The sequence below is a fragment of the Oryx dammah genome, unplaced genomic scaffold, assembly GCF_014754425.2.
Source record: "Oryx dammah isolate SB20612 unplaced genomic scaffold, SCBI_Odam_1.1 HiC_scaffold_10, whole genome shotgun sequence".
NCBI classification, from domain to species: Eukaryota; Metazoa; Chordata; class Mammalia; order Artiodactyla; family Bovidae; genus Oryx; species Oryx dammah.
In genome coordinates this window covers 10653087-10774982 of record NW_024070194.1, presented here as the reverse complement: position 1 = coordinate 10774982, position 121896 = coordinate 10653087, and the positions used below count along the sequence as shown (strand labels likewise).

General features: G+C 47.5%; 2 protein-coding genes and 1 long non-coding RNA gene across 5 annotated transcripts; 1 reads left to right on the top strand and 2 right to left on the bottom strand.

Annotated features, from left to right (window-relative positions):
* Nucleotides 1-2005: 2005 nt before the first annotated feature.
* On the bottom strand, nt 2006-75032 carry JPH2 (junctophilin 2). Its single transcript, XM_040248770.1, has 6 exons — nt 74142-75032; nt 46899-47679; nt 8588-8706; nt 6433-7160; nt 5623-5716; nt 2006-3815 (listed from the first exon to the last, which is right to left on the bottom strand). The coding sequence occupies exons 1-5, from the start codon at nt 74518-74520 to the stop codon at nt 5636-5638; spliced, it is 2088 nt and encodes a 695-aa protein (XP_040104704.1). The 5' UTR covers nt 74521-75032; the 3' UTR covers nt 2006-3815; nt 5623-5635.
* A 9009-nt stretch (nt 75033-84041) lies between these two features.
* OSER1 (oxidative stress responsive serine rich 1) lies at nt 84042-93760 on the bottom strand. 3 transcript variants are annotated; one of them, XM_040248955.1, is made up of 5 exons: nt 93610-93731; nt 91631-91739; nt 89797-89913; nt 86975-87088; nt 84042-84865 (listed from the first exon to the last, which is right to left on the bottom strand). In XM_040248955.1, exons 3-5 carry the CDS (start codon nt 89871-89873, stop codon nt 84181-84183), a joined length of 876 nt encoding a protein of 291 aa, XP_040104889.1. In that variant the 5' UTR covers nt 89874-89913; nt 91631-91739; nt 93610-93731; the 3' UTR covers nt 84042-84180. The 3 variants fall into 3 exon arrangements, with proteins under 3 accessions (XP_040104889.1, XP_040104890.1, XP_040104888.1); XM_040248956.1 differs by lacking the exon at nt 93610-93731 and adding an exon at nt 92440-93511; XM_040248954.1 differs by lacking the exon at nt 91631-91739 and having other exon boundaries at nt 93610-93760.
* A 78-nt stretch (nt 93761-93838) lies between these two features.
* LOC120869562 lies at nt 93839-97113 on the top strand. The gene is made up of 2 exons (XR_005722555.1): nt 93839-94253; nt 94420-97113. It is a non-coding gene; the product is annotated as an uncharacterized LOC120869562 (long non-coding RNA).
* Nucleotides 97114-121896: the final 24783 nt, after the last annotated feature.

Below are 121896 nucleotides of genomic sequence, written 5' to 3'. Positions count from 1 at the left end.
TTTTAGAGTTTTGCTATTGTGTTTATTTTGAGCTACATATTTGAGGGTGCACCATAGAACTTTTTCAGGCTTGAGGCTGCCAAAAGTCATCATCTGGGCCTTCATGTCTCCCAGCAGTCAGATCCTTTGTTGGTTCCTCAGAAATTATGAAAAATTTCATCTTGTCACAAATCCCTCATCTGGATCCCACAGCTCCCAGGGCCCCCCCCACCCCATCTTTTTTTCTGCCCTGGAAGAGTCCTGCCAAGATTCCAAGGCAGTGGTAGTAATCACAGGCTCTAGTTAACGTCCTTGAGGTGGTTTTAAATTCCCCTAGGGCACAACACACCTTCAAAGGACCTTGGACCTGGCAGCGGAGGACAAACTTCTAGAGGTGTCAGTGGCCAAGGCTGAAAAGGGGACCAGCCAGGCTGTGTGCTGCGCTTCAGCCCCCAGGGGGCGCCGGACTCCAACCAACCTTACCTGACTCCAAGGTTCCAGCCGGCTCTGGAATGAGCTTTTTCTCCCCAAACCATTCAAGGGGATTCAAAGGCTGTCTGCCCGCCCCCTCACCGCACACTCCCACTTTACACACACACACATATACGCACACACGGGGCCAGTCTGCAAATCCCCCCAGTGGGCTGGCTGCCCACTCCCCCTTCTCTCGGTGCACTTTATTCAATCCTCTGCAGAGTACAACTCCTCCCTCCTCACTCCCAGCCCCTCCGTGTCCCTGCTGTGGTCCCTCCAAGCCCATCCTTCTTCTTTGGGACCCCTGGATTATTCCAGGGTTTCGCCAACAATCTCTTTACCACTCATGAGCTACCTCATCGGATGCTCACAACCATGATACCTGTAAAGAAGGCAACGGGGCAGGGATGATGGTCTCCTTGGCAAAAGAGGAAACTGAGGCCCAGAAAGAGGGGGGTGTCTGGCATGCAGTCAGTGATGACGCTGGGCAGACAGCCAGGACTCCTGAGCACTGAAGCACTCCAGAACCTGCCTGAACTCAAGCCTACTGACTGGTGAGGGACCCTCCCCTCCAACTATCTCTTGGGGGCTGCTGGCTTGACTTGGCCACAAAAACAAGTCAAGATAACTGCTTTCCCACCCCTGGCTTGTTGTGTGACCTTGGGCAAGTCTCTTCTCCCGTCTAAGCCTCTGGAAGCTATGATGATGGCCTCTAGGTCCTTCCTTTGACTGAGATGCTCTGTGACTTTCTGATAGGAGCCTGAATCATCTCCATCCCCTCGAGGTTTCTGGGGTTTCAATTAAAATGCAAACGGCTTATAAGAGAGCTAATGACTGTACTTCAGGTCAACAGCAGTACTGACCCCAAAATGGGAAGTCTGCACTTAATGCCCTCAATCGCTGGGCTTTATATGAGCTTTAACATTTAAAGTTATCCTCACTACATACTTTTGGGACTTCCCTGGAGGTCCAGTGGTTAAGACTCTCAAAGCAGGGGGCACAAGTTCCATCCCTGACTGGGGAACTAAGATCCTACGGGGTGGGTAGCCAAAGATTTTTTTCCTAAAGGCAGGCTCTTTCTTTTGCTATATGCTGCTCAGGGAATCTTTTAGAAGTTGGCCTTACAAATCAGGGTCTTCCCTAGAAGGTCTGTGGCCTTTGGCGAGCCCGTCAGGACTGAAGCCTTTCAGCCACCCCTCAGGAGGTATTCCCAGGCAGCGCAATGGTAAAGAATCTGCCTGGCAATGCAGGAGCTGCAGACAGCATGGGTTCGATCCCTGGGTTGCTAAGATCCCCTGGAGGAGGAAATGGCAAACCACTCCAGTATTCCTGCCGAGCTGATCCCATGGACAGAGGAGGCTTGTGGGCTACAGTCCACGGGGTTGCAGAGAGTCGGACACGACTGAGCAGGCGCACACACAGGAGGTATTATGGAAACTGTAAGAGAGGCAGGGCCTGACCCAGCATGACCCAGGGTCCTCAGCTTCCCTCTTCCTCCTCAGACCAGTCCCCCGTCCTGAGCCCACAAGCAGACCCCGCAGCCCAGGCTGAGCCTGTGAGCAGATGCAAGTTTATTATTGCATAGACGGCAGCTTCCTGAACCTTCACCCCAAATACCAACCCCCAAACAAGGCCCCACCCAGGAGCCCTGGCAGCCAGAGGCTTATCCCCAACCTTGAGCCAGACCAAAAACCCTGGACAGTGGCCTCAGAGCCCAGGCCTGGAGCCTGTCTCCCCTGAGCAGCAACCCGAGCCCACCCTCCTCTTGTCCTACTTGTCCAGAAAAGCCACACACGATGGTGGAGCCCCTGGAGGACGGCGGAACCCACCGGCTCCTCTCGGCAGAAATGCAACCAACAAGCTCGAGGCCCAGCAGTGCTTGAAACAGTAAGTGTGGAGCTGGAGGGAAGGTTCCCAAGTACTGAGGGAGGAAGGGAAGGCTGACCCTGTCAGAAACAAACTTGAGGTCAAAGAGCAGCCCCAGGGGGAGGCCAGACTACCCCGGCCCAGCCCCCAAGGAGCAGAGAAACAAAGAGAACAGCAGCTGCTCCCTCCAACTCAGTTTAAATGTCCTGGTCACATCCTTCCCCCGGCTCCAGGGGGCCTGGGCCACTGGCCCTCCATCCTTCCCCGGGGCCGAGGCCAGAGGCCACAGCCCTCAGCCCTAACCCACCCCCAGCCAGCACCAAGGACCAGCAAGAAACCAGTATGGTACACAGCACATTGGAAAGGGGCTACATGCAAAGACCAGCTCCTGCCAAGCAAGCCGAGGAGCTTATCACAGATGGCGCCCAGCGGGAACCCCACACCTGCTCCCCTCTCCCTGGGACACGCTGGCTGACAAGCAGCCTGTCTTCAGCATCGGCCTGAGAGTCTGCCCCAGCGAAAGCTGCCTGGGCTTCCATGCTCAGCACACCTCCACCCTCAACCAAGCCTGCTGTGGCCCCTGGGAGCGGAAGCGGACAAACCAATTCACGGGGCATCCCTGGGGCTTTATCTCACCGGCCCCACAGCTCCTGCAGGGCAACCTCTCCTCACCCTCAGCATCCTCGAAGCCCCTATGTGTAATGCCAGCCCCAGGCTCAGGCACCCTCAGAAACAGGGCCATCCTAACTGCCCTTCAGCCCTTCTCCCCACACCCCCACACCCCCTGGCCACCTGGTCAGCAGCTTCCCAGCCAAAGGTCCCAAACCCTCACGTCTCCCCATCTCCTGCTGGTCCAGAGGGAAGCTAACTGGACCGGTGGGAGGAGACAGAAGCACTGTATTCTGGGATATTCAAACAGAAGACGTCCATTTCCTCTATTGTCATCCTGAGCTTCTGGAAGCAAGGGACAGAGTGTGGGAGGGGTCAGGACTGAGGCAAGAAGGGCTGGTGGGCTGAGAGCATCACCCTCCATGACCCACCACAGGGATCTCGTCACTTCCTCCGCTTGCCTGGGAGGCCTCAGAAGTTTAAAATAAAGCCAAGGAGGGTAGGAAGGAGGGGGCTGGGATTTAACATCCTGGTTTGGTGACTTCTCCCAAAACACAAAAAGCCTGGGGAGGTGGTGACCTCGGATAGGGGTGGAGGCGAGGAAGTGGATGGGGATGGGGGATGAAGCAGATCGGGAAGTTCAAGACCAGGACTCTTCTTTCAGGGCTTTCCCTGCTGCTGGGCAGAGAGCTCCGGGACGGTGCCCAGCACTTTTCTCTTCCTCTGCGCACCACCTGCGTCTGGGCACAGATGCCACGGGGAGCCTCCTTAAACGTTCGTGGTATGGATGCGAGTGGACCCCCAGCATCCAGGTCCAGTCCTCCTCAGCTGCCCTGCCTGGCACTGCAAAAGATGGGTCCATGCGTCCTCAGCAGGAACTCCTGGCTCTGCAAAGAGAAGAAAAGAGGTCTAGGTGAGGGAAGGATGGAGGAGGGAGGAAGGCAGGGGCAGGGGGTGGGGGCAAGGCTGATCCAGGCTCCAGACAGGATTCAAGAAGCAGGCCTGATCCTCTCTGGGGCAAGATCTCTATCACCAGCACCATCCCCACCTCTGCAAGCCCCCAGAGCAGCCTTGGCCCTGGGCTCTGACTCAGCGGGACCAGAGACAAGTCCCAGAGGCCCCTCCTTCACCCATGCAAGGCCCTGCTGGAGGCTGCCTCTGCCTGTTCCCTTTGTCTGGTACACGCTGCCTTCCTCTCCTCCCCTCCCTCACTGCCACCTGACTCACCCCTCGCCATCCTTCAGGTCAGGAAGTCGGCAGTCCCCGCTGCAACCATTCCCATAACCCCTAGGAAACACAGACCCCACTGGGGCCAGCATCCACTCCCAGGGCAACACCTACCAGGCTAATACTGTCACTGGCTATTTACCCTTCTCCTTCTTCTCTGGGACTGAGTAGGAACCTCCAGCCCACACTAAGCTAGAGTCAAGCGAGGGGGTCTTTGAGGGGAGCAAGGCAAGAGGCAGCAACTCTTGTTAGCAGCACCAAACACAGGATTTACAGTGTAAAGGCTGCTCCTAGTGGGAGAAAGATTTGTTTTGCCTTGTGGCTACTTTGGGCTTCCCAGGTGGTGATGGTAAAGAACCCACCTGCCAGTGCAGGAGGCCTAAGAGACTATGGGTTGGATCCCTGGGTCCGGAAGATGCCCTGGAGGAGGGCATGGCAACCCACTCCAGTATTCTTGCCTGGAGAATCCCATGGACAGAGGAGCCTGACGGGCTTTGGTCCACAGGGTCACAAAGAGTCGGACACGACTAAAGCGACTTACCACGCACGCACGTGGCTACTTCACCTTGAGACCAACAAGGGCCACTTTCCTTCACCCCAGCCCTGCCCACTTCCTTTTCACCAGACCTTACCCAGCTCCTGAGCTTCATCACGGGGAGAAAACCAACTGATGGAACCTACGGACAGCAGGGTTCAGGAAGAGGACTGAGGGAGGGGGGTGGAGAGTGCAAGCAAGAGAGAAAACAGGGAAAGAGGATCCAGCCATCCCCGGCGACCTCAGTCTAGACTTTCTGGGGTCTGTGGGGAGGAGGTCAGGAACTATTTTGCTTAATGTTTAAACTGCAAGACTTTTACATAATGAGCCATAAGTTAAAGGTTTACTCTCACGTTTGCCTCATTTCTTAGGGCAGGAATGTGTCCCTGCTGTCTCCCTATTTCCAGCAGAGCAGGCGCTCAGTAAAGGGTGGTTAAATGGGCTTCCCTCGTGGTTCAGGGGTAAAGAATCCACCTGCCAATGCAGGAGACGCGGGTTCGATCCCTGGGTGGGGAAGATCCCCTGGAGAAGGAAATGGCAACCCACTTCAGTATGCTTGCCTGGAGAATCCCATGGACAGAGGAGCCTGGAGGGCTACAGTCTGTGGTGTCGAAAAAGAGTTGGACACGACTTAGAGACTAAACAACAACCACAACAAATGAATGACGCGTTAGTGAGTGAATGAATGAAGCCCCCAGGGTTCACCTGACAGGCAGGCAGTGTTCTGCGCATGTTGAGCCAACGAGGTGCGTGTGTGTGCGCGCGCGCGCGCGCGCGCGCGCGCATTGGGGAGAGATGATCTCTCAAATCCCCACTCTAGGTCCCTGCCCCTGCTGGGGGATGGGCCTCAATTAACCACAGGATGGCGGCCCAGCAGGGCCCAGCAGGACCTCTCCTCCCCAGAGACTGCAGTGCTCTCCTCCCGGCCGCACCTGGGGGACGAGGTCAGGTCAGGAGGTGAACGAAGAGGATGGCCAGGCCGATGTTCAGCAGGATCACCATGCAGATGAGGACGGTGTTGGGGACCTGGGGACAGCAGAGACAGGCTGCCTGAGTCCCCAGGAGAGCACACTCCCCCACCCCGACCCTCCACAGTGTCCAGCACCTGGACAGACCATCCGAGCTGGAAGGATTCTTGGAGGAAATAATCAACCAACCTGCTCAGGGTCCAGAGAGGGTCGAGAATGTATCCCAGGGCACACAGCGGGCAGAGCTGGGACTGGAATCCAAGAGCATGGCCGTGCCCACTGCTAGCTCCTCTGGGGCTGCATCTCTGAGTCCCTCTGGGCCCAGCTCCAGTCTTTGGCACTGTAGCTTCCTGCTCCCCTAACAAGGCCAGGGGGCCAGGACCCACCCCCCTAATGAACCCCTCCTCCGTCCCCCCAAAGCCCTACCTGCTACACCGCGTAGTGGAGGCTATTGGAGCCCAGCTTAGATCTCTCATAAACAGGAGCACCCATAGCCTAGCTGCTTGGGACTCCTAGTCACCTCCTCCAAAGGAGCGCCCAGACCACTGTACAGAGGCCAGCCCCTGCCCAAGGCGGGGGCACTCTGCCCTGTAACCCTGGGTCAGGCTGCACCTAACTAAGCCCACATCCCAGCAGGGGTTTCCCCTTGCCCTGTCCTGTGCCATCACCCTGGGCTCCCCCTCTCACCCCGCCCCCCTCATCTGCCCCCAGAATCCCACCTCCAACTCCCCGCCCCTCTCCCCACCCCGCCGCCACTTCCACTAGCAGCCTCACCTCCTCCACCTCGACCTCTGCCGCCGCCGCGGCCTCCTTCCGAGCCTTCTTCTTGGCCCCAGCCTTGGTCAGCCCTCGGGCCTCCGTCTTGCGGGCCCTGACCTTGGGTTCGGCTTTGGGCACGATGGGCTTGGGTTCCAGCTTGGCGGGGCTCTCGGGCGCGGGCGCGGGGCTTCGGGGCGGGGGCGCCGTCCCGGGCGCGGCGGCGGCGGCCGGGGAGGAGGGCGCGGAGTCGGCGGCGGGGGCCTCGGGCTCGTCCTCGAAGGGCGGCGGCGCGGGCGGCGCGGTGCGCACGGCGTAGCTGTGGTAGCCCTGGTACAGCGCCACCTCCGGCTCCTCCGGCCGCGCGGGCGGCGCCTGCAGCGCCTCGATGGCCATGCGTTCGCTGGCCGGCCGGGCGGGGCTGCGGCGACCCGCGCCGTCGGACGGCGTGACCGGCCGGCTGCCCTCGCCGGCGCCGCCGCCGGGTTCACCGTTCCAGGCGCCCGGGCTCAGCAGGCCGTCTTTGGACGCCGCGGCCGGACGGGGCCGCTTGGGCTGCGGGGGCGTCCCGGCTGGCGACGGGGGCCCACCCTCGGGCGCCGGGGTCTCCCGCTCGTGCAGCTCCGGGCTCTCGCGGAGCCGCTCCGGGAGGCCCGCGGCGCCGGGGCCCCGGTCGGGGGAATCCAGCAGGCTCTCCGAGTTCTCCAGGATCTCCTGGAGCAGCCGGCGCTTCTGATACTCCGGACCTGCGGGGGGACCACAAGGGGAGGCGGGATTCGAGGCTGGGTCCCCGCACCGGGTGACCCTGGGCAAGCCGCTCCACCTCCGCTGAGTCTCGTCAACTTACTCAGCCAGCACTGACCTGCAGCCAGCAGGTGCCAAGAACACTGTTTTTAAGCCATTCCCCAATACTAACTCATTTACTCCTTTGAATAACCCTATGAGGTGGATGCTATTATTTAGCCTCCACTGCACATAAGAACGGAGAAGGCAATGGCACCCCACTCCAGTACTCTTGCCTGGAAAATCCCAGGGACGGAGGAGCCTGGAAGGCTGCAGTCCATGGGGTCGCTGAGGGTCGGACACGACTGAGCGACTTCCCTTTCACTTTTCACTTTCACGCATTGGAAAAGAAAATGGCAACCCACTCCAGTGTTCTTGCCTGGAGAATCCCAGGGACGGGGCAGCCTGGTGGGCTGCCGTCTATGGGGTCGCACAGAGTTGGACACGACTGAGCGACTTAGCAGCAGCAGCACATAAGAAAAGGAGGCTCAGAGAGGTAAAATGCCTTGCCCAAAGTCACCCAGCTGACCAAGAGCGGAGCCGGGACTGGCACACAGGCTGTCTGGCTCCAGAGTTTATGCTCTTTATGGTCACACCGGCCTATTTCCATTCTCTTATCTGAAAAACAGGCCTAATGATATCTATTTCATAAATACTAACTGAAAGATTAATCGAGTGGGGGGGGGCGGAAAGCCTGTGAAATGCTGAGCGCAGAACCTGGCACGTGGTGACAGCTGTTGCTATGACTACCCAATGTGGAGGCTACCAGCCAGCGTCGCTCTTCCTGGGACCAGCAGGGGGCGCACTGTGATGGGACGCGCGACTCCTCTTGCCGGGCAGAGATCTGCACTCTGAGGTCTTGCATCTGGCTTCCCTTGCTGCTGCTGCTGCTGCTAAGTCGCTTCAGTCGTGTCCAACTCTGTGCGACCCCATAGACGGCAGCCCACCAGGCTCCCCCGTCCCTGGGATTCTCCGGGCAAGAACACTGGAGTGGGTTGCCATTTCCTTCTCCCTTATGTCTCCTTAAAAACCCTTCAACGTGGAGAGCACCAGTCGCCCACCCTGATGGACTCCCACCACTGTATTCAAGGGCAAGGTCTGGATCAGAGCCAGGAGGTCCTCCTCACTCTGCAGCCTCGTTTCCCAGAGAGAGGAGACAGGCTCCAGTTGGGGGAGCCTCTGTTATTACCACCACAATCTCAGCCTGAGTCCCCTTGACTCATCCCATCCCATGCCTGCACCACGCCCCACAGATGCTCACAGGCATGTGTGGACCCACTGGAGAATGTCAGCTTTCCACCAAGCAAAGAAAAAGGTGTCCACCTCCCCACCCCACCCCGCGGACTTCCGCCACCCCATCCGGGCCAGTCCCCTCCCTGGCTGGCCCTACCTGGCTGGTAGAAGTCTGGAGCCAGCTCCCTGGCCAAAGTGCGGGCAATGTTGGACTCCTGGTTGGCAGCCAGGGCAGCCTGTTCTGCTGCCTCAGCTTTGGCCTTGGCGTGGCTTGTCCTAAGGAGACGACATGGTGGAGTCTCAGGATCCCTCCAGAGAACCAACCCTCTCTGCCCTTTCTCCCCACCCACAAAGAGATACCCTGGACAATACTTTTGTTCACTTGGGCTGTCAATGAATATTTATTAAGCCCTGTGGTCCAGGCTGTTGTGTGTTCCCCAGATCACTTCCTCTTCTCTCAGGGCACACAGATGGACAACATTTTCTAGCCTCCCTGGGGTTAGGTGTGGTCAGGTGACTGGCTAAAGCATTGTGGGAAGACAGGATGATGCCATTTCCAGGCACGGTCCACAAAAACCAGGACCTGTCCACAGTGTCCTCTCTCTTCTCCCCTGTTGCTGGTAAAATGCAGAAGCCAAGCCCCCAGGACAAGCGACTTAACCTCATTTGTGTCACAGCTCTTTTCACTCTGGTGACACCTCTGGACCCTTTCTCGGTATATTGTTTTAAAACGCATAAATTACACAGGATTACAAAGAGATGCAATTACACTGACACACTGTTACCAGAATATTTAAAGGGACAAATCTGTAATATAATAATGTATATTCTTCTTTATTAACACATTAAACAAAATATTCAGCAGGCCTATTGACCACCATAATTTAAAAGTATAGATTAGCATAAAGGATATTTCAAGGATACCTGCAACAACAGGAATGTGGCATGAAAATATATGTGATTTCTATGAGTGACAAAGTCAGAGATACTGCTAATACTACTGTGATTTATTGCCAACTTCTGTAATTGCAGAAAATACTAAATTTCAGTTACACATTAGTAAAAATAGAGATGTGGTTTTCCTGTCCAGATCCCTTCACTGGGCAAATGCACCCACCCTTGGCTGCCGAATTGACTGCTTATGGCTCACTGCTGTCTCAGAGAATTGCAACCAAGAGAAGCCACCTTGTTCCAAAGGTCCATGACCCTCCCCAACCCAAGCAGCCTATAACCAATGGCTGCTGACAGCAGCCAGCCCCTTTCTGCCCCAAGAGGAACCAACTCTTGAGGTGGCACTCAGGCTCCAGAGCCCCAGCGTGGGATGAGGTTGAAGCAGGACTCCAGAACCCATCCCTGCTTAGCTACTTCTATGTCCCATCCTGCCTCTCTCACTCCGCCTTGCTTCTGAGAGCACTTGCTCCATAAATTGCCAGTGCAAGAATCCTCATCTCAGACTCAGCTTCTAGGGAACCTAACCTAAGGCAGCATCCAGATTCACAGACTCGCTGAATTCTATCCACAGAACCCTCTGTGACCCCCAGGGTCAAGAAACATGGGAAGGAACTTGGGTCCACAAATGATTATTGCATAGAGCAAAGCCCACCTCCCCAACAGTTTCATATTAAACATGCAACATTTGAGCATTAAATTTAAACATTAAACTCAGCGAGCCTTAAATGTCTACTGCATTAAGCGCCTAAGATTTGGGGGATGTTTATTTCAGCTGTTAATCTAACCTAACTAGGAAAAGCACCTACGAAAATATTAACAGCCCCACTAACCAATGGGCTTCAATGTAAAGAAATGAAAGATTATCTCATGTAATCATCATGATGCCTTAGGAAGCTGGTGCTCTTATTATCGTCCCTATTTTACAGAAAAGGAAACTGAGACATAGGCAGGGTAGGTAACTTGCCCAAGGTCACAGAGTCCCTAAGTGCAGGAACTGGGATTTTGAACCCAGGCAAGATGGTTCCAGACCCTGTGCTACTCTGAAGAGTGTGCTGTGGTTGGTCAGGAGCCGAGACTCCAGGGGCAAGACAAGCGCCTTTCAAACGAAGGAGATGGGCTGGACGCAAGCAACCAAAATTATTTAATATAATGTAATCAAATAAAAGGGCTTCCCTGGTAGTTCAGCTGGTAAAGAATCCGCATGCAATGCAAGAGACCCGTGTTCACTTCCTGGGTCACGAAGTTCCCCTGGAGAAAGGATGGGCCACCCACTGCAGTATTCTTGGGCTTCCGTAGTGGCTCAGACGGTAAAGAATCTGCCTGTAATGCAAGAGACCTAGGTTTGATCCCTGGGTTGGGAAGATGCCCTGAAGGAGGGCATGGCAATATTCTTGCCTAGAGAATCCCACCGACAGAGGAGCCTGCAGGGCTACAGTCCGTGGAGTCGCAAAGTGGGACATGGCTGAGCGATTAAGCACAGCACAATTAAGTGCAATCGTGAGAAGTGCCACAGAGGAAAAGTACAGAATGTGATGAAAAAGTCCAACAGGAAGGCTTGATGTAGGTGGTGGAGGCGGGGATCAGGCAAGGTTTCCTCGAGGATGTGCCAGTTGAGGCCTGAAACTGACACATCCATTGGCTCATCAGCAGAGAGGCGGGAACAGTGAGCCAGGCGGGGAAGAGCGTGTGCAGAGGTCCTGAAAGGGGGTACAAGCGTCATGTCTTTGGGGAACTGAAAGGTCCAATCAGTGTCCCCATGGGCAGATGAGTCACTTCCTTGGGGATTTGATCTGCGTGTGTCTCCAGCACAGAATTGAGCCCCATTAGAGACGAAGTTTACTAAGCTCCCTCCAGGTGCCAAGCCTTTTGCCTACATTACGCCTTACAATCCTCAAAACTGCCTGGGAGGTAGCTTTTACTGACTCTACTCCACAGGTGGGGAAACTGAGTCTCAGAGCAATACCTTGCTCAAGGATGCCAAGTAGCAGCTGACATTTACAAAGCATTTACAACATGCCAAGACCTTTATAGAAATTAATCCATTTAATTTCCCCAGGTACTCTTTGTGGCCCATGTTATCACCATCTTCCCTCTTTCCAGAGGAGAAATCAAAGGCACAAGGTTTAAGGAGTCCACCTACAACTTACCAACCAGCAAGTGAAAGCAAGGTTTCAAACAAAGGCTTTCGTGAGTCTAGAGTCTGCGCCTTTTGTCACAGGTTTGTCCATCCACTCAATAAGTAGTGGGGGACTTCCCTGGTGGTCCAGTGATTGGGAATCTGCCTTCCAGTGCAGGGGACATGGGTTCGGATCCCTCGTCGGGGGACTAAGATTCCACATGCTGCTGGGCAACTAAGCCTACACACAGAAACTACTGAGCCCCGTGGGTTCTAGAGCCTGTGGTCTACAAGAGAAGCCCCACTCACCTCAAGGCGAAGCCCGTGCACCACAGCTAGAGACCCAGCACAGCCAAAATAATACTAAGTAGTGGAGTTCACATCCAGAACTGTCTGGTTTCTAAGCCCCTGCCCTCTCCACTGCCACAGTAATGTTTACTGAAGAAAATAAGATTATACTGAATGAAAGAATACATAAAAGAATGCACGCACACATACATGAACATCTGTATGGGCAAGGGGGCAGCACAGAGAATAAAGAGCATGCTTTTGGAATCAGCAGCCCTGGATTCTAATTTTGGCTCGGCCATGGCTGGGGCTAGTGTGCAAATGAGGCATTCACCCCAGGCTCAAAATTTAGGGGGCTGACCAAAAAAAAAAAAAAAACTCAGTAATCCAGATAAATAGTACTTGAATGCAGTATTTTTTAAAGTCAAAATTAATGCAGCAATAATCTTTGATGAACAACCTATGAAAAAAATGTCAGTAAAGTCCAGATCCAGACCCTGTACTTGTACGACTCACCTCACTTACCTCTCCCAGTCCCAACCCTACAAGGACCCTAGGACCTTGGGTAAATGGCTTTGCCTCTCCATGCCTCAGTTTCTATGTCTGTAGGATGATAATTTTCCCCTTTTAGAGTTGCTGTGAACGGCTGAGAAGCAACATAGGAAAATGTTTAGCCCGGGATGGGACTGAGGGATGGTGATGGTGGTGGTGGTGATGGTGGTGATGGTGATGGTGATGGTGTTGATGAGGGTGTTGGCAGTGGTAGAAAAGAAGGAGGAGGAGAAAAAGAAGAAGGAGAAAGATAACATTTGTTACACCGAAACCAAGTGTGGAACCACCAAGGGCCTACTGTATATCACAGGAAACTATACTCAATATTATGCAATAACCTATAAGTGGAAAGAATCTGAAGAAGAGTGTGCACACACTCACACATATATGTATAATCAAATCACTGGGCTGAACATCTGAAACGTGCATGATATTGCAAATCAACTATACAATTAAAAACTTAAAAAAAAAAGAAAGAAAAAAAAATATAGTACATGCACAACCCCAGACACACATTTGCCTGTACATGGGTATGTGTGATTCAAAGATCTAAATTTTCAGAGACACTTCCCGGGAAACCTGAAACCCCAGGTTGGGTGGCGGGAGGAGGGAAAAGACTGGGCAAACCTTCAAACTGAGAAAATGTCCTTTTTTGGTTGTGTGAGCTGGATGAGGCTTGTTTCCTGGGAAGCTGTGTTGCAGCACGGACTCCTCAGGCCAGAATGGCAGTCTTCACACTGAGCCCTGGAAGGTTCTAGAGGATCAACGATGGACCCTCCAGGACAACCAGAACAGGGGTCAGAGGGGAATGGCCACACAGCCCAAGGTAATAAAGGCTGCTGGGTTTGAAGGAGGCACCCATGACTGACTGAACACCTTACCAGTCCCCGCTCCAATGCCTCTGATCTCAGAAATGGCTCCTCAGCTCCCTAGCCCTCAAGCCAGGAATCCCAGTGTCTCCCACACCCTCCTTCCTCATCTCTCAATATTCACAAACATGCACCACCAACTCCTGTCTCTCCTGCTCCCCCGAGGCTCTTGATCTGCCTATTCTCCATCTTTCCGTGGCTTCTCCTGCCAGGTCCCCCACCGCCCTCTGTAACCTCCCTGCTTCCAGACTCACTCCCTACAACCGGTCACAGGCAGCTTGCTTGCCTCACCTCTTGCTGACAGTCTCTGCAAGGCTTCCTATCTTGCTGAAAGTAAAGTCCAAAGCGCTTAGCACGGCCTTCAAGGCTACCCAGATTCTCAGCCTGAAGCGGCCCTGATGGGGTGTATCTGGCAGCTTACCAGGTAAAGGGCAGGCTGAACTGCTGCGGTCCAGAGGCTATCTTCTAGTCCAGTGGCACTCACAGTGCGGTCCATGCAGACCCCAGCCCCTCATCATCTGGGCACTTGTTGCAAATGTAGATTCGGGGGGGGGCTCCACCCCAGATCCACTGAATCAGAATTTCTCAGGAGGAGCCCAGGAATCTGTGTTTTATAAGCCTTCCAGCTGCTTCCACTGCTCATTAAAATTTGAGAAGCATGTGCTGGACAGATAGAAACATCCAGCTCTCTCTTGGGCAGTTCCCAGCCTGCTCAACCATCTAGGACCCTTGAGGGTCTCCCTTCAAGCACCAGGCTCCCTCCCTGAATCCAGGGCCTGCTAGGGAAATGCAGGCACCATTTCTTTTCCTATGACCACTTGGGGAGGGGCTTTTGGGGAGGGTGTCCCAAGGAGGGCTCTGCCCCTTCTGTAGAGAAGGGAAGGAGCAGTAACTGGGGCAGGGGGTGGGGCAGGGATCAGTCACCCTTCTTGATTTCATCAGATTTTCTTTCGTCAGCAGGTTAAAAATAAGGCTGGTGGTGGCTCAGGGATGCAGCAGGGCCATAACCCAGTGGGAGCAATCCCGAGAGTGTTGACCCTCACTCCTGCCTCCCTTCCCCACCTTGGACCCCTCACCACCCTGGAATAGCTGGCCTCGTTGCACAGGTGTCTCCATCAAGCTCTGATGGCTTTACTGCGCCAAAGCGGGGGCACACAGGAGGTACCCCTGACTCCTCTGCTCTGGCTGTTCCCCTATCTGGAATGTTCCTTTCCCTCCTTCCACCTCCCAGCCTTAAAGGGCCAGCTTCAGACCCACTTTGACTTCCAGATTTATTCAGTTAATGAAACTTCATGGAACGCCTGCTATATGTTAGGACTTTTCTGGGTGCTGTAGCTATGATAGCAAGCCAAGTATCTAAAAATCCCTTGTAGGGGGACTTCCCTGGTAGTCCAAGGACTAAAACTCCATGCTCCCAATACAGGGGGCCCGGGTTTGATCCCTGGTCCGGGAACTAAGATCCTGTCTGCCACAACTAAGACCTGGCACAGCCAAAGTAGATAAGTAATTAAGTGAAAGTCACTCAGTCATGTCTGACTCTTTTCAACCCCATGGACTATACAGTCCATAGAATTCTCCAGGCCAGAATACTGGAATGGGTAGCCTTTCCCTTCTCCAGGGGATCTTCCAAACCCAGGGATGGAACCCAGGTCTCCCACAGTGCAGGCGGATTCTTTACCAACTGAGCCACCAGGGAAGCCCAAAGAACATAAATAAAGATTTTTTAAAAATCCCTTGTAGAACTCACATTCTGTTGCAGAGGTCAGCAAATTAGGGCAACAGGCCATATCCAGCCTGTTTCTCTATCACCTGTGAGCTAAGAATGCTTTTTATATTTTTTAAAGCTGTGAAAAAAAAACCCAAATAGTAATTTTATGACACATGAAAATTATACAGAATTTAAATGTGTGTCCATATAAATAAAGTTTTATTGGAACAGAGTCACACGTATTTGTTTACTACTGTCTAGAGCTAAGCAGTTGCCGTAGAAGTCCATGACCTGCAAGGCCAAAAATATTTACCATCTGGTGCTTTACAGGAAAAGTTTGCCCACCTCTGTTCTAATGCATCCACTCAACAATGGTCTCTCCTACTATTCTAACTAATAATATCAGTCTACTATTAGTCGAGCTCTTTGTACGCAGCTCTGTGCTGTGGTCACATTTACACACATGACTTCAGAGAGGTGAAGTCACTTTCTCAAGGTCACACAGCTAGAAAGTGTATCTGCCCAAGCTCTTCCCCATTACACTGAGCTGGCGCTTTTCCTGGTACTAACTGGACCAGGTCCTCCGCATGCTGGTACTAGGGAAGGGAATAAATTAGATCCCGCAGGCACCTGAAAAGCTCCCAGCCTAATGCAGCTCCGCCAAGTCAACTGTGCAGCATCTCTGAAAACCAGCGGATGATGGGGTGGGGGCAGAGCAAAGCCGCTAAGCCACATGGCGGTGTAGCTAAGAGGGGACAGCTCTGGTAGGTCTTGGCTCTGCCCCTTATACTCTCAGGTAAGCCTGAGCCCCTTGAGCCCCAGTCTCCTCATCTGTACAATGGGGATAATAACAGCACTTATCCTGGAGAAATGGTATAAGGAGTATAAATGAATACACACTCATCAGAAGGGTTAAGGATACAAGCTCCAGTCCATCACATTCTGACTTTCGCTCTCTGGTCTCAGTTTCCTCAACAGGGAAATGGGGTTAATAACATTTACCTCACAAAACTACTGGGGGTCTGAAATGAGATCGCACAAGAGTGCTTAGCATAAACTGAGCACTTAACAAATATTAGCTATCATTAATGTTACAGTTTTGGTTATTCTTATAACAATGTTTGGGGATCCTCAGGTGGCTCAGTGGTAAAGAATTTGCCTGCGAGTGCAGGATACACAGGAGATTCAGGTTTGATCCCTGGGTTGGGAAGATCCAATGGAGGAGGGCATGGCAACCCACTCCAGTATTCTTGCGTGGAGAACCCCATGGACAGAGGAGCCTGCCGGGCTACAGTCCACAAAGAGTCGGACAGGACTGAAGTGACTGGGCACATAACAAAGTTTACCAGCCATTCCCTTCCCCAAATCTAAGGACTGCCAACAAATTCGGAGAAGGCAACGGCACCCCACTCCAGTACTCTTGCCTGGAAAAGCCCATGGGCAGAGGAGCCTAGTAGGCTGCAGTCCATGGGGTTGCCAAGAGTCGGACACGACTGAGCGACTTCCCTTTCACTTTTCACTTTCCTGCATTGGAGAAGGAAATGGCAACCCACTCCAGTGTTCTTGCCTGGAGAATCCCAGGGACGGGGGAGCCTGGTGGGCTGCCGTCTATGGGGTCGCACAGAGTCGGACACGACTGAAGCGACTTAGCAGCAGCAGCAGCAGCCAACAAATTGGTGTTTAAATAAGTATTCTGGTAGCAGGATATGTCATGTAAACTTTGTTTCAAAGTTCACCCACGTTGTAGCGTGTATAGTACTTCATCCCTTTCCATTGCCAATAGTGGTCCACCGTGTGTGTGGCTAAACCATATTTAGTTTATCTGTTCCTCAACTGAAGGACATCTGGAGTGTTTCCACTGTCTGGTTACTATGCATAATGCTACTATGGATATTCCTGTACAAGTTTGGGGATGGAGGTAGGTTTTCATTTCTCCTGGGTGCATACCTTAAGGTGTGGAATTGCTGGGTCATGTGGTAACTCTTTTTAAACTTTTGAGGAACTTCCAGACTGAGGAACTTCTGAACTGAGTGCACCATTGTACTTTCTTCTAGTAACATGAGGGTTCCAATCTCTCCACATCCTTGTCAACACTTATTATTAACCATTTTTAAATTTTAGTCACATAATGGTTTGTGAGGTTCATTTCATTGTACTTTTCATCTGCACTTCCCTGGTGGCTACTGATGTTGAGCGTGTTTTTAAACGTTTAATGACCATTTAGCTTATCTTCTTAGGAAAAAAATGTTTATATAGGTTCTTCACCTGTTTTCAATTTTTTTAAGTTGTAAAAGTTCTCAATATATTCTAGATACAAGTCCCTTATCAAATATAGGATTTGCAAACATTTTTCCCATTCTGTTGTCTTTTCAGTTCCTTGATGGTGTCCTTTGCAGCAGAGAAGCTCTCAAGCTTAATCATTTCCAATTTATCTATTTTTCCTTTTGTTGCATATACTGATGCTATCACATCTAAGAAGCTTTTGCCTAAGGTCACAAAAACTTACTACCATATTTTCTTCTCAGAGTTTTATAGTTCAGTTTTAACACTTAGATCTAGGAAGACTACTTCTAATTAGAAAAAAATGGGAAATAAACTAAGGGTTCATACTGCCCTAGGAGACAGGCACTACAACCATTTTACAGATGAAGAAACTGAGGCACAGTGAGGTTAAGTCACTTGGCCATTATTTTTATTGTGAACGTTACGCCAGAAGTGGCCCCTGCTCTGGAAGGATCTGGAGTCTAGTAGGAAAGACAAGACAAGGTGAAAAGTTTTGAGAACAAACATAAACAGAAGGTTACAGGGCAGGAGAAAGCCTATGTGGTGAGCTGTGTGTTCATAACGTGCATTTTCTTATTTTACTATCGCATATTATAAATATAAAAAAGATGTAATAGAGGACTTCCCTTGGCGGTCCAGTAGCTAAAACTCTGGGCTCTCAATGCAGGGGGCCTGGGGTTCGATCTCCAGTCAGGGAACTGGGTCCCACATGCCCCAGTGAAGACCTGGTGTAGCCAAATAAATAATTTTTTAAAAGATATAGTATAATATGGCTTCATCAGCACAAAAAAAATATGAAAAATAAACAGATTTTTTAAATATTTTGGTATTTGAGGTGGTTAAGAGCAGTTTTTTTCACAGTGGGTGACATAAATTCTCTGTACTTTGATTTTTTTTTCATCTGTAAAGTGGGGATATGAATAGCCCCTGCCTCAAAGAGTTGTAGAATTACCGTACATAAAGTATTTAGAATAGAACCTGGCACATAGAAAGCTCTATGCAAGTGTTTTAAAATTTGAAAAAGTTGATTTGTTTTAGTTGAAGTGGAGGGGCATGGGTTTTGAGTCTGGGGGGGCTGTGCCACCCCCCAAGAGCTTAAGCAGAACCTCCCCACCTTGGAAGCCCAGACTGAAATCCCCAGGCCGTGGTGGTGAACTCTTCCAGATTATGTTTTACAAAGACCTTTCTCCTCTTTTTGAAAAAGAATCACCAGCCCCAGCTGGGAAAACTTCACCATGTGTGAGTGGGTATGTGACACCCCTTCCCATCCTCCAGTCTCTATGCAGGAGGCAGAGTGACAAGCTGCTATTTACTAAGTGCTAACTATGTGCCAGACCCTTGACCTATGTGGTCAGCTGAATAATGGCCACAGGGATATCCAGGTCCTAAATCCCTGGAACCAGTGAATGTTACCTTGTACGGCAAAAGGAGCTTTGCAGATGTGATTAAATTGAAGATCCTGAGATGCAAGAATTATCCTGGGTTAGACAAGCAGGCCCTAGATGTAACCACGCATGTCCTTATAAGAGGGAGGCAGGAGCAGATGTGACCACAGGAGAGGAGAAGATGATATGATGATGGAAACTGAGATGAGAGTGATGCCCTTTGAAGATGTAGGATGGGGCCACAAGCCAAGGAATGGCAGCGGCCACTAAGAAGCTAAAAAATCAAGGAATTGGATTCTCCTGCCAGAATCCTCAAAAGGAACCAGTCCTGTCATCACCTTGGCGTTAGCCCACTGAGACCGATCTCAGACTTCTGACTTCCAGAACAGTAAGAGAGTAAGTCTGTGCTGCTTTAAGCCCCCAAGTTAGTGGTAATTTGCTACAGAAGCAACGGGAAACTGCAGAAACCTGTGTGATCTCATGCTATCCTCAAGGCAACTCACCGTGCAGAAGAAAGGAAAGCTCAGGAAATTATTTGCCCATCGCTCACTGCCAGGTGGCACTAGTGGTAAAGAACTGGCCTGCCACTGCAGGAGACGTGAGACGTGGGTTCGATCTCTGGGTCGGGAAGATCCCCTGGAAGAGGGCATGGCAACCCACTCCAGTATTCTTGCCTGGAGAATCCCATGGACAGAGGAGACTGGTGGGCTACAACCCACAGGGTCCACAAAGAGTCAGACACGACTGAAGCAACCTAGCACAATCACTCACACATAGCTAGTGAGATCCAGAGCCGGCTGGAACACGATTCCAGGTCTGTCTGGTACCAGAGCATCTGCTGCACACTGCAGTTAAGCCAGAAGAGCCCAGCAGCTGGAACTGGCCACAGCTATGCTGCTTCCCCCAGGGGCCTGGGCATCCCTACCATGCATCCTGCCTGCCTGAGAGTCCAGAGCTAGTGGTTACCAGCAGGGACACCGTCAAGTTCCCCAGTGAAAGGCTAGTCCTTTGGAAACTGGGATCGCCTGGTTGACTACATATGACTGAGGTCTGGTTATGCTATGGCAGCCAGTGAACGGACAGAGAGGGGACATGAGGCCTTGGTCCCCCTCCCCACATGGGACTGGGCTCTACAGTCCAATCTGAAGCCCAGCTCTCAGCAGTGAGGCTTTTTCTGCATGAGTTGGCTGTACAGAGAAGCTTCCTTTTTAAAAATTCTGTGCCAGGGACTTCCCTGGTGGTCCAGTGGCTAAGACCCTGCACTCCCAATGCAAGGGGCCCAGGTTCACTCCCTGGTCAGGGAACTAGACCCCACATGCCGCAACTAAGTTCACATGCTGCAACAAAGATTGAACATCCCACGGGCCACGACTACAACCCTGGGCAGCCAAATATGAAAACAAATATTTTAAAAACGAAAATCCTATGCCAGATTTTAAAATCACATTTTATGAACTATGAGAACAGTAATATCGAAGCAACAGCACTGTGAACCCACTGTGCTAAAACAATGGCTGTGTTAGCTTTTGAGCCTTCTTTTGAGCCTTTTATGAACAACTGTTAATCGTAAAGCCCACAGTTTAAGAGCATGGAATCTGAAATCACACTACCGAGGTCTGAATCCCTGAGTCAGACATTAGCTGTGTGGCCTGGGCAAATCACTTAACCTCTCTGTGCATCCATTTCTTCTTCTGAAAAGTGAGCATGGTAAGAAGATTTTTCAGATGGCTCCTGGTGTTCACACCTTTATGGGATTCAGCCCCCACGCCCCCCACCACGGAGTATGGGCTAAACTCAGTGACAGGCTTCTAACTAAAAGACCATGACAACGGTGATGTCACTTCCATGACTAGTTTACAAAAGACGGCGACTTTGCTTTTGATAACAGACTCTTGCTGGCCTTGCTGAAGCAAGCTGCCATGCTGGGGAAGCTTTCATAGCAAGGAATTGAAGACAGCCTCCCACCAACATCAGTGAGAAGCCAAGGGCCTCAGTTCAAACGCCCACAAGAAACTGCATCCTCCTACAAACAAGTGCATGACGGTAGAGTGGATCCATCCCCAGTGGGGCCTTCAGATGGGACTACAGCCCCGACCAACAGCAGCCTCGTGGGAGACCCTGAGCCAAAGGGCCCAGCTGAGCTGTGTCCTGATACCAAACCCACAGAAACTGTGAGATAAGAAATGTGTGCTGTTTCGTGCTGCTATGTTTGGGCATAAGTGATTATCCAGGGATAGACAACTAATACAATTGGGATCATAATACCTACTTCATAGGGTTGTTATGAAAATTAAGGGAATTAATACACAGAAAGGGCTTAGAACACTGTCTTGCATGCAGTGTTTACCATAGTAGTGTTCTGGCAGCATGAAAGTGTTAGTTTTCACTATTATACATTTCTTACTTACATAATTTTTCATGTTTCCACATATTCATGTTTATCATTTCAAACCCCTTAACCTTTCTTCTTTTGAAATTTAACATCTACCTATTTTTAAAACATGTATTTACTTAAGCATTTGGCTGCACCGGGTCTTAGTTGCAGCATGCAGGATCTAGTTCCCTGACCAGGTGTTGAACCTGATACCAATCTGCATTGGCAGCACAGAGCCTTAGCCACTGGACCACCAGGGAAGTCCCAACATCCATGTATTTTTGTGCTAGTGATTCTTCTTCTGGGAATCCGACCAACTGACATACTCAAACTGTGCAAAATGACACCCATACAAGGGTATTTACTACAATCCTGTTTGTAATAACAAAATACTGGAAATGAAGCCAAAGCAAGAAGGGGGAACTAGTTGATTACATTATGGTATAATCAATACTTGTTGAGTACCTACTATGTGTCAACACTGTGCTTAGATGTTTGCATGTATTATTTCATTTAACCCTCATAATATTCTCTAAAGTAGACATCACTATCAATTCCCATTTTACAAGTAAGAAAACTAAGGATGACAGGGTTAGGTAACCTGTCCAACTCACACAGTCAATAAAGGAGGAAAGCCAAGAATTTCAGTGTGTTTAACACCAAAATAAGACAAAGCATGTGTTAGTGTTGGAGTCAGACAACCTGGTTTCAAATCCCAGCTCCTTCACATCCAAATTGTATGACTTTTGCCAAGTCATGGAACCTCTCGAAGTCTCAGTTTCGCCATCTGTAACTCAAGTTAATCACTTTGCTGACAAGAGTCTTTATAGTCAAAGCTATGATTTTCCCAGTAGTCATGTACAGATATGAGAGTTGGACCATAAAGAAGGCTGAGTGCCAAAGAATTGATGCTTTTGAACTGTGCTGCTAGAGAAGAATCTTGAGAGTCCCTTGGACTGTAAGGAGATAAATCAATCAATCTTAAAGGAAAACAACCCTGAATATTCATTGGAAGGACTGATGCTGAAGCTGAAGTTCCAATACTCTGGCCACCTGATAAGAAGAGCCAACTCATAGGAAAAGACTCCTAGGAAAGACTGAGGGCCATAGGAGAAGGGGGAGACAGAGGATGAGATGGTAAGACAGCATCACCGACTCAGTGGACAAGAATCCGAGCAAATCTGCTGCTGCTGCTGCTAAGTCGCTTCAGTCGTGTCCAACTCTATGCGACCCCATAGACGGCAGCCCACGAGGCTCCCCCGTCCCTGGGATTCTCCAGGCCAGAACACTGGAGTGGGGTGCCATTTAACTCTATGAGATGGTAAAGGACAGGGAGCCTTGTGCGCTGCATGCAGTCCACGGGGTGGCAAAGAGTCAGACACAACAAGTGAACAACAACAACTCAGGTTAGTAACTGCGCTTAGCTATCACTAGAACTCTACCCTGAGGATCAAGTGAACTGTGACATGTGAAGTGTGACAAGCATTTACTAAGCGCCTACTGCATGCCATGTCCTGGGCTAGATCTAGGGGCACAACAAAGAACAGAAGAAATTTACCTCCTAGAACTGACAGACTAGCCAAGCATGCGCACAGTGGAACCCCATAAATGGCAGCTGCTACTATTAGAGTGATTCTTCTTCCCCAGGGTTGGTCTTGCCACCTGGGTCTACTGGTGACCTGGGTTTGGGTGTTTTCTGCTTCCCTCACTCGCCCCCCCCCCACCGCCTCGGCTCACCCCCACCACCCTCACCACCACCCCCAACCCCAGTGAGCCAGCCAGCAATGGCATCCCACAAGGCTCGAGTCAGCAGACATCTGCCTAAATAAGGACAAGGCGCCCAGGAGAGCTCTCTGCGAGCCGGAGGAATGTGACAGCTGAGCCCGCCCGCCCGGCACCCTCCCCCGCCTCCGGCCCCTCCCCAGGTGTGGCATTCCAGTTTTTCCCAGAGCAGCCCCCGAAGTCCCCAACACCCCCTCCCCCCGGCCCAGGCCGCTCTGATAACTGCTAAGGAGCCTTCCGGAGGAATTCCAGGCAGCTCCATCTGCTCCTGGGGGCTGGCATCCCGGCTGCCACACGGAGAAGAAGAAACTGCAGGGAGGGGCCAACCCAGACCCAACCCTGGAAAATTGCATCCCTTGGTTCGAAAAGCATTTCCAGAGATATTCTTTCGCCTCGGGCACTGTGTCAGGTGTGAGAGCTCCAGCGGAGATTCTGACCATGCTGCTGTCTCCCCATCCCCACACCAGGCCCCAGCACTCACACCTGCTCCTGGTGGGGTGGGGGAAGGCAGACACAGCTAGTCCAGAGCATGGGGCCAGGGACAATGTCTTCGAGAAGTTCTTGCTGAGGCAGGGGTTGATCAGGGGAACTCTGGCACCAGATGACTGGAGTTCCCATACTAGCCCTGCTTCTACCTAGCTGTGTGACCTTGAACAAGTTACCTAACCACTCTAGGCTTTCATTTCCCCATCTGTGAAATGGGAGAATAACAACAGCCACCTCAGAGTTGGGAGGACTAAGTACACTGGTTTTGCAAAGTGCTCAGAGCAGCAAGGAGGAGGTCGTATCCTCAGGATCTGTTCAGGATGACCGACTGGAGGGCCTACCATTTAAACCAGGGTGCCTGAGGGTGAAAGCAGGAGCTGTTTATAAGTATACCCTGCGTGATCCAAGGCAATCTCGGGCACACGAGGCCATGTGGTCATCCCAGACTTGACCACAACTAAGGTGCCAACTGTCACCGACAGCGACTATATGTCATCTTTGTAAGCCAGCCCTGCAAGAGGTGAACAGCATACCCAGCACACTGATCTGACCTTCAGATTTCCCAGGAGGAAGACATGTAAAACCAAAATTTGAGCTAGAGTCAAAGAAAAACATAAAGGATTTCAATGCATTAGTTAACAGATATCTATTGAGCTTTTTATGTAGGTCCATGCCTGGGCCCTGGGGTGAAGGGGGAGGAGAAAGAAGTGTCAGAAGAAGCAAAATAAAGAAGTAAAGGATTCCATTCCCAGTGACCAGCCATAGTTGGTCAGATAATAAGAGAGGATTTGAGGACAGGATTCAAGACAGAAAAGACACCATCAGGGAGGGGTCAGGTCAAGGGTGGGCCAAGGATGTAACCATGAGAACAGATCAAATGCAGAGCAAAGGCAGAGAGGTGGGCAGGAAAAGGACCTCAGGCTTGGGAAGGGTGTGTCACGATGGCTAAGAACCAGGTCTTGGACCAGAATTGAGGGTCCAAGTTTCATCTCCACCCCTAACACGCTGGCTCACCCCTGACAACTCACACAATCTACATCGCCTCACTTTCCACAGCAATAAAATGGAGCAAACAATACCTTCGCCCTTCAGGGTTGCCCGAATACCAAATGAGATGATGCCTGTGAAATTCCATTCAGTTCACAGGCAGGTTGCAAACGGAGAACACGTGCTCTACAAGGAAGGGGTTTTGTCTGTTTTGTTCACTGATGAATCCCCAGCACCAAAAACAGGACCTGGCCCACAGTGAGTGCTTAATAAAAATTTGTTGACTGAATAAACAGCAGCCATTATAAATATTATTATCATAATTATTATGCAGTAATAGGCCTGGCTGAGCTGGAGCAGAGGAAAACAAAGGAGCTTTTTTACAGATGAGGAAACAGGCTGAGACAGGTGAAAGGATTTGCCTGAGGTTATACTCCTAGTAAGTCACAGAGCAGGATCTGGGTTCCCAGCCAGGGTCTTCAACCCCAACTCCTCTGTCCTCCTTGCCTGCCTATTTTTCGCCTGTCTTCTATAAGCATTCCCTAGGTGCCTACTAAGTGCAGGCATCTGACAACATAACGGGGATAAAAAGAAACTTAAAACCAGAATTCTGGCCGTAAGGATCTTATAGACCTGTAAAGAAAATCTACAGGAAAATAATCTAGCTGAGAAAATTCAGGGTTTTTTTTAAGGTTTTTTTTTTTTAATATGGACTATTTTCTTTCAAGTCTTTATTGAATTGTTACATTATGGCTTTTGTTTCATGGTTGGTTTTCTGGCTGCCAAGCATGTAGGATCTTTAGCTCCCTCATCAGGGATGGAACCTGCACTCCCTGTATTGAAAGACAAAGTCTTAAACACTGGACCACCAGGAAGTTCCAAGTTCAGGCTTTTGAAAACAGGGAGCCCAGAAGAGGAAGAGACATGGTAAACTTGCCTGCAGATGAGAGCTCTGACCTACAGCCTGAAACAGAGAAGAAATGGAGAAATCAAGCCTGGTACTAAGCATGTACTGGAGGTGACCTAGGCAAGCTCTGGACAGAACACTGGTAGCTTGAGTTCAGCCATAGCCATCTTTACACCATGGAAACTGGCAAACTCCAAGAAGCAGAGTTCTCCAACTCCGTCCCCCACCCGCCAGCCCCTCCAAGAGCTACTTAATCAGCACACTACTTCTCAGAATAGACATGAACTAGAAAAAAGTTAACAGTCTCAGCAGACTCAAATTATGTCTTACCTTCTACCTGGACAATCCCCTGCCCCCCATCCTTTTGAAAAACAGGTTATTAGCTCTCTTGACAAAAAGCACTTAAATTTGCCATCTCCAAGCACAAAATCTCCCCTCCCTCCTTATCACAGGACAATTTCTGAGTGGGTCTCAGGCGGCGTCAGCATATAAAACCTGCAATTTGCTCTGTGAGTGAGCTGGGGAAGCGAAGGGGATCCCTCCAGGCTGTATATAGGCATCCTTTCTTCTCCCTGCGTGTAGTCCTGGGAAAATGACAAAGTCTTATTTTCAGTTCTGAGTCTTGTTTCCATGTCCATGTGAGCTGGTCAGACGGAAAAGAAAGAAGGGAAGAAAGGGTGGTCTAAACAGAGGGAAGTGCACGAGTCAAGGCAAAGAAAGGTGTGTTTAAAACACACACATGGTTTTCATGAAACGTTTAAAAGTAACCTGACAATGTCACTTCACCAAACTGCTTTCCTCTGCTTCCTAAGCACAAGCCTGGACTATTTCCCAGCCTCCTTTGCAGGGAAGTGTGGCCACGACCAGAAGCTGGCCAATGGAACGTGAGAACACATGATGCGCCCTACTTCCTGGCCAATAAGAACCTTCCACTGCCTCTTTCAATGCGTTTTTCCTTTTCATTGGCTTGACGCAGAGAGCGTGATGATCTTGGAAGCCACGTGTGGAAGACAGCAGAGCCACAAGATGGGAGGAGACCGGGTCTTTGAATCATTGCGTGGAACACAGCTGCCCACTGATAAGAGTACCCATTTTGGATCCTACATGAGTGAAAAATAAACTTGTGCTGTATGTGTTCTTTGTCTGTGTGTTTGCTGGTTTCCTACAAACGGAGGGATAGAAGCAGATGAGGAAAGACGACAAAGGGACTCCTGTGCATCTTCTCTCCAGCCTGGGGGAGAGGGGGCTTCTGTTCCAGGGCTCCCGCAGCGAGTCTCAGCCAGGAGGTAAACTGTTCGCCACCGCAGGCCAGAGTGAGAGCAGAACACCACCTCTTCTTGGACAAGATTCAGGAAGGCACCGTTAGTCTGAATGCCCATCCCTCTTTCAAAAGAGCCCCACAGGCTCATTAATGAGTCGGTCACTGCAGAGCATTTAATGAACGTCTACCGTGTATAATGCCTAAGCTTGGGCTCCTCCCGTCCACAACTCCAGAGTCCAGTTGCCCTTCTAAAGACCGGCTTTCCCTCCCTTTCAGGCTCTGGAAAGAGGGAGAGGAGAAATCTTTCAGGCCAATGACTCAAAAGCTTACTACTGACAGGACCAAAAATGATAGGTGGTACCAGGACATTCATCGGATAATACTGGTCCTTTAAAATTAAAAGTCAACCATTCTGACTTCTTCAATAAGAAAGTCTCATTTCATGCTTATATATCTTTTTTCCCCCCTTGGTAAATATTTATTTATTTGGAGGCACCAGATCTTATTTGCCAAATCTTCCATCTTTAGTTGTAGCATGCAGGATCTTTTTTTTAGTTACAGCATGTGGGATCAAGTTCCCTTAGGGATCAAACCCAGGTCCCCTGCATTGGGTCATGGAGTCTTAGCCACTGGACCACCAGGGAAGTCCCTTATATATTCTTAATGAGTCTTATATTCCATTTTTTAACAGAGAGAGACCAGAGCAGCAAGTAGCCTTGATCTGAGCTCTTAGTAGGCAGCCCTACTGCAGACGGTTGAATGATCTTTAGCTTCACTGTATTTTTTTCTTTTTCTTGTGTAGTGTGTGGTTCTAGTGTTCTTGTGGTATTATTTGTTTTTGTTTTTTCCCACTAACTCCTCTTTATGTAACACTGGATTTCTATTTATGGTAATGATCTAAAGATCCTTTATAAAAATAAGTTTTAGAAGGGGGCACGGGTTCGATGCCCGGTCCGGAAAGATTCCACATGCTACTAAGCAACTGAGCCCATGCTCTAGAGCCTTTGAGCCACAACTACTGAGCCACATGATGCAATTACTGAAACCACACACTCCAGGGTCCACGAGCCACAACTAAAGAGCCCCTGTGCCGCAACTACCAAAGCCCTTTCACCTAGAGCCTATGCTCCACAGCAAGAGAAGCCACCAAAATGAGAAGCCCACACATGACGGTGAAGAACAGTCCCCAGGCGTCACAACCAGAGAAAGCCCACGTGAGGCTACGAAGATCCGGCACAACCGAAGATAGATAGATAAACAAAGTAGTGTGCACATGTCCAAAAAAATTAAATAAATTTAGGCTTAGGAAGGTTAAGTGGTTTTTTTTTTTTTTTTTAATAGTAAAGAAATGGCAACCCAAAGGGTATATATGGCCATGGTTCAGCTTGGGAAGGTACATCAGTGAACGACATCTGGGAAACTCCGGCTTACCCGCCAGGGTCACACCTCTGGGCCTTTGCTCATGCTGGTCCCGCTGCCTGCTCTTCCATGCGGACCTCGCTAAGCTCCTGTGGCCTTGGTCTGGGCTGAAGTCATCTCCCAGAGAAGCTATGGTAACAATGTACACGTGGTCGGGCACGGGAAAGGCCAAGCCAAACAGGCAAATCTGGGCGGCTGTTTTTCCCCAAAACAAGGAAAGGATAGTTCAGCAGCCTAGGACATGGAGACCAGTGGGAAGAAGGGAGTTGCCCAGGGTCATTCAGCAGGTTGCAGCAGAGGCCGTCTCACCCTCACACAATATGGATGGGAGGACAGAATAGCACCACCACTATAGAGACTTTGGCCGGTAACTGTATTTGGAGAAATTTATTCTAAACATATACTGATCCACAGGTGAAATGATGAATGTACAGCTTTATCTCGCAGAGCAAAATTCTGGAAATTACCTAAACAATCCCTGCAACAACAGGGGCTTGATTCAACAAACGATGATTCAGCTATTCAGTGAAATACTATGCAGGAGTTAAAGCAGATAAAGTTCTTTATTTAGAAAGATCAGGAAAGCTCTCTGATATATAAACACAGCAAAGAGAAAAAGGCAAGGTTCAGGGCTTCCCTGGTGGCTCAGTGGTAAAGAATCTACCTGCCCATGCAGGAGACACGGGTTCGACCTCCGATCCAGGAAGATCCCACGTGCCGCGGAGCATGGGCCTGTGACCTGCAACCAACGAGCCTGTGCTCTAGAGCCCCGGGAACTGCAACTACTGAGCTCCTGAGCTGCAACTGCTGAAGCCCCACGCCCTGAAGCCTGTGCTCTGCAACGGAGAAGCCACCTCGATGAGAAGCCTGCGCCCGCAACCAGAGAGTAGTCCCCACTTGCCATAACTACAGAAAAACCCGAGTGACATCGAGGACCGAGCACAACCAAAAATAAATAAATGAATAAATAAATAAAATTATATTAAACAGAAGAAAAGGTTCAGACAAATATGTATAATATGCTGCCTTTGGGGGCAGAGAGAGCAAAACAGAAACCTACAGGTTTGCTCATATTAGATGGCACGATGGGACACTGCCATTTTGCAAGTCAAATGACATTCCACCTTAATAGAGTAACTCTGGAAGGAAAAGAAAAAACGGCAAATAACAGTTGACCAGGGAGTGTGGAGCAAGCAACCAGAGGACAAGGGAAGAAGAGAGACTTTACATTTTTGTCTAAACGTGGGGTTTTGAACCACATGATTGTACAACCGATTAAAAATATAAAAGAATGAATAATTAGGGCTCCAGGGCCAACTTTTCTGGCACGGAGTGCTTGTGTCTATATCCACGCCAGAGGGGATGCTCAGGGAAGAACTATGTACATCTGACACCCGGTGGGGGTGGGGGCTGTCCCAGGGGAGCCTCTGACAAATTCCCACCTACAGGACTTGCTCAGTGACATTTCTGAGCCTACCTGCTGGGTTAGAGCTCAGGGGCCCCCAGCCTTGGCCAGGCTTCTGGCAAGGCTGCCGCCAGTCCTGTGGGGTCACGGGGTTGGCAGCAGGCTGCCGTGACCTTGGGGTGATAGCCCTTTCCCAGATAGGGTTGCACGGAGCGAGGGCTGATGGGAAGAGCACTGGGGCAGTCACGCGATCGCCCTTACCAGGGATGTGGCTTGGCCAAACATGGCTTTAGAGAGATGGATCCCCAACGCAGCCCCTCCCCAGACTGTGGTCCCACTCCACACCCCTCCTGGAGTCGGGAGGAGAACGGCTGTCCCCAGTCTGGACTGCTCTCTGGTTCCTCATTCAACAACACCCAAAGGAATCACTGAAGAAGCAGCACAGGTATAATAATAATGAATGACAAGTGCCACTGCTGAGTGATACCTGTGTGCCAGGCACTGGGGCCAGGGTGCATGCGTGCTCAGACTCCTCAGTCGTGCCCAGCTCTTTGCGACCCCAGGGACTGTGGCCCGCCAGGCTCCTCTGCCCATGGGGATTCTCCAGGCAAGAATACTAGCGTGGGTTGCCGTGCCCTCCCCCAGGGGACCTTCCCAGTGCAGGGATCCAACCTGCATCTCTTATGTCTCCTGCACTGGCAGGCAGGTTCTTTACCACTAGTGGCTAGTACTTGACATCAACCATCTCATTTTAGCCTCACAATGCCCTCATTGGGAAGTTGCCACCATACCACAAGGCCCGGGAAACTGAAGCTCAAGAAGAGTGACCTGTTGAATGAAGCAGTGTCATCTGACCCCCAAATCCGTGCTCCTGATCACTAAAGGATGTCTTGTGCCTCTGTTTCTCCATCTGGGAAAGTGGAAAAAGCAACAGGGCTTGTAAACAGGGGCTGAGGAAAGGGGTTGGAGATGTTTAGACCAGAGAAGACTCTCGAAGGGATTAAGATAACAATCTTTGCATCTCCCCAGGGATGTCCAGGGCAGGCATTGCTAATCGCTCACCAAATATCCATTCTTCCCCTTCTTGCCTCCTAACAGAAGTGTAACCTTGCTCAGGGAAGCAATGCGTCCGGCTAAAAATATTCACCTTCCCAGATCCCTTGCATTCAGGGAAGGCCACGAGACCCACTCTGCAGAAGATGTGAGTCCCCGGTGGGCTTCTTTCTCCATCAAGGGACACTGGTGCACTCTGCCCCTGGATATGAATGTGAAGCTAGGGGTGCCATGGCCACCTCTGAGTACAAGGCCAGAAACCACCTTCTAAGGAGAGCAGGATGGAAAGACAGGGAGTTGGGCCCCCAGGGTGTCTTGGAGCTGCCACGTCAGCCTTGCACTGTCTTTCTGGTCTTCTGGGAGAAGATAAATTGAGCGCTTAAGACAAGTACTGCTACCCGCAGCTGAACACGTTTCTAACCCACACAGTCCCCAAGGGCAGGACTGGGACCCATGAACTGAAGTGACAGAGAAGCAGAGCATTCTCCTGGTTTGATCCAATCTTAAAGCCAAGGCTGTCCAAAGTTGGTCTGGACTGGCTCAAGAGGAGTGAGTTTCCTCCACCTGGAGACACAAAGGCAGTGACCGAAGGGCCGTTTGGCAAGGATGATGGGCAAGGCATTCTGACATTGCCTGGGGCTGGACCAAATTGCATGCTTTAATCATACCCACTTTGAGAGGTGAAGAAAGGACCCCAGGATGTGTGCCCAGCCATGTATGGGCCAGGTCGCTGCCCTGCGATGACCTGAAAGGCCCCACCCAGGCTGTGTCTACACTTTCAACAATGAGGGCAACTATCTACATCTGTGCTGTCCTGCCCGGTAGCCAGGGGGCCCTTGACATGCGGCTACTGAGATTGAGGAATGGCACTTTCATTTCAATGTATTGCCATTTGAATTGCCACACATGCAAGAACAGGGACACAGACATCGAGAACGAGAAGGGGCTTGTGGACACAGCAGGGGAGGAGGCGGAGCACAAACTGGGAGAGCAGCAGTGACTTACGCACACTGCTGCGTTCAGTCGCGTCTGACTCTGCGACCAGGGTCTGCAGCCCGCCAGGCTCCTCTGTCCATGGGGTTCTCCAGGCAAGAACACTGGAGTGGGTTGCCACTTTCTTCTCCAGGGGATCTTCCCAACCCAGGAATCGAACCCAGGTCTCCTGCATTGCAGGCAGATTCTTTACCCTCTGAGCCACCAGGGAAGCCCATATATATATATGTATATATACACATTAGCATGTGTAAGATCGAGAGCTAGTGGGAAGTTGCTGTATAACACAGGGAGCTCAGCTTCGTGCTCTGCGATGACTTAGAGGGACGGGATTCGGGCGGTGGTGGAAGAGAGGCTCAAAAGAGAGCGGCTGTGTGTGTGTGTTGTGTGAGGGAGGGCATGTATGTATACAAGATCAGCATGCATGTATAGCTGATCCCTGGTAGCTCAGCTGGTAAAGAATCTGCCTGCAATGCAGGAGACCCTGGTTTAATTCCTGGGTTGGAAGATTCCCTTGGTGAAGGGATAGGCTACCCACTCCAGTATTCTTGGGCTTCCCTGGTGGCTCAGAGAGTAAAGAATTTGCCTGCAATGCGGGAGACCTGGGTCGGATCCCTGGTTTGGGAAGATCTCCTGAAGGACAGCATGGCCATCCACTCCGGTATTCTTGCCTGGAGAATCCCATGGACAGAGGAGACTGGTGGGTCCATAGGGTCACAAAGATCAGACACAGCTGATGTGACTTAGCACATAGCTGATTCATGCTGTTGCACAGCAGAAACTAACACAACACTGTAAAGCAATTATCCTCAAATTAATAATAAATGAGTAAATTGCCACACGCAGCTAACAGCCCCCACATTGGCAGAGTGACCTGTCCCCACCTCACCCCTGCACTTCCCCAGCCTCTTATACTATGGTTTTCTCTCGCTCCACATCAGTCACGCTGGTCTCCTTGCTGCTTTTAGAACATTCCAGGTACTTCCTAGCTCTGTCCTCTGCTGGGATGCTCTCCCCTCAGGTACTCCATTGGCTAATTGGTTCAACTCCTTCATGTCACATATTTAGAAAGGCAACTTGCCCCCTCCCACACGCTCTAAAATTTATTTATTGTCTGCTGTGCTGTCTCCCCAGCTAGAATGTAACTCCATGCAGGCCAGGATCTTGAGGTTTTCCTCCCTAAGCATCTACAACACTTCCTAGCACACAGTAGGTTGTTGTTCAGTCACTAAGTCACATCCGACTCTTTGAGACCCTGTAGACTGCAGCACACCAGGCTTCCCTGTCCTTCACCAACTCCCTGAGTTTGCTCAAACTCATATCCATTGAGTCAGTGAGGCCATCCAACCATCTCATCCTCTGTCGCCCCTCAGTGCTTCCTAGCATCACAGTCTCTTCCAATGAGTCAGCTCTTCGCATCAGGTGGCCAAAGTATTGGAGCTGCAGCTTCAGCTTCAGCATCAGTCCTTCCAATGAATATTCAGAACTGATTTCCTTCAGGATGGACTGGCTTGATCTCCTTGAAGTCCAAGGGACTCTTAAGAGTCTTCCCCAGCACCACAGTTCAAAACATCAATTCTTCAGTGCTCAGCCTGTTTTAAGGTCCTACTCTCACATCTGTACATGACTACTTGAAAAACCATACATAGCTTTGACTATACAGACCTTTGTTGGCAAACTGATGCCTCTGCTTTTCAATACTGATTTGTTGGATTTGATTAAAAGCTTAACTGAGTCAAATGGAGGGTGCTTCCATTTATGAGCTGTTGGAGACCTACCTATCAGTCAGTCAACAAGGCTTCCTGAGCCTCACTAAGTGCTGGGTGTTGTGCCGTTTGCTGGGACCTGGCACTGAACAAAGCCAACGAGGGTCCCCATGCTCTGGGAATGGACAAAGCAGCAGGGAAGACAGAATGAGTTGGGACAATGGCGGGGGTGGCAGCTGAGGCCGGGGCACCCAGGAAACATGTAACAGGGAACCCAGACTAGGAAAGAGCTCAGGGCTCCCCTGAGGAAGAAACAAGTGAGCTGGGTGAGGTCTGATACATGCGAAGGTGTTAGCAAGACCAAGAGTAAAGGAAAAGCATTTTAGGTACATGGAACAGAATGTGCAAAGGACCAAGGGCAGGAAAGAGCATGGCCCTTTGGAGGAACTGAGGCTGGAGGTGAGTGACGGGGAGAGTGGTGTGAGATGGGGCTCGTGGGGGTGAGCTTGAGCCAGAAAGGAAGGGTCTTGGGGGCCAAAGCAAGGAATCTGAAATTTCTCCAAAGGGCAGACACCCATGATGCCCACATCACACCCCCTCAGTCTAACTCCCAGTTTCATTGACAGCTTTTTGGGACAGCTCCACACACAGAAGGATGCCTCTGGCATGGCCAGGGTCCCATCCAGGCTTTCTGCCCAGAGCCTGCTCTTGATGCTGCAGGAGGGAGGCCCGTTCAACCCCAAATGCAAGCACACCCGAAAGGACAGGGGATTTATGCCCCAGAGAAATCTGCCATGAATGGAGACTGGAGGCAGAGGATAAGGCTTTGCCCACTTACCCTCCCCCCCATTCTCCAGGGGCACAGTCTCAGGAGTGTTCTGTACTGAATTCCCCATCCAACGCAGGTCCTGTGGCTGCCACCACGCCTCCATGACTCACATTTATATTCGCTTTTCCTTCTTCTCTGTCTTTCTCTACCCACCCACTTCCTCTCACCTCTTCCTTCCTAGCATCACTTCCCAAATCCACTTCCTGCACCCAAATCCAGTTCCAGGCTCTGCTTTCAGGGGAAACCAAACTGAAGACTCCGTGAAAGTTTTGCTCATGAGAATGATACGTATGGTCAGGCTTACATTTTATTTACTTTTTTTACTTTTTGGCGCCACCACAGTGCATGCCAGATCTTAGTTCCCCAAACAGGGATCGAACCTGTACACCTTGCAGTGGCAGCCTGGAGTTTTTGACCACTGGACCACCAGGGACGTCCTCAGGTCTACATTTTAAAATCTCACTCCAGCTACTGAGCAGAGTCTAGGGCAGGAAGAAGACTGAAGAGCTGATGAAGAGCCCTTACAGTGGTGCAGTGAGAGGCTCTCGTGGCCAGTTTGAGGCTGTAGACTCCAAGGGGCCCTTGGCTGCCCCGCAGGCCGAGAAGCTCAGCAGCAAGGCAGGGTGATGGACCCTTGACCCCAGCCTGCCTATCTGTGAGAACCAGGCTCGCCAATTTCCATCCTGCAAGCCCGCCCTGGCTCTGGAGACCTGTGGCAAAAAGATGCTATTTTTAGAGAGCTGGGTGTTTACTTGAAGGATTTGAAGACTGGGCTTTATTTTTAACTGCTCTCCCAATGGCAAGGACCCACTGGTGTGGACTTAGGAAGTCAAGTGGAAGTTGGATTGGGCTTTGGAAACCCAGGGGAGTGAAACAGCCTGCGCTTGGGGAAGGATGAAGCTTGGAGGAAATGCCAGCTTGCCTCTCTGAGTTCCACTCGCCTGACTCTCTGGGTAAGAAGGAAGATGATAAAGCTGGCTGGGGCCTCTCCTTACCAAACACTGAGACTGCATAAAGTCCTCTACACACATCATCTCATTTAGTCCTCATCACAACGTGGGAGGCCAGGCTGTTAACTGTTCCCATGCTGCAGATGAGGAAAGTGAGGCTCAGGAAGGACAAAGGACATAATGTCTGCAAGAAACAGAGTGGGGGACTTCCCTGGTGGTCCAGTGGTTAAGAATCTGCCTTGCAATGCAGGGGATGCTGGTTCAATCCCTGGTCAGGGAACGAAGATCCCACATCGGGTAATTAAGAACCCACATGCTGTGGGGCAACTAAGCCCTCGTGCCACAGTGAAGACCCAGCACAGCCAAGAAAAAGAAACAGAGCGGGATTCAAACCTCCATTTCTTCACCTCCCCAGGCTTTCAACTGCTCTGCCATACAGAAGGATGGCTGGCCAGGCACCAAGATCAAGGCACGGAATAGCAGACTGGCAGGATAGTAACCTGAAATGTTAGCACTCAAAGACTTTTTGTTCCAACAGTGCTTAGGAGGGTAGAGTCCAGATCAGAAAATCTGAAGCCTTGTAGTATCAGTTACTTGGGGACTTTAGGCTAGTTTCCTCATCTGTGAAATGGGTTACTATAATAAATAGCACTTCCCTCATGAGGATTTGGCTCCAATCCAGTGGCTCAGACAGTAAAGAATCTGCCTGCAATGCAGGAGACCCAGGTTCAATCCCTGGGTCGGGAAGATCTCCAGAAGAAGGAAATGGCAACCCACTCCAGTATTCTTGCCTAGAGAATTCCATGGACAGAGGAACTTGGGGGTGGGCTACAGTCCATGGGGCCACAAAGAGTCGGACACGACTGAGCAACTAACACTTCCATGAGGATTAAATGAAATGATGCATATAAAAGGGAATTAACACAGAGTCCAGTACCCAGAGGTCAGAGTGTGGCCCTGACCTGTGCCTGGCCCCATCCTAAGGGCTTGATCCTCTCATGTGCCCAAGGCTGGTCCTCTCATGATCCCCATCTTAGAGATGAGGAAATGGAGGGACAGAGGGACTTCCCTGATGGTCCAGTGGCTAAGATTCCACACTCCCAATGCAGGGGGCCTGGGCTCAATCCTTGGTCAGGGAACTAGATCCCCCCTGCTGCAACTAAAGATCTTGCATGCTGCAACTAAGATCTGCTGTGGCCAAATGAATAAAATAAACTATAACTGTAAAACTTAAAAAAAACAGAAATGGAGAGACTAACTTTAGAGGGAAGTTACTCGCCTATAAGGCTATCAAGTGTCCAGGACTAGAACCCAGGCAGCCTGGCTCCAAGTCTGAGCCCTCGAGCACCTGGTCGTATGGCCACCACTATTATTCCCACTGTTACTGTTATTCCAACACCCTGTGTCCAGGCCCTTCCAGTGATGCCCCCTGAGTCCCTGGAGCTGCTGCACTGAGGCCCAGCTCAGGTGCCACAGTCGGGCCAAGTACTGGCTTCACAGGGTTGGACCTTCTACTGGTATATGGGGAAACCCTGGCGTTGGAACAAAAAGGTGATCTTTCTCCCCAAAGCGCAGGCTGTTGGCCTGTCTGTTCTCTGACTGCTATTTAGGCTGAAATATCAAGCTGGAAAGTTCCAGAGCCAGACTGAGCCACAGTTTATAGGGCCAGGGGTGGGGGAGATAATGCTCTTTTCCACCTCCCAGATCCCTGTCCTCTTCCTGGTCAATCTATTAAACGTGACCCAGAAACCAAGTGAGGTTTCGCAAGAGTCCCCCACACTCTGTCCTCTGGCCATGCTCCTCTCTCTGGGTCACTGCCCCTATTGAGGCCTCAGTTTCTCCATCTGCTAAATGAACACACTGGGTGGCATCCTCTGACCAGCTTTGTCTGAGGACTGATGGGAGTGATGTTGAGTATTTTCTTTGCACCTCCACTCTGAGCTCCGAAGGCCTGGCTCCCCCAAACACTCTGCCCTACGGTCTGAACGTCGCCCTGCTGCCAGGGACCCAGGCAATCTCTTCTCTCTCCCTAGACCACTGGGCTCAGAGGCCTTAGAGTCACAGCTGCCTCGTGTATATCATGAGAATCCAGCTCTGACAACTCAGGAAATTCCATTCATCCTGGGCTTCGGTCTCTGGGAGCAAGGGGATTTTGTCCATCTGGCACTTCTCAGAAGAGGGATAGGATGGGGGGGGCAGGAATCCGGGGTTTGGGGCCCTTCCAACATGTCGAGGCCACCCCCTGGGCACTTAATCCTCCCTGATGGAACCCCATATCCAGGAATCTCTGGAGGTCAGCTGGAAATAGAACAAGGGAGAATTTCTGCTTCTGTGGGCCTGGGCAAGTTAACAGGGACCACTGGGTTCATGGAACACCCGACTGTCCTCAAACAATTTGGCAAAGATGCAAAAGACTGATAATCATGGTGTTGATGATGGTGTGAGGAAAATACCCTCTTATACATTGTTGGGGTGGGTTATAAATTTGGTGCAACCCTTTTTGGAGATGAACTGGGATTCTGATAATAATTAAAACACACATTCTTTTTGACTCAGCAATTCCACTTCTAGGAATTTAACCCATAAAAGTACATCTGTGCAAGCAAGGATGACAGGCAGAGACATGGGAGCATCTCAGCAGGCTAACAACTTGGCATGCCCTGCAATGATTGGGCTTCCCTGGTGGCTCAGAGGTTAAAGCATCTGCCTCCAATGTGGGCAGACCTGGGTTGGGATTACTCTTAAATATCTAATGAATATATATGGGGAGGGGGCAGTGGGACCTTAGATAGGGGGGATTTGGATTTTTTCTTGTTTGTGTTAATCCACTCAAGGGTACCATAGACCTTTTCAGGGGAGAGACCACTGAATTTACATTTTGACCATGGATGTCAAGAGTCAGTCCCTTGCAAAGACCTGGGCTAATGGCCTTATATTTCCAATGCATTCAAATGATGCCTGAGTAGCCCTGACAGGATAGGGTACCTGGCTGAGCCATCCCTTTAACCAGATCCATGAGCAAGAACATGGCTCTGAGGATGTTCTGCAGCCTTGTTTGTAATCGTGAAAACATGACATGCTTTCAATCTCCGTCAAGAGAGATCTGGTTAAATAAATCCTGCTGCATCCAAACTGTGGAATATTATGCAGTTGTTAAAAAGATGAAGGCTGTATATACATAAGATCTTATATGTATATGTCTATGTATCTTATATGTATATACATATATACTAAGAGATCTCAAAACATATTAAGTTTAAAAGCAAAATGAAGAACATTATGTAGGTAGTTCGGTTGTGGAAAATAAAAACAAAAAAATCACAAACCAGAATAGGTACACAGAATGACGCTATGAGTGAAGTGTAGTGGCTACTTTAAAGGAACAATCAAAATGGAAGCAGAAACGAGGTTTTATTAGTTTTTATCTTCTATCATTCTGAATTTCCTTACATTTCAGCAAGTATGCTGTTCTGAACAATGTAAAAAAAAAAGAAAAAGAGGAAAGAGAGAAATTACCTATCTGAAGTGGCAGAAACTGTCCCAGGTAAGATCACAGACTCTGGGGCCAGAATTATAGATCTATCACTTACTACCTATGTGCCTTGGAGTACGTTCTAACAGTTTCTGTGTGCCACAGTTAGAATTAGATGCGTGGACTTAGCTAAGCATTTAAAACAGTGCCTGCTGCATAGTAAGTTCCAAACTCCTTAACCTGGCGTTCAAAGCCGTCCTCACCTGGCCCTCAGCTGCCTTACCAGCCTCGTCTCTAATCACTTTCCCCACCCAAGGCACCCCAGCCAATGACTCATGGCTCCCAAAATAAACCACACACATTCCTACCTCCGTGGCTTTACCTGGAATGACCTTCCTCTCCCACTTCTCCACCTGGCAAACTCCTAAGCAGACTTACCCACAACCTGCAGGGAATCTCCCAGACCACCTCTGGGGCAAGTAGTTACTCTTTGTTCCTCTAACACACCACTGATCATGTCAAATTCCAGCCTGTCTTGTTCACTAGGCTGTGAGTCCCCAGAGGATGCTAGCCATGCTGATCCTTTGGGTGTCCAGTGTCCCAGTACAAGCTTGGCCCAGAGTAAGTGCTAATCAACAGTTCTGAAAGAAAACCAGCTAAAGGTTAGGTCACGGTTAAGGCCATTCTAGAACCAGATCTCTTGGCTCTGGGGTCTCAACTCCCAGCTCTGCCATTACTCAGAGGAATGACCTTGTTTGAGATACTCAATCTGTCTGTGCCTCAGTTTCCTCATCCATAAAATGGGAATAATAGTACCTTCTTCATAGGGTTTTTCTGAGGACTGAGTTAATATAACTAAGGTACTTAGAATCCTTCTGACTCCTAAAAACTACATAGATCCTTGTTAAATAAAAATCAAATAATCAGGCACAAACATGGGAAAACTTAGCCCTAGTCCAAGGCCAGCCCCTCTTCCCAGGATGGTCTGCAAAACCAGAAGGTTCTGGAAATGAGTGCTGCTGCTGCAAAGTCACTTCAGTCATGTCTGACTCTGTGTGACCCCATAGATGGCAGCCCACCAGGCTCCCCCATCCCTGGGATTCTCCAGGCAAGAACATTGGAGTGGGTTGCCATTTCCTTCTCCAATGCATGAAAGTGAAAAGTGAAAGTGAAGTCGCTCAGTCGTGTCTGACTCTTAGTGACCCCATGGACTGCAGCCTACCAGGCTCCTCCACCCATGGGATTTTCCAGGCAAGAGTGCTGGAGTGGGGTGCCAGTGCCTTCTCCGGAAATGAGTGCTGGCAGATGTGAAATCACAGCCTGAAACAGCCCTAGGACTTCCCTGGGGGTCCAGTGGTTAGGAATCCTCCGGCCAAGGCAGGGAACACGGATTCCATCCCTAGCCTGGGAAGACCCTACATGCCACCAGACAACTAGGCCCCTTAGCTACAACTACTGAGCCCAAGATCTGCAACAAGAGAAACCACCACATCAAGCCCACTCACTGCAACTAGAGAAAGCCTGTGAGCAGCAACGATGACCCGGTGCAGCCAAAACTAAATCAATAAATAAAAACTCTTCATAAACAAAAAAGGGAAGAAATAGCACCAGACCCATTCTTTTTGTTAGTCAAGGACCAACCCTGGTCAGGTGTACAGGTCTCTCACATCTGTCGATCTCTAGTCAATATCTCTTTTCAGCAAAAAGGGACCAGACTTCAGGCTTAGCATCTTTGGCCTTAAGGTTGACCTCAGGTTGACCTCAGACTTGAATAGCATTCTGTTTTCAAAACCTCCCGTGATATGGATCTCTCATTTTTAACAGTGTTCCAAAGTCTTCCTTTTCAGTAAGTGTACATAAAGTAAGTTGATTTAAAGACAGAGATTAAATTGGAAAGGTCCATATAGTCAAAGCATGGTTTTTCCAATAGTCATGTATGGATATGAGAGTTAGACCATAAAGCAAGCTAAGAGTCGAAGAATTTGATGCTTTGGAACTGTGGTGTTGGAGGAGACTCTTGAGAGTCCCTCGGATGGTAAGGAGATCAAACCAGTCAATCCTAAAGGAAATCAATTCTGAATATTTATTGGAAGGACTGACGCTGATGCAGAAGCTCCAATACTTTGGCCACCTGATACGAAGAACTGACTCATTAGAAAAGACCCTGATGCTGGGAAAGATTGAAGATGGGAGAAGGGGACGACAGAGGGTGAGATGGGCTGGATGGCATCACCGACTTGATGCACATGGGTTTGAGTGGACTCCAGGAGTTGGTGATGGACAGGGAGGCCTGGCATGCTACGGTTCATGGAGTCGCAAAGAGTCAGACACGACTGAGTGACTGAAATGACTGAGATTGGAAAACAGAGGTGATATGTGGATGTAGCAAAAATTGGGACTGTGGCCTGCAGAAGATACAAGCCTGGGAAATTGTTTTTGGGACTGTGAGAGATGACAGGCTTCCCTCCAGCTGATATTAATATCACTCTCAAGGGAGACTCAGATCAGTACAGAATGATTCGTTATAACACAATTCATTGTTAACAGTATACACCTCCTTGCACGCCTTCAAAGCAAAGGCCCTTTACATGGGCTATCTTTTTTATCCTCTGCAACAATACTTTGAAAGAGTGATTCCCAGTTGACTGAAATGGAAAGTGAGACAGAGAAGTGAGGTAACTTGCTTAAGGTCACACGGTTTGTAAGAAGCTGAACCCAGATTCAAACCTGGATCTGTCCAATGTCATAGCCAAGCTCTTGGCTCTAAGCTTGCCAAGCTCTTAGCTTCTGCTCATCTGAGAAATTCACCTCCCAGCAACTCGTAACACCATCTCTAACCCTGCATTCAACCTGGGAACTTCCAGGGTCAGTCAGGGAGTGGGTGAGAATCGGGGTGGGGACGTGGAGGAGCAGAGAACACATGTGTTCAGGGGACCCTATCTTCAGGGTCACACCGATGCCACCATGGTCCAGAACCTGAGACGTTGCAAACATTACACCCCAGGGAGGCTGAGAACTCCCGCAGGCCAGCCCCTGCCTCTGCTGCGGTGGCACAATGACAACAATAACAACAAGAATCCTAAACAATGACAACAGCAGCTAATATTTATTGAGTGCTTCCCACTTCTGGCCCTTGTCCTGAATGCTGTGTATACAGTATCTGGTTTAACTTCTGTGAAAACGTTTCAAGGCAAACATTTATCTCCTTTTAGACATAAGAGCATTGCAATCTGGAGAGAAGACAAGAGATGGCCAGCAGCAGCAGAGGGCAAGCTCCACTCAGAACCTCTCCCTGTGCTCCTTCCAGAAGGGAGCCATTTATCAGGCTGTTGGCATGACAACCAGAAGGGTTTAGATGCCTCCTCAAACATCCCAGCTTCCCTCCACTTCCCAGCATCCATGACCTTAAAAGGCATTACAAAAAGCAAGAGTAGCCACAAAATCAGAAACCCTGAAGCAAATTCCCCCTTGATCACCTAGTGGCTAAGAGCCTTTCTTTGTCCCTTTCCATACCTCAGTTTCCTTATCTGGTCAGTGAAGCAGATAGACTATCTCCTTAAGGCCCTGAATGGGTCTAGGAGCAACGCAGCCCAAGAAAAGTATAACACGAGACACACATGCAATTTTTTTTTTTTTTTACTTTTCTAGTTGCCACATTCAAAAATGTTAAAAGAAACAAGTGAAACTTATTACAATAATACGCTCTCTCTAACCCATTATATCTAACATATAATCATTTCAGGACTTCCTCAGTGGTCCAGAGGTTGAGACATCGCCTTCCAACATAGGTGATTGCAGGTTCAACCCCTGGTTGGGGAGTTAAGATCCCACTTGCCTCATGGCCCAGAAAAAAACAGAACATAAACAACAGAAGCAATATTGTAGTGAATTCAACAAAGCCCTTAAAAATGGTCCACATCCCCCCCAAAAATATAAACATTTCAAACTGTAATCAATATAAAAATTTATTACTAGGTTCCTTTACATATTTTTCTTACGAAGCCTTTGAAAGCCAGGGTCTGCTTCACACTTATAGTGCATCTCAATTCGTATCAGCCACACGTTAAGACCTCGACAGATGCACATGGCCGGGGGCCACCATACTGGACAGCACAGAGCTAGAGTCGCCTTCATTTAGAGCCCATTTTAGGGATTGAGACATCTCAGCTCTCTCCCTTCTCCCTGGGAAAGCGGTCCTGGTCCTAGACTTTGAGCTGACAAGTTCCTTTCAAGCTCAGAGCAGACAATCTGAGGCCACAATGGAGAGAAACCCCAGGCTTCCTGGGCCAAGGAGGCTGGTAGGAAGGCTCTCTGTTCTCTGCGGCCTGATTACTCAACAAAGCCCCCGGGAGCAAGGCTCCTCCTAACCCAAAGATTCCCTTAATTGGAAATTCAATCTGAGCTTAAAACCGAGTCAAGCAGCTACCCACGCTACCTCCCCCATCCCAGTGCCACCAGCCCTGTGGGCATCCAGGATAAGGAATCCTAACCTCCTCTCCCGGTGGCACCGAGTGGAGGAAGCCAGCACCACCTTCTCACTCCTGAGACTCAGTGCCCAGCCGTGGGCCTGGCAGCTTTCTTGGAGGGAGCACAGTGTCTTCATGTTCAAGGGCACAGCCTTGGCAGGAAGGACAGGGAAGATAGGGAAAGCAAGGGGGCAGAGAGGGGCAAGCTTTTGTCCCCAGCAGGGGAAGACCTTGGGGAAATCCTTCCTTCTCTGCAAGCTTCCAGTTCATCACCTTTAAAATAAATGATGGCAAAGACTGCTTTGACTGTTGGCTGCTCTGTGCCAGGCATTTTTTCAGGTATTATCTTATCTACTCCCCAAAACAAACCCAGGAAAGAAAGAAGAGCAGGGTCCAGAGTGGTGAGGCAACTTGGGCAAGGTCACACAGCAATTCAATACAAGAGCCAGAATTCCAACTCGTGGACTTCCAAATCAAGAGTTTAAGCTCTTACCTCATTTAAGCTCTTTTGAGCCCCAGGCTGGTACAGGACAGTCTTGGCTTATGCCTGTCGTAACTATATACACTTGGCATAATAACTTTAAATGTTCCTTTGGAGAGAAGAGACAAATCTTCCATACAGAAGAATTTCTAGTTACGTATATGGATACTTCCCCTCCAAAAGGTAGAGGTTAATCCCAGACCCTTTCTGCGTGTGGGCTGAACTGGATGTCTGGGATCCAAAGATTAAATTAGGGGAAGGAGAAAATGGTAATTTGACAGCAGAGAAACCCAGCAGACACCACCTTAAAGTCTGAAGTTTAGTTAACAGTAAGGTATGAATGTTGGCTTTGATAAATGTGTCACTGTAATGAAAGAAGTTGACATTAGAGGAATCTGGATTAAGAGTATATGGGAACTCTCTGTACTACCTTTGCAGCTCTTCAGTAAGTCTACAATGATTCCAACATCAAAGTGCTATTTTTAAAAAGTGACCCTTTGGGACTTCACTGGTGATCCACTGGGTAAGACTTAGAGCTCCCAAGGCAAAGAGCGTGGGTTCAGTCCCCAGTCAGGGAACTACATTCCACATGCTGTAAAGATTGAAGATCCTGTGTGATGCAAACTAAGATTCTGTGCAGCGAAATAAATATTATAAAGTGCTCATAAAAGCATCCAATAAATCATATGACTATCTGGCTCTGCCCCTAACCAAGAAATCTTAAGAAAATTACCCACACCTTCTTTCTGCCTTAATGACAGTAACTATTCACACATTCCTAGCAACTGAAAGTTTACAATGTTTAGAGTAGGCAAATGTGCCGGTTAAAGCTTTGCAACCAGAAATCTAGGAGCTGAAGCCCTGGTTCTCTCACTTGCTTGCCAGGTGGCCTGAAGCATACTGTTTTCCTTCTCTGGGTCTCAGTTTCCACATCTGTAAAATGGATTCACGAAAGGACATGGTGACTAGCAGTATCTGTGGAGCCCTAGGCTAGGTGTCCAGCACAGCAGTGGGTACTCTGATGTGCCACCCACTTTCCCCTTCAGAACCCAGGATTTATTTCTCCCTTCCTCCTGCCCTCAACCCAGCTGCTCAGCGTGTAGCCTACTGTCAGTTCTGTCCAGGGACTGCCACTAGCTAGAGAGAGCCGACCAGCCCCAGGTCATGTGCCTTCTGGTGGTCAGCTTGGATTCAATGCAGAGGCTCCAAAGATCCAGCTCCCTCACTTCAACTTGGGAGAACTTTGAAGGTCCTCTCCACTTCAGGGTGCCCCTTGGGGTCTGCTGAGGCATTGTGGAGATTGCATTGTAGCCCAGCATGACCCTCTGCCCAATCCTGTCTCCTTCCCTTCCCCAGATATTGATCCTCAGAATGTGCCCGTAGACTTCCTGCATATTAATCTCCATCTCAAAGTTGGCTTCCGAGAAAACTCGTCCCATGACAGAACTGTGAACCATTGCACGTGCACTATATTTCTTAACCCTCAGACCCACCCCATTTTTATAGATGAGATAACTGAGGTTGATTTAGCCAAGAACATACAACTAAGAAATGGTGGCATCGCAGACCGGGAACGGAAGTTCAGATGGGCAAACTGAGTTGCCCAGCTCTGAGCTGAAAGATGAAAGAGCTAAGACTCGGCCCTTCGCCTGCTTAACCCTGAAGACTACAGTGTGAAAGCCTCCATCCCCGGCCATTTCAAGCCGCCAGCAGGAGGGTTCTCGGCACGAGGACAGGCTGGTACCTCTCACCGCTGTCCTGCCACACCCTCTGTTGCCCCTGCAGTTCATCAACACCTGCAAAATGGGATTAACAGCAGTACCTACCTCCTCATGACCTTGTAAAGATTACATGAGTTACTATACATCCCTGATAGCTTCCCTGGTGCTCAGATGGTAAACAATCCGCCTGCAATGCAGGAGACCTGGGTTTGATCCCTGGGTCGGGAAGATCTCTTGGAGAAGGGACTGGCAACCCACTCCAGTACCCTTGCCTGGAGAATCCCATGGACAGAGGAGCCTGGTGAGCTACAGTCCATGGGGTCACAAAGAATCAGACACGACTCAGCAACTAACATACATGAAGACATCAGAATGGTGACTGGCTCACAGGAAGCCAATTATAAGAGTTAGAATATAAACAAATCATATAAGCAGCATAAAGTTGCAACTGCGAATGCTGTAAGAAGACATCTATGCAGCTGAGTGAGAGTCAGGCTGTGACAGGGGGTGAGGCTTCATCAGCTCTATATGGGGTCAGACTTGACCCGATCTCTGAAGGAGGAATAGAAATTAAGGGGCAGTAAGAGGAAGGAAGAGTAGTCCAGGCAGAAGAATCAGCAGGAACAAAAGCCTTTGGATAGGAAGAACTAGAGAAGGATAATGAAAGGCCAGTATGACTAGTACAGAGCCAAAAATCCAGGTCCTAGGACACAGTGATAGAAAATGAGACTGGATAGCAGGGTAGGAACCACTTACTACCTGGCCACTCACTACCTGGGTGATTTGCAACTTTATCTTTCAGAGCCTCATTTATATCATCTGTAAAATGGAGATAAAAATAGTACAAAGTCATTAAGGAGACTGAATGAGTCGATATTTGTAAACCACTTAGTATAATGCCATGCACACAGCAGGTACTATAAACGTTTGAAGGTAATATTGAAACTTTTTCTGAAGTACAGTGAGAAGACAGAGGGGCTTAAATATGGATGCAAGTGTAGGTACTGAATGGATGGAGAATGGATGGATGGATGAAGGGCTGGAGGACGGGTCAGTGGAGGTGGCTGAGAGAATGGATGGGCGGATGGGTTGCTGGGTCTGTTTGGGTGATGAAGGTGGTTGGATGGATGGATAACAGGTGGATGGCTGGATGACTGGGCAGGTGGTAGAAGCGGATGTTGCTTCAGTGGAAGGAAGCATGATTGGGTAAAGGGGTGAGTGGATAAATGGAGGAAATCAGATTAACGAAGGTGGTGGGGTAAATGGATGCATGGTTGAATGTTAGGATGGCTGGTGGTTCAGTGGGTGGGAGAAGCTGAGTGAATGTGGGTGCTGGGGATGAAGGGATGGATGGGTGGCTCAATGGGTGTCTGGGTGGTTGGAAGAATGGTTGTGGATGGATGGGGGCGGTGAGTGCTTGGTTGAATGGGTGTAAAGATGGAAAGCTGAATGGTAGATGAAGAAATGGTTGGGTGGATAAGGTGGATGTTATACAGGGGCTGAGTGGGTGGATGGATAGAGGAGTTGGGTGAATGGAGGGATTGCTAGGGTGGGTAGTAGAGAAGTTAGGTGAGCGAAGGGGTTGGATGAATGGGTGAATGACAGGGTGGTAGGATGGGCGACTAGGTGGTTGAATTGGGTGGTTGGATGGGTAACTGGGTGGTATAATGAGTAAACAGAAAATTAAGTGCCTGGGTGGGTGGGATGGACAGTTGAGTAGAGAGATGGTTGTTTAGGTCAATATTATAAAAGTTGGGTGAACGTAAGGTTTAAGTGAAGGGAGGGCTTGGGTGGGTGGGAAGAATAGAGTATGTCAATGGATGGATGATGGATGGACAATGAACGGGTGGGTGAACAGGTGACATCAGATCCCGAAGCACCACCAATAAACCCTCTATATAAAGTCTTGAGGGGAAACCCCTGATGGTGAGAGAAGCAGGAACAGGGCCTCCGAGGTTGCGCAGGCCCGGGACCCCTTCCCGGAGTGGGACGCTGCCCATCCGCGCCCCGGCCGGGGGTCCTACCTGGAGGCGGCGATCTCGGCCTTCTGGCGCGCGATGGCGGCGGCGCGCTGGGCGCCCTCCACGCTGTGGTCCACCTTCTGGCGGACCTTGCTGCTCTTGAGCGGCAGCACACGGCGCTTGGTGCCCTTGACCAGCACGTTGTGGCGGTACTTGCCCTCCTCGCGGCGGCCGTCGGGCAGCGTGGTGCAGCCGTAGCCGTGGCGCAGGTTGTCCAGCCACTCGCCCTCGTAGCGGAGGCCGCTGGAGCGCTCGCTCACGCCGAAGCCCGAGCGCTTGTCGTTCTTCCACTCGCCCATGTAGGTCTCGGTGGTGGTGGCGTCGATGTCGGCCTCGAAGGGCGCGGCCTCGTCGGCGCCCTCGCCCAGGCTGCCGGTGGACGCGGCGTCGCTGGCGCCCGAGCTGAGGTCGCTCTTGAGGAAGCTGACGCGGCTGCGCTGGCTGCCCAGGGACGTGCGCGACTCGGCGCGGCGCAGCTTCCCCAGCAGCGCGCCCCGCTGGAACAGGCCGCCGCCCTTGGCCGCCCGCGCCACCGCCTCGGCGTTGGCCAGGAGGCTGAGCGCGAAGCCGCCGCGCGGGATGGCCGGCCCGGGCAGCGCGGGGCCGTCGGCGGCCGGCGAGGCGGGCGAGTCCGGGGCCAGCGTGCCGTTGCTGTGCTCGCTGCGCAGGGACGAGAGCGACGTGCGCAGCGGCGAGCGCACCACCACGGCCATCCCGTAGGGCACGCTCTGGCGCACGCCGTAGCCGTGGCGCATGCCGTTGGTGAACTGGCCTTGGTACGTCCCTGCGGGCGAGGAGAGGACGGTCAGTGGGGCCCCCAGGGCTGCCAGGGAGGCCGGCCGTGCCACGGGCCAGGCCGTCGAGGGGCAGGGGGTGTGGAGTGACCGGAGCCAGCAGGCCTCCGAGGGTTGAGATTGCCTGAGTGTGTGAGAACACATGCCTGAAAGCCAGGCGTTGATGCAGTGGTGTGAACAGTCCCGTTGGTGGGAACGTGGCAAGGTCACAAGCATGCCAGATGGAGTGAGGTGGAATGACACAGAGCATCAGTGTGTGAAGCTGTGCCAGCAGGCGAGGTCCCTCAAGGGCATGGAGTTACACGCGTGTGCCAGGACATGAGCAGACAGTGGAGTTACACGTGTGTGCCAGGACATGAGCAGACAATGTGTGTATTTCTGCTGGTGGGAACGAACTAGAGTCTTTAGTGTGCCAAACAGAGTGAGGTTGAGAGAGCCTTTTTAAGTGAAGAGTGAGCAGGTGAGGCTCTGTGAGTGTGAAGTTAACTGAGCATGCATAGAAATGGAATCACACAAGAGAAATGAAAAGTGTCAGAGCGAGAGTGGGTAAGACAGTGAGTTTGTGCAGTAGTGCAAAAATTGCATTTGTGTGAGTGTTCAAGGTAGGGGAGCATGTGGAAGCATGAGTGTGCAAGGCAGTGTGTGCACAGAGGGTGACCGAGATCACTAGTGGGTCGTCATGAGATGTATGTAAGGTTATGAGAGCATTTGTGGTCTTCAGCGTGCAAGGACAGGTAAAGTTGAGTGAAGGTGCAAGACTGTTAGAGGATCAAAAAGTGCAAACTTGTGAGCAGGCAAGGCTCTGCATGTGAGGTTAAATGTTTGTGCATGGTTATCCTGGTGTTCAAGGTGAAGTGAAGGTCCAAGGTCATGAATGGCTAAGGCGGTGTTTTCATGGTGGTATGAAAGTTGGAGGGCATGGGCACGTGTGTATTTGTGCAAGGCCATGTGTAGAGAAGACCGTTGGGGGCATGAATATCTGTGTCTTTTGACTGTATGGGCTCATGTGTGTCTGATGCAGTGTGTGCACATGGCGTGAGTGCCTAGCGGAGGTGACATTACGGGTATGTGTGAGGTCTGAGTACGCAAGGCCATCTGAGTGTTAAAGTGCAACGTAACCTGAGATTGAGACACCCGATGCTGAGTGAGGGTGTGAGGTTGGGCGCATTAATGAAACTGAGACCGTGTGACACTACATGTGTACAGGACAGTGGCGTGTACAGGGAGCTATTAGCAAGAAGGCCTTGTGTGTCCGTGAGTGTGAACACAGCTCCTGGGAACTAGAATCTGTGCATGTGACCATGACACGCATAGAGGGGCAGAAGAGAGCAGTGGTTAGAAGCACAGACTCCGGAGCCAGGCTGCTGGGTCTGAATACTGCCTTGGCCCTTGCTAGCTGTGTAACATTGGGCAAGTGACTTAACCTCTCTGTCTCAGCTCTCTCACCGGTTAGAACAGATTAACAGTTGCCGCTTACCTCATAGGGTTGTTGGAGGTTTAAATGAGTTAATATTGCTGATGAACTATGAAGGAAAAGATATGCCTGTGATTTTGTGATTCTGCAAAGTTGTGCTAGTGTGTGTGGTCACCTAGCTGCATGAACAAGCTGATACAAAGCTACAAAATAACTTCATATGAATTCCACCGCCATCCTAACAGGCTGTGCTCCCTGGGGCTCCATCCAAGACCTGCCCCCGCCTCCCCTGTCCTCCCTGGGGGATTGCATCATCTGGTGCTTTTATAACTGCCACCTATCTCCTGCTGGTTATCCTGACTATATCTCCAACCTCTTCCCCTCTGCAGTTCCACTTTGAAGACAGGTGCCCCCAGATGTGACACACATCTCCAACTCGTCACCTCCCCTCGCAGCTCCCCAACACCTGTTCTTGATCTTCCTCCCCACAGCAGCACCCCTGAAAGCCATTTCTCTGCCTCCATCTTTGTGCCTGGAGTATACAGAACAGTGCCTGACACTTCATGTTCGCTGAAGTGAGGGGGCAATTCAGAGCCTTTGTTTTAAATACAAGCTGATATGCAGCCCTGGTTAACCAAACAACCAAATGGCTTCCCAACAAATACCCAGGATGGCTGCTAAGGGACCCCTAAGGTCAACCCAACAGGCATGCTCCCATTCAGACCTTTGCACTGGTTGTTCCCTCTGCTTGGAACTCTTTTCCCTCCCAATGTCCTTGAAGTGTTTGCTCACTGAGGCTTACCTGACCACCCTATTTAAAATTACAATCTGCCTGGGACTTCCCTGGTGGTCCAGTGTTAAGAATCCACCTTGCAATGCAGGGGACACAGGTTCGAGTCCTGGTCGGGGACCTAAAATCCCACATGCTGCAGAGCAACAAAGCCTGCGACCACAACTAGAGAGTCCCTGCACCAAAAAAGCTCCTGCGTGACACACAAAGATCCGCATGCTGTGATCAAGACCCGATGCAACTAACTAAGTAAATGTTTGTAAAAATAAGTAAAATGCTAACCCCCACCCAGGTGTCTTTCACCTTCCTTCTTTGCTTTTTGTTCCTTGATAGCATATCTAATATTACATATATTTTGCTTTCTCTTTTGTTTTTTGACTATCTTCCCTGGGTTTCCTTGGTGGCTCAGTGGTAAAGAATCCACCTGCTGACATGGGAGATGCGAGTTCAATCCCTGGGTCGGGAATATTCCCTGGAGAAGGAAATGGCAACCCACTCCAGTATTCTTGCCTGAAAAATCCCATGGACAGGAGTCTGGCAGGCTACATGGGGTTGCAGAGAGTTGGACATGACTGAGCACACACACACACGGCATGTCTCTCTAGTAGAATGTAAGTTCCATAAATGCAGGATTTCCATTCTTTTTTGTTCACTGTTGTATCCTTAGGACCTAAAATGATAACATTATTCAATAAATATTGTTGAATAACAATATTTGATAGATATTTGTTGAAGGAATGAGTGAGTGAATAGCATGCATTTTATAACTATTTTCTCTTCTTTCTGCTCTAGCCAGCTGAAAATGGATCTGCAAAAATGACCAGAGAGATGTTTATAATGGCTCCTATAAGACTCACCCAACATGACACAGTTAATAAATGCAGAGTGTCACAACTCACATCCATATCTGACTGTGCTCCTTCCAAAGGTCTTAGAACAAAAAAGAAAAAAAAATGAGACAGAGAAGTGGACAAGAGACAGGACATTTTGGACAGACAATGAGACAAGAACAGGACAGAGAAGATGGTAAACTGGAGGAAAGAAAAAAAGCTAATCTCTGGATTGAATAAGTTTGTGAAATCAAATCAACCAATCTACCTTTAGCTTAAATTTGGCATGAGATGGGCTGACGTGGCCCCTTTAAGCCCAAGAAAAACTGAGATTGCAACAGGAGAGTGGCTCTTGGCCTCCAGTTGGGGAGGAAACGGCCAGGCTATATTAGGAAACTTACAAGCAAGTGACAAGAAGCGCAGACACCCAGGGGAGGTCGGGAGTGACGGGGCCCTGGGAAGGGGAAGAGCCAAGTGCTGGGGTCATTCCCTGCCTGACTCTCTCTAAGACAGGACAGTTCTCTCTGGGGAGAGGAAGCATGCATCCAAAGCGGGAGAGGGGAACCCACCCATAGCCATCTGGCTGAGAAGGGCCCTCTGCGTAAGGAAGTGCTTCCTCATACCCTTTGGGATGGCCCCTCACTTGAACTTATAGACATTACAGGGCTTGCCTGCAGGGTAAGGGCCAAAATTCTCAGCAGCCTGCAAGGCCTGATGTGGGCTGCCCCTGCCCACCTCTCCAGATTCCTCCTGAATGGCTCTCCAGGAATACTCACTTTCCTACCTCAGGGCCTTGGCACATGCCTCCCCTCTTTTTCTTGGTGTGCTTTTCTCCTCTTTCCTCCCCAGTCACCTTCTAGTGACATTTCAAGCATCAGCTTAAATCTGACTTCACCTAGGATGATTTCTTGAGCCCTCCCCCAGCCCCCACCAGATACTGCCACGTGATGTCAGTACTTCTGAGCATTGTGTGTGTGCAGTCACAGCCAAACAATGATTATGACCGTTTATTCACCTTAAGCCTTTCCTACCAGACTGTGGCTTCCAAGAAGGATGGGATCCTATCTAGCTTATTTGCCATGATCTCAGCATCTACACCGGAGAAGGCAATGGCAACCCACTCCAGTACTCTTGCCTGGAAAATCCCATGGACAGAGGAGCCTGGTAGGCTGCAGTCCATGGGGTCGCGAAGAGTCGGACACGACTTCACTTTCACTTTTCACTTTCATGCATTGGAGAAGGAAATGGCAACCCACTCCAGTGTTCTGGCCTGGAGAATCCCAGGGACGGGGGAGCCTGGTGGGCTGCCGTCTATGGTGTCGCACAGAGTTGGACACGACTGAAGCAACTTAGCAGCAGCAGCGGCATCTACACAGTACCCAGGCATAAGGAAGCCCTGGGTGAACACCTGGGGAGCCTGGGAGCATCTCCTGAGTGAACCTCACTGTTCTTTCACGGTCAGGAACTGTATCGTGTCTTTTTCCTCACAACTCAGCTCATAGTAAGTGCTCAGTTGGGACTGGCAGTGGCTGCCAAGAATATTCACAACTAACTCTGGGAGTTACTGGGATATTTGTAAAATACTGATGATGGCTGTAACCACAGTAAATGCCATCCTAATATACAGACCAGACTCCTCAGTTTAATAAAACCGAGATAGTGCCTTTTCCTTGCAATTCTCGTTGAGGTTTAGTATGGAATAATCTGGGTTGGGCTTCCCTGGTGGCCCAGTGGTAAGGACTCTGCCTACCAGTGCAGGAGACACGGGTTCAATCCCTGATCAAGGAAGATCCCACAGGCCACAGGGCAACTAAGCCCATGTGCCACAACTATTGAGCCTGTTCTCTAGAGCCTGCTTACCACAACTACTGAAGCGCACGTGACCCAGAGCCTGTGCTCCACAACAAGAGAAACCACTGCAACGAGAAGCCTGAGAACTGCAACTAGAGAGTAGCCCCCACTCTCTAAAACTGGAGAAAAGCCTGCACAGCAACAAAGACCCAGCCCAGCCAAAACTAAATAGATGCATAAAATTATATCAAAAAGAATAACTTGAGTTTTAATCGTAACTCTTGACACTGGGTAGTTCTAAAACATGCATAAGTTATTGAAGCCAGTTAAGTCTCAGTTATGTCTATAACTATAACACGGAGGTAATGATACCTCCTTCCTGTGGCTTTTCACTCATTCCTTTGAATCAAGTGTTTGCAATGAACTGGCATAGGTGCTGGGGATGCAGTGCAAATAAGTAGATGTAGTTCCTGCCCTCAAGGGGCGTGGAGTCTAGTGCCAGCAATAGATTGGATTTATTTAATCATCACAGAAATAAACGTTAGGCAGCCCCAGCAGTGTGATCCAGAGAGATGACTGTCCAGTTCTTGGTTGGCAGCGGAATGGGGAGGGTTGGTTGACCAAAGATTAAGTGAACTCTATGTCAGGCAGCTAGCACACAGCAAGTGCTCAATAAAGGCTAGCTTTTTGGCAGGTCAAAGTCTTTGCTCAGAAAAGCTGGCCCAGAAAGGATTAACTGGGAAGATGAAGAGGAGCCAGGGAGGAGAGAATGAGACCAGCTCTGGTTTTCTGCCTAGGTCTGCATGATTGTAAGAAGGTGGACTTGTATCCTGGGATGCCCAGCTTTTGCTGGTTTGGGGATACTCCTGAGTCAGGGAGGCCTCAGAGCTTCTGTCCTTGAGAGGAAGAACATTTGGGGGAATCTGTTCATCAGTGAGACTTGTCCCCTACACACAGAATGGAGGAGTTTCTGGAAGCCACATCTGTCGTATAAGATCCACCCCTCTGGGGCCAGAGTTTATGGCTTAATTGACCTGGATACTAGAAAGTATATCAGTTGACTGTAATATGCATTCTGTCAATGTTCTCCACTGACCTCCAATCAGCCAGCATGCTCTGTCCCTCTGTTGTAAAGCCTGCTAACTGAGACCCTTAGCACCTTGATGTACCCATTTGGCAGCCTGTGCTCTAGCAGATCCATGCCCCTGTTTCCACATGTGGAGTTGTCTGTCTATTTAACTGTTCCTAAATCTATTCACTTCTACTGTATGCATTACTTATTTGTTTGTCTTAATTATCTTTGGCTACGCTGTCTTTGCTGTTGTGTGCAGGCTTTCTCTAGCTGTGGTGAGCAAGGGCTACTCTTTAGCTGTAGTGGGTGGGCCTCTCACTGAGGTGGTTTCTCTTATTGCGGAACATAGGCTCTGGGTGTGCAGGCTTCAAGTTGTGGTCCACGGGCTTAGTTGCCCCAAGGCATGTGGAATCTTCCCAGTGCAGGGATCGAAACCACATCCCCTGCATTGCAAAGTCACTTCTTTACCACTCGATCAATAGGGAAGCCCTGGACCCATTACTGAAATATTGTTATTTATTAACATTTGTTTTCTAACCAATGAACTAAGAAATAGAGGAAAACAACAGAATGGGAAAGACTAGAGATCTCTTCAAGAAAATTAGAGGTACCAAGGGAACATTTCATGCAAAGATGGGCTCGATAAAGGACAGAAATGGTATGGACCTAACAGAAGCAGAAGATATTAAGAAGAAGTGGCAAGAATACACAGAAGAACTGTACAAAAAAGAGCTTCATGACCAAGATAATCACGATGGTGTGATCACTCATCTAGAGCCAGACATCCTGGAATGTGAAGTCAAGTGGGCCTTAGAAAGCATTACTACGAACAAAGCTAGTGGAGGTGAAGGAATTCTAGTTGAGCTATTTCAAACCCTGAAAGATGATGCTGTGAAAGTGCTGCACTCAATATGCCAGCAAATGTGGAAACTCAGCAGTGGCCACAGAACTAGAAAAGGTCAGTTTTCATTCCAATCCCAAAGAAAAGCAATGCCAAAGAATGCTCAAACTACCACACAATTGCACTCATCTCACACGCTAGTAAAGTAATGCTCAAAATTCTCCAAGTCAGGCTTCAGCAATACGTGAACCGTGAACTTCCAGATGTTCAAGCTGGTTTTAGAAAAGGCAGAGGAACCAGAGATCAAATTGCCAGCATCCGCTGGATCACCAAAAAAGCAAGAGAGTTCCAGAAAAACATCTATTTCTGCTTTATTGACTATGCCAAAGCCTTTGACTGTGTGGATCACAATAAACTGTGGAAAATTCTGAAAGAGATAGGAATACCAGACCACCTGACCTGCCTCTTGAGAAACCTATGTGCAGGTCAGGAAGCAACAGTTAGACCTGGACGTGGAACAACAGACTGGTTCCAAGTAGTAAAAGGAGTACATCAAGGCTGTATATTGTCACCCTGCTTATTTGACTTATATGCAGAGTACATCATGAGAAATGCTGGGCTGGAAGAAGCACAAGCTGGAATCAAGATTGCCAGGAGAAATATCAATAACCTCAGATATGCAGATAACACCACCCTTATGGCAGAAAGTGAAGAGGAGCTAAAAAGCCTCTTGATGAAAGTGAAAGAGGAGAGTGGAAAAGTTGGCTTAAAGCTCAACATTCAGAAAACGAAGATCACGCCATCTGGTCCCGTCACTTCATGGCAGATAGATGGGGAAACAGTGGAAACAGGGTCAGACTTTATTTTGGGGGGCTCCAAAATCACTGCAGATGGTGATTGCAGCCATGAAATTAAAAGACGCTTACTCCTTGGAAGAAAAGTTATGACCAACCTAGATAGCATATTCAAAATCAGAGACATTACTTTGCCAACAAAGGTCCGTCTAGTCAAGGCTATGGTTTTTCCAGTGGTCATGTATGGATGTGAGAGTTGGACTGTGAAGAAAGCTGAGCGCCGAAGAATTGATGCTTTTGAACTGTGGTGTTGGAGAAGACTCTTGAGAGTCCCTTGGACGGCAAGGAGATCCAACCAGTCCATTCTAAAGGAGATCAGTCCTGGGTGTTCATTGGAAGGACTGATGTTGAGGCTGAAACTCCAGTACTTTGGGCACCTCATGCGAAGAGTTGACTCATTGGAAAAGACCCTGATGCTGGGAGGGATTGGGGGCAGGAGGAGAAGGGGACGACAGAGGATGAGATGGCTGGATGGCATCACCAACTCGATGGATGTGAGTTTGAGTGAACTCCAGGAGTTGGTGATGGACAGGGAGGCCTGGTGTGCTGCGATTCATGGGGTCGCAAAGGGCCTGACACGACTGAGCGACTGAACTGACTGACTGACTGACTGATGAGTGTACAGAAAAAGAGAGTCTAACTTCTCCAAAAATAAGATGAATGTTTTTGGGTGTTCATAAGGGAGAGGAGAAGGTGATGGCACCCCACTCCAGTTCTCTTGCCTGGAAAATCCCATGGACAGAGGAGCCTGGTAGGTTGCGGTCCATGAGGTCGCAAAGAGTCAGACACGACTGAGTGACTTCACTTTCACTTTCCACTTTCATGCATTGGAGAAGGAAATGACAACCCACTCCAGTGTTCTTGCCTGGAGAATCCCAGGGACGGGGGAGCCTGGTGGGCTGCCATCTATGGGGTCGCACAGAGTCAGACACAACTGAAGCGACTTAGCAATAGCTGCAGCAGCAAGGGAGAGAGTTCCTTAAAAATCGCTCTCAAACTTGGCATAAATGGGATAACTATAAAAGACTGGGAAAAAATTATAAATTTTTAATTAATAAATTAAATTTAATTTTTTGCTCCATTTTAAAGAAACCAACAGAAACCGGAAATTGTAAATGATACATTACAGGAATGGAAGGCAGACAATGAGAAACTCCACTGAATATCTACACTCTGTACATAAATGTGACAGGGCTTCCCTGGTAGCTCAGCTGGTACAGAATCTGCCTGCAGTGCAGGAGACCCTGGTTCAATTCTTGGGTCAGGAAGATCCCTGGAGGAGGGATAGGCTACCTACTCCAGTATTCTTGGGCTTCCCTCACGGCTCAGATGGTGAAGAATCTGACTGCAATGCAGGAGACCTGGGTTGGATCCCTGGGTTGGCACGATCCCCTGGAGGGGGATCACAGTCCAGGGGGTCACAGAATCAACACAGCACATACCTAAACGTGATATAAATTAAATATCACAAGAGACTTCCCCTGGCGGTACAATTGATAAGACTTTGAGCTCCCAATGCAGGGTATACGGGTTCGATCCCTGGTTGGAGAACTGAAATCCAATGGCCACATGGTGCAGTGAGAAAATACATTAAAAATGAATATCTTAAGGTTTATAAATCATTTAAAAATCTTTCTCTGCTCTCACTAATATTCAATTAACCAAGTTGCATTTGGCATTGATGACAGCAGATTAGAGGGCTTCTACTTCTGTTTTAAACATTAGTGTGAATACATCTGCTGTGACAAAGAGATGGGTCCATCTCAGGAAAGAAGATACCAGATGGGTAACTGAAACTAAGACAAGGAGAATAAAAGTCTTTGTATGCCAGTACCCTGATGTGTGACTTTCCCATAGGGTGTGAATGCAAGGTTTGGATGAGTTTATTTAGGGCAACACTGCACTTTTGTTTTTCTTTCTCAAGTAAAGGATGCTTCTGACCTGAGTCACTGGGGACTCTGTCTTCTACCTGGTCCATTGGAATTTTCCCAACATGGTAGGTGCAGGTCATTCTGTTCAGACCACAAGAGGCCAAACTAGAGATGTATAGCCTAGAAGATTCTCCCAGCTATACAACCTAATGATCTACTGAGGCAGGCTCTCAAAAAATGTGTTTCTCAAAACTGGTGTTAATAGTTTGTCATGAAAAAAAATTCTGACGTCAAGACAACTTGAGGAGGTTAAATGAAATGAGTTTTTCTGACTGTGAGACTATGCCAGAAGAATTAATTTATATATTGTTTTATGTATTTTATATAAACTATATATATTATAAAATATATTTTATATATATATTTGGCAGTGCTTGGGTCTCTGGGTCTTAACTGGGACGTGTGGGATCTAGTGCCCTGCTGCTGCTGCTGCTGCTAAGTTGCTTCAGTCATGTCTGAGTCTGTGCGACCCCATAGACGGCAGCCCACCAGGCTCCCCCGTCCCTGGGGTCCTCCAGGCAAGAACACTGGAGTGGGTTGCCATTTCCTTCTCCAATGCATTAAAGTGAAAATGAAGTTGCTCAGTTGTGTCCGACTCTTCATGACCCCATGGACTGCAGCCTACCAGGCTCCTCTGTGCATGAGATTTTCCAGGTAAGAGTACTGGAGTGGGTGCCATTGCCTCCTCCTCTAGCACCCTGACCAGGGATCAAACTGGGCCCCCTGCATTGGGAACGCAGAGTCTTAGCAACTGGACCACCAGGGAAGTCCCCAGAAGAATTATTTTTCAAGAATTTTTCTTAATTCTTCACTATTCCTCCCATGTGACTCTGAGAAAGATTCTCAATTCAGGGGTAAATCCTGATTTACACTTTAAGTGCTCCTGGGGACCATGAGTCTCCAAGTGGTATTGCTATTTATTCAGAAGGCCATCCTGAAGAATATCTATCAGGATTAGGAATGGGTTCCATGGAACCCATTTTGGGAAATGACATTACAATTGCTGACCCAACACTTTGCGTGACAGAGCCTCAATTTTTGCCCAAGTGTCCAGTACTCCTCCCATGTGACTCTGAGAAAGGTTCTTAATCCAGGGGCAAATCCTGATTGCTCTAAGTCAAGCATTAAAGTCTATCTAGCTTGCCAGTGATTGGATTAGACATGAGCGTGTGATGAAATCTGACCTTAAGACTCAAGGGTAAGTTGGCTAGTGGGTTGGGGCAAGGGAGACAAGAGAGGGTTCATAGCCCTAATAAAGAGATACATGTGGAGAAACATACCCTCGTTTTCTGCTGGATGTTGTTGAATGTGAACATGACTCCTGGAGCAGTGGCAGCCATATTGGGACCACGAGGGTAACTAGCTGAGAGCAAAACTCACACTATGTGGATGGCAGAACAAAAAGATAGCAGGAGTCTGGGTTCTTGCTGATGCTGTTGCACCTCCAAATTAACTGATCCTGAGACTTCCCTACCTCTGGAGTGTTGTTATGTACAATTAGAAATTATCCTTATTAAAAAAGATCTCTGCTGTCCAATAATGGTAGCTACTAGCTGTATGTGGTTATTGAGTACTGGATTGAATATATTTAGTACAGAAAAGAATGTAAAATATCTCACTAATAACTATATATTGATTACATGTAGAAATGACAGTTTTTTTGGATAACGAGTTAAATAGAAGATGTGACATTGTAAAGCAATTTTCTACCAATTAAAAAAAAGATTTGATTAAAATTGATTTCACATTTTAAAATGTGGCTACTAGAAAATTTTAAATACATTTGGAGCCCACATTATATTTCTGTTGGGAAGTGTTAGTTTTAGGTCATTTGGAAGTTAGGGCTTTCTGTTACTTACAGACAGAAAAAAATACCCTAAGAGATACAGGTATAATCATTCTGATTTTACAGCCAGGAAAATTGAAATGAAAAATGTAAATGACTTGCTCATGATCATACCGGTGTGGCAATTGTTGGAGATCACAGCTGAGCATCCAGACCAGTGCCTTCTTGGCACCTCTAAGAGCCTGACAACACCCTTTACAAGTTAAAGGTTCAGAAGCCTCCATCCAAATCTCAGCCCTAAAGAAATGCAACCATTCAGAAACCCACAGGGATGTAAAGCAATTATCCTTCAGTAAAAAATAAATTAACTTTTAAAAAGTATATAAAGGAAATGAGTGTGATTTGAAAAAGAGAGAGAGAAACCCTCAGGGAGTCTAGGAGACACAGAGTCCACTTTGAGACAGAGAAGAGATATGTGGATCAGACCATGAATTTTTGCCTTCAAATACAGACTAGACACTGAGAAAACCATTCCCTCTGGCCAATGACACCTGCCTATTTCTAGGAAACTGTCTGAGATCCAAATGTCAGTGTCCCCAACGGACTGAGGAGAGATGGAGAGGAAGGAAGCAGGACAGGCTCCTCTCCGGGGGTCCCCACTGTCCATGGAAGTCCTCAACTGATAGTCCAGTGTCTGCATGACCTGGTCCCAGCTCACTTTCTGAGTTTTGTCTTTCCAAATCCACTAAAGCCCACTTTCAAAGCCATCTGCTTCAGAAAACTACCCAGGCCACCTCCTTCCTCCAAACACTCGTCACTTCATACCACTAAGAGCTGCTATCTTGTCCATATCTTGTCTGTTTTGTCCAACAGCCTTCCCTGATCCTTTTCTCCAGGTCCTCTATTTAGGACTTAGCTCAAGATCTTTGGGCAGGACCGTGGAAGCCTCATCAACAGATTCAGACAGGGGTCAGATATGACGGAAGCGGCTTGGCACACACACACCAAGTTCTTCTTAAGGCTCAAAGGAAGACAACTCTTGCGGCTTCCTAGGTGGCGCGAGTGGTAAAGAACCCGCCTGCCAATGCAGGTGACATAAGAGATGCGGGTTCAATCCCTGGGTCGTGAATATCCCCTGGAGTAGGAAATGGCAACCCACTCCAGTATTTTTGCCTGGGAAATTCCATGGACAGAGGAGCCTAGGGGTCTACAGTCCCTAAGATTGCAAAGAGTTGGACACAACTAAAGCAACTTGGCATGCGTGTACATGACAGGTAGGGGAGTGAGGACCAGGGAGTCCAATGGTCATAGCTCTTGTCCAAGCACCCCCAAATCAGACCAGGTAAACCAGGTATGCACATTATGGTGAGCACACGGGCCCACACCATGGACACCCACATAGATGCTCTTGAGTAGAGGGGACCCATCCCAGCTTAGTTCTAACCCACCTTGGTAATGACCACGGACCCCGTGTCCCAGCGAGAGCAAGTCAAGCAAGCCTGAGGCATCTCTAGGGGCAGCAAAGAATAATGGAAATTGCTTGGGCTTCAGAATCAAACCTGAATCTTTCTTTAATACCCCCAAACACCCTTCTCTTCATCTCCACCCCATCCACCCAGTCTGGCTGCACCAGTTCTCCCGGAGAGACGATAGCATCTTCCCTAGTCTCTGCCTCCCCGGATACCCACTTCAATCCACCTTTCGCTGCCACCGGAGTCCTCTCCCTTCTAAGATGCAGATCTGATGACGTAAAACCTGGTTTGTGACAGCTTCCCAGTGCCTTGAGGAAGGATTGTCCCCTAGGAAACAGATTCTGAGGCTGAGACTGCATGTGGGTGATTTTGGCGGGAGGGGGACTCTCAGGACAAACACCTGTAAGGAAGGAAGCACGTTTCCGTAAGTGGAAGAAGCTGCACAGATCCCATGGGGTCACTGGAGCTGGTATGACCCTTCAGAGTAGTTTGAAATTGAAACAATGAGGCTTTGTACTCTGGCATCAACTCATTAACTATGGGTCACCCCCAGAGGGAGGCCTTTTGACAGAAGGCAGTGCCCAGCTATGAGCCATCAGCAACCCACACTCCTGGCAAATAGGGGAATAAGAACCCTGGCCCTGAGGGATGTCTGATGGTGTCCCACAGCCTCCCCTGTAAGAATGAAATTCACACTCCTCGTTGTGACCCCGGAAACCCTCATGGCCTGGGTCCTGCCAACCCTTGTCTCATATATGCCATTCTTCCTCTGAGTCTCTGTGCTCCCACTTTTCTTGAACACAAATGCTCTGCTCCCACCTCCAAACTTTACACTCAATATTCCTTTTCTTATAAAAACAGCATTCCTTTTTGGCTGAGCCGGGTCTTTGCTGGTGGGTGGGCTTTCTCTAGTTGCGGCAGCGGCCGCCACTCTCTGGTTGTGGTGTGCAGCCTTCTCCTTGCAGTGGCTGCTCTTGTGGCAGAGGAGGGGCTCTGGGCACATGGGCTTTGGTGGCTGTAGCATGCAGGCTCTAGAGTGTGGGCCCTGGTAGTTTTGGCTCTTGGGCTTAGCTGCCCCAGGGCACGTGGAATCTTCCCAGACCAGGAGTCAAACCCGTGTCCCCTGCATTGGCAGGTGGATTCTTAACCGCTGGACCACCAGGGAAGTCCTCGATATTCCTTTTGCCTGGCACAGCAGTGTGGTCCTCTGGTCACCCATCCTTCAGATCTTAGCCTCAAGGCTGATATCACTTCCTCCAGGAAGCCTTCTCTGATTACTCGACCAGATTAGGTTCACACATCATCAGCTCATTAACCCTTCTACTTACCCTTCAAATTATAAATACCATGTTGTAATTAAATAACTGTCTGATGCTGGTCTCTGCTGTTAGAATGTATGCTCTGAAGGCAGGGAACCAAGACTGCCTTGCTCATCACAGCATCTCCAACCCTCAGTGTGATGACTGGCCCATAGAAGGCTTTCAGCAGATACTGTCAATTGAGTGCATGAGTACTTGGCCTTGGACAAGTTCTCTTTGGATGTATCTCCACCCAGCAAGGGCGGAGCCAGCTTCTTTTCAGGGTTGCTGTGAGTAAAGTGTGAGTTATCTAGGGGAGACCTCTGACTCTCAACAAACATTGGTTCCCTTCACTTCTTAGGAAAAGATTGCAGGGTGGCCAGTCTTCCCCATTTGCCTGAGATTGAGGAGTTTCCCAAGAAACTTTATTACTTTCAGTACTAAAGCCAGGACAGGACAGTTCCCAGGCAGATCAGGAGGGTTGGTCACCTAAATCTGGGTGAGAAGGAGACAAGGGCATTTCATACTAATTAGTACAGTGTTCATGGCATGCTGGTAAAACAGCTCCTTGGAAAAACAACTCTGATTCACGTGTGTGCATGCATGCTAAGTCACTTTAGTCATGTCCAACTCTTTGCACCTCTATGGACTGTAGCCCACCAGGCTCCATCTTCCCAACCCAGGGATCGAACCTGCATCTTTTACGTCTCCTGCACTGGCAGGCAGTTTCTTTACCGCTAGCTCCACCTGGGAAGCCCTACCCTCATTCACAGTGTTGACTAATTTCTATCATCTAAATATTCCTCCCCATGGCCAATCAAGCTACCAACAGTTGAACAGCCAGTTTGCAACATTCCCAAAAGCTTAACAATGGCTGTCACGCATCAGTAGGAGCTAGTGGCAGCCCTGTAGCCACTACTAACTGTCGTATTCCTGCTCTCTGCACATGCACAGTGTGGACATACGTGACCTCAGTGCAGGGGTGAGTGGCGTTATTTCAGTTCCAAGAAGCGCACAGCTTGAGTGGACCTTGAAGAGCATCTAGTCCAAGGCAACAAGTCACCTATCATGTGGGCCACCTCTTTCCCATCCATCCTGTGTCCACAGCAGACACTGCTAATCGATCATAACGGTGACTCCTAACACGGCCATGCAGCTCCCTTCACCGCGTCTCCAAACAGCCACAGTCAAGTAGCTGATGTTGCGCATAAGAGAAATTGACTTACCTCTAGGAGTAAGTGTGGTTCAGCCCTTCATTATACAGGAGAGGAAACTCAGGCACAGAGAGGTAGAGGGAACTGCCCAAGGTCACACAGCCAGGCAGTGGCTCAGCTGGGACTAAAGAACAGATCACCTGCCTGGCTTGCCCTTTCACTCCTGCCTTGCCTTGAAGAGCAGCCTACCCCAGAGTGGGGTGGAACAAAGGGAAACTATCTAGGATCTGAGCCTAGATTCTGGGGGGCTCTGCTTAGAGCTCCCAAAGTCTTTTTGTACCTGAAGGCTTCTTAGCATGTCGGCACATAAGTGTTGTTCATCTGTTTAAGGGAAGGCACTTCTGAAAAAATCACAAAGTTGCACAGGCTCACTGCATAAAATTCAAACAATCGAGGAGTGTTTAAACTAAAAAATCGTGTACTGGGATTTCCCCAGTGGCTAAGACTCTGCACGCCCAATGTAGAGGGCCCAGGTTCAATCCCTGGTCAGGGAACTAGATCTCAAATGCTGCAACTAAGACCTGGCACAGCCAAATAGATAAATATATATTAGATATATATAATAGATAAATATATATTCTTTAATTATTAAAAAAAAAATCTCTGTACTGTCTCCCTAGGAGTAATCACTGTTAACAATTTTGGTCCTTCCAGGATTTCTTCTGCTTATTTACAAGCCTGTGCATAGCACAAGTGGACTAAGAGATTAGCTGTTCCCCATGCTACCACTTTCCCTCTCAATGAGAACACTGCCCCCCTCATAGTAGGCACTCAATATTCATCCAGTTGCTCTTGTTTGATTAAAATGCTTTAGATTCCTTTCTGTATGAGTATAGGTGAATCTGTCTCTTTTTTCCTCCCCTCTCTCTTAAAAAAAAAAAGTTTTTATTGAAGAATAGTTTCACTTCTATTTTTTTCAGAGGGTTACACCACTTGGCATGCGGGATTATGTTCCCTGGACCAGGGATCCAACCTACACCCCCTGCAGTGGAAGCATGGAGTCTTAACCCCTGGACCTCTGTCTTTTTAACGGTTTTAGTCCTTCCTCGCATGGTCTCATGGATTCACTGAACAGTCCCTTTGGGTGACTGTAGAGACGACATTCTGTTTTTGCTGTAACCATCCCAAGGCCTTGCTCTCTGGCTCGCCTGCAAGGTGGCACCAATGTCTCTTCCCATGGCCCCCAGATGCTCCCTCCCATCAAAGCTCCGTGGTCTTCCACTTTCCAGGACTACCACCAGGGGACCCAAAGTAGAGGGGCTGACAGCATGGGCGACCAGCTCCTGGGATCAGGGTTGGTTTGCACTGGGTGTATAACAAGTTCCGGTAGCCTGCAGGGTTCCACACCCCCACACACATAGAGGCTGCTCTCCTAGCTTGCACAGGAGGCAGGGGATTAATCGAGTGACCCTGCCTGGATGCTGACAATCCTGGAGCCTGGGGGAAAGCAACCTTGCCAGGTCCTGGGTCAGTTCGGCCATGCTGAAGGCCTAGGAAGCCAGGAATAATTGAGGGTGGGGGATGCAAAGGGATTAAGGGGAGAGGGTCTGGGTTCAGATGCCACTGGTTGCTCCGAGGCCCCTGTCTGTGTGCAGGCCTGCGCACAACCCTTACGTTCACGTGGCTTGTGTAACAGGCATCCCTCACCCTCAGTATCCAACACTGAGCTCCTGCCCTTACCTCTTTGAATCCTCATTCCATCTCAGCTTAGGGCAATGCTATCCTTTGCAGCTCAGGCCTTGAAATCTTCCCTGACTCCTCTTTCTCTCCACACACCCTCTCTGCAACCCATGAGGCCAATCTATCCGCTCCACCTTCAAAATGGACACAGAGTTCAACCACTTTTACCCACCTCTGCTGCCCCAGGAGGCTGGTCCAAAGCATCGTGGCCTCTGAGCTGTATCACTGCAATAACTGATTCTAATCAGTCTCCGCGCTTCTACCTGTCTGCACCGTCTCCTCCCCCAGTCTCCCAACACAAAGCAATCCCTTTAAATAAAGTCAGAGTAAGTCTTTTTTTTTTTTTTTTTTTTTGGTCATGAGGCCTGTAGGAATCTTAGTTCCCTGATCAGAGATGGAACCAGTGCCCCCTGCAGTGGAATCACAGAGTCCTAACCTTTAGACCACCAGGAAATTCCCTCATATTACTTAAAAATTTTTTTTTAACTTTTTATATTATATTGGAGTATAGCCAATTAACCACGTTCTGATAGTTTTCAGTGGACAGCAGAAGGACTTGGCCATACGTGTACAAGTATCGCTTCTACCCCAAACTCTTCTCCCATCCAGGCTGCCACATAACATTAAGCAGAGTTCTCTCTGCTATACAGTAAGACCTTACTGGTTATCTATTTTAAATATAGCAGTGTGTACCTGTCCATCCCAAACTGTGTCACTTTTATAGCCTCCATTTTGCTCAGGATCAAAGCCAGATTCTTACCACGGCCTCCTAGGCTCTGCATGAACAGTCCTCTCTCCACACTTGTCCCATAGGAATATTACACAGGGGAAGTGACAGCCTTCTCTGTACATCCCACCAAGGGCCCCTGTTGCCAAGTTGTCCTGTCGTCAGCAATGTGAAATTTGATCACTTTGTTAAGATGATATACATAAAGGATTCAAGTTGTATTATAAATAAAAGGAAGAAAAGCATGGTGCATGAAACACAGAACTGGGCCACCTTCCGGCCTTGGGGTGTCGCGCCCATTCTACACAGTTCAAACAGTGGTCAGCAGCACATCTCATACTTGAATGCTTCCAGGCATGAGGTGCTCACTCCTTGCCAGAGGGGAGGGGCTTCTGGAGTTCCTATGTCCCTGGGTAGCCCTGTGGATTCTGCCAGGCAAGTCTGGGCCATTCAACTCTCAGCTATGCAGGAGTAAGTAGGGGAATCAGTCATGACCAGACCTAACACCCACCTACTCTGTGGCTCCAGCTTGGGAAGGGATAGGCGAGAACTAGGTCTAAGGCAGGAAACAAGCCTGTCTCCCTCACCCCACACTCTGCCTTCAACCAGGGCCCTTAGAAAACGAAACTGGACATTCCTCACAAAGGTGTGGCACCCAGGGCTGGTCCAGGGAACAGCTGCTGGGGACACGGAATTAGCAGGCGCTGGAAACATGCCAGGTTGATGAATGCCAAGGGCCTGGCCTTGGACAGCAGGGGCACGTCTGGGGAGATTTGGCCAGCTGGACACATGCATCCCAGAGAACAAAGCCGCAGAGAGGAGGACGAATGACGTCCACTTCCCTGTCTTACTCAGGGTCCACTCTGCTCCCCTGGGGGCCCAGATAAATGCCAAGAAGCTGCCATCACAGTAGCCCAGCTGCCTGTCATGCTGACCCCTGGCCGTGAACTGGGACGTGAGATATTCAAGATGAGGTTCAATTATGCTGATTCTACATTTGCAATGGAATCCACCTGATGTGGCTTCCACCTGCACTCGCAGGACCCAACGCAAAACTAAGCAAATCAAAGGCTTGGCTTCTTAAGTCAAGTTTAAGCTTCCAAAATCAAAAGCTAGGTTTGTACTGAAATATTTTTCCCCAAACAGAGGCAGCTGTGGTTCAGACCATCCTGAATCAGTTCGCCCTTTGGTCTGCGAAGGAAACACGGAAAAGAAGGTGTACATTTCAGCCATTCCTCTGAGCCAGGCATCACGCTAAGCCCTTTTCATGGATTATCTCATTTCATTGTTTCAGTCATATTTTGAGGGAGATTTTGACAGCCTTAGTGGAAAAAAAGGAAATGGAAGATAAAAGAGGCCACATGATATGCCCATGTTTGTAAAATGAAGAGGTGGCTCCACCTGGACTTGGACTCAGATCTGGCCACTTGAAGCCCCAAGTGCTTAGTAACACATGTCTTTAGTCCCATTAGATTCTCTACACTTAAACTTTAATAGCGATCAAGAATTTTTAAACTAAAAGACGTTCCTTTTAAACCTGAAGAAAACCCCCCCAAAAAATCCCACCAAAACTAAGAAATTAATTTAGTAACGTAAAAGGACTGAAGGCTAATGTACAAAAATAGCTATATGTCTATAACCTAGCAATGAACAATAGGAAAAAGGAAATCTTAAATGCCATGTATACTATCGTAAGAAATAAAATACTTGTTAATTTTACTTTTTAAAAAAGTGTAAGACACGGAAAATGCTAAAACATTGCTGAATGAAATTAAAGAAGACGTAAGTAAGGATATATACCATGTCCATGGATTGGAAGGCTCACTGCTGTTTAGATGTCCATCCCCTCCAAATTGATGTAAAAATCAAATGCATTTTTCTTTAACTATTTTACTCATAATAACTCTTGAGAGTCCCTTGGACTGCAAGGAGATCCAACCAGTCCATCCTAAAAGAGCTCAGTCCTGGGTGTTCATTGGAAGGACTGATGTTGAAGCTGAAATTCCAGTACTTTGGCCACCTGATACGAAGAGCTGACTCATTTGAAAAGACCCTGATGCTGGTAAAGATTGAAGGTGGGAGGAGAAGGGGCCGACAGAGGATTAGATGGTTGGATGGCATCACCAACTCAACGAACATGAGTTTGAGTAAACTCCAGGAGTTGATGATGGACAGGGAGGCCTGGCATGCTGTAGTCCACGGGGTCACAAAGACTCAGACAAGACTGAGGGAATAAACTGAACTGAACTGACAGAATAAAAGGAATGTAATGAATGCATCAGTATGAACAATGCATCCAATTGTTAGAAAACTAACTAGGATCCAAAAAATAGAAAAAAAGAATTTAAATGCAACAAAAGACTTCCCTGGTGATCCAGTGGTTATGAGTCTGCCTGCCAATGCAGGGAACACAGGTTTGATCCCTGGTCCAGGAAGATCCTGGCTGCCTTGGAGTAACTAAGCCCAGGTGCCACAACTACTGAGCCAATGCTTTAGGGCTCATGAGCTGCAACTACTGAAGCGTGCACGTCAAAGCCCGTGATTCGCAGTGAGAGAAGCCACCACAATGAGAAGCCCTGAGAATCCAGGGCACTGCAACAAACAGCAGCCCCCACTTGCCACAACTAGGGAAAGCCTATGCGCAGCAACGAAGACCCAGCACAGCCAAAAATAATACATTAAATAATTCTTTTACAAAAGCAACAAGATCGACAGTTTGCACAGATCTGTATGGATGAGTCTCTCAAATTCCCTAGTGAAGACTTAACATAATCACTTCTTTCCAAATTGCCTTTGGTTCCTGTGAAGTTGTGCTGAATATACTTCCTCATGATCCATCAAATGTGTTTTTAATCAAATTTCCATCAGGCCTTTTTGGTAGAAATTGACAAGCTGATTTTATAATGTATACAGAAATGGAAATAATCTAGAATAACCCGAAAAGTCTTGAACAAGAAAAGTTGGAGGATTTGCTCTGATTGAAAAACTTGTTTTATGGAAAATTGGGATTGACACATACACACTACTGTATATAAAACAGATAACTAAGAAAGACCTACTGCATCGCACATGGAACTCTTCTCAATACTCTGTAATGCCTGCGTGGGAAAAGAATCTAGAAGAGAGTGGGTGTATAACAGATTCACTTTGCTGTACACCTGAAATTAACACAACATTGTAAATCAACTATACCCCAATAAAAATTTACAACATAAATAAATAAAAATTTATTTTAAAGTTCCAGTAACCAAGACATCATGATATTGGCACAAAGATAGACACATAGATCAATAGAAATGATATTCCTTTGGGGAGCAAATATAGAAAGAAATATGAAAGTTAAGTTTCTTCAAGGAATACACGGCACAGACCCAGGTCATGTGACAGCAGATATTACTTAGGGCTCTGTGCTGTGCTTAGTCATTCAGCCGTGTCTGACTCTTTGCGACCCCATGGACTGTAACCCACCAGGTTCTTCTGTCCATGGGGATTCTACAGGCAGGAACACTGGAGTGGGTTGCATGGCCTCCTCTAGGGGATCTTCTCCACCCAGGGATCGAAGCCAGGTTTCCCGCATTGCAGGCGGATTCTTTACCAGCTGAGCTACTTAGGGCTCTAGCTTGGAAAATTCATTTAACTTCCATGTTCAGTTAGGCTAAAATGAGCTGAAGCCATCAGCGTTGGGAAAAACAAAGAAATCTGTACCCAGAGCATAGAAGGTTCCATTTTTGACCCAGTTGTCATACTTACACATAAAAATACCATCACTTCAGCATGTAATAATAATAATAATCAAAGCACTAACCACATGCCTAATTCTAAGTATTTAATGTATAACAATACATCATTTAATTCTCTCAGAAAGAGAAAATAACAATTCTATCAATTGAAATTTGCTCAGTCGTGTCCACCTCTTTGTGACCCCATAGACTATACAGTCCATGGAATTCTCCAGGCCAGAATACTGAAGTGGGTACCCTTTCCCTTCTCCAGGGGATCTTCCCAACCCAGGGATTCGAACCCAGGAACCTGCAGGCGGATTCTTTACCAGCTGAGTCACCAGGGAAGCCCAATTCTATCAATGAGATCACATAAAAGAAAATAGCAAGTATAGCATATAGGGAGAGAGATATTACTTCACAATGACTTGTTTCAGTTTTACATTTTTATATGTATGCATAGAACTATAATAGAAAATACATATGTTAAAGTGGGTTATAATCATAAATATAATCATATAATCATAAAAATTTGAAAGTCACTAGTGTCGTAGAAGAGAGAATTAAGAAGCCTCAATAATATAATACATGTATGATTCTTAGCACAGAGTCTGATAAAGACTAGTAAAGACTCCGTAAATGGTAGAGATGGTTATTACTACTGTCACAGAGTCTGGTAAAAACTAATAAAGATTCAGGACTTCCCTGGTGGTCCAGTGGTTACGAATCCACCTCCCAATGCAGCAGACACAGGTTCTACCCCTGGTTGGGGAACTAAGAACCCACAAGCCTTGGGGCAACTAAGCCCGAGTGCCACAACTAAGATCCAGTGGAGCCAAAAAATAAAAACTGGTAAAGATTCAACAAATGGTGGAGAAGACAGTTGTTACTACTTGGTCTTGATACGGCCAACTTCATGGGCATTCAACCTGTACAGTCACACAAGACTCTGAACTCAGAAGGGCCCTGAATTTGGTTTAAGGCTCTGATGTCACCATCTTGAAATTCTTAATTTTGAAGAAGGGGCCCCGCATTTTTGTTCTGCACCGTGTCCCTAAAGTATGTAGCCAGTCTTGATTATTTTGTGTAGTTGTTTATCATTTATTAAAATGCTGATTTATAGTATAAAATATTTAATTGTCACTTATGATGATCAAATTCCATCTCAGCCTCTTATCAATTAGAGGACTGTCAATCTCAGTGTCCTCATCTATAAAATAGGGGTAATAATAGTACTTCCCTGTAAGGGTTATAGTGAAAGTTTAAGTAACACAATGCTTGCCATGTGCCCAGATCAGCACCAAGCACATCGTTCACACTCCAAAAATGTTAACTATTATTAGCTTTAGGGGGAAAAAAAGTCAACCTTGGGCTTGCTTTTTCCTGCTGCACATTTTGGGGAGGGGATTACTGAATTAGATCCATGGTCCTGGAATTTATTTGACTACCAGATTCCTTATAGAATTTGATGGCTCTTGCAGGAAATACCTCCCAGAAAAACACAGAGAGTCCTGCAGTTTCAGGCCATTCGTGGGCCTTGGAATCCTAGGCTCAGGCCCAGGTCAAGATCAGAGGAAAACCAAGATCACCAGTGGCCGTTCTAGTCTGTGGGTCTCGGGTGGGAACCGCCAGGCAGCCATGCAGCTGTGGATTACTACTTAAGGGCTGGGTGTGCTGGCTTTGGGCTTTAAGTCAGCAGCTATTTTTAGCTTTGCTATATATGGCCAGGGGAGGAATGTGGGGCTATAGATGGGGGAGGGGTGCCAGGAGGCTTAGGGCAGGGTTTGGAAGACTCCTCTGCCTGGACTACCTTCCCCTTCTGACCAGAGAATTGGAACTTCCAGCCAAGGCGACAAGCAGAGGGGGAGAGGGAGCGTCTGTGGCTTTAGGAATGACTGGGTCAGCCATGAAGATGTCAGGTCAAGTCACTTTACAACAGTAATATTCCTATTTTTTGACCGTGACCTGCAACAAAAAATACATCTGAATCATGATATACACATAAACAGATGTTTCGATACACAAAATATAGATATATAATCTCCAACTGAACAAACATTTCAGGAATCAATACTTTAATCTCATTCTCTATGAAACACTCTGATATTTTCTATTCTGTTCTGTTCTATTCTTTATTTCTTTTAAAATGGAAGTCATGACCCACTAAGTTGATTTGGCCAATGGGTCGACACCTCCAGTTTGGAAAGCTACTCTTTGGTTTGGAGCAGGCAGACACCTGTAACATCAGACTGCAAGGTAAGCCAGGGAATGGAGAAAAGCAGATGTGTTATCGCTTGGATCAAGGCTTCTCAAAACAGAATAAGACACAAATCTCAGCTTGATCTCCGCTGGACAGCAAGCTTTGGACTTCAGTCTTTGTATGCTGTTCTCACCACCCGGAGCAAGCATCCTCCAGGTTGTCACCTGGCTCACTCTGTACTTCAGAGCCCCACTTGTCACTTCCTCCAGGAAGCCTCCCTGATTGCCTCAGTCTGGTTAGCCACCCGCTTGCTCACTTAGCCCCCAGCATATCCCTGCTTGGCACCCAACACAATTTTTTGTTACATTCCCTGGAAGGCAGGATGACCTCTCCCATCCTGTTCAGTTCTACACTCTCCCCATCCCCCACCCCACCCACCCAGTGCTGGCTTCCTAATAGTCACTCAATAAATATTTACTGAATGAATTAGTGATAGTTAATAGTAATAATGGCAACTGCACATTCATCCCATGAGAAAGCTTAGGAGAGGTTAGTATAAATCCATTTTAGGGATGAGGAAACTGAAGCTCCAAGAGACCAGAGAATACGATAGGGGCAGAGTGGTGATCCAAGGCTGCCCGGCTCCCAGCCGTCCCTAATCCCAGGATCTTATTTGTCCACATTCCCCTCAGTGCTACCCAGGATGGGGCAAAGGGCAGGTCCTTAACAACCCCTGGGAAAACTGATGACAGGTTGATTAAAGAGATTTTCCGAAGCAGTGGCCACATCTAATTTTGGAGGGTTGTGCTTGGGGGAGAGGATCTCTGAGGTTTCCAGACCCCCTGGATGTGGAGCTGTCTCATCCAAGAGGAGAATCTGGGCTTCTGACAAACCAGAGGGGTAGACCTCCCAATGACCTGGCCCGAAGGGCTCCTGGACATGCCTAGGCTAAAACCCAGGGCCCTGCAAACCTTCGTGCCCTGGCCTTTGCCCACATCTCCAGCGGCAGCCCCTGCAGCCCAGCCTGCACCCCTCGTCCATGCCTCTCCCACTCCTCCCTGCCCCCAGGCGCTCTTGCTGTTCCTTGTACGCACGTACATGCCAAGCCCAGTCCCACCTCAGAGCCTCTGCAATCGCCATTCCCTCTGCCTGGGGTCTTCCTTCCTTCTCCCATCCTCCCCACTTAAGTACTCAGACATCCGCCCTCCAAAAAAAATTACCCTCTTCCCTCTTTGCTAGTTTTTCTGTAACACAGGTAACTTTTGGAAATTGCATCTGTGTTTGTTTTCCTGTTTATTTCTGTTTTCTTCACTAGACAGGGAGCTTCCTGAGGACTTTGCTTGCTCACTGCCTTGGACTCTGGGACTTGCTTTGGGAGGGTGCCTGACACATCACTTGTGCTCTGTGAAGGCATGAATGGGTTTTCCCTGTTTTAGACATATTGGGACATCAGCCTGCAGTTTCCCAGAAATATTGCTGTGTCCCTGTGACTCACATCCATGGTCCCCCGCCCCCCCCGCCACCACACACACACACACACACACACACACACACACACACACACACACACACACACACACACACTGTGTGGGGAGGAGCAATAGGGTAGGGAAGGGAAGGAACTTTCTGCACATGCATATTTGCACCACTTTGCCTGGTTCACTGATGCCCAGCAAGCCTGCAGGGACTAACTCCACTTGGTAACTGGAACATGTGAAGTTTGCTCTCTGCTCATCCCCAGTGCTCTGCGCAGTGACTAGTATAAACACCTGAACTGCACTGAATTGCAGAGGTTCCGCAAACAGCTCAAGGTCACCAAATTAGGAAATGTGGAGCCAGATTTAGTCCAATTCTAGCCAGCCATTGTGCCACGAAAACTCTGTTAACAACCTGTTAAAATCCAGGTGCATTGGAGGTTGAGCCCTCACCAGATAGCCAGCAGTAGGTAACCCAGTCAGGAGCCCATTCTATACCTGAGACCACTGTCTACAAGCCTCACAAACACAATCTTCCCATCAAGATGCAGTTCCAATGTCACCTCCTCCAAAGCCTCCCCTGACCTCCTCAGACCTAACTTTCCTTTTCTGCCACAGCACACTGTGAATACTTGTATATAATTGTTTGTCTGCACGCATATCTTTGAACCCATGGACTCTATCCTATTTCTCTCTACCTCTAACCCTTTTTACAATGCCTGGTGAATAAATGGTACTACAGAAATATTCACTGAACAAAAGTATGCTTGGGTGGATAGATGGATGGATGGATGAGTGGATGGATGGATGAGTGGATGGATGGATGGATGAGTGGATGGATGGATGGATGAGTGGATGGATGGATAGATGAGTGGATGGATGAGTGGGTGGATGGATGGATGAGTGGGTGGATGGATGGATGAGTGGGTGGATGGATGGATGGGTAAATGGATGAGTGGATGGGGGTGGATAGATGAATGAATGAATGAACACTTCATGATCTACTGGCTGAAAATAATTTTCATGGCAAAATTGACATTAGACACCAGTTCTTCTGGAGTATATTCCAGAGCTCTTTGTACACCTAGCCCGCCACAGTGGCAGTGGTGTCTTATTGAATGTGTCTTGAATGTGTGTTTCTATGGCCGGCCTTGTACCAAGCATGTCTGCCAATTCTCTCAGCAGCTCTGTTACTGGCCTCACTTTTCCTGACAATGAAATGGATGCAGAGAGAGGTGGAGCTGCTTGCCCGATGCCACACAGCAAATCATATCCTGGCCCCTCCTGCCCCACCCTCCGCCACCTTCCTCACCCCATCTGGCCCCTCCCCAGGTCTGCAGGCTGCAGGCCAGGCTCACCTCCATCCGCGTAGGTCTCGGTGCCATAGCCGTCCTGCAGGCCGTTGTTCCAAGTGCCCTCATACTTGGCACCACTGCTGCTGCTCTGCCGGGTCCCGTAGCGGCCCTTGAAGCCGTGTGTCCACTCGCCCTTGTAGAGCCAGCGTCCCTTGGTCTCTATGCCCAGCCCATGCCGTTTGCCCTGGCTCCAGTATCCCTCGAAGGTGTTTCCGCTGGGCCAGGTGTAGACACCCGCCACTTCAAAGCCAAAGTTCCAGGAGCCCGAGTATTCCCCCTGGCCCTTGGGGCCCGTGCACAAGCCGTGCCCGTGGGCCTTGCCCCCCTCCCAGCCCCCACAGTACGCCCCACCATCATCAAAGTCAAAGCGACCCCCGCTCATCTCATCATAGCCCCCGACCTCCTCACCGTTCTCCAGCTTTGGGGGAGAAGGTGATGGGGAGAGGGGGTGCCAGCAATTCTCTCCAAGCAGCTCAGGGCTGGGCGCCCCCCTGACTCACCGCGCCCCGGGAGGAGGGAAGCGAGATGCCACCCGAGGCTGCAGGAACCTAGGAGCCAAGTCAGCACTGGGTCGGGCGGTCAGTGCCATGCCTGGGAGGCCCCCACTCAGTCGGCCAGAGGAAGGCTGCCAACCGAGGAGGAAGCGGGAAGGAAATGTTCGAAGTCTCCACGGAGTGTCCCCAACCTGGCTTCCATGGAGCCAAAGGAAAAAGTGCTGTGATCCCTTTAAGAAGTGCAATGGGAGGGGTGGGGTGGAGGGGTCCCCAGTCTGTCTTCAGAAAGGAGAACTTTTCCTCGGTGACAGCCCCTAGCTCAGAGGCTGAATTCCCGGCAGCCGGCTGGCCCCCTTCTCCTCCACCCCCCCTGGGTGTGCCGGGCTGTGATTCCGCGACCTGCCCCGCCCCCCTCCAATCCTACCCTCCTCCTGGGATGGAAAGGTCAGTGTTGCCCTAACAAGGCCATTGGATCTCAGAGGCTGCTCCCAAAATAACCCCCCGGCCGGCCCAGCCTCCTTCAAAGCGGGAGGGGTGTTTCAAACTGGGCTAGAGCTTCAGACTCGGGGAGCGGCTGGAGGGATGAGGAAGGGAAGCTGAGAGCAAGTGTGGGTAGTTGGGGCAGGCGATAGGCGGCTTTTCTTCTCTTGGCTAAAGAAGAGCTCCCTTCCACCTCCCCGGTCCCTTGAGTGTCCGGCAGGGAGGGGAGAGGAAGACCCAGTCCTGAAACACTTTCAAATCCCCCTGAGTGTAGAAGCTGGCGAACCTCAGCACCAGCGCCACTCACATGCCCCGACAGGACCCGGGGCTACCAGAGCATCGCTGCCAACCCCATAAAGGAATCTGGTGACTTAAAGAGAAAGGAATGGGCATGGGGTCACATATGCTTTTGAAAGCGGAGGAGGAAACTCGGGAAGAAAGGTGAAGTTCTAGAAACAGTGCGGTTAGATAAAGTGAATCTAAGTCTGACACAACCCAATTCCCGCCCCGCCCCCGCCCCCTGGGAAAACCCCCGGGAAGAGCCCCGTGCAAGAAGCATCATCTGGATCACTCCCTTTCTCTCTTCTCAAGGGCGAGGAGCCCACCCTCTGCTCTCTAGTTCCAAGTACTGTACCGCCAGGAGATCGTCTTAGAAATACTCAAGGATCATTTTTTTTTTTTTTTAAATTTTCTTTCCAAGCTCTCTTTTGCTGTGCTCTCCTAAGAGCCTGGGAGGCCAGATTTCAGAAAGCTCCTAGGGCAAGGTCAACAGCAAAGGGACTGACCAGCCCTCAGGTTCCCACCGAACTCCAGGAAAAGGGACAAATAAATCTCCATGATGAGAGGCGGTGGCCAAGACCTAGGGATGGAAATTTCAGACTTCCCCCAGCCGGTGGTCCAGTGGTTAAGGATCCGCCTGCCAGTGCAGGAGCCACAGGTTTGATCCCTGGTTCTGGAAGATCCTACATGCCCTGGAGCAGCTAAGCCCATGCGCCACAGCTACTGAGCCTGAGCGCCTAGAGCCTGCGCTGCGCAGCAAGAGAAGCCACCGCAATGAGAAGCCGGCTCACCGCAGCCAGAGGAAAGCCCCCCGGGCAGCGACGAAGACCCGGCGCAGCCAAAACTAATAAACAAATAATAGACTTAGGGTTTTATTTTTTAAAATGGAAATCCCAACTGAACCCAGGGTTAATAGGACCACAGTAATTCTGTGAAAGAGACGAGCCAGCAAGCACAGGAAGCTGTGCCAGCATGTGTGTGTCTGTGTATGTGTTGGGGGCGGGGGGTGGCCGTGAGGAGGATAGAAATCACACACACACAAAAAAAAGCCCAGAAGGCACTTGAGAACATTCAACTATTATTATCTGACTTCAAACGTATCTGTCATACTCTGAAACCCATGATGACTTAGGCCACTTCAAGTCACCACCAAAGATGTGTCCTTGTTTAACAAATGGATAGACAAGCCTCTCTCCCTTCACCCTTAGCTGATCCTGGTTCTTATTACCACTTGGTTCCTTCCTTCTTCACAGTCCCCTGCCTTGAAGAACCCTTCTCTGCCCACATTTTACCCCCAGATAGAAACACCCAGCCCCGGAGCTCTTTGCCAAGCAGACATGCAGCAAAAAGCAGCAGATAAAGACTGTCACGTCTGGGTTTTGACTCACTCCAGCCCCCTGCCCCGCAGGTTGCCTGACAACCTGGTCGCCCAGTTCACTGCCGAGGCCATCTCAGTGCTGCCCCTGTAGAACTCTGCTGTTGCCACTTCTGACCAACTCTGGAAAACCGCGTGTTTCTTTCCACCTTTGCTCTCCAGGGGAGAGGAAAGAGCATCTCCAACTGGAAGCCAGAGGACTCTGAGTTCAATACCCTTTGTAGTTTAAATGCCCGGCAAATCGGCATAATCCTGTTCTAAGGCTGGGTGGCATAATCCTGTTCTAAGGCTGGGCGGCTGGCTGCTGTGTCCTAGAGAGCTGTTCCAAGTGCAGCAACTGTTCATCCATACGCCTCCCTACAGTGGTTCCTCCCAACGGCTAGTACACGTAAAAGTCACCTGTGGAACTTAAAACTGGGAACAGATTCCGGAATCCCACCCCCTCCCCAACCTACCAGATTGTCCTGGGAGGAGGCTCCAGCACTTGCATTCTTTTTAAAATCTCCTCGGACAAATCTGACTCTCATTCCCAGTAAAGAACCACTGTAGGTTTTCAAATTAAGAAACAGTTTCTTAATAATGTACAGATCCATGCCTTCACTGTGTAGGGTAGATAGTTATGGAATTAGATTTGTGTTCAGATCCTAGTTCTGGCCCTCACAAGCTGTGTGGCTTTGGACTAATTGTTAATTTCTCTAAGTCACAAATTCTTTGTCTATAAAAGCACCTATCTCAAAGGATTCTCAGGGTTTTTTTTTTCTAATTTATTTATTTTTTAATTGAGGGATAATTGATTTACAGAATTTTGTTGTTTTCCGCCAAATATCAACATGGGTCAGCCATAGGTATATATATGTCCCCTCTCTCTCTTGAATATCCCTCCCAAGAATTCTCAGTTTCAAGGATAATAGTATCTACTTTATATGGCTGGATGAGGATTAAGTGAGTTAATGGTGTAAAAAGACTTGTGCATGCATGCTAAGTCACTTCAGTCATGCCTGACTCTTTGTGACCCTATGGACAATAGCCCACCAGGCTCCTCTGTCCATGGGATTCTCCAGGCAAGAACACTGGAGCGGGTTGCTGTGTCCTCCTCCAGGGGATCTTCTCAACCCAGGGAAGTCTGCATTGGGTCTGTTACCTCTACGTGCATTGGCAAGCATGTTCTTAACCACTAGCGCCACCTGGGGAAGCCTGTAAAATGGCTCAGAAGACACTAAATACCTAATAAATGTTTGCTATTATTAATATTATCCTCACACGATAGGTTGCTTTTCACAACCTAAATGTCCTTTGACAAATGAATGGATAAAGAAGATGTGGTACATATGCATGAGGGAATACTGCTGCTGCTGCTGCTAAGTCACTGCAGTCGTGTCCGACTCTGTGCGGCCCCATAGACGGCAGCCCTCCAGGCTCCCCTGTCCCTGAGATTCTCCAGGCAAGAGTATTGGAGTGGGGTGCCATTTCCTTCTCCAATGCATGAAAGTGAAAAGTGAAAGTGAACTCGCTCAGTCATATCCGACTCTTAGCAACCCCATGGACTGTAGCCAACCAGGCTCCTCCATCCATAGGATTTTCCAGGCAAGAGTACTGGAGTGGGGTGCCATTGCCTTCTCCGACGAGGGACTACTATTCAGCCATAAAAAGAATGAAATAATGTCATTTGAGGCAACATTGATGAACCTAGAAATTATCATTTACTAAGTGGCATCTGGTCCCATCACTTCATGGGAAATAGATGGGGAAACAGTGGAAACAGTGTCAGACTTTATTTTGGGGGGCTCCAAAATCACTGTAGATGGTGATTGCAGCCAGGAAATTAAAAGACACTTACTCCTTGGAAGGAAAGTTATGACCAACCTAGATAGCATATTCAAAATCAGAGACATTACTTTGCCAACAAAGGTCCGTCTAATCAAAGCTATGGTTTTTCCAGTAGTCATGTATAGACGTGAGAGTTGGACTGTGAAGAGAGCTGAGTGCCAAAGAATTGATGCTTTTGAACTGTGGTGTTGGGGAAGACTCTTGAGAGTCCCTTGGACTGCAAGGAGATCCAGCCAGTCCATTCTGAAGGAGATCAGTCCTGAGTGTTCATTGGAAGGAATGATGCTAAAGCTGAAACTCCAATACCTTGGCCAACTAATGCAAAGAGTTGACTCACTGGAAAAGACCCTGATGCTGGAAGGGATTGGGGGCAGGAGGAGAAGGGGACGACAGAGGATGAGATGGCTGGATGGCATCACCGACTTGATAGACATGAGTCTGAGTGAACTCCGGGAGCTGGTGATAGACAGGGAGGCCTGGCATGCTGCGATTCATGGGGTCGCAAAGAGTTGGACACAACTGAGCGACTGAACTGAACTGAACTGAGCTGAAGTAAGTCAGAAAGAGAGAGACAAATACCATATGATATCACTTACGTGTGGAATCTAAAATATGACAAAAAATAAAGTTATCTATGAAACAGAAACAAACTCATAGACATAGAGAATAAACTCATGGTTGTCAAGGTAGCAGGCAGGATGAGGGAGGGATGTGGTGGGAGTTTGAGATTAGCAGATGCAAACTATTATATATAGACTGGATAAACAACAAGGTCCTACTGTAGCACAGGGAACTATATTCAATATTCTGTGATGGACCATAACGAAAAGAATATGAAAAAGAATGCATGTGTACGTATAACTGAATCACCGTGCTGTATGGCAGAAATTAACACACTGTTGTAAATCAACTATACTTGAATAAAATAAAATAAATTTTAAAAAATAAGTTGCTTTTCACACTATCATGCTTAATAAAATTATTACCAAAGGGAAGAAAGTGAAAGTGAAGTCGCTCAGTCATGTCCGACTCTTTGTGACCCCATGGACTGTAGCCCACCAGGCTCCTCCCTCCATGGGATTCTCCAAGCAAGAGTACTGGAGTGGGTTGCCATTTCCTTCTCCAGGGGATCTTCCTGACCCGGGGATCGAACCTGGGTTTCTTGCATTCCAGGCAGATGCTTTAACCTCTGAGCCACCAGGTAAGCCTAAGGGAAGAATTACCCCTTAAATATTAAGTACCTTAACACTGAAGCACTCCTTACTCTTCCCAATGTGTATTTACTCAACATTACCCTGTGATTTTCCCCTTTTCAAACTGATAAATTATATTATTGGTAAAGGGACACTGATTTCTTGACAATTTAAGTGAGGATTTCTCTGACAGTCCAGTAGTTAAAATGCTGCGCTTCCAACGCAGGGGGGCCGAGATCAATCCCTGTTCGGGAAACTAAGATCCCACAGGCCGTGCAGCACAGCCAGAAGTTTCGGTCAATTTTTTGCCAAATTTGGTACCGGCCTTACCTGACCAGCCATCACTTCTTTGCCTCGCCTTTTAAACCAGTGACTTTCAGGGAAAGGGAGACCCCTTGTGGCCACATGTGCATTACAACAGATTTTTCTTAGAAAAACCAAGTTCTACATTTGAAACGTATATACTAAACTTGGAACGAATTTTAAATCGCTTTTAAAGGTAGCTATCCCATTCTCTCTTTTTCGCAGGTTTTTCTCACTCCACAGTGTTGTTCTTCGGTCAGAAGGTGCAGTCACTTGCTTCCCTTGTCTCTTCAATTTCTCTAGCGTGACTGCTTCCGAGGGAGGGAGGTGGGGAAGGACTGAAAATCCAGAACAGAGAGGAATGCACACAGAAATCTACTCAGGGCTCACGTTCCTTCTCAGCACCGAAGACTTAGTTAAAGAAGCCTCACCTCCCCAGACAAGTTATCTGGCTGGGTTTCATGCCTTCCGACACGCTGACTCCTTCCCCCACCTATGAGCTGTCTGAAGCAAAGAGTATCTTCCTTCCAAAAAAAAAAAAAAAGCCTGAATACCTCCAAAGTGCCTGCCTGGCACTTCAGCTCATCTTTCTGTGCCCAGCACCCTCACAAACTACGTGCCCTCATCTTTCCTTCCTATTTGGCAGCTGACAACTCCCGTCTTGAGATGCTTTTTCCCTCTACTCCTAAGGCTTGTCTCTCGGTTCTGTCCTGCCTCATCGGCTGCTGCCACACAAGTCTTCTGCAGGCTCCTCCTCATTGCCCTGAGCTCTAGACTTTGGAAATGACCCAGAGCTTGGTCCTCTTACCAAGTATCTACGTTTATCTCTAGGTGATCTCTTTTGGCAGCAGAGTTTTCAGTAACACCCACACCCTGATGGCTCCTAACTTTGGATCTCCAGCCTGTCCCGCTCCTGATTTTCAGTTGCATATCCAACCACCGACTCAGTATCTCTACATGATATCAAAACCGAACTCCCAAAGTCTCCTCCCAAATTTGCTCCTCCAGCCAACTCCCACCGTATTAAACCTTGGGAATCATCCTTAATTTCAATCCTTCTCTCACACCTTATGTGCACACATGCTAAACTGCTTCATCATGTCTGACTCTTTGAGACCCTATGGACTGAAGTCTGCCAGGCGCTTCTGTCCATGGGATTCTCCAGACAAGAATACTGGAATGGGTTGCCATGCCCTCCTCCAGGGGATCTTCCTGACTTAGGGGTCAAACCCATGCCTCTTATGTCTCCTGCATTAGCAGGTGGGTTCCTTACCACTGAACTTCCCTGGTGGCTCAGATGGTAAAGGGTCCGCCTGCAATGCGGGAGACCTGAGTTCAATTCTGGGTCGGGAAGATCCCCTGGAGAAGGCAATGGCAACCCACTCCAGTATTCTTGCCTGGAGAACCCCCATGGACAGAGGAGCCTGGCGGGCTACAGACAAGGGGGTCGCAGAGTCGGACATGACTGAGCGACTTTCACTCACTCACTCTTTACCACGAGCACCCCGAGAAGCCCATATCCTTATATCCATCACACCTTATATCCATTAGCAAATCCCTTTAGCTCGACCTTCAAAATAATTCCAGAACAGGTCTTCTCTCCTGCACCGCTAAGGGTCTGAGCCACTTGAAACCATTGTCTGATTCACTGCAGTGGCCTCCTGACTGCCTCCTTCCTTTCCTTTTCCTAGCTCCCCTCTTAGTCTACAGAGCAGCCAGTGCTCTTTATAAAAGACAAGTCTGATGTCTCTCCTGTCCCCCAGACCCCCTCAAAGGCTCCCTGTCTCCTCACAAACCAAAGCCTTTAAAACGGCCCAGGAGGGTCTCCATGATCTGCCCGTGACCCATGCTTCTGTGACCTCGCCTGCTTCAAGGAATGCTGCCAGGAATGCTCTTCCCCCAAATATCCACATGGCTCACTCTCGTTATCTTCAGGTCTCAGCTCAAATGCCACCTCGTCACAGAAGCTTCTCTGACTACCCCAAATGAAACAGCAACTCCTCCCCCTGCCCTAGCCCTTGCTGTCTCCTAATCCTCCTCTCTCCGTAGCATTTTCTCCAAGGATATGATGATGCCCTATTCCCAGCACCTGGTATCGCATGACTGTGTTGACAGCACTCAGTGAAGATTTGTTGAATGAATGTTCAATGAAGTTACACATCAGGATGCTACTTTCCAAAACATCAGAGTAAAAATCCCTCAAAGCACAATTTGAATCTGTTTTCCAGGATGCATCTGACAAACATTGGTCCCACAAGTTGGACTCACAAATGGTCGACTATTCTAATTAGGGACACATATTAAAGCTGGCCCAACTGGGTTTGGTGGAGTGATCTTGGACTTCCAAGATTCACATTTAAAGGAAGATTCTGACTAAGATGTAAATCTTACAACTCATTCCTGCAAATCCAGAGTTCCCAAGCTTTTGTCTAAGTGTAGATTTCTCCAACAGGTTACTCAGCCATTGGAACTTGGTCCTTTTCAGTTCTGACGCTCCTCCTAACAACTCTGAGTAAAAAGCAGGCATCACTTACCCTTCTCCTGTGACTGTTAATATACAGAATAAATAATTGGACTGCTGCTTTGAAAAGCAAACTAAAACCTTAAAAGACTTAACAGACTTAGGAATTATTTTAATTCAAGTAACATGTTCAGCTCAATTTGCTCCACTTCTTTCTAGTAAAAAAGGAAAAGCAAAACACTAGCTGTGTAAGTTGGGGAGTAGGTGGGGGAGGGGCCATAGGTGCCTTTAAAACGGGAAGCGCTAATGGCCTAGATTCAGTTCAGTTCAGTTCAGTCGCGTCCAACTGTTTGCGACCCCGTGGACTGCAGCAGGCCAAGCGTCCCTGTCCCATCACCAACTCCTGGGGCTTGCTCAAACTCATGTCCATCGAGTTGGTGATGCCATCCAACCATGTCATCCTCTGTCGTCCCCTTCTCTCCTCCTGCCTTTGATCTTTCCCAGCCTCAGGGTCTTTTCCAATGAGTCAGTTTTTTATCATCAGGTGGCCAAAGTATTGGAGTTTCAGCTTCAGCATCAGTCCTTCCAGTGAATACTGGAGTATATTCATTGGATAGATTCAATTAGAAAATGGCAAACCAGTATTCTTGCCTTATATGGCAGCATGTCAAATTCACTTTGGAACCACCCAGAAAAAAAGAGGGTTCTTCCTCCAGTGGAAAATGTGGACAGACTTTTGTACGAAACTTTGGAGGGAGCTGTGGCCTGGTTGGCCTTTATTACAGGACACAGCATGGATAAAATTCTCTTTGGGGCCTGCTGGGGTGGGAGGGCAGTACAAAGAGATATTATCCATCCAGAACATTTCAAACTGAGGTATGAGATCTATACTGCAAGTGACTGAACATGCCATATATACCAGAATGCCAGAGATGGAGCAGATACATGGCAGTGTCCAACATCACACCCCTCTCCTGCAAAGCAGCAGCCCACTCCAAGCTGCTTCTCACTTAAGAAACCTATGTGACGTGTCTCAGGGCAAAGAGCACCAGTAGGGGTTTGCTTAGTGATGGTTAATGATTCTCTCAAACAATATAGGGCAGGCCAGCCAGTTTATTTATATTGAATCTAAACCTTAGATCTCTGGCTTAACAATAACATAGGAAACCTTTAAAGACACAATAAATCTTACATAAATCAGAGATGGTTTAAACCTGTCATGTAACTTCCAATACCGCTGGGCTGGCAACTACAGCATGACAAACGTTCGGTCCAGTTATAAAACCACATTTCATCTTCCTTGGCACCCAAATCTTCACACACATCTGAAAAATGCACTGTTTTTTCAAAGGCTTTCACCATAAACCCGCTGCTACCAGTCAAGCAATGACCATTTGTTCATCCCCCAGGGACATTTCCAAATGATCTGCTCACTTTGGTGGGTATGTAAGAACTCAGAAAGTTAAGTTTAAAGAACGAACATTAACTGACTGAGATGCCAAGAAAAGTTTTTATTGCAAGCACAGTGAGCAGGAGATGTCTTCTCACACAAAGTAGCTGCAAGGTCTGCTGTTAACTAACTCTCTGACAACCCTTCATTGGTTAAAGCATAGTAAGGAGCTTCTTGCTCTCAGGTGTACATCATTTCTGCCATGTGGGACATTTTCTTGGGAATATACAAGTAATATTCCATGTAGCCCGACAGGTCCTCAATGGTCACGTCATCCACGTAGACGCGAGCCTGCTCAGAACAGGAACGGGGAGAGCCAGACAGAGTTCTCGTGTGAAGTGACTGAGAGTAGTCCTCAAGTGTGGATCTTCGTTCTGGGGCCAAGGGAGGGACATTCTGCAGGCCTGAAAAGGAATATACCTCCATGTCATGCCACCTCTTACACTGGCACTCCTTGCCTATGCATGCACATGGCTTGCCCAGGTTTAGCTTGGAAACCGATTGAAAGTCAGAGAGATCACTGGCCTGGAGACTTGCTTGGGAGACTTGGGGAGCATCAGAGGAATCTTCCTCCTTACTCTCTGATGGGAGCCTTGGAACCGAAGTTCTCAAAGGCTCAGCAACCGCCCCTGTGTGATTAGTATCGAGAGAAGATGAGCATTCTCCTGCATTGAACTCTTTAGGGGTTGAAATTCCCAGCCCACTGCTGCCATCAGGGGAGTCAGTCTGGCTTTTGTGCTTGAGCTGGCTGCTGGAAGAAGCTATTGTACTGCAATGTATGAACTTTGGAGGATGAAGGACAGGAGACTTGGAACGGCGGCGACGCTGGGTTCTCACTGCTCCTCGTGAAGACTTCCTTGTAGACCTAAGAGGAAAAAACACACAAGAGGATATTGGGATACAGAGTTCTTCTAAAGAGATCTTTTAAAATGGTTGGGAAATTGCCACCTCTCTGGTGAATGAGTGGAAATAAGTTCTCCCCAAAGACGTGTGCCCACCTCCACTGTCAAGCTGCCTGAGTCTGTGCATCTCAAAAACTCCAACACCCCCTTACTACAGGACAGGTTAAAGGTAGTTTTAAGTCATGTTTCTCAGACCAAACATTTGGTGCAGTAGACCTGTCTGCCCTGTCCCAACTGTTGGCTTAGGAACCTCTGACCAGTGGTTTGGGGAAGCACCCTGCACAGACAACTTAGAAAAACCTCAATGCTGGGCTCCGTGCTCTGAACAAGGCAGTTTCAGTACCACCGCAGTGCGGGCCCCCCCCCGAATGCTACAAATAGTCACTCGTTCAACAGAATGACAGATTTAGAATTCATTTCTATCACTGGAAACAGCTGAAAAATAGATTTAGACACTCTCAAGTTTTCAGATAGTGGGAATTATCAGGCACAGTATGTAATTTTTATAAAAACTATTTAATAAGAATTGTGCAAAGAGAAAAAGGTTCAAAATTGCCAAGCAAATTTCAAAGAGATAATGGCCGAGCAATTTTCTGAATTGATGCAGAGAATCTACAAACCAGCAAACAAGCAGGACAACTAATTGGAGAATACCAAAAACAACAGGAACATCTTAAAAGCAGCTAGAGACTAGATGGATTATTGCCAAAAGAAGAAAAATAAGTCTGAAAGTAGGCTTTTCAACAACATGGAAGCCAGAAGACAATACCTTCAAGTGCTAAGAGAAAATAACTGTTAACTAGGACCATGATTTCAGGTATACTAAATCAGGTATAGCTTTCAAGAAAAAGGATGAAGTAAAGACATTTTCAGAGAAACATTCTATAAGGACAACTAACAGAGAGCCTCCCCCCACCGCCCCCCGCTTTTAAACTAAATAACAGACTTCTTTAGGAAGAGAATGATCCTATACGGAAGCTCTGATGCTACAATGGTGAGAGTAAAGAAAGTTTACATGAGATGAATCTAAACACACACTCTCTAACATAAATAAAATGAAGTAGGGTCAATAAAACTGAACTGGTGAGACAAAGAATAAGTGACAGAACTGAAGGACGGGCCATCACATCGTGGAAGGAGACTGGAGCAAAACAGTTCTGAGGAGGAAGGCAAAGAGAAACAAGGTATGGAATTTCCAAACCAATGAAAGGAAAACTGGTATGGAGAAAAACAAACATATTTCAAACAATTTTTTAAATGGGGAGGAGAGGGAAGGTGGGAATAAAAGAAATAAAAAAGAAAAAGCAGGACAAACAGCATAAAAGAGCAGAACAAATCCAAATATATCAATAATCAAAATAAATGTAAGTTTAAAAAAAAGATTATCAGACTGAGTAAAATGAAATAAGCCATACATATTTGTATCAGACACACCCAAAATTCTGAAACACAAAACAGTTAAAAATATAATAGAAAAAGATACACTAGGCAAATACTAAAAGACAACTGTATTAGTTTTATTAATTCCAGACAAAACAGACTTTATGACAAAGCCATTATGGGGGATTAAGAAGGTCAGACAGTAAAAGTCTGAATTTATCAGGAAGAAAACATTCTAAACTGGCATGAACCTAGGCTATAAACAAAACAGCTTCAAAACGATAAAGCAAAAATATAGAACTTACAGAGAAAACAAACAAATGTACTCCACTGGGGGAGACTTCAACAAACCCCTCAATTATTAATAGGCCAAGCTAACAACGACAACAAAACTATTTGAAAAAAGATCCTATAAATAAGACATTTAAAAGCTTACTTTAATGGACATTTATAAAACCTAAGAATGATTAGAGGAGAGCCATTCTTCTCAAACACACACAGAACATTTATAAAAACTGACAACAAACCAGGCCAGACAGCAAGTCTCAGCAAATTCACAAGAAGGCTCTTCTTTAACTGGTGCATCTTGGGCTCTGTATCATAAGACATTCTCTTTTGAATTCTCAGGAAAGAAAATCCAGTAATACGTTAAGGTGTTGGGATAAAAACCATCTGCAGTGAGAAGTTCTTACCCATGCCAACTGTCTTTAGATGCACATGCGGTCTTAGGTTTGGTATCCTCTGCTGCTGCTCTGACTGACGCTCTGACACTTGTGCCTTCTCCAACAGACAGAGATGCTATGGACCTGAAGACAAGAACAGTTTACTGCTTAGAAAACCATGCAAGAACACACTGCTCTCACCAACCCAAATGCAACTTGTGTTAATACCTTTATTGCCTTTTCAGTTTGCCTTTCTCAAGAATTGCTCAGCTTTTACTGTAAACTGTCCTCCAAAACCAAATTTGGAGGATCCCTAAGAGCTCACAGTTCCAAAATCGTAAGCTAAAGAATGATTCTTAAGTATAACCAGCAGTGGGATATAAATAGACTGTTTATCTGGGGCAGATCAGGCCTTATGTCCAGGGAGAGTGCTAATGGCACTGAGCACTTATTTTATGTGGGCAAACCAGAACTGGGGAAACCAAGTGCAGGAGGATAAACTTCAGGAGACTCAATCTAACTTTGGGAGACAAGCTAAATGCATCCTTTTTCAAATAGTATACAACTTACACAAAAATATTCTGATTTTTACAACCAATAAACCTGAAATATTACTCAGTTAAACCTCTGCAGTTTAAAACTATACAAGTAACGTGGGTTCTCAGTAAAGAAGATGAAAAAATTTAAAAGAGAAAAGAATCAACTCTAATTTCACAATCCAGAGATCAACATTAACATTTAACATCAAATTCTTCTGGACCTTTTCAATAGACACACACACACGTACACAGGGCTCCTCCTATACGTGCTGTAGCACTGCAGTATCCTATAGGAAGAGACAGTCTACTAAGTAACAAGATGCTCACTCACTGAAACAGAACTTAAAAGCTGGCAATAACTAAATGTCGAATGACAGAAAATACCATACTATATAAAATTAGTGTTGTTCAGTACACAATGGGATATTAGGAATTTATTAAAAATTAAGTGTACAAAGAACTTTTAATGACATGCGAGAATGCTTATAATATTAAGGGAAAACAGATACCTGTACATATATTATGATTTCAACTGTGTAAAAACAGTGAAATTACAGATGATTTAGATACTAACAGTGGTAATGGTAAGTTGTGATTTTTACTTTTTTATCCATTTTATATTTATAAATAAACATGTATTATGCTATATATATATATATATATACTGAAAAAAAGAACTATATTGTTTTGCAATTAAATATATAGTCTGTCCTGATAAGACAAATACCATTAGGAACCAAAACCCGTTCAACAGGATCATGCTAAATTCCTTGGCAAGGCTTGGTTAGTTTATGAGTCATTCCCTCACATGTTCCATTTGTAAGTCAGCAACAATTCGAAACAACCAACTAGAGCTGTAGGATACTCTATACAAGTCTTATTCTGCTTAGTCACAGTAATGACTCACCCCTTGTACTCTTACTTGGTTTTCTGAAATGTTCTCCACTGCTCCTTCTCTTTACAATTTTACACACAGTAGATTGCAAGCTACAAATACATAATATCGGACCATAAACTGTACAGAGTATTTTGAAAGATTTTACATTCCAAGTAATTTTTAGGGGCACAGAAATAGCTTAATTTTAAGTTCCAACAAAAATACCAGGAAAGAAGTCTGTGTATCAACAGTTAAGCGAATTTATACACTAAGGGACTTACATATACCTGTGCATTTGTAAGTATTTTCCTGATTAAAAAATTGCATGTCTATACCAGAAATCACAGAAAATTACACTGTGACTAGAGTCTGAAACTATGTGTTTCTCTGCCTTGTTTCTGCTTCCCAAAATAGCAAGTACTAATCAATTCTAATGGCAAGATGACCATATTGGCAAAATCACTAGAAGATACTACGCACCAGGTACTGAATGTGTTTCTTCACATTGTCTTCAAGGTACCATAAAAAGGAATGGTTAAGAGCAGAGGTTCTGGAGAAAAATTATCTGGGTTCAGATTCTGGCTCTACCACGTCTTACCAATGTGACCTTTTACAAGACAATTCATCTGTAGCTCCTCTGTAAACTATATAGTATACTCTGTACTGTCTATATTCTAAGTTGGTAGTGAGAATTAGATGATATGTACAGAGTACTTCAGTCAGTATTGAGGGCACAGTAAAATGAGTAATAAATTTTAACAGTCATTATTGCTCCTTGCTGAGTGTTGGGTTTCCGTTCATGAAATGAAATATTGTTATATCCATTAAAATTTAAGATTATCTTCTGGCCTGAGGCAAAGAATGGGGATGAAAAGAGTCCTGCATAGAACATTTTGCAAAGGGTGAAATATTAACATTCAGACAGCAGCTGGTCTGCAGGTGCTCTAATTAGTTTGGCCAAAGGGTCCAAGACTATTGATCTCAGTGACAGAACCCTAATGAATAGAGGTTTCCATAGTGATAGGCTCAGCGATCAGAGCCCATGAAATTGACAATGTCTGCAGAGATTCCTATTGAACCAACTCACTTTCAGTGAAAAATACTGTGATTCCCTAGAGGTGTAGGAGGGACTCTCCGATGGGACACTGACTGCTAATGTGTGATTAAAAAGAGGCAGGGGACAGGGAAAGCGGTACTCTACCAAAGTTAAGGATAATTCCCAACCTTGGAATACAAATGAGCAGCTACTTCTCAAAATTTAACAGAAGAGTTTCTTTTATAACAATGTTATACAGAATTTGGTAAAATATCACACTATTAACATTTATACTTCCTACAAATAAAAAGAAACTTTAGAATAGAAAGAGCTCCCTTGAGGAAATGTCTATTTAAATCTAGTAAACAATTCCCCAATAATATACTTCATATTTAATTACCCTGATGCATCCACTCTTAGTTTCTTGAAAGCAGTTTGTAGACTCTCCTCCTCTCCATCCTTGGCTTCCGATTTCATTGTGAAACTTTTTACACTACTATAGATGTTCCCGTTAATACTAAAAAAAAAAAAAGAAAAATTAAATGAGCAAAGTGAAAACAGGTTAAAATCTATATTCCTGATACTACCATTGCTTCTTAGTAGGATAAAGTGCAAATTTCTATTTCTAAAAGGAAGTTTCAATGATTAGGAAACCGCAGGTGTTATTTCTTAAGAGGAGACAAATGAAATGATACAGAAAACGTGTTTATTACAATGGTATTTAAACCATCCAAATACTTGATCCCAACATCATCCTGTTTCACAGTTTTGGAAATTAGATCACATTACCTAAAATCTGTGTTTCAGTATACTTTTTAACAGGAAGGGAAATCCCTCCAGTTGTAGAAGTCTAGAAACCTACAGAAAAGATGATCATTGCATTGGAAATAAAAGGGAAAAGCTTAGCCTCCAAGACTCTGATCTTTAAAACACTACTCTTAAAAAGTGTATATATGTATATGCAAACGTTCACTTTCCTGTGTACTTGAAACTAATACAATATTGTAAATCAACTATATATACTTCAGCAAAAATTTTTAACCAACAAAAAAACCCGCTGTTGAGTATTTGTCTCATCTAATGCTAAACATTTCAGAGAAGAATAACTACATGACACATGACAGTGTTTTTCTAAAGCAATCCTGATGCAGACATCAGTATTTATACTCGTGTTAATAATCACACAGATAGGTATCATGCTGTTACCACTGTCAAGGCAGGACTACGAACATGTTTCAATGATACTGACTACTCCACACACTATCTATAAGGTTGACACCTTTGCTTTCTTTAGCTTCTAATACTTTCTCACAAAGATAGATGAACTATACTTGTAACTCAAAATCTTAAATGTAGCTAAAGAGATAGGAAGTAAAGGAAAAAACTGAAATTGTTCTACAGATACGCCTTTAAATGATCTCTACCTAATCAACTAGCTTGATTAACCAAAGTTCTCCATTTCCCCCACCCTGATTTTTATATTTAAACCAAAAAGCGGGGGGGGGGGGGGGGGGGGGGGGGAGGCAGACCAACCAAAACAACAAGAGATACAATAGAGAAGTTGACTCTAATCACTCCATTTTTTTTACTTTTAGGATAAAAAATTTCCTGATACCAAATCCAGAATGAAAACAGTTTCTATAAACATATTACTGGAAATCATAAAGAAAAAAGTAAAACAAAAAAATAATAAAATGAGGAATTTTTTAAGCATTCACTTCACCTTCTCTATTTCTACCCCGCTACCCCACCCCCCCACCCCCAACCCGCCTTGGGCACTCTCCCAGTCAGCAGTGCCTGGATCCTTGGAGCCTCTTTGATTCTATATCTGCTCATTTCTCAGGGGTGGGTTTGATGTTATTGTGAGACCTCTAATATTCTAAAGGTCAGAGTGTCATAATATGTTTGATAATGTAACTACGCAGTACCAGAGACAGAATTAGGAAGCAAGGAATCAATAGTTTTATTTATGTGTAGAAGGTATTTTAGGCAGACTTCTCTGAGAACACTGAAAACAGTCTCAAAAGAATTTATCCAGTTTTCACCTCAACTTCTTAAAACAAAATATTGAAATACACTCCCCACATATATTTTGCTGGTTTATTTAACGAGTACGTCACTGTGAAGAAACGGTATCAATTCCGTACTTCACCAGCTACTAATTCAGTTCTGGATTTACAGGAGGATCCTCTCCCAGATACACAATAACATCCTGTATATATGTATATCTATACCTGGGGAGAGGGGTGACCAAAGGTCAGATATTCTCTTATTTTTGAAGCTCCACAGCATCTAAAACGGTGCCATCTGTAGGCTGTAAACAAATTCCTCCTGCTGGCAGAACTAAAATAGTTTTTATTAGTTTTCCTCAATTACTTAATGACCAGTCAAACACTGGCCCTCACAGAGGAACATCATATGAGCCAGTCTCCCCACTCCTCTGGACCCCACATAATCCCTCTTCGGGCCTCTCTAGAAATCAGCACACATCACATCTACATATGCACTGCTGAATTCTACAGGCAGAAATCCATTCCTTACACAAATATTGACAGAATCCCTACAATGTGCTTTTAGCACTAGTCTGGATGCTTAGGCATGTAAGTGTGAACCCAGGACTATGAACCCCATTCCTGCCCTAACACTGTGCTAAGATGTTGTGCACTCAGATATAGAACTTTTAATTATACAGGGCTAATTTAATATACTGTAAATGACCTCCAGATGTTAATACAAACTCCACTAACATTCTTACTGACACACTAAAAGCTCCATCATTTACAAACCAAAACAGGCCATAATAAGACTGGCTACCAACTAAAACTCTAGGAATAAAGTTCCCTCTAAACTATTTTCAGACTTCGAGCATTTTGATTACTCATCTTTTCCCTCAGTTAAATTAACCCAGAGCAAAGGTGAATCTCAGGTATGACCTTAACAGCTAAATAGTAGCGTGTTTGTAACTTTAAAAGGCTTTACCATGCTCCTCCCTCTTCCCATTCACTCAAATCAAGAGCTGCACAACCAACTCCGGGGATCTTACACTTGATTTATCTTCATTAGGTTTGTGGGAGAAGTTCTTGCCGATTTTTACTGCACTATCTTCTTGAAATTGAACAATCCTCGCAAAGGTCAAACTTTTAAAGTTACTTTAAGTCAAATCACACGGGGATTTGGAGTTTCCCTTAACCTTTCAAAAAACAAAACAAAACAAAAACACAAAATTCTTCTAAGGTCCTCCATCAAAAGGGCAAATTCCTGACTTTTCTCTGACTTTAAACGAAGAGTAAGTCTCACAATATTATTTATATCTTGCAATTTTAACCAAGCCCACTTAACAACCACAAGCCTAGGTCCAAATTTTCCGGACCCTGAAAAGACCTGAGAACGATCAATAAAGGATCCGCGCGTAAGCGTGTCATCACAATGTTAAATAAAGCTTTTAGAAAATTTCCCAGCCCAGCAGGAAGCATGGAGTCCGGGAAAAGAAAATCCTGTCCAGCAACTCTGGAAGACGCAAACAAGACGAAGTTGCAACAATCGGCCCCGGAGACAAAACACGTTCACGTCTCTCTACCCACTCAACTTCTACACCCTCGGTGCTAGATACAGCACAATGTTAATTCTTTTCACCCAGAAACTGGGTCGGTCGCGGTTAAACAAGATGGGGTGGGGAAAAGGTCAGGGCCTGGGGGGGTTCGGGAAGTGGGGATGTGTCCGGCGCCCGAACCCGCCCGGGCTCTCCGGCTGCAAAGTTTCCCCTTGAGAATACTCCTCCGGCCAGGATGAGAGGCCTGCGTCGGGCCAAAGGAGTGAGGGATCCAGAAGGAGGCGGGAACAGAGCCGAAGAGGCAGCCTACGAGACTGGGGCTCGAGAACCAGCGGGAAAGGGCGGGAAGGGGCAAAGGGCGGCCGAGGAGGGCGAAAAGGGGAAGCTGTGGACCGAAGGGAGAGGGCGGAGGCACGGCGCGGGGGCCGCGGAGGCGGGAAGGGGCGAGAGAGAAGAGCCTCTGGCAGGGCCAGGCCGCAGTGGCCGAGGGGGCGCGGAAAGGCGCAGGCCCGGCCCGGACGGCCCGGCCCAGGCGGCCAGCGCCGGCGGGCGACGCGGCTCGACGTGAGGCGGGAGGGCCAGAGGAAGCCGCCGGTGGCCAGGCCCGGCCAGGAGGCCCAGACGCGGTGACGCGGCGCGTCCGCGTCACGTCAGGGTACTCACCTTCTCGCAGCAGGGGCGCTCCGGTAAGCCAGTTCGGTCAGTTTAGAACGTCTCTCCCCGATCACGGCGCCTGACTGACCCGGATCCAAATCCGCGGAGGGACGATCAGCGCCTCCAAAGTCGCACTGCGCCTGCGTCACCCAGGCACGCGCCCCGCCCCCTTCTCACTCTCCGCCCGTCTTGGGGACTTGGCGACGCGGGAGGGCAGCGGCTGCGCAGGCGCGAGGCCGTGGCCGCGCGTCTCAAAAGCCTGGCGCCAGCCCCTCGCGAAACACGTGCGCCTGACGTCATTTCCTGTTATTCTCTTCACTGGCTCCTCCCTCCGCGAAGGGTTCGCTGGGGATGGGATTTTGGGGCTTGCCCGCTTCTTCTTGGTCAGGTGAGTGAGTGGGCGTGTTTCGCCAGCCAGCCGCCTCCACTTCTGCGGGTCTCCTGGTGTTTGGTGCCGTACCTGGAATTGACAAGGCTGCGGGATTCCTCGGGGTGAGGCCATGATGGGGGAATCTTCACGGCAATGGACCCCGTCTGAGCGATTGGCGAGAGCCCCCTCGACGCCCGCATTGAACTTGCTGAGACATCTCCAGAGCTCCGACGAGAGCCCTCGCCTCCCAAGGATCTTCCAGGGCTGCAGAGAAATCAAGGAGGTATTCGACACGGTCAGAACCGTGAACGTGACACCGGAATCGGAACTGAAATGCCTTTAGTATATCCCTGTTTGACTTGAGGCAACTCGCTTTTTCGTCTCTGGGCCTCAGTTTCTCCATTCGGACTATTTCAACGAATCTCGTTTTTTTTTTTTTTTTCCCCAAGGCATGGACTCCTTTGAGAATCTGGGGAGAACTGTAGACCATCTCAACAGAGAGACGCACATGCATACTAAATTTTGCGAAAAAGGTTTGAGCAGGTCACCTAAGTAGGTGATTTTTTAGGTATCTTGTCTATTTGTATGACTCATGACAGGCTGAGAAGGAGTGGGCTTCCCTTCAGCTGCCACTCCCTCCAACAAGAGGAGTGGTTCTGCGGAGTTCGCTGTACCTCTCCTCACTCACCGCACCCAAGCTCCCGTCTGCAGCTCTCAGATCACCTATCAGGGCTGTATGGGAAAAGATGGCTTTCCTCAATAGAATGGGCTAAAGTTGGTCCTGGCCCAGCCTTTATGTGAAGTTGTCACCGGAACCAAAACGGGACCCTCCTACTCCCCAGTACCTTAGCTATAATCACCTAGCTAGATAGGCTGCTGAAAATGTATATTTAACCTACCTACAGCTAGATCTTGGAAGGCCTGACCCATGTACAGGTCACTGGACATGGTGGTTAAAGCATGCCATGGGCGTTGGGTAAAACATTCTGAATCTCCTTGTTAGTAGGAGAGGCTCAGTAACTGACAACGGATGAAAAAAACCTGTTAGTTGTGAACTTCCAACATCAAGCCTAATAATGCTAATAATGGTTGTCCTCCACTATGCAAAGCCATGCACATGTTTGCACATTTAATCTTCCTGTGGTTTTTGCACATTTTACAGATGAGGGTAACTGGGACTCAGATAACTTCTTCTGTCGCCCATTTTCCTGTGTCATACAGTGCTAGAAAGTGACAAAATAAGGATTGGAACAGTCTCAAAAGCCGGGCTATCCACTGCTGCCCATCTCTCAACATCTCTTAGAAAAGATTAAGAAACAGGAAAGTATCCCTGGTGGTCTGCGGCGGCTGCTGCTGCTAAGTCGCTTCAGTCGTGTCCGATTCTATGTGACCCCATAGACGGCAGCCCACCAGGCTCCTCCGTCCATGGGATTCACCAGGCAAGAGTACTGGAGTGGGGTGCCATTGCCTTCTCCCCCTGGTGGTCTAGTGGTTGGGATTTGGCACTTTCACTGCTATGGCTAGGGTTTAGTCCTTGGTCAGGAAACTGTAATCCCTCTAGTTGCCTCACAGTGGCCAAAATTATTTTTAAAAAAAGAAACAGGAAAATACGATGCATTTTTTTCCTTCAGTGAATTTCCCAAGTGAATTTCATCATGACCAAAGATGTGTTCTTAAGCTATTTGAAAATACTGCTTCAGATAAAACCACACATTCTTGAGGGCAAGGACTATATCTAGATGAGTTGAATTCCCAAAGCCTAAGACAGATCCTGGAGGTTAGTAGGTGCTCCATACAGTTTTGATGAATTCTTCATTTTACCTTATTTATACCCATATGGCATTAAAATACTAAAACAAAAATGGTTTAAAATGCTTCATTTTAGGTAAGCATGTCTCCATCATAAAGTTGGATGCTTTCTGAGAACGTAGCTCACTTCTTGGGGAGTATTTGGAAGATGAGAGCCTCTAGGAAATAAAGTCTGTTAACTCATACCTCAGTGATGTGGCCTGAAACTTCACATCATTAGATACAGGCCTGACTCACTGGTACCTCCTGACTTAGAATGAGGGAGAAGCCACAAGCCACGTGACCTGAGGGAACCAGAATCCCAGTGTGCTGCTTACATCAGCAACACAGGATCTTTCTAGCCATAGAGAAGGCCCTGAACTTATGTGGAGACTTTCTGTTCAGGAAATTGACTTGGTATTAACGCACGTAGTAATGCCGTCTAACCAGAATCTATGAAATGAAAGTTATTCACTCAGTCGTGTCCAACTCTGCAACCCTGTGGACTGTGTATCGCGCCTGGCTCCTCTGTCCATGGAATTCTTCAGGCAAGAGTACTGGAATGGGTAGCCATTTCCTTCTCCAGGGCATCTTCTCAACCCAGGGATTGAACCCATGTCTCCTGCGTTGTGGGCAGATTCTTCACTGTTTGAGCCACTAGGCAAGCCCATCAGAAAGCTAAGGTAGCTGTAAAATTCCTTCAACAGTGTATTTCCTTGTTACATGAATCATATAAGTGATTGAATGCATGCGTGTGTGCTCAGTTGCTCAGTGTGTCCAACTCTTTGCAACCACATGGACTCTAGCCAACCAGGCTCCTCTGTCCATGGGATTATCCTGGCATGTATATAGAGTGGGTTGCCATTTCCTTCTCCAGGAAAGTGATTGAATAGAGGAGACTTAACTCCATCAAATTATACTGCAGAAATAATTTATATAGGAAGATAGCTTTTGATTTAAAATAATTTTTTTTATTTTAAAATCAAAGCTTTTGATTTTCAAAAAATCAGAAGTTGTGTGTGAATAGTAGGGGCAGGGAGAGGAAGTCAACAATAATTTGCTTTCTAGTTTGAGTGACTGAATGGGTATTGTTGCATATTTCTCTCTCTCTCTCTCTTTTTTTTTTTTGGCCACACCACACAGCATAGAATATGGGATCTTAGTTCCTTGACCAGGGATCAAGTCCACATCCCCTCATCTCTGCATTGGAAGTGTGATGTCTTAACCGCTGTACTGCCTGGCAAGTTCCTGTTGCCTGTTTCTAATGTCACTGTTGAATCCAGTTGACAGAGGACAGAGGAAGAACCACAATTAAGTGGAAGATCACAATGAAAGCTAATACTTTTTTAGCTTTTCCTATGTGTCAGAAGACTCAGTTTAGTTTCTCACAGTGGTCCTATATGATTATCCTTATCTTCGTTTTCCAGATGAGGAAACTGAAGCCAAGAGAAGCTAAGTAACTTGTGTGCCTGAGGTCACATAGCTGGTGAGTGGTGGATTTGGAATTTGAACGGAGGCACTCAGGCTAGAGTCTGCTCTCACATGCTCTGTGCCTTCCTGTGATAGAATACTTCTAAATGATGAGCTCAGTTTAGACACATTGACCTTGAGAGATTTTAGGGGCAGCCACATGGAGGTGTCCAAGGAACAGAAAGAGACACGGGTCTGAAGTTCAAGTGAGAGATTTGGACTGGAAAGAGATTGTGGAGTCAGCACGCAGGTGGCCAGTGGAGCCATAGGGAGGGCAAGCCCACTCCTCCACCCCCCACTGGAGAGGTGGGAACTATCAGGAGGAAAGAAACAAGTGGGGCAGGGGGTTACTTGGAGTTTCAGTGGCTAAGACTTCATGGTGGTGGTGGTTTAGACACTAAGTCGTGTCCTCTTGTGACCCATGGACTGCAGCCCACCAGGCTCCCTTGTCCATGGGATTCTCCAGGCAAGAACACTGGAGTGGGTTGCCATTCATAGCCAAATATTTTTTTTAAAAAGGTAGGGGGAACCCTGGGAGGAAAGCAGTAAGCATTCCAGTTGTGGGGAAGTTATCTTTCCTTTGTACATGAATAAACTGGCATCAGATCTCTAGGTCACCAGCCAATATTCGTTGAGTCCATGTCCTTGAATTTGTTCAGCTCTGGGGCCCCTGACATGGCAGAGTTCTTGGACCCACAGCCCTAAGGACATCCCGGGTGGTGATGACCCTCCCAGCTCTTTCCTCCCTGAGATCCCACTTAGTGGCCTGTTGACTTCCTGGACTTCTTTTTTTTTTTTTTTTTGGTTCTTCACAGCAACTGAAGGGCTTCCAGCTCTTCTGTCTACCCCCTCTCAGCTTTGTCAGCCCAGGGCCCCTCTCCCTCTCCAGGGCTCCAAAATGAGGTGCCTGGAGTCCCAAGTGACATTTCTCAACTCCAGGCACCACCTCAAGTTAGTTTTTTTTAGCCTTTTATTCATACATGTCTTGTGTCTCTAACTAGATTCTAAGCTTTCAGAGACCAAGAAGCATATTTCCTCCTCCAGCTTTCCCCCATTCCGCGCCGCCCCCCCCCCCCCACCGCCTCTATTGCCCCTGCAGGCGCATGGGTTAAATGTCCCTATACCCAGTGCTCCCCTGGCCCTCACGCTTCCCCATCGTCGGTGGGATTGCCTCATGTGACCGGGGTACCTGGCACAGCGTATGCTACAGAATCTGCTGAGTGAGAACCTGCCAATTGATCAATCCATCATCTTGCTCAGTAAATAATTATTTGCCTGCTGCCTTTTGAGACCTGTAACTGGGGCTGTTGGCTCCTTTGACAAGTTAATATTAGTCAGCAGGGCCCTTCACAACAGTCCCTTATTTGGGGAAGAATAGGCAAGAGGTCACCCTGCTTATTTAACTTATATATAGAGTACATCTTGAGAAGTGCTGGGCTGGAGGAAGCACAAGCTGGAATCAAGATTGCCGGGAGAAATATCAATAACCTCAGATATGCAGATGACACCACTCTCATGGCAGAAAGTGAAGAAGAACTAAAGAGCCTCTTGATGAAAGTGAAAGAGGAGAGTGGAAAAGTTGGCTGAAAGCTCAACATTCAGAAAACGAAGATTATGGCATCTGGTCCCATCACTTCATAGCAGATAGATAGGGAAACAGTGGAAACAGTGTCAGACTTTATTTTGGGGGGCTCCAGAATCACTGCAGATGGTGATTGCAGCCAGGAAATTAGAAGATGCTTACTCCTTGGAAGGAAAGTTATGAGCAACCTAGATAGCATATTCAAAATCAGAGACATTACTTTGCCAACAAAGGTCTGTCTAGTCAAGGCTATGGTTTTTCCAGTGGTCATGTATGGATGTGAGAGTTGGACTATAAAGAAAGCTGAGCGCCAAAGAATTGATGCTTTTGAACTGTGGTGCTGGAGAAGACTCTTGAGAGTCCCTTGGACTGCAAGGAGATCCAACCAGTCCATCCTAAGGGAGATCAGTCCTGGGTGTTCATGTTGAAGCTGAAACTCCAATACTTTGGCCACCTGATGCAAAGAGCTGACTCATTGAAAAAGACCCTGATGCTGGGAAAGATTGAGGACAGAAGGAGAAGGGGGTGACAGAGGATGAGATGGTTGGATGGCATCATCGACTAAATGGACATGGGTTTGGGTGGACTCCAGGAGTCGGTGATGGACAAGCAGGCCTGGCGTGCTGTAGTTCGTGGGATCACAAAGAGTCGGACACGACTGAGCAACTGAACTGAACTGAGCTGAAGCAAGAGGTGGGGAAGCAAAGAGTAACTGCGCTTTGCTGTCATTCTATGCTTAGCCCCCAAAGCTGTTATGGTCCATTAGTTGATAGTTGCCTTCCTCAGATGTTGACTGAGGGAATGGGAAGGGAAAGGGGACTTCTGGTTGCCTTGCTAAGTAACCTCACTGTATCCCTCTGCTGACTTAGCAAATACAAAACAGGAGAGCTGTGAGTTAAGTTTTATTTGGAGCAAAATGAGGACTGCAGCCCAGGAGACAGCATTTCAGACAGCTCTGACAAAGGGCTCAAAGAGGCAGGGGGAAGGTTAGTATATATGTGATTTTGGTGTACGTGCAATCGAGCGCATACTTTTTGCAGAGATTCTGCTAATCATGAGGAGTAGTTGTCACCATGAAGGATTTTAGTACTTTTCTAGATTTGAGGAGATGCAGGAATTGGGCTCATAAAGTGGGCTCCTCAAAGTGTCCAACTATCTGAAGACCTGTTCTGCCAGTTTTTCCTAGAGAAGGGTGCCTCATTTCTGCTCTCCATCCTGAACTCCTTTCAGGGAGCGTTGAAAATCAGCAGCAGCAACAGCAGACAATTTAATCCTTGTAGAGGTAAGTGGCAATTTGTACTTGACATCCCTGTGCACTGGTTCACAGTAAGTCTACAGTGACTTGAGTCCCAAACTCCATCCTCAAGAGCCTGGAGAGGAGATGGGAAGGTTTTCCTGGTAACTACTGGTCACCAGCTGGATCATCGAAAAAGCAAAAGAGTTCCAGAAAAACATCTATTTCTGCTTTATTGACTATGCCAAAGCCTTTGACTATGTGGATCACAATAAACTGTGAAAAATTCTGAAAGAGATGGGAATACCACACCACCTGACCTGCCTCTTGAGAAACCTATATGCAGGTCAGGAAGCAACAGTTAGAACTGAACATGGAACAACAGACTGGTTCCAAATAGGAAAAGGAGTACATCAAGGCTGTATATTGTCACCCTGCTTATTTAACTCATATGCAGAGTACATCATGGGCTGGAAGAAGCACAAGTTGGAATCAAGATTGCCAGAAGAAATATCAATAACCTCAGATATGCAGGTGACACCACCTTTATGGCAGAAAGTGAAGAGGAACTAAAAAGCCTCTTGATGAAAGTGAAAGAGGAGAGTGAAAAAGTAGGCTTAAAGCTCAACATTCAAAAAACGAAGATCATGGCATCTGGTCCCATCACTTCACGGGAAATAGATGGGGAAACAGTGGAAACAGTGTCAAACTTTATTTTTGGGGGTTCCAAAATCACTGCAGACGGTGATTGCAGCCATGAAATTAAAAGATGCTTACTCCTTGGAAGGAAAGTTATGACCAACCTAGATAGCATATTCAAAAGCAAAGATATTAGTTTGCCAACAAAGGTCTGTCTAGTCAAGGCTATGGTTTTTCCAGTGGTCATGTATGGATGTGAGAGTTGGACTGTGAAGAAAGCTGAGCGCCAAAGAACTGATGCTTTTGAACTGTGGTGCTGGAGAAGACTCTTGAGAGTCCCTTGGACTGCAAGGAGATCCAACCAGTCCATCCTAAAGGAGACCAGTCCTGGGTGTTCACTGGAAGGACTGATGCTGAAGCTGAAACTCCAATACTTTGGTGACCTCATGCGAAGAGCTGACTCATTGGAAAATACCCTGATGCTGGGAGGGATTGAGGCAGGAGGAGAAGGGGACGACAGAGGATGAGATGGCTGGATGACATCACCGACTCGACGCACATGAGTTTGGGTGAACTCTGGGAGTTGGTGATGGACAGGGAGGCCTGGCGTGCTGTGATTCATGGGATCACGAAGAGTCGGACACGACTGAGCGACTGAACTGAATTGAACTGAACTGAACCATCACCAGCAGGGGGAGCCCTAAGATCATCCCTTCTGTAATTGGGATAAAACCTTTTTACAGAGGTTTTACAGAGAAGACTCTTGAGAATCCCCTTGGACTGCAAGGAGATCCAACCAGTCCATTATGAAGGAGATCAACCCTGGGATTTCTTTGGAAGGAATGATGCTAAAGCTGAAACCCCAGTACTTTGGCCACCTCATGCGAAGAGTTGACTCATTGGAAAAGACTCTGATGCTGGGAGGGATTGGGGGCAGGAGGAGAAGGGGACGACCGAGGATGAGATGGCTGGATGGCATCACGGACTCGATGGACATGAGTCTGAGTGAACTCCGGGAGGTGGTGATGGACAGGGAGGCCTGGCGTGCTGTGATTCATGGGGTCGCAAAGAGTCGGACACGACTGAGCAACTGAACTGAACTGAACTAAAGGGTGGGTTTTCAAAACTGTTGGAAGACTGAGAATTGTGAATCACTTACCTTCTTGCTCAAATTTCGTTCAGCTTTGTCATGGAAACTGAATGATGACATCAGGAAAGTATTAAGGTCAAGAAATAGAATCAAGCAATGAAACTACAAAAGAAAAGAGTCTATAAATGGTGAGGACCAGAGGGATTATTTATTGAGAAAGATTACTTATTTCTGGCGTGCTGGTAATTCTGTTTCTTGATCTCATGTCGATTATAGGAGTGTGTTCAGTTTGTGAAGATTCATCAAGCTGTGACATAGTATAAATACATTTTTCTGTATATGTATTCAATTTCAATAAATGTTTTTAAAACTTAAAAAAAAATCCTCTTATGTTTAACACAAGATATGTAATGGATTCGGGTGATTGTTCTTTTTATCCCTTAGTTCTTAACCTTATCTGAGTCACAAGACCCTCTGAAAAAGACCCCTGGTTAAGAACTTCTGCAGCAGCAAAACAGAGAAAAGGAGCCAAGGATGAAAACAGATAGAATGACAAAAATGAAAAGATGCTCAGTTTTAATTTGCAAAAGATGAATGCTTATTAAAAGTGCACAGAGACACCAATTTTAACCTCTGGTTGGCAGCAATCCCAAAGTTTGCACATCGAGTGGGGTTGGAGGTAGGCCATGGGGGTGGTAAGCAACAGGCTCTCTCAGATATTGCTGGAGGGATTGCACGATGACAGTATTAAAGTGACAAGTTTAGCAACCCCACCCTGCAGATGACATCTGTGCGTCTATGTGATGACTTGTGTAAAGGTTACATTGGTTGTAAGAGCAAAAGTGTGGAAACAACCCAGGTGTCTATCTGTACAGACTAGACACCCAAACTGTGGTGCAGCCGCGTGCAGGAGTGTAGGTAGCTGGAAATGGGAAGCTCTCTGAGGACTTAGGAGAGCCCTCCGAGATACAGGCAGTAAAAGGAAAAAGGGAAAGGAAGGAAGGAAGGAAAGGGAAAAAAGAAATGGAGAAAGAGGGAGGGAGGAAGGGAAAAAGATGCAAGCTAAGAATATTTATTTGTGTTACTCATGTCTGAATAAAGAGTGAAAATACGTGCAGGACAGCAAGAGAAGCAGGTCAGAGAAGGATGGGGTGGGGGCAGCCAGACTTCTTTGCTTGGACCTTGTGTTCTGAATTTTTAATCCTGTCCCTGTCTTGCCTACGCAAAACAAGAGCAGCAGATTTTAAAAGTCCTGCTCTGAAGCTGTTGAGCTAAAGCCTCGAGGCTCTCATACTTAGCTACCAACCTCACAATGGCAGGGTTGGTTTTGTTTCTTTTTTTTAATTTGAGTGAAGCTGTGTCTCGATAAAGAGTCTTCAGCTTATTCTGTTGATACATTTGAGCTGCTGTGTCAAGGTTTCCTGGCTCAGCCTTGACTCCTGAGAATTCTTTCCTTGCCCTGACTGTGCTCTAACCCAGTCTGCCCTCTCAAGTGTTGACATTTACCTATAATGCATGAGCATCTTATTCTGCTTGAGGGAAAAGGAAAAGGTTTCACACAAAAACAAGTGCACCTTTTTTTTGGTGTGTCCTCAGACGCCAGTGGAGATCTTGTCCTTCAACCTTTCGTCTTTGCCTGTCTCTGCAGCCATTCTCTTCCCCTTCCTCCTCCTCAGAGGGTCTTCCCTCCGAGACCAGCCCACAGCATAGTGTCACTTTGGTGCCAGTCTCTCATACCTTCTCGGGAAACTCACACTATTTTTTCTGTACGTGTAAACACACCATGTGTCTTCTCCCATATTAAAAAAAAAAAAAAAGTGAAAACAAAAACAATCCACAAAACCCAAACCCACGAAGCCCCTTTCTACCTGGATTTCCCTTAAACACCTGTCCTTATCTCCTTTAGAACTACAGTCAATGTCTCGTCCTCTTTGACTCTCATTCTTCAACCAGACTTCCATCTGCACTGAAGTGCTTGTGGCCAAGGGCAGGAGAGGCTTCCTTGCTGCTGAATCCAGTGGCCCCTTTCGCAGTTCTCAATGTTGCTCAAGTTCTGTGCACCATCCAACACTGGACGTGGCCTCCTTAACTCACTCCCCTCCCAGCTTCCGTGGTCCCTGCACCCAGGGCCATCCTCACTGCTTCTCCTGTTCTATCTCCTCCCCAGGCTCCTCTTCCGCCCTTCTGCCATGCCGGGGCCTCCCTGCACCATGCTTCTTACCTCCCCTTCACTCCCCTGGATGAACCTGTGTCAGAGCATAGAGGAATCCACTCTGATTTGCTTGAGTGGAAAAGGAATTGACTGCAAGGTGGTCAGCTCACTCAACAGAATAAAACGCTGAATCGGCCAGACCTCATCAGGCTGGGGACAGAGCCTTTCCCAGGTGCCAGGAATTTGCAAGCAGCCTCTCTGGGGCACAGTCATCAGATGCCACGCATTTGTGACACCCTCCCCCCGTGCCCCTCTGCACAGGATTCGGGTTCTGAGGAGAGAAGCCCTGGGAGGCTCTGTGGCTGTCGGCAGACTTTCTCCCCCAGTGCTGGCACCCAGGGATGACCCCCGTCTGCATTTTGTCGTAGTGTTGTGACGTGCCTAAGAGCCACGCTGGCCCTGTTAGAAGTCTGACTTCACCACCTCCACCCCTCTGTGTGGCCTTGGCATGCTGCCCAAGCCTGGTACCTCCATTTACTGCTCTGAAAAATGGGGCAAATGATAGTGGCTCCACCTCAGAGGGCTTGGAGAGAACAGAGTGAGTGATGTAATAGGACACTGCCTGGTTCCTGGGGAGTGTCCAACAAATGTCAGCTGGTGTTATTATTATTATTAGTAGTATATATATTTTAATTGCCGATAAACTTATATACAGTTTTATATTCTGCTTTTTTTCCTGTTAACTATTGGAAGCATCTTCCAAGGCACAAAATAATCCCCAAAAACGTAATTTTAATGACTGAATTGTAGTCCATTACTTAAATATAATTTCTTCTGTAGTTAACCATTGCTTTATTTTTTGGACAGTTGTGTGTGGGAGTTGTATGTGTGTTAGTTTTCATAATAAAGAACTCTGAAAAAGAGCACATACTATTTATATTCCATTTATATAAAATGCAAAAAAATAGAACTAATCAATGCTCTTAAAAGTCAGAGAAAAAGGGTCAAGGTTACATGGTGGGGGTGGGGGGGCAGAAGTGATTGGAAGAGCGGAGCAGAGGGGCCGTCTGGGATGCTCATAACATACAGTTTCTCGATCTGGGTGCTGGGTCCATGGGTCCTCCTAGTTGTGAAAATTCATCAAACCGTACTCCTAGGACATGTGCATTTTTTAATGTATATTATACTTCAATAAAAACAATAAAAATGAGAAGAACTTTGAGCTGAAGAGCTGAAAAACCCTTGTTTGTGCGCATATACACATAAAAGGGGGCTTCCCTGGTGACTCAGATGGTAAAGAGTCTGCCTGCAATGCAGGAGACCTGGGTTCAATCCCTGGTTTGGGAAGATCCCCTGGAAAAGGAAATGGCAACCCTCTCCAGTATTCTTGCCTGGAGAATTCCATGGATGGAGGAGCCTGGCGGGCTACAGTCCATGCTCGGATACGACTGAGCTACTAACATACACACACACACACATTAAAGGGCTTCCCAGATGGCACTGCAGGAGACGTAAGAGTCGTCTGTTCAGTCCCTGGGTGGGGAAGATCCCCTGGAGGAGGGCAGGGCACCCCCCTCCAGTGTTCTTGCCTGGAGAATCCTATGGACAGAGGAGCCCGGGGGCTACAGTCCACAGGGTTGCACAGAGTTGGACACGACTGAAGAAACACGGCACACACGCATGCATCCACATAAAAGTGTGTGTGTGTGTGTGTGTGTAAGAATGATTATTTGTTTAGAGTAGAATTTTATACCTGGAACACTTGCGTGAGAAGGTATGAACCGTTTAAAGTCTCCAGTAACACACTGATAAGTTGCCTGAATGAAAGATTATCGCCCATTTACACACTCAGGCCCACCTCCCTACACCCTCTCCATCAGTGAGATGAGTGTGTTTAAGTCTGCCTGGTGTGGCTGCCCTTCCTTTTATAAGGTCACTTTTATTTAACACATTTCTCTGAGTTGGTGGGAGATGGTTTCCTGCCCACGGTGCTTCCGCATACATTACCTTTTATAACGTTAATAAATTAACTGAGGTGTCCCACAAACCCTAGATAGGGTTTGTATGTCTATGTTAACTTGCTTCCTGCCTGGTCCATTTTCCCATGGGTACAATTTTCTCAAAACATGGTCAATTAGATAAAGCTGGCTAAAACAAATGAGAAATTGAAAATCGAATTTAGAACAGGTCCAGTGCCTATTGGTTAGTTTTTCTTATTCAAAAGTAATAGATGCTCAGAACAGAAAAGCTGCCAGTATTTCAGGTTCAAGTCCCCCATCCTCTGCCTTCAGAATTTCTTGATTGCTCTTCCAAAGCACCTTCGCCCAGCAGACACCCAGGCCCAGGAGCCACCTCCGAGAATCATTTTAGCCCAGAGACATGCCTCACCACAGACCAGGGCTCCAGGACAAAATGTATCCCAGGCTGACTGTAGGGCCCCCGGAACACCTGCCATGCACTCATCTGCCCAGAAGCCAGGAAAAAAAAAAAATCCTCAGGCTCCTTTCTCAGCTGTGAAATCCGAGATCCACTCACCCATGTATCTTACAGGCAGCATGGTCAGCCTTTACTGGGCTTCTGCCGAGCCTGGGGCTGCTAGCATGGGCTCTGATGCAGCAGGGACACTCTCACGTCCCCTCCACTGTCGTTGTTTTCCTGTTGCTAGGTAATATCTGACTATTTGTGATCCCATGGGCTGCAGCACACTAGGCTTCCCTGTCCTTCATTAACTCCCAGAGTTTGCTCAAACTCATGTCCATTGAATCAGTGATGCTATCTAACCATCTCATCCTCTGTCACCCCCTTTTCCTTTTGCCTTCAATCTTTCCCAGCATCAGGGTCTTTTCCAGTAAGTTAGCTCTTCACATCAGGTATCAGACCTTCTGCTTCAGCATCAGTCCTTCCAATGAATATTCAGGGTTGATCTCCTTTAGGATTGACTGATTTGATCTCCTTACGGTCCTACTCTCATATCCATACATGACTACTGGAAAAACCATAGCTTTGACTAGCTTTGACCTCCACTGGGCCTTATCCAAATGAAAAAAGGGTTACAGCCCCATCCCAAGCCCAACCCAAAATGCCAAGGACACTTACAGAAGAGCCCCACTCCTTTTACTTGGCTCAGAGCAAGCCACAGCCAGCCTAGAGGAAGTGCCTGTGGAGGACTTGTCAGTATTACCTGGATCCTCCCAGGTAACGTCCCAGGTGACAGAAATACATAGGCCTGCCTTCAGCCTTCGCAGATCTCCCAAAAGCAGACTTTCAACGTGGGCAGACAGGTGGTCCAGTGGTTAGGAATCTGGTTTCCCATGCAGGGGTTCCAGTTCCATCCCTCGTCTGGGAACTAAGATCCTGCATGCTGTGCACAGTGGCCAAAATAAACACATTTTTAAAAAGCTTTATGAAGTGGGCAGACAGCTCCTGTCCTGGGGCTGGGTGGGTGGGCAGGACTTCCGTCAGCAGTTCAGTGCATTTGCTCTGCAGCCTGCTGTGGTTTTACAGGAAGTAAGGGCAGATGAGGGCTTTCCTGGTAGCTCAGCTGCTGAAGTCTGCCTGCAATGCAGGAAACCCGGTTCAATTTCTGGGTCGGGGAGATCCCCTGGAGAAGGGATAGGCAACCTATTCCAAGTATTCTTGGGCTTCCCTGGTGGCTCAGATGGTAAAGAATTTGCCTGCTATGCGGGAGACCTCGGTTCAGTCCCTGGGTTGGGAAGATCCCCTGGAGGAAGGCGTGGCAACCCATTACAGTATTCTTGCCTAGAGAATCCCCATGGACAGAGGAGGCTGGCAGGCTACAGTCCATGGGGTCACAAAGAGTCGGACATGACTGAGCAACTAAGAACAGCACAGCACAGCAAAGGGCAGACGAAAGAGGCTGCCTGGGCTAATGACTGTCTGGCCTCTGGAACCCACACAGATCCCACACAGCAGAATGGCCAGCCTGTGAAGCCGTGGATGATGGATGTCTGAAGCACCCCTGAACTGTGACTTAATGAAAGAGAGAGGGAGGAAGACAAGAAGAGAGAGAGCGCTGCTGTCAGAGGCTCCCAGAGGGCAGGGAAAGGAGTGCGGTGAGAGAAAGGTGCCCATCAGCAAGGCATGGCCTGCTTTCTGCCCCTGACCGGCTGCTTCTCTGGGACACAGAAAGCCCTGTACTTCTTCGGCTATTAGCTTCCTTGCTCATTGGTTATTGGTAACATTAACTTTTTTATTTTTTCCAATGTGCAATTTTCACAAATAAAAACATTGTCAATTAGATCAGTTCAGTTCAGTTCAGTCACTCAGTCGTGTCTGACTCTTTGGGACCCCATGTACTGCACCATGCCAGGCTTCCCCCTGCCGTCAATCTTTCCCAGCATCAGGGTCTTTTCAAATGAGTCAGTTCTTCACACCAAGTGGCCAAAGTATTGGAGTTTCAGCTTCCAGTGAATATTCAGGACTGATTTCCCTTAGGATGGACTGGTTGGATCTCCTTGCAGTCCAAGGGACTCTCAAGAGTCTTCTCCAACACCACAGTTCAAAAGCATCAGTTCTTCGGTGCTCAGCTTTCTTCACAGTCCAACTCTCACATCCATACATGACCACAGGAAAAAACCATAGCTTTGACTAGACGGACCTTTGTTGGCAAAGTAATATCTCTGCTTTTTAATATGCTATCTAGGTTGGTCATAGCTTTTCTCCCAAGGAGCAAGCGTCTTTTAATTTCATGGCTGCAGTACCATCTACAGTGATTTTGGAGTCCAAAAAATAAAGTCTGTCACTGTTTCCACTGTTTCCCCATCTATTTGCATGAAATGGTGGGACCAGATGCCATGATTTTCGTTTTCTGAATATTGAGTTTTAAGCCAACTTTTTCACTCTCCTCTTTCACTTTCGTCAAAAGGCTCCTTAGTTCTTGTTCACTTCCTGCCTTAAGAGTGGTGTCATCTGCATATCTGAGGTTATTGATCTTTCTCCCAGCAATCTCGATTTCAGCTTGTGCTTCATCCAGTTCAGCATTTCTCATGATGTACTCTGCATGTAAGTTAAATAAGCAAGGTGACAATATACAGTCAATTAGATAAAGCTGGCTAAAATAAATGAGAGGTTGAAAATCAAGTTTAGAACAGGTCCAGCTCCTGTTGGCTAGTTTTTCTTACTCAAAAGTAATAGATGCTCAGAACAGAAAAAGTCAGAATATAGAGCCAAGCAAAAACCAGCATATACAGAATTCCTAGAGAACATACTACCATACATCCAGAGACCATGCTGTTGATGTCTTGTTGGGATCCTTCCAGCTAGGAAGTTTTTAATGTGTATTGGTGAATAGCCTTTGGGGGAAGAGAGTTCAGGAATAATTTTTTTAAATATTTATTTATTTAGCTGTGCTGGGTCTTAGTTGCAGCATGTGAGATCTTCAGTCTTCTTTGTAACATGCCAGATATTTACGTTCGGTATGTGGGATCTAGTTCTCTGACCAGGGATCAAACCCAAACCCCGCCCTGCATTAGCAGTGTGGAGTTTTAACCGTAGGACCAATAAGGAAGTTCCCTCCCCAATCCCTGCCCCCCATCAATGATTTAGCAAACTCCCTCTCATGGGCCATTTAGGATATTTCAGTTGTTTTACCATTACAGTGAATACCATGTAGAAAGAGGCTAGATGAAAAAAAAATTAGAACTTAATGAGAAAATAAGAAAAACTCAATCTGAACACCTGACATAAAACGCTTTAAAGGACACAAAAGGAGTGCACAAAAATTACCATTCACAGACAGAAAAGATTAAATCTTATTTTCAGCCATTTTAACATTTTCACTTTTCACTTTCAGCCGTTTCCATTTACATCAACAAACATTTACTGGGCAGATGCTCTCGTATGCCAGACTCTATGTCAGGTACCGTGGACCCCACCAGCAGCCCAGCCACCGTCCTCACTGAGCTTTCAAACTAGTGGAGACCCACAGGGAAATTATTTCATGCACCAACAATAGTTTGTATTTAGCCAAACGGCCTTCATGATTGACGGGCACAGTGGAACCCTGAATTATCTTAGTCTTCTCACTTCCTGACCGAGCCTCCCTGCTTTCCGGGGCACTATATGTTTCAGCCTCAAGCAGGGGTCTCCCCCAAGCTCACATCCAATCCAGAAGTTGCATCCAGATGCTCTGAATGAAGGCCATTCAACTTCCAGGAACAAGAAGCTCTCTCTGCCTGACTGAGTCCCTTCTTGCTCATTTGAAACTTTTCCTTCTATTGAACTCTAACCTCCATCCCTATGACTTCCTCTGATTGGCCCCAGAACCTCACAAAACAAGTCTGCCTTCTCCAACCTGCAGATCTAAAGAGATCATCTTCCTCTTTCTAAAAAATATATATTTAATTAATTTATATGCACCAGGTCTTAGTTTCAGCACTCAAGATCTTTAGCCGTGGCATATGAACTCTTAGTTTCGGCAGGTGGGGTCTAGTTCCCTGACCAAGGATAGAACTTCAGGCTTCCTGCATTGGAAACGTGGACTCTTAGCCCCTGGATGACCAGGGGAGTCCATAAAGAGATCTTCCTGTGAAGCAACCACGATCTGGTCTCAAGTCAATGTCTCACATCTGTGACGTCCTGCCCTGGCAGGAGGGACCTGCAAGCCCCCTCTTGAGTCATCAACCAGTGTGCATGCCCAGACCTTCTAACAAAGTATCCACGAACAGATGCCCATGGTATGGGCGCAGCAAGGCCCAGACCTTCGAGGATAGTCTACCTTTTGAGGATAGACTATGCTGGTGACACTAGAAAAGATTCTGCAGCCTCAAAAGGGGCTGAGTGGAGATGGGAGAGAAGCTGGACTGGCCCTGATTGAAGGACTAAACCGCTGTCCTCCCGGAAAAAAGCTCGTGAGCCTGAGAGCAGTGCCTCTCCCATTCATGTATGTGCTCATCTCCTCGGGGTCTTGTTGAATTGTGGGTTTCAATTTAGCAGGTCGAGGGTAGGGCCTGAGAGTCTGCTTACAGGTTCCCAGGGATGCACTGATACTTCAGCTCAGACTTTGAGTAGCAAAGCCCTAGGGCAGTGGAATCACAGTCTCCACTTTAAAAATACGGAAAGTTTGGCTCACCCCAAACCTACTGAATCAGAATCTTCTGGTCCATTTATTCAGTAGGTCTCAACATGGATTACATGTTAGAATCATTTGAAGAGTTTTGTTTTTTTTTTTAAATGCTGATTCTGGGACTTCCCTGGTTGTCCAGTGGTTGAAGACTCCATGTTTCCACCTCAGGGCATGGGTTCAATCCCCTGTTTGGGGAACTAAGATCTCACATGCGGTGTGGCCAGAAGGTTGTTTTTTTTTTTTAAAATGCTGATTCTGCAGATTGAGAATCACGTGATATCCCTCCCTTTCTTCCTCCCTCATTCTTTCCCTTCCTTCCTTTCTCTCTCTTGCTGCTTTAGTTTGTAAATCTCCCCCAGCCCCATTAGATTGGGGACCAGAGGCAGTGTTTCTGAGTCTTGGCTGCACATCACAGTCACCTGAGAGCTTGACAACAGGTCCATGTCAGGGACCCTCCCTATGGACCAACTGAATGAGAATTTCCAGGGGTTAGAACCCAGAGATTAGCATTTCACAAAGTTCCCCAGGCAATTCCAGGGTGCATCCTGGGATTCTCAGTGAAAGTACAGGTTACCACATTCTCCCCCGAAACATTCAGTTCAGGGTCTGGGATGAGGGCTAGGAATCTGTATATTAACAATCTGTATATGCTCACAAGATGGCAAGTTTGGGAATGGTTAAGATAGAAAAAGCAAGAGAGTTCCAGAAAAACATCTATTTCTGCTTTATTGACTATGCCAAAGCCTTTGACTATGTGGATCACAATAAACTGTGGAAAATTCTGAAAGAGATGGGAATACCAGACCACCTGACCTGCCTCTTGAGAAACCTATATGCAGGTCAGGAAGCAACAGTTAGACCTGGACGTGGAACAACAGACTGGTTCCAAATAGGAAAAGGAGTGCGTCAAGGCTGTATATTGTCACCCTGCTTATTTGACTTATATGCAGAGTACATCATGAGAAATGCTGGGCTGGAAGAAGCACAACTTGGAATCAAGATTGCCAGGAGAAAGATCAATAACCTCAGATATGCAGATGATACCACCCTTATGGCAGAAAGTGAAGAGGAGCTAAAAAGCCTCCTGATGAAAGTGAAAGAGGAGAGTGAAAAAGTTGGCTTAAAGCTCAACATTCAGAAAACGAAGATCATGGCATCTGGTCCCATCACTTCATGGGAAATAGATGGGGAAACAGTGGAAACAGTGTCAGACTTTATTTCTGGGGGCTCCAAAATCACTGCAGATGGTGACTGCAGCCATGAAATTAAAAGACGCTTACTCTTTGGAAGGAAAGTTATGACCAACCTAGATAGCATATTGAAAAACAGAGACATTACTTTGCCAACAAAGGTGGTTTTCCCAGTGGTCATGTATGGATGCGAAAGTTGGAATGTGAAGAAAGCTGAGTGCTGAAGAATTGATGCTTTTGAACTGTGGTGTTGGAGAAGACTCTTGAGAGTCCCTTGGACTGCAAGGAGATCCAACCAGTCCATTCTGAAGGAGATCAGCCCTGGGTTTTCTTTGGAAGGAATGATGCTAAAGCTGAAACTCCAGTACTTTGGCCACCTCATGCGAAGAGTTGACTCATTGGAAAATACTCTGATGCTGGGAGGGATTGGGGGCAGGAGGAGAAGGGGACGACAGAGGATGAGATGGCTGGATGGCATCACGGACTCGATGGACGTGAGTCTGAGTGAATTCTGGGAGATGGTGATGGACAAGGAGGCCTGGCGTGCTGCAATTCATGGGGTCACAAAGAGCTGGACACAACTGAGCAACTGAACTGAACTGAACTGAACTGAAAATATAAAAATGATCCCTCGGTTGGGGTGAGAAAGACAGTACTCCTGGCTATGTGACTTCTCATGGGTCAATTTGCCTCTCTGGGATTTGGATCTCCACTGATAAACCAGAGATGATAACTGCCTGAGGCAGGGATAGATAAGATCTGTGGATGAGTCTGCAGCATAGAGTTGTTGGAAAGTGGCTGCCACAGGCCAGGGACTTACATACCCAGCTCTGGTCTGTGTTCAAGCGAGGTGGCCACAGTGGTCTGTCCAACAGAAGGTGGGCAGAGTAAGGAGTGCTCATCTGGTCTTCAGTGTTCTCTCTTCACTATCTTCCCGTTAGTGATCAATGCCCATTGGATGTCAATGCCTGGGTGATCTTTGAAGCCACAGACGCAGATTGACTGCACGCCCTGCCTCTCTCCTCACCTGCTGCTAACTGGACCAATATGAGTGAAAAATAAACTTCAACTGCGTAAAGTTACTATGACTTGGCAGTTTAGCTGTTACATTGGTAGTGCTACGTTGGAGAAGGCAGTGGCACCCCACTCCAGTACTCTTGCCTGGAAAATCCCGTGGATGGAGGAGCCTGGTGGGCTGCAGTCCATGGGGTCGCTAAGAGTCGGGCACGACTGAGCGACTTCACTTTCGCTTTTCACTTTCACGCACTGGAGAAGGAAATGGCAACCCACTCCAGTGTTCTTGCCTGGAGAATCCCAGAGACAGAGGAGCCTGGTGGGCTGCCGTCTATGGGGTCGCACAGAGTCGGACACGACTGAAGAGACTTAGCAGCAGCAGCAGTGCTACATTAACTAACACCCTGTCTCCAGGATTGTGGCAAAAATTAAATTATCAAAAATAGAGGCTTTAAACTAACTGTAAGAGAGTTTAACTCTGACTCACAAGTCGTTTTGTTATGCTTGCCCTGTGGGTTTTTTTTTAATCTACAAAAAAATTTTAATTGAACAATTTCCCACAAACCTCTGAATTTCCAAGTTCTAGAAAACCCAGAATAACTGGCAACTGGGTTTGCATTCCCGTAAGGCAGTATAGGAAGCATCTGGCCCCATGGGGTGGGACTTGTGGTCTATGACTTGCCACAGCCTCCACCCCACCCTGTGGGTTCATACCTGGTTAACCTCATATTTACAGCATTTATGGCATTTCTCTGATCCCTGTAGCTTCCCGAGTCAGCGGCTCCTGTTGTAATAAACATAGCCATTAGATGCATTTGCTGTTAGGATTTTTCCCAGTGAATTCCTTCAGGTGATGTCTATTAATAATTTTCAGGAGAACCATTCATCCTGCCGAGAACTTGGAAGGAAAATCTCCTGACTGATGCTTTGCTTACTGGCCAAAGGATGTCGGCCACCTCCACCCCACCCATGTCTGTGACCATTTCAGCACCTGCTCCATGCAGACAGTGGTAGGAGGAGAGGAGAACTCAGGTGTATCTGGGGATCAGGTAGGCCTGGAGCCCAGCATGAGCTCGGCTGGTCCCTAGATAATGATGTGAGATCAGGCATTTCATATTTGCTAAGCCTGTTTCCCCATCTGTCAAGTGTGGACATTAGTACTCTTCTTGTGGGATTTCTGTAAAGGGTCTGGCTACAGGACACAGAGCGGCTTCCAGATGGCTCAGTGGTAAAGACTCCGACTTGCCAATGCAGGAGATGCGGGTTTGATCCCTGGGTTCGGTCCCTGGGTGGGCAGGATCCTCTGGAGTATGAAATGCCAACTCACTCCAGTATTTTGCCAGAAAAATCACATGGTCAGAGGAGCCTGGCAGGCTACAGTCCATAGGGTTGCAAAGAGTCAGACACAGACCATGCTAATTCCTCCCTCTTTGAAGCCTGTAGTGTGGGAACCAAAACCAGCTTTGCTTCCAGGAGTAAAGGGAAATCCAGCAGTATCTTTTTTTTTAAATCAACTTTGAATTCTTCTGAAAATATTTAAATTATGCATTTCTGTTGTAGGTGTATTAATCTGCTCTGGCTGCCTTAACAAAGCATCACAAATTGGTGGCTTAAAAAACAGAAATGTACTTTCTCACAGTTCTGGGAGCTGAAAGTCCAAGATCAAAGTCCTGCCAGGGTTGGTTTCTGGGGAGATCTCTCCTGTGGCTTGTCGAAGGTCACGTCCTCCCTGTATCCCCAGATGGCCTTTCTGTGGTGCTCAAAAGAGGAGAGAGAGAGAGATCTGGTGTTTCTTCCTCTTAAAAGACACCAGTCCTATTAGGTATCTTGATTATTTCCATAAACACCCCACCTCCAAATACGGGCACACTGGGGCTTTGGGCTTCAACATATGAATTTTGTGGGGATGCAAAATTCAGACAATAATGGTAGGAAAACCAGCAAATCCAATTAAGAAGGAAAAAAAATCACTCATCATTTCCTCTTGCCTCTGTCTCCACCCACGCCAGTCTAACCACAGAACCACTTTTATTGACTATCCTTCCATGATTCATATATTTTTAAAATTAAAATTGAATTCCACTTACTTTTTTGGTAACCTGCTTTTTCTTTTCTTTTTACATTTATAGTAATCTAAGCTAAATAGAAAATTTATAGTAACTTATATCATTGTAACTCATTGTTAATTGTAACCTTTCCTCGTATAATGAATACAAATTGTCCCCTTGTAAGGATTTACTCATATATTTAACCCTCAATTGTCTAGACAATCATAGTTCCATTTTCTATGGACTTGGGTGTTTGTTTGCCTTGGGCTTTGACCTAATAATAGCTCCATCCACCTGAGCATCAGTTTCCTCATCTGTGTTATCAGAATGATAAAAATGTCACCTCAACTGAGACAATGACTGCACAGTGCTTAGCACAATGTCTGGCACATGGGAAACCCTCAGAGCTGTTAGTACAAAAGTATATATTATATGTTAAAATCTGCCAGTAGTGGGGCCAAGGGAAATGTTTCCCTAAGACTCTCCATCTCACTGTGCCCTGAGCTCACATTCAAGCCCAGTACATCCCTAGTTGTCATGGGAGAAGGCCAAGAGTCCCATCACTAGTGAGGAAGGAACATCTTGCCTCCAGTGTGAATTAATCCATTGGCATGACAGTATTGGAGAAGGCAGTGGCACCCCGCCCCAGTACTCTTGCCTGGAAAATCCCATGGACGGAGGAGCTTGGTAGGCTGCAGTCCAAGGGGTCGCCAAGAGTCGGATACGACTGAGCGACTTCACTCACTTTTCACTTTCATGCATTGGAGAAGGAAATGGCAGCCCACTCCAGTGTTCTTGCCTGGAAAATCCCAGGGACGGGGGAGCCTGGTGGGCTGCCGTCTATGGGGTCACACAGTCGGACACGACTGAAGTGACTTAGCAGCCTTAGCAGTGAGCAGCATGACAGTATGCACATTTTTAGCTTTTCCACATTTCTGGTACCCAAACTGATGTTACTTCCCTGCTTACAACTCTCCAGGTGGGCTTCCCTGGTGGTCCAGTGGTTAAGAATCCTCCTGCCAATGCAGGGGACTTGGGTTCAATCCCTGGTCTGGGAAGATCCCACATGCCATGAGGCAGATAAGCCCGTGCGCAGCAACTACTGAGCTGGGCTCTGGAGCCCACGTGCCACAACTAGGGAAGGCCTGCAGGCCCCAGAGCCTGTGCTCTGCCAACAAGCGATCACTGCAGGGGGAAGCCTGCAAACTGCAGAGAGCAGCCCTGCTCTCTCCAGCTAGAGGAAGCCTGTGTGCAGCAACAAAAACCCAGAGCAGCCAAAAATAAATTTAAAAACAAACTCTCCAGTGACTCCCCAGTGCCCACGGCATGAGGTGACAAGTCCTAAAGGTGGCTGAACGGGTCTGACATGGCCTCACCTCTCACCTCTGCCCCCAGCCACAGGAAAGTCCATTGGTCCCTCGGGCTCGCCTAACTCTCACCTCTGGGCTCTGGCACCTGCTGCTCTCTCTGCCTGGAGCAGGCATCTCTTTCCCCATCTTCTCTTCAACAGGCTCATGTCTCTGCATCCTTAACGTCTCTGCTTAGAGATCCCTGCAGATGCCGGTGGTGCCCTACTGTCTTCACTTTTACCATTTCGGTGCATGCTGGCTGACCCCAGCTAGCAGCACCGACATTTGTTGCCTGAGGGCTTTTATGGTCACTAGAACCCACTCTGCCAACTTCAAGGCAGGCCTGAAATGCTGGGAAATAAACACTCCCCCAAGGACAAACGTTTAAGCAATGACGAACTGGACTTGGTGTACAATTACACGAGTTCTCTTCTTTTAGCAGATAATGCCAAGGTACTTTACAATGGCCTTAGAATTTCCCCATGGAAACTAAGCTCTAGACATTCACAGTGCTAACTTGCTTGATAACACGACTTCTTTGGCTGCTTTTCCTGTCTCATTCCCCCCACCCCTTGCCTCCAGGATTTCCTTCATTTCCCAAATCAATTGCTTCTCCTTCAATTCTTGTCTCAAGGTCTGCTTTGGAGGAAACCATATCAGGAGCCTCCATCTCCTGAGAGCCTTCCCTGGCATGTTCGGCATCAGGTGGGGCAGACCCATGGTCCCTTCCCAGCTCTATCTGAACCCCATGTTCCTATCTCGGTCATAGCCCTCATCACGCTGTGCCATAAGTGCCCAGGTCCCCATGGAAACACAGGTAATTCACTGGGAGAGAAATCTAAATGGCTTTTAAACACTTGAGAGGATGGTCAACTCCACTCATAATTAATGAAATTCAAATGAAGAATGCCAGCTGAGAAACACTACTGAAAGGACAAAATTAGAAAATCATGGTTCAACCTCCAATTATTGACTCAGTCAAGGACCATCCATGGATGAGAAACTGGATACCCCAGATTCTGATGGAAGAAGAAAAATAGACATTTGGGGAGAGACATGATCACCACCTTACCCTGGAATCAGACTTGGCATCATTAATAATGGGACAGCAAGATGTCACGGACCTCCTGGAGCGAAACAGGATGAAGCAAACAGCAACACCCATGACGTGTTGATTAAATTCTTGATGTCAAAATGTTTAACTTGAATCTAATCTATCCTTTAGACCTAAGTACTAGTTTAAAGGGCTTCCCTAGTGGCTCAGCGGTTAAAGTGTCTGCCTGGAACGCGGGAGACCCGGGTTCGATCCCTGGGTCGGGAAGATCCCCTGGAGAAGGAAATGGCAACCCATTCCAGTACTCTTGCCTGGAGAATCCCATGGAGGAAGAAGCCCGGTAGGCTACAGTCCATTGGGTCACAAAGAGTCGGACACGACTGAGCGACTTCACTCACTCACTAGTTTAAAGAAATACAGGGGGCAGGGCAAGTGGGGTTGCACCACAAGTTAAAGGATCCTGCGATCAGGCAAATCCCAAAGTGGGACATTGTACAAGACAACCTGTCCAGTCTCTTCATGAGTCAATGTTGGAGGAGAGGGGTGGGAACCAGTCTAGATTCAGGGACTTAAGAGATGTAACAGAATTAGAACAGAACTTGTTTTGCATGATCCTTGATTGAAAGCAGCTATAAAGACATTCTGGTACAGCTGGAGAAATTCAAATATAGTGAGTCCCCTACATACGAACTTTCAAGCTGTGAACTTTCAAAGCTTATTCGAACATGCATTCACATGTCCAGTCACGTTAGCTAGTTCATATGTCTGGTGTACACTGTCACACGCGTAAATCTTCTACAAGTGGTTGTGCTTTTGCATACTTTACTGTACAATATTGTAGAGTGCAGTAGCACAGTCTCTTTATTTCAAACTACATTTGCAAGAGGACAGCTGCACTGAACCCCTTGCCATGCAACAGGAGGAACTTACCAATGAAGACCTGATGGAACTGGAGGCCCAAAAAAAAAGACGCAGAGAGACAAGAGGAAGAAGTCACTGAAGAGTCACAGAGATCCACAATGCAGGAAGTGGCAAGAGGGTTTTCTTTATTCGAGGAGGCATTGTTAGTTTTTGACGTAGAGGACCCGAATGTAGAATGGGACAGGAAGGTTGCAGCCGCTGTTCACAGCACAATCCGGTGCTACCATGCCATCTCTGATGGGAAAAAGAGAGCTACTACCCAGACATCACTGGGTCCTTTTTTCAAAAAGGTAGATAGAATTGAACTCAGTGAAGAACCAGAACCTGTGTCACTGACCTCAGGCCTGAGTGACACTGCAGCTTGCCCTCCGTCCCCTATGGTTTTGGTCCTTCAGCTCTACCATCTCCCACCTCCCTTCTCTCCTCTGGTCAGTAACGCTTCTTGCCCATACCCTTGATGCCAGCCCCGCATGCCAGATGCTGTACTGTGCTACAGTACTGTACTACGACTCTTCAAGGCACTGTACTGTAAGATTAAAAATGCTTTCTTCATTTTTTGTTTGTTTATATGTTATTTATATGTGAAAGATACTATAAACCTGCTACAGTGTAGTAGTATATAGCCAATTGTGTTAATAGAGTACCTAGGCAATAGCACCCCACTCCAGTACACCTGCCTGGAAAATCCCATGGACGGAGGAGCCTTAGGCTGCAGTCCATGGGGTCGCTAAGAGTCAGACATGACTGAGCGACTTCACTGTCTCTTTTCACCTTCATGCATTGGAGAAGGAAATGGCAACCCACTCCAGTGTTCTTGCCTAGAGAATCCCAGGGTCGGGGGAGCCTGGTGGGCTGCCGTCTATGGGGTCGCACAGAGTCAGACACGACTGAAGCGACTTAGCAGCAGCAGCAGCAGCAGCAGGCTAACTTTGTTAGACTTACAAACTAGATCTATGAAAACGCTCTTGGAATGGAACTCATTCATATGTGAGGGACTTACTGTCTAAGCTAGATATTAGGATCTTATTTTTAACTTTTTAAATGTGAAAATGATGTTTAAAAATGACCTAGGTTAGATACAAAGTAATGCTGAAATATTTAATGAATGAAATATTATACAATTTATTTCAAAATATCATACAATTTATTTCAAAAGATCATATAATTTATTTCAAAATACTTCAAGTCCTCACTGCACCCCCACCCCAATTAAACAAATATTGTAAAATTTTAACAATGATTCTGTCTTGGTGATTGATTCATGGATGTTCATTGAACTATTTTTTTCGTTGTTTCATATGTTAGAATTTTTTATAATAAAAGTCAAAAAAGAAAAGCAAATAAAAACTACAAGATATCATTTTCACCCATAGAAAACAGAAAAAAAGTTTTAAAGTATGCTGTGCTGTCAAGGGTGTAGAGAAATGGGCAGCTTCATCGATCATTAGTGGGGGAGTATAAATGGGTATGGGCTTCCCTAATGGCTCAAACAATAAAGAATCTGCCTGCAATGCAGTAGACAAGGGTTCCATTCCTGGGTCGGGAAGATCCCCTGGAGAAGGGAATGGCAGCCCACTCCAGTATTCTTGCCTGGAGAATCCCATGGACGGAGGAGCCTGGCAGGCGACAGTCCATGGGGTCGAAAAGAGACTGAAGCAGTTTAGCACGCACGCATAAACTGGTACAGCCTCTCAGAGGGAACTTTGGCAAAGATATACTTTTGATCCAGCAATTCCAGTTCTAAAATTTATCATATAGCTTATCTTCAAACATGTGCATAAGTTTATATGAATAAGGATATTTACCGTGGCATTGTTTTTATAGCAAAAGACTGGAGACAGAGTGCATATTCATCCATTTATGTTGCATCCACACAGCGTGGACTGTTATAAAGTATGGGTTATACCTGTGCTGGTAGGAAACACTTTCCAAGATGTATTGCTAAGTGAAAGATGCAAACAACGAACCAGTGTCTGTCTTATTACTTTGCCTCAAAAAGTGTTTTGCACATAGTGAGTACACGATTAATATTAATGTTTGTTGAGATAAATAATACATATTTCAATGTGACTGCTCTGAGTCAGGCTCTCTGTATGCATTCAGGTCAAAGATACAGATAGGGGCCCAGATTTTCCACACTGATCAAATTTCTAAGGTCTTACTCTCCTGTGTTCATAGATTTTTGAATTTTCCAAGACACATCATGTCCTTTGCAAAATTAAACTGTGAACAAGACATTTTGAGGAAGAAATAAAACTTTCATAAAAAGAGAATTTGCTAAACTTCTCTGGTTAGCCAGTGGTTAAGGATCCACCTGCTAAAGAAGAGGACATGTGTTTGATCCCTGGTCCGGGAAGATTTCACATGTCTACTTGGAGCAACTAAGCCTGCATGCTACAATGACTGAAGCCTGTACGCTCTAGAGTCCATCTTCTGCAACAAGAGAAGCCACCACGATGAAAAGGCCCAGCATCACAACCAGAGAGTAGCCCCCACTTGCCACAACTAGAGAAATCCCAAGAGCAGAAACAAGGACCCCACACAGCCAAAAATAAGTAAATTAATTACATTTTTTAAAGAGAGAGAGAGATTTTGCTGAACCAGGGAGGTTGATGTGGCAACTAGGACATGGTTTCAAGGTTCCTGGCAACCAACACAAAAAGGGAACTCTTGGACCACAGAACTGTTGTTATCTGATAGAAGAAAGGACACTGGTTCCACCAGAGATATGCTAATTGATCTAGGGGGTGATGGGCTCAAGGGCCCTTGGCATCATGACCTGGGGTGGGCAGTAGAGGGCAAACTGAGAAGCTAGCGGTTCTATTTGCATTTATTTATTCAATTATAAATAAAATATAGCAAGGCAAGCAAGAATATATTAAGGAAATTTATGTAAAGTTCCATGAATTGGGGGCCTCTCAGGAGGTACTAGAACCTGCCTGCCAATGCTGGAGATGTAAGAGATTTGGGTTCAAGTCCAGGGTCAGGAAGATCCCCTGGAGGAGGGCATGGTAACCCACTCCAGTATTCTTGCCTGGAGAATTCCATGGACAGAAGAGCCATGGGCTACCATGGGTCACACAGTTGGACACGACTGAAGCAACTTAGTATGCACACACCCATGAATGTTTAGGGTAAATCGTGTGACAGCAAAGCCAATACAGGGCTCCCCTAGTTATGCTTCAGTCTTCTGGGGTGAAGATGTGACCTTGGACCAATGACTTGATGCCTCTAAGCCTCACCTCCCTTACCTGGGAAAAATGATTACTGAGCAGATGAAATGAGATGATGCATGTTACTGGGACTGATAA

Coding starts and splice junctions, on each gene's coding strand:
- JPH2 (XM_040248770.1), bottom strand. CDS start 74,520: ATGAGCGGGGGTCGCTTTGACTTTGATGATGGTGGGGCGTACTGTGGG. Junction 47,680..74,141: donor CGAGACCTACGCGGATGGAG/GTGAGCCTGGCC, acceptor CCTCGCCCGCAG/GGACGTACCAAGGCCAGTTC. Junction 8,707..46,898: donor GCCGAGATCGCCGCCTCCAG/GTAGGACCCCCG, acceptor TCGTCTCCTTAG/GACAAGCCACGCCAAGGCCA.
- OSER1 (XM_040248954.1), bottom strand. CDS start 89,873: ATGAAATCGGAAGCCAAGGATGGAGAGGAGGAGAGTCTACAAACTGCT. Junction 87,089..89,796: donor CTAAGAGTGGATGCATCAGG/GTAATTAAATAT, acceptor TCTTGTCTTCAG/GTCCATAGCATCTCTGTCTG. Junction 84,866..86,974: donor TCTAAAGACAGTTGGCATGG/GTAAGAACTTCT, acceptor TTTTCCTCTTAG/GTCTACAAGGAAGTCTTCAC.